The 118888-nt window shown below is 45.8% G+C and overlaps 5 protein-coding genes, 1 long non-coding RNA gene and 1 pseudogene across 11 annotated transcripts in view; 4 read left to right on the forward strand and 3 right to left on the reverse strand.

Annotated features, from left to right (window-relative positions):
- Cilp (cartilage intermediate layer protein) overlaps positions 1–3865 on the forward strand; it is a 15512-nt gene extending 11647 nt beyond the window's left edge. The window contains exon 10 of the mRNA XM_076925798.1: positions 1080–3865. Within this exon, the coding sequence (XP_076781913.1) occupies positions 1080–3448 (2369 nt within the window). The 3' untranslated portion in view covers positions 3449–3865. The remainder of the gene's footprint in view (positions 1–1079) is intronic.
- A 12891-nt stretch (positions 3866–16756) lies between these two features.
- Clpx (caseinolytic mitochondrial matrix peptidase chaperone subunit X) lies at positions 16757–52882 on the forward strand. Of its 2 annotated transcripts, XM_076925799.1 has the most exons (14): positions 16757–17110; positions 23946–24106; positions 25738–25855; positions 32142–32296; positions 34252–34411; positions 35772–35813; positions 41214–41390; positions 41864–42028; positions 43250–43338; positions 44967–45131; positions 47068–47367; positions 48439–48531; positions 50713–50819; positions 52387–52882. In XM_076925799.1, exons 1-14 carry the CDS (start codon positions 17032–17034, stop codon positions 52475–52477), a joined length of 1902 nt encoding a protein of 633 aa, XP_076781914.1. In that variant the 5' UTR covers positions 16757–17031; the 3' UTR covers positions 52478–52882. The 2 variants fall into 2 exon arrangements, with proteins under 2 accessions (XP_076781914.1, XP_076781915.1); XM_076925800.1 differs by lacking the exon at positions 35772–35813 and having other exon boundaries at positions 16787–17110.
- A 3140-nt stretch (positions 52883–56022) lies between these two features.
- LOC143438908 (serine/threonine-protein phosphatase 2A 55 kDa regulatory subunit B alpha isoform pseudogene) lies at positions 56023–56881 on the reverse strand (annotated as a pseudogene).
- A 5415-nt stretch (positions 56882–62296) lies between these two features.
- Positions 62297–64697, reverse strand: LOC143439424 (uncharacterized). The gene is made up of 2 exons (XR_013107669.1): positions 64373–64697; positions 62297–63144 (listed from the first exon to the last, which is right to left on the reverse strand). It is a non-coding gene; the product is annotated as an uncharacterized LOC143439424 (long non-coding RNA).
- Positions 64698–64757: 60 nt separating this feature from the next.
- Pdcd7 (programmed cell death 7) lies at positions 64758–78570 on the forward strand. 4 transcript variants are annotated; one of them, XR_013107668.1, is made up of 5 exons: positions 64758–65597; positions 73781–73919; positions 75145–75381; positions 75628–76484; positions 77547–78570. XR_013107668.1 is itself a non-coding variant. In XM_076925803.1 (5 exons), exons 1-5 carry the CDS (start codon positions 64758–64760, stop codon positions 76327–76329), a joined length of 1326 nt encoding a protein of 441 aa, XP_076781918.1. In that variant the 3' UTR covers positions 76330–78570. The 4 variants fall into 4 exon arrangements, 3 of the variants coding, with proteins under 3 accessions (XP_076781918.1, XP_076781917.1, XP_076781916.1); XM_076925803.1 differs by having other exon boundaries at positions 75628–75715; positions 76308–78570; XM_076925802.1 differs by having other exon boundaries at positions 75628–75715.
- A 146-nt stretch (positions 78571–78716) lies between these two features.
- Positions 78717–102264, forward strand: Ubap1l (ubiquitin associated protein 1 like). 2 transcript variants are annotated; one of them, XM_076925804.1, is made up of 6 exons: positions 78717–79958; positions 88329–88570; positions 90326–90961; positions 93350–93559; positions 98747–98848; positions 99808–102264. In XM_076925804.1, the coding sequence occupies exons 2-6, from the start codon at positions 88451–88453 to the stop codon at positions 99940–99942; spliced, it is 1203 nt and encodes a 400-aa protein (XP_076781919.1). In that variant the 5' UTR covers positions 78717–79958; positions 88329–88450; the 3' UTR covers positions 99943–102264. The 2 variants fall into 2 exon arrangements, with proteins under 2 accessions (XP_076781919.1, XP_076781920.1); XM_076925805.1 differs by lacking the exon at positions 78717–79958 and having other exon boundaries at positions 87143–88570.
- A 9509-nt stretch (positions 102265–111773) lies between these two features.
- Kbtbd13 (kelch repeat and BTB domain containing 13) lies at positions 111774–114690 on the reverse strand. The gene is made up of 2 exons (XM_076925806.1): positions 113178–114690; positions 111774–112062 (listed from the first exon to the last, which is right to left on the reverse strand). The coding sequence occupies exon 1, from the start codon at positions 114678–114680 to the stop codon at positions 113304–113306; it is 1377 nt and encodes a 458-aa protein (XP_076781921.1). The 5' UTR covers positions 114681–114690; the 3' UTR covers positions 111774–112062; positions 113178–113303.
- Positions 114691–118888: the final 4198 nt, after the last annotated feature.

The raw sequence follows: 118888 nt of genomic DNA on the forward strand, positions 1-118888 counted from the left end.
GGCCAAGAATGACCTTTAATTTATGGTCCTTCTGACTCAACCTCACAAGTACTAGGATTATAGGCATGTGCCACCATGCCCAGTTAAACCAAGGTTTCTGGGGCTAGAGAGATGGCTCGAAGGTTAAGAGAACTAGCTACCCTTCTAGAGAACCCAAGCTGTATTCCTACATGGTGACTCACAACCATTGGCAACTCCAGTTCCAGGAGCTCCATCTCTCTAGCCTCCATGGGTAGTCTTCTTCCATAGGCACCAGACACGCAAATGGTTCACAGACATATATACAGGGCAAACACACATATACACATAAAATAAAAACAAAAACAGGGTTTCTACCTACAATTCCTGGGATGTGTGAAAGATCGCTGAGGCTGTCGGGAAGTGCCAGGTGAATTCTGCTCTTCTATCGTGTGCCAGCAACACTTCCGATTTTGCCGGCGATCTCAAAAGATCCTCACACATTTTCAAAATTCCTCCACTGATAACTGCTACTCTAAGGACGAATGATGTTTCCCTGATAGGATTAGTGATAGCTGTTCCACACCTCAGGGTTGCAGCCAGGTAAGTCATTCGGTAACTGTAGGAGGAGACATGACTCAGTGGTAGAGCAGTTATCTGGCATACTCAAGGCCCTGCCTGGTTCAACCCCCAACAGCATCAGCAACAGAGCAGCACCACTACCATTACACACACACACACACACACACACACACACACACACACACCATGTTGTCTTGGAGGCACACACTTGTTGCTGGGGCTTGAACTCAGCACCTCTGGAAGAGCAGCCCCAGTGTTCTTAACTGCTGAGCCATCTCACCCGAGGCACACACTTACAATCCCAGTACTGAAAGGTAGAAGCAAGAGGATCACGAATTTAAGACCATCCTAAGGACAAGTTTGAAGGCGGCCCAGGCCATCTGAGACCCTGACTCAATAAAACAAAAACAAAGTAGAGAGAGTGGAAGGTGGGAGGGGTGAGAGAGAGAGAGAGAGAGAGAGAGAGAGAGAGAGAGAGACAGACACCACTGAGTTGACATAAACTTTCACTTTTAACATCCATACAACTTCTTCTTTAGCTCATGATGAGACTCCTTGCAACCCAACCCCCGAGAGCTACCTTATCCGGCTGCCCCACGATTGCTTCCAGAACGCCACCAACTCCTTCTACTATGATGTCGGCCGCTGCCCGATCAAGACTTGCGCAGGGCAGCAAGACAATGGGATCCGGTGCCGAGACGCTGTGGAGAACTGTTGTGGCATTTCCAGAACACAGGAGAGGGAGATCCAGTGCAGTGGGTACACGCTGCCCACCAAGGTGGCCGCCGAGTGCAGCTGCCAACGATGCGCAGAGACACGCAGCATCGTTCGGGGCCGAGTCACCGCCGCCGACAACGGGGAGCCCATGCGCTTTGGCCATGTGTACGTGGGGAATAACCGTGTGAGCATGACTGGCTACAAAGGCACGTTCACGCTCCACATCCCCCCGGACACCGAGAGGCTGGTGCTCACATTTGTGGACAGGCTGCAGAAATTTGTCAACACTACCAAAGTGCTGCCCTTCAACAAGAAGGGGAGTGCGGTGTTCCACGAGATCAAGATGCTGCGGCAGAAAGAGCCCATCACGTTGGAAGCCACGGAAACCAACATAATCCCCCTGGGGGAGGTGACGGGTGAAGATCCTGTGGCTGAACTGGAGATTCCATCCAAAAGTTTCTATAGGCAGAATGGGGAGCCCTTCACAGGAAAGGTAAAAGCCAGCGTGACCTTCCTGGATCCTCGGAATATCTCTCTGGCCACAGCTGCCCAAAGTGACCTGAACTTCATCAATGACGAAGGCGACACCTTTCCTCTTAGAACCTACGGCATGTTTTCCGTGGACTTCAGGGATGAGGCCACTTCGGAGTCACTTAACGCCGGCAAGGTGAAGGTTCACCTTGACTCGACCCAGGTCAAAATGCCGGAGCACGTGCGGGCCATGAAACTCTGGTCGCTCAACCCTGACACGGGGCTGTGGGAAGAGGAGGGCGATTTTAGATTGGAAAGCGGAAGGAGGAACAAGAGGGAAGAGAGAACCTTCCTCGTGGGCAATATGGAGATCCGCGAGAGAAGGCTTTTTAACCTGGATGTCCCTGAAAGCCGAAGGTGCTTCATCAAGGTGAGGACTTACCGCAGTGAGAGGTTCCTGCCTAGTGAACAAATCCAGGGGGTTGTCGTCTCTGTGATCAACCTGGAGCCCAGAACTGGCTTCTCATCTAACCCCAGGGCCTGGGGCCGATTTGACAGTGTCATCACAGGACCCAACGGGGCCTGCCTGCCTGCCTTCTGTGATGACCAGTCCCCTGATGCCTACTCTGTCTACGTCTTGGCGAGCCTTTCTGGAGAAGAACTGGAGGCAGTCGAGTCTTCTCCTAAATTCAACCCAAATGCAATTGGTGTCCCTCAGCCTTATCTCAACAAACTTAAATACCGTCGGACAGACCACGAGGATGCACGGGTTAAAAAGACGGCTTTCCAAATCAGCATGGCCAAGCCAAGGCCCAACTCAGCTGAGGAGAGCAATGGGCCCATCTATGCCTTCGAGAACCTCCGAGCATGTGAGGAGGCACCGCCCAGTGCCGCTCACTTCCGCTTCTATCAGATCGAGGGGGATCGCTACGACTATAACACAGTTCCTTTCAATGAAGATGACCCTATGAGCTGGACTGAAGACTACCTGGCATGGTGGCCCAAGCCGATGGAGTTCAGGGCCTGCTACATCAAGGTGAAGATTGTGGGACCGCTTGAGGTGAACGTGCGGTCCCGTAACATGGGAGGCACCCACCGGCAGACCGTAGGGAAGCTCTATGGGATCCGGGATGTGAAGAGCACTCGGGACAGAGACCAACCTAATGTCTCGTCTGCCTGCTTGGAGTTCAAGTGCAGTGGGATGCTGTACGATCAAGACCGTGTGGACCGCACACTAGTGAAGGTCATCCCCCAGGGCAGCTGCCATCGAGCTAGTGTTAACTCTATGCTGCACGAATACCTGGTCAACCACCTCCCCCTGGCAGTCAACAATGACACCAGCGAGTACACCATGCTGGCACCGCTGGACCCTCTGGGCCACAATTACGGGATCTATACTGTCACTGACCAGGACCCTCGTACAGCTAAGGAGATCGCGCTTGGCCGGTGCTTTGATGGCACTTCTGATGGCTCCTCCAGAATCATGAAGAGCAACGTGGGAGTCGCCCTGACCTTTAACTGTGCAGAAAGGCAGGTAGGCCGCCAGAGTGCCTTCCAGTACCTCCAAAGCACACCGGCGCGGTCCCCAGCTACAGGCACTGGCCAAGGAAGAGTACCCGTCATGAGGCAACAACGGGCAAGCAGGGGTGGCCTACGCCGGCGTGGAAGCCTGGCTCCTCTGAGATTTTCTGGTGTTGCTCAACAACCTCTGAGCAACTAAGTCTTGTGGTTCTTCACAGTCCTCTCTGTCCACCTCATGTGACAGCTGTCGTGAGACTGATGCACAAACTGTCGCTTGTTAATTTAAACACCTCTGGTTTGGTGCCGTTTGCTTCTTTGTGCCTTTTACTCACCGTCTTTGTCTTGCGATACGAATTGGCAGATGGTCAAACAAAGATTCCCCTCTTAAAAAGAAATAAAAGGAATTGGTAACCGTCTGCGGCTTTGGCTGAGAACACACTTCTTACTGTATGGTTTTGCCAGCCTTTGCACTAATGACAATCTAAGACTGAGACTCAAGTGAGCAATAATAAAACATATTTTTGGGCCATGTTCCACAAGATGTAAGCAAAGCCTCTGTCACAGTCCATATATATAAATGGTGGTGAATAAGGAAATAAACAATATTTTTATGTGAGATACAATTAACATTTATTTGGAACTCTGGTGTCCATTCTCAGTTTTGTTTTTTGTTTTGTTTTGAGGCAGGGTTTTTCTGTGTAGCCCTCGCTGTCTTGGAACTTGCTTTGTAGACCAGGCTGGCCTCGAACTCACAGTGATCTCCTTGCCTCTGCCTCCAGAGTACTGGGATCAAAGGTGACATCCCACCAAAGATTCTTTGTTTTTAACGTGTGTGTGAGTTTATTTTCATTACATGTATGCAGGTGCCCAAGGAAGCCAGAGATGCATCAGAACCCCTGGAACTGGAGCCAGAGGTGGTTTTAAGTCATCTGATGTGGGTTCTGGGAGCAGAACCAGGCTCTTCCACAAGGGCAGTAAGTTCCCTTAATTGCTGAGCCGTTTCTCCAGCCTCTAAAGGTATTGTTATCCCGACAATTCTGGGAAGAATATCTCCTAGTAACCACGATTACTTTGTGTTGTTAATTGTATATTTTTCTTTTTTGAGATAGAATTTCTAGTAGTGAAGTCTGGTCTCAAACTCATTGTAAAGGTCAGGGTCACCTTGAAATCCTGGTGTTTCTGCCTTCACCTCCCAGGTGCTGGAATTGGGGACATACACCACTGCACCTAGCTTTATGTAGTGCTGGAGATCAAACCCAGGATTTTATGCATGCTGGGCAAACGCTCCCCCAACTTAGCTACATTCTGTATGTGTGCTTTTATGTTTGCTGTTGTTCTTGCTAAGAGCCCAGCAAAGTCAGGGCAAATATCCATAAACGCACTTTACCTGTACTTTGACTCTGAGGCCTCCATGCTGTCCCCCAACCTTTAAATTACACCAGATGCTCCGAGCAAAGGGGCTCTAGAAAATGCACCAAGGTAGTACAAGGTCCCGTGTCCTGAAGTTACAGGGCTGGGCATCTCCAGCCATTACATTTGCTCTGTTAGCTCATATTTTCCATTTTCAGAGAAAAGCGGAGATTCCTGGAGTTATGAGCCTGTTCTGGGCTCCTGAACAAGGCTTAAAATATGTCCCAGTTTTGTCTCTTTTTTCCAGGATGAAGGAGATTATACAATAGCTAGCCTAGGATTCTGGCCAAGTGGTCCTTTGGCTTCTCCCAGTTCTGTTGTCTCTTCCAGCTGGTCTGGCTGACCTTGCTCCAAATGACAGGCTCTCTCTCTCTCTCTCTCTCTCTCTCTCTCTCTCTCTCTCTCTCTCTCTCTCTCTCTCTCTCTCTCTCTTGCATTCATGCCTTCTACAGATACCCTGCTTTTCTAGACTGCAGGCCTCTGCTGTGGGTAACACCTGTCCCTGGAATGAAACAACAGGATTTAGTTTTGGTTTAAAGGGTTTTAAATAGTAAACAAAAGACCAGTAGGTGGCGCCAGAGTTGGCTGGGGAGGGCAGCAAGTGGGACTGCACAGTAGTCTATATTGGGTCTCAGCATTCGGGAGACTGAGGCTGGAGAATCAGGAACTCAAGGACAGCCCAGCCTTAGCTTCAGAATAAGTTCGAGGTCAGCATGGGCACATAAGCTCCTGCTTAAAAATCAAAACTAACCAACCAACCAGGAGTTGGGAACAGAGTTGGGATGGGATGGTTTTCTTTTTATACCAACTACTCCAAAACTGTCAGGAAACAGGTCAGGGAGGGCTGGAGGAAGATAGAATTATCAGAACAAAAATCTTGCCGTGTTCCCCTGGTCAGTCTGAGCTCCTTTGGCCAGCACTGTGCTGTGCTGGATTCACCCTCTCAGATCAGCACGGCCTGGTTCCCGTGAGTGCAGTTTATAATCAACTAGAAATGCTTCTGGCATGCACAAGGTCCCAGGTTCCTTCCCCAGCACAACCAAACAAACAAGCAAACAGAACACCCACTGACTGACTCACGGTTTGGTCCTCTCCACTGAGGAGTCTGCTTATTTTCTGGACCAAAATAAATGTTCACCTCAGGAAAGCCCTCAGTTTTCATTCTCTGCCAGTGCTTGCTGGCTGACTGCTCAGTCCGAGAGTGAATTTTACCAGCATATATGTGGCAGAGCGGTAGGAAAAGCACAAACAGGAAGCTACCTAGAGGGGACAAGAACAGAATCTATGGGGCTTAAGAGGACTTAGGAGACAACACCCCATTTTATGCAGTGCCGGGATCAAACCCAGAGCTCTGTGTATGTTAGGCACCACACCATAAGAGCTACACCCCAGCCCTTGTCTCAGCCATTTTGACTCAGTTCTCATATATTGTAAAAGGATGGATCTCACTTCATTTTTTTTTTTTTTTTGCACGTGGTTATCCTGTTGACCTGGCACCATTTGGTGAAAAACTCCTTATTGAAGGGTCTTGGCAGCTCTGATGAAAATCAATTGACTGTAAACGACCTTATCTATGAATTTTCCAGTCTATTCTTTTGTTTTATCTGTCTATTACAACCCTGCTGGCCTTCCTGGTTGCTGCAGTTTTGAAATCAGGAAGCTGTGAATCTTTTAACTTTGTTTTTAGTTATTTGGAATGCTTCATTTTGGTCCTCATGCTTGAAAACATTTTCACCTAATATCTGTGCCCTTTAAATTTTTCAAACAGCCGGGCAGTGGTGGCGCATGCTTTTAATCCCAGCACTTGGGAGGCAGAGGCAGGCGGATCTCTGAGTTCGAGGCCAGCCTGGTCTACAGAGTGAGTTCCAGGACAGCCAGGGCTACACAGAGAAACCCTGTCTTGAAAAAACCAAAACAACAACAACAACAAAAACAAAACAAAAAACAAAAAACAAAAAACAAACAAACAAAAAAAAAAACAAAAAACAAAAAATAAAACAAAAATTTCAAACAAAGTTGGGCAGTGATGGCACAGGCCTTTAATCCCACCACTCAGGAAACAGATTTTCATGAGTTCGAGGCCAGCCTGGTCTATAAGCTAGCTCCAGGATAACCAGAGGTACACAAAGAAACTCTTGAAAAAAAACAAAACCAAAACCAACCAACCAACCAACCAACCAACCAAACAAACAAACCAAACGCCCCCCCCCCAAAAAAAAAAATCAAACAAATATTTTCTGAAACCATCCTCAAGATTTGTGACACTGGAGTTCCACTGGGTTAGCTCCAAGGACTACTACTTCCTGTCTTCCAAGGGAAGTGTGGTAAGTTAGCGCCATCTGCTGACCATCTCTCTAAAAACAGCAGGACACTAGAGCCCCCCCCCCCCCCCCACTTTCCAAGGTTATCGTCAGCCCCAAGCTCTGCCACAGGGTGTGGAGTGCTTCCCGGTGTTCTCCTTCATCTCAGACACAAAGGATGAGTGATGACCCTGGTGGGAAAAGACTTAGAAAACAGGCTTGCGCCATCATAGTGAAGACACACCTTAATGCAAATAAACCTTAGCATTCCGTAGTTCTAGCACTAGGAAATAGATTCCTAGGTTGGAAAGTTGACTCATCAGTTAAGACTGCTCTTCCGGAGAACCCGGGTTCAATTCCCGGCACCCACATGGCAGCTCACAACTCTCTGTAACTCCTGTTCTAGGCAATCTGACACCATCATACAGACATACTGTAAAACCCAAATGAAAAGGACCTCACCAATCCGTGGAGAACTGCAGACGCACCCCAAATCACTCACGAGAAACACAACTTGATGCAAATTGCAAGAGGTTTACTGGCTAGCCAGGGCTGTCTTTCCTTCAAGCCCGCGCAGGGGCAGCGGAATTCAGCAGCAGAACAAAAGAAGTTTACAGCTTTTAAGGGGGCATCTACAAACCAGGTGGGGGTGGAGTTAGGGAAGAGGGAAGGCTGAGAGTGGAGTTAGGGAAGGGGGAAGGAGGGAGAACAGGTCACTAGGTCATGGATACATTTGATCTCAAATTCCTAAGATGCATGGTGTGTCACTTTATAATTGGCTATTTCGAAGTAGTTTCACACTATATATCATGAGCTCCAGTTCAAGGGGGTCAGGCTTATCTCAAACTTTTAGCATCCTGGCACCAACTGTCTCAGGGCTGTTAGTTCAAAGCCCGGCCAAGCTAATCTCGGGCCCATAGCATCCTGACACCATGAATCTTAAGATTTGTTTAGTTAGGGCCATCTGTTCAAATGGTCAGCTAATTTCCTGGGACTGAGGCAACACAGTGTTTGACTTACAGGTTTTTATGTCTTTGCTTTAAAAGTAGGGTTCAGGGGATCAACTTATGATTTTTCTATCTTTCAATACATGCAGGCGAAACACCAATGCACATAAAATCAAACGAAATAAAAATTCTTAGACAACAGGTTCCTGAGGTGTGGGTGTAGCTCAGTTATAGAGTGATTGCCTGATATGTATGAAGCCCTTGGTTCTAGTCCTAGCATTAAGTAAACCAGACATGCCGGGCGGTGGTGGGCCAGCACTTTCGAGGCAGAGGCAGGCGGATTTCTGAGTTTGAGGCCAGCCTGATCTACAGAGTGAGTTCCAGGACAGCCAGGGCTACATAGAGAAACCCTGTCTCGAAAAAACAAACAAACAAACAAACAAAAGTAAACCAGACATAGTAGCTATTGCCTGTAATTTCAGTACTTCGGAGGTGGAGGCAGGAAGATCAGAAATTCAAGGTCATCCCTCACTATACAGAGAGTTTGAGAGCAGTTTGTGCTACCTGGGGCCCTGTCCCAAATAAATAAATAAATAAATAAATAAATAAATAAATAAATAAAAAAAATTATTTCTGAGTCCTAGTCTAGAGTATTTATGAAAACACTCTGGAGCAGGGGCTTAGGTGTATTTAAACCAAGACCCAGGTGCTTCCTCTCTTGATATGGGAGCTTGCTGTGAGGTCCTGGCTGACCTTAGACTTTTAGCCCTTTTGTCTCTGTTTACCCAGTAGTGGGAGTACAGGGGTGTGTGTGCGTGTGAGTGTGTGTGTAACTATATTCCAAGTGTGTGTAGGTATCTTTAGCGGTCAGAATAGGGTGTCTGATCTCCTGGAGCTGAAGTTGCAGTAGGCAGCCACAAGCTGACTGACTGGATGCCGGGAACTGAAATAACAGGAATCACTCTTAATCACTGAATCACACCCCCAGGGGGTAAGTTTTAGAGAATAAAGACTGGTAGGTCACTGTCTTAACGGAACAGCGGAGTTTTAATCCTTGAAGTGGCATGCTTCTGGGTAAGGGGTAGAGATTCTGCAAACCCTAAAACCTCACTATCATTTGAAGGGGGAAATAGGGAAGAAGTGGGGAGCTCACACATGTGCCCCCCAGCTGACACCATGAATCTTCCCCAATTGCTTTTTACTTTGTTTATCTAGGCAGGGGTCCTTATGTGAACCCAGAGCTTTTTGATAAGGCTCACCCTGCTAGCCAGTTTTAACCGAAGAGCTACCTCACATGTTTTCCTGAGACATAACCTCACTCATAGCCCAGGCTAGCCTGATCTCAGTATGTAGCCCAGGTTAGCTTCTAGCTCAGCTTTGATTATAGGCAGGACCCTAGCTATAAGGGTTTTTTTTTTTTTTAATTGTTTGTTTATTTATTTATTTAGGTTTTTCAAGACGGGGTTTCTCTGTGTAGCCCTGGCTGTCCTGGAACTCACTCTGTAGACCAGGCTGGCCTCGAACTCAGAAATCCGCCTGCCTCTGCCTCCCAAGTGCTGGGATTAAAGGCCAAAGATTTATGTATATGGGTACACTGTTGCTGCCTTCAGACACACCAGAAGAGGGCATCAGATCCCATTTCAGATGGTTGTGAGCCACCATGTGGGTGCTGGGAATTGAATTCAGGACCTCTGGAAGAGCAGCCAGTGCTGTTAACCACTGAGCCATCTCTCCAGCCAGGTTTTTAAAACTGTAAAGTTTGTATGATGGTGGCTCACATCACCTACAGATGCAAATCTTCATCTTTGTGTAAATATGTTCACAAGTTGCAGCCTAAGCATGCGTGCACACTGGTGTGTTTGTGAAGGCCAAAGGCTGGCTTCAGATGTCTTCCACACTTACTCTGCCACCTTATTTTTTTTCTACAGGAATTCTAATTGAACCTGGAGGTTCACTTGGGAATTTTGGGCTGTGAAGTTGGCTCACTATAGCCAGTTTTAATATTTAAAACGTGCTGTGGTTGTCGTGCCTGTGATATACCTGCTGGGGGTTGGGAGAGGCCAGAGACAGAAGGATCACTAGGCTATGAGCCCAGCTCCCAGGTTCAATGATAGAGGCCATCTCAAGGGAATATGGAGAAAAAGAAAGACACCCGATATTCTCCTCAGGTTTCTGCATATGTGTGTGCATGCATATATGTCATACACAACGTCATACACAACACATGATCCCACACACAAATGCTAAAACGTCTTTATTTCAAAGACAACAGTGATTCTAGGAAAGCATGTGTGCTGGAGAGTTTTATGCCAACTTGACACCAGCTAACGTCATCTGACAGGAGGGAGCCTTAACTGAGAAAATACCTCCATAAGATCTGGCCATAGGCAAGCCTGTAGGGCATTTTCTTAATTAGTGGTTGATTGGGGAGGGAGTCATCCTTTATGGGTGAGACCATCCCTGGGCTAGTGGTCCTCTGTTCTCTAAGAAAGCGAACTGAGCAAGCCATGGGTAACAAGGCAGTAAACAGCACCCCCTCCGTGGCCTCTGTATCAGATCCTGCCTTCAGGTTCCTGTCCTGACTGAGTTCCTGTCCTGGCTTCCTTCAGTGATGGACTACAATGTGGAAGTGTAAGCCAAATACACCCTTTCCTCCCCAGCTTGCTTTTGGTCATGGTGTTTCATCACAGCAACAGTAACCCTAAGACCACATGGCTCTCTAAGAGCCAAGCAGGACTAGAATTTCTGGTGAAAGTAAGGGAGGAATTTAAAAACAATATTTGTGTGCAGTGGGATGTTGTGAAGGTCAGAGTACATCTTTTCAAGGACAACACTGTCCTCTCCTTCCATGTGGCATGTGGGTGCAGTGTTTGAACTCCGGTGGCCAGGCTTTAAGGCGTGCCTTTACCTACTTTCTTCTTCTTCTTCTTCTTCTTCCTCCTCCTCCTTCTCCTTCTTCTAAAAATTTATTTTATGTGAGTAAAGTAACTGTCTTCAGACACACCAGAAGAGGCACCAGATCCCATTGCAGATGGTTGTGAGCCACCATGTGGTTGCTGGGAATTGAACTGGAGACCTCTGGAAGAGCACTCAGTGCTCTTCACTGATGAGCCATCTCTCCAGCTTGTCCTACTTTCTAATCTGAGAAAAAAAAAAAATTTCACTGTTGTGATTTGCTGACTCTGACCTATACAAATATTTTCTCACAGCAGCTCATAGTATTGACAATTCTGGGAGATGGAAAACCTGAGTTTTATGCAAGGAGACACACAAAGCTATGTTCCTTCAGCTCCGTAGTTCACAGAAGACAAATAACTCAAGATAACGACTCAGCAGCTCCATTAAAACTATTTGAACCGGAAAACAGCACTTGACTTTTTTTTTTTTTTAAAGCATCATTAACTTGTCAGAAAGGAGTGAAAGCAGGTGTAATATGGAAGAATGTTGTTTCAAAGAGCTGATAAGATGTGACCAATGTTATTTCTACCCATTTTCTGATAGAAAATGCATTTTTATCACAGGGGAAAAAAAAATCTCAAATGGCCCCGTGGTTAACAATCAAAAGCTTGAGAGGACTTGAGAGGACTCCCTGGTGAGATCCTGACCAGAGGCTGTCTGTGATGTGCCAAGTGGGACAGAAGTCATAATACGCCTCTGGGACTTCATTACTCTCTCTCCAGTCCCCAAGTTCTGCTCTGTCTCATAGCTACTCAAGCATAACCCGGAGCAAGGGCCTGTCCAAATCTGTGAGTATCAGGTTACAAAGCGTACGTGTATAAATGGAGCATGCACCTTTATTAAACAGATAAACATTCCGTGAAAAACCAATGTTTACAGTTCCCAGAATGGATGTTACTTTAAATACAATATTCACCGGTATTACATATATATTTTGCCAGTATGTGCACTCTGTGAGCCCAGTGCCCATAGAAGGCAGATGAAGGCATCAGGGTCTCTGTAACTGGAGTTAGGGATGGATGTGAATCATGTGGGTGCTGGGAAGCAAAATAGGTTCAAAAACAATATTGAAGAAAAGAAAGTGCTTTTAACTGCTGAACTGTCTCGTCAGTGATCTCTCAACCCCTTTCATTTTTTATGACAGGGTCACCTCACTGTATAGCTCTGGCTGTCCTGGAACTCACTATGTAGACCAGATTGAACTAAAACTCACACAGAGATCACAACGTCCCTGGTGCTGAGGTTAAAGGCTCTCACCATCACATCAGTTATAAGTTCATCAGTTTGAGCACCATTTTCAAGGTGTTTCAACTATAGCTCCATGAGATATAACCAACTAAGAGCTTTGCATGAAGTCGGTGTCTCAAACCAGACTTTCTGGGTGCTGGTCCCAATAGTCCAGGCCTTCTGACACACAGAGCAGTTTTAGAGAACAAATTGAAACTTCCAAATTTGCTTTGCCATGTGAGGAAACTTTCCCCGGCCTGATGCCAGACCCACACAACCCTTGTTCACATTGATGAGACAATTTAACCAGGGTGGTGTGTTTTGCATTTTTCTAGGACAAAGTCTACACTATGCTAATTGGGAAAGCACTGGGGATCCCTTCCTGGACACTAAGATTAACTGTTATAAAAGTTTGTAAAATTTGTCTCCTAACCTTCTCCTTCACCAAACGTAGCCCTAGCTGGAGTGGAACTTGGGGTTTTCCTGTCTCTGCGTACAAGTGCTGGGCTACAAGTGTCTTTGTTTCCAGATAGGGACTCACTGTGTAGCTCTTGTTGGTTGAAACTCACTTGTGTAGACCAGGTTAGCCTCAAACTCACAGAAGTACACCTGCCTCTGCCTCCTGAGTGCTAAAATTAAAGGTGTGCACCACCACACCCAACAATTTTTGTTTTTGAGACATAGTCTTATGTAGCCCAGGCTGACTTTGAACTCCTGATCCTTCTATTTCCACATTCTGAGATTATAGGTGTGGACTATCCTGTCCTTCCTGGTTCTTGGCCTTAAAAATGATTATTTTATTTTTAATTGTGTGCATTTGGCTATGTGCATGGGAGTGCAGGCGCGTTTGGAAGGCAGAGGCATTGAATCATTCTGGTGCTTGAGTTATAGGTTGTTGAAACCTGCTTGACCTGGGTGCTGGGAACCAAACTGCATCCCACAGAGCCATCTCTCCAGCCCCATCACGCTTTTTTAATTTTTTAATTGCTGCATTTATTGATTCACTATGCATGAGGCGGGGCGGTATGAGAGACATACTGTGGAGATCAGAGGACGGCTTGTGAGAGCTGGTTCTCTCCACCATGTGGACCTTGGGTATCAAACTCAGATCATAAAGCTTAGCAGCAACTGTGGTTGCCCACTGAGCTGCCTTAAAAAAAGCCTGTGGTTCTTGGTTTTTAAGTTATTAGGTTAAAAAAAAAAAACCAATGTTCTAATGAAGTTTGATATGTTGGTTTTGAAAGTTTTGAAAGGGATTTATTGGTATGTAGCGTAGTTCTGGTTACTTTGAGGAGGTAAAAAGGCGTTTTGTAGTTGTTTCCCCTATTAGAAAAGTTTCTGCTAAACATTAGGGATATTTTCCCATTCGTTACATAAGACGTCATGCGTGTAGTGTAGGTGTCCATGTGCATGTGCATGTGTGTGCAGGTAGACGTGCGTGTGTGTCTGTGCATCTGAAGGTCAGAGGATAGTTTCAGGCACTGTTCATTGAGTCCTCCACCTCGGTTTTGAGGCCGCGTCTCTCTTTAGCCTGGAGCTTGTGAGCAGGCGAGACTGAGAAGGCTGGTTCCTAAGAGCCCGCAGCCACACCCAGCTCCTTTATTGACTCGTTTCTGTGGTTTCTGAGGCTTGAACTGAAGGCCTCTTGCTTGTGTAGTATGATGGTTAGTGTTAATTATCACCTTGACAGAATCTACAAATACTGGGAGACAGCCCATGAAAGCAAAAATTTAACCCTACCAACAAATCCCTACTCACATAAGGAGACCAGGAGAATCCTGGTTTGTTTTAAAGACTTAAGTGGTTTTTCCAGTGAGCCCTTCCTTTTCAGAATGTTAATACCTGTGCACTAAAGGGCTATGATTCATGGACTAGCTCCCTGGGCTCGTATGAAAATCATATGGTAGAACTGTTGACAACTCAGGACCTGCTAGCACAATAAAATTTGCAATATAAATTATTGACCTGTATGCTTTTTCTGGAGTCGACTCAGTCCTTATAGTGGGCTTAGTCTTTGCTGTTGTTTGGGTCACTGGTTCAGCAGAAGCCAGGAGAATAACTCTTTTAGTCATTACAATGACGACAAGCGGGGGTCAATAAATACTCTTACATAAAGGAAGAGGTGGTAGTGTTGGAGAGATGGCGGCTCTTTCCCAGTATATAACCCACATATAGGGCTGCTCACAACTATTGTAACTCCAGTTCCAAAAAATTTGACAGTATCTTCTGGCCTCTTTGGACACTATATGTTGTACGGGGTGCACAGACATACATGCAGGCAAAACACCCATATACATAATTTTTTCTTTTCTTTTTTTTTTTTTTTTTTTTTTTTTTGAGACAGGGTTTCTCCGTGTAGCCTTATCTTTCCTGAAACTCACTCTGTAGACCAGGCTGGGCTTGAACTCAGAGATCCACCTGCCTCTTTAATCCCAAGTGGTAGGATTGAAGGCATGTACCACCACCTGGCTTTGCTGTTCCTCTTTTTGAAAAATATTTTTAGAAATGGAGAGATGACTCAGCATTTAAGAGCACGTTGCTCTTGCAGAGGTACCAGGTTCTCATCATCCACATGGTGGTTCACAGCCATGCATAACCCTAGGTCCAGGGGATCCAACAGGCACACAGGTGATACACACACATTCATACAGGCAAAGTATTCATATACATGAAGCAAGATTTAAAAAAAAAAATGTGTGTGAGAGTGTGTACTCTCTCCCCCTTCTCTCTCTGTCCCTCAAAGGCCAGAAGAAGGAAGGTACCAGATCTTCCTGGATCTGAAGTTACAGGTAGGTGTGACCTGACCTGGCTGTCCTGGAACTCACTCTGTAGACCAGGCTGGCCTCAAACTCAGAAATCGGCCTGCCTCTGCCTCCCAAGTGCTGGGATTAAAGGCGTGTGCCACCACTGCCCAGCTAAGAGGAGTGCTTTTAATCACTGAGCCTTTTCAGCCCCCTGGAGCACTGTTTTTCAGTGCTCACTATTTATTGACACACCCTAAGAATCAGAACACTGATCTACCTGTTGGTAGCTGTCAGACCTCAGTCTAAACCAGCCTGCCTGTGCTTCCAGAGTGCTGGTATTAAAGGTCCCACCACCTCTACTCCGGTATGTTTGTTTGCTTGTTTGTTTTGGTTTTGAGACAGTTTCTCTTTGTATCCCTGGCTGTCCTGGAACTCACTTTGTTGATCAAACTGACCTTGAACTCATCAACTCTGCCTAATTCTACCTCCCCAGTGCTGGGATTAAAGGTATGCACCACCACACCATTGGCCCGTTTCTGAAAGGAGACGTTTGTCCTAGAGTCATGGATTCCAAACACTGTTTTAAAGCAGAAAGACTATTTTCAAATAAAATCCCAATAAATAAAACAGATTAAAAACGTAACTTCTCTTTGTGGGTTTAAGGTGGTGTGTGGGAGAAGCTCTCCATCACAACGACCAAGGAGGAAGAGCTTCTGAGAAAGTCTAAGAACACAGTTCGAAAGCAACATACTGAGAGAACTTCAGAGTCTCTCTTCACAAATGTATTCATGGCTGCAGCCGAGGAAGGAGTGGGTCTTAGTGAAAAAAGACAGGAATTCTCTTCTATCTCTGCAACTTTACCATGAGGTGTTGTCAGGAGTCAGCTCCCCCAAGAAAGAACCCAGTAGTATAAGCCACCTGGAATTCCCCTCCTGTGAGCTGCACCCGGGGAACTGGAAGTCACTTTTCTGGCTGGAGATTGAGGTTGCTTAATATAAGGGAACTGGTGTTGATCCTGGCTTGATTCTCTTTCCTTCCAGTATGTATCTAAAGGTTCCAGCAGGGTGTGGTTCAACTCTGTAATCTCAACCATCTAGAAGTGGGAGCATAAACATCAGATGTTCAAAAACATTTTCAGCTACATAGAAAGTTCTGGGCAACCTGGCAATTGGCATCTAGAGTTGATGAGATTCATTAAAAAAAAAAAAAAAACAAAAAACAAAAAAATTACTCTGGCATAAGTCCCAAATAAAACCCATAAGGTGGCAGAGGCAGCCTTGTCTACAGAGGGGGTTCTAGGACAGCCAAGGTTACACAGAGAAACCCTCTCTCAGAAAAAAAAAAAACAAAAACAAAAACAAAACAAAACAAAAATCCACACAGGCAACTAGCAACATCAAAACTTTATCATCACAAAGCTTGAAAAAGCAAGGAAAGCAGTCTCTATCCGACTTGTTGCTGGGGGTGGGAATGGGATTAGGTGACCATTTCCATGCTGCAAGTGGAACGAAACCGAGAACATAAAGGAAGCTAGGATGTGGAGTCCGTGAAGGACGGAACTTGCGGGGGTGCAAGCGCCTGGGGGTCACTGTCTGTTTACATTTGTTACGTGGGATTACGGTCTTTACCACTGAAGTACACTCTCGGTCTTCCGATCACTTACAAAAAGATCCCCGCCCTTCTCCGCTTTTATCTCCCCCGCTCCTAAGAAACGTAGGGACAACTCTCGACGCGACACGTGTCTGAAACGTTTTAAACTTCAGAATAAAGGCGCTTCCTGGGAAAGTGGGCGACCGCGAAATTTTGGGTTCGCCGCTTGCCGTAGCGCGCTCATTGGTGCCCAGGTTACCGCCCCAGTCTCTGCGCTCGCGTTAGTCTCCACGCATGCGCAGCGTAAACCCACGCCCCCCCTCCCGGGTCTAGGACGCAAGCGCGCGCACGCTCCCCGGTCGGGGTGGGCGGGGAATGGGGGAGAGTAGGAGGGAGGGGAGGAGGGGAGGCGTCTGCTCCGGCGAGTAGAAGGCGGTGGGACGCTGGGATCGCCCGGGCCTGGCTGCCCGGTGGGGAGGACGCTGCGCCAGCATAGAACCGGCGGAAGGGAGCGGAGCCAGTCAGCGTAACACCCGAGCGGCACAATCGGGCCGCTGAGCCCCCTCGATCCTCAGGGCGCGAAGCCCCGGCCTAGGCCCCGCGGAGATGTCCAGTTGCGGCGCTTGTACCTGCGGCGCTGCGGCCGCCCGGCTTCTCACCAGCTCGCTCACCTCCGCGCAGAGAGGTAACGAAGTAGTCCCGAGCCGGTGCCCACGAGTGAACCGGTGGGGATCCGGGGGAGGAGGAGGGCTTGAAGGCTGCGAGGTGCCGCGAGCCTCCGGAGTACCTGGCTGTCAGATTGGAAGAAAACCCTTGGGGGCTGGAACGGGGCCATCTCGCCTCAACTTAGGGAGAAGAGCCGAGTGCGACCCTCACTCGTTAAAAAGTGACCCCCGTGCAGCCCTGCTGGGGCCTGTCACTTCTGGAGAGTCTCTGCCTGCCCGGTTGTCCAGCTAATCTCCTGGACGGGCAGCGCAGGGTGTCTGTCACTGTCATTGTGCCATCGACGACAGGACGTAAACACAGCTTGCTGGCCTTCCAGATCTTTGGCAAACTTGGGGTCCCAAGAAAGCAGCGGGGAGGTGGGGGGAAAAGACCACTGGAATGACCCCAAATACTTAAACATAGCAACAGTTGTTTGCCCGCCTCCCCAGTTTGACAGCTGGGATCAGCCTCTAAGAGCGGCTCTGTTTACTTCCTTATTCATCAGGTCCTGCCACAGAGTGCACACCTGCCAAGAGATTCCGGGAAGGAAACCCATTTTTCTCTCCCTCAAGTCTATGCATATCAGATTGTGAGGCTAGGTCTTGTTAGACTCTGAACTTAACCTTTTTCATGACGACCTTTGAGTCAATAAGAGCTGTTTTCCTAATTTTTTTTTTTTTTTTTTTTTTTACTAATTCTAAAGCCATCATTGTCTACTAAATGTATAATTGGCAGCTTATAATACACATGAAATGGAGTGACATAGGCGGAAGCATTTAGTATTGACACGTAAGTGTATTTTACTCTTAAAACATTGCCACATCTCAAGTAGGTGTTCCAGTTCCAGAGACTTGACTTGTAAACACTCAAAAGAAACTATTTTTTTAATGTATTATTTGATAAACATTCATTGAGGGATTAAGGTATTAATTACTGTTGGGTACTAGGGGTATTAAGTTCATCATGTTTAAATTTGGTAAAGTAGATAACAGCATTAAGAAGGGTAATTGGAATGTGGAATTGTTTTAGACAGGAGGGGTTCTTGATAAGATTTAGTCAATAAATTCCTAGAGTCAGCCCCGAGGTTATAGCACATGACTTTAGTTCCAGCAGTCTTTAGGCAAGGGCAAGCCAGGTCTCTGGAACTCTATAGACCAGTCTTGGCCTTGGAGTCAGATCTACCTGCTTCTGCCTCCAATTGCCAGGATGAAAGGCATACGCCACCACGCCCAGCCACTGTATATATATATTTAAATGGACTTGACAAGTAGGTTGGAAAGAGAGCTCTGCAAATAAAAGCATTTGCTGCCAAGTCTCACAACCTGACTTCAACCCTGGGCCTGTAAGGTAGAAAGAGTAAAATAGAGTCCTACAAGTAGTGAAGAGCAGAGCAGAGCAGACAGACAGACAGACAGACAAATTTTAAATATGCTTGACTTGTATTTTAAGTATGTTCATTCAGAAGTACTTCAGCATTTCACTTCTCAGGGACAGTGTTGACCCTGACTTTGGGTGGGAGAATTGTGGAATTGATGTTGTAACTTCTTCAGTTTCTGACTTCCTTCAATTCAGTCACTGGGTCAGGCTGTCATGTCACACTTTTTTTTTGGTTTTTCGAGACAGGGTTTCCTCTGTGTAGCCCTGGCTGTCCTGGAACTCACTCTGTAGACCAGGCTGGCCTCGAACTCAGAATTCCCCCTGCCTCTGCCTCCCAAGTGCTGGGATTAAAGGCGTGTGCCACCACCGCCCGGCCATGTCACACTTTTAATCCCAGCACCCAAGGTATGTAGCTGATACTTTCCTGGAACTCACTGTGCATTTGAGCAGCTGTCAAACTCGTGGTCCTCCTGCATCAGCTGTGGATCACTGTATTTCTGTTTTTGCCATAGTGGGACATTGAACCAAGGGTCTTATACATGCTAGGCAAGTGCTTGGCCCTTTAAGAATATTTTGTTTTGAGACAGTGCTTCATTAAGTTCTCTTTGTAACCCTTGCAGGCCTTGAACTTGCCATCCTTCTCCTGCCTAAGCCATCAAAGCAGCTGGGACTCAGTTCTGTGTCACCAGGCCTAGCTTTCTCCTAACAGCCTTAAAATAAAAGGTCCTTATTATTTTAGAAGGCAGCTGCTCTGAAACTCAAAAGGCTTTATCTGTACGACAGATGTTCATAGATGGTTTATTTAACTATTTAACATTTTTTTTTTTTTTTCGAGACAGGGTCTCTCTGTGTAGTCCTGGCCGTCCTGGAACTCACTCTGGAGTTCACTCTGGACCAGGCTGGCCTTGAACTCAGAAATCCGCCTGCCTCTGCCTCCCAAGTGCTGGGATTAAAGGCGTGCACCAACGCCCGGCAACTTTTTTTTTTTTTTTTTTTTAAGATTTATTTTTTTTATTTATATGAGTACACTGCCCCTGTTTTCAGACACACACTAGAAGAGGGCATCGGATCCCATTATAGATGGTTGTGAGCTACCATGTGGTTGCTGGGAATTGAACTCAGGACCTCTGGCAGAGCAGTCAGTGCTCTTAACAGCTGAGACATCTCTCCAATTCGATGGTTTAACTTTTAACTGGCATTTATCATTACTGCCAAACGGTGTTACAAAATGTACAGAAATATTTCCTTAGCTTTCAGGGGTTTTTCACCTGAAGTTCACAGGTCTTTCAGGGGTCAATAGGTAGGATTCAGGTTTCCTAAGCCATATTTCCACTACTCTTTAACTGGAAAATAGCATTTTCTTTTATAATCAAAGTAGGCCACACATCATAACAGTCTTACAAGTGTCTGTGATTTTGTCACCAGTCAGAATCACATATTTTCATATTACAGTCTGGGCTGGCTTGGACCTAAACATCTTGCTTTTCCACCCACTGTTTTCTTTTTTAAAATTACATTTTATTTATTTGGGTGTGTGCAGGGGTGTGTATGTGCACATATATGGTCATACTGTGCTTATGGAGGCCAGAGGACAGCTGTGGGAATAGTTTTTCACTATGTGTTTCCCAGAGATTGAACCTCATGAGCCATGTCACCGGCCCCTGCTTTAGCCTCTCGGGTGCTACAGTAGGCCTGTGCCACCAAGCCTTAATTTTTTTGATTCTCTTCTTTAGCATAGTGTAGTGAATTTTCTTTGTTATGTATTTTATAGCATAACATTAAAAAAAAAAAACAAAACCCTGAAATCTGTTCAGAAATGTACCAGCGTATGTAGGTTTCATAGTACAAAAGAGAGTTAGTGTGCTGATTGTACTTTCTGAGGGGGTTTTGTGGTTCATGAGTGGCCACTTTATTTCGTACAGTTCTTTTTGAAGTTCAGTCCCAAGGCTGCATTGGCTACAGCAACAGCAGCAGCAGCCTGGCACCTTGTTAGAAGATCATTCTTGGGTCCTGCCTTTAACCTTCTGCAGAACCAGGGAAGAATGCCTGAAGTGTTTGAACAAAATCACCGGGTAACACTAATGCACACTTGAGTTTGGAGACCATCAGTTTAGTGACTTGGCATCTTGTTCATCGTCATGGATTACAGTGTGTTAAAACAGCACTATAGTACCATGACAAAAGTTCCGGTAAAGAAATCCTCAACTTCAGAAGTTTAAATGACACATAAATTATTTTTTCAGGTAGTATTTTTAGGCTTTTGAGGCAGGGTTTCTCAGTGTAACCAGCCCTGGCTATCCTGAACTTACTTGTAGACCAGGCTGGGATTAAAGGCCTGCACCACCCTCCCGGTTCAGGTAGTGTTTTTTATGGTGTCTGTATAGTTGCCTTGGTTTTTGTATTCAGAAACACTGTATACTTAGACATGCAAGTCCATGATAGCATAAAAATGACATTTAAAGAATGAATTCACAAGAATAAAAAGAGAGAAGAAAAATGGTTTTTTAAATATAACTATTAACCTCTCCTCTACCAGTTTTTGGTTATTGTTACTTAGTGTCTTCTAACAGCACTGGTAAACTTGTAGAAAGCCACCTTAAGGATTCAGTATAGTGTCTTGGTTTATGTAAGGTTTTTAAGCCCCATAGTACTGAAAGACATGCAGTTTTTAATCAAAGGCCATTCACCTCTCTGTCCAATCTTAGTTTGTTCCCTGAAACCCAGCTAAAGGCAGAAGAGGACTGCACAAAGTTGTCCTCTGACCGCCACATCGTGGCATTTGCGCCCACACGTGTATATCATATACAGATACACAGTAATAATAAATCAAGAAAAAGGAAAAAAACACTCTGGTATGGGGGTGTATACCTTTAATCCCAGAAATCAGGAGTCATAGGCCAGGAATCTCCAGGAGGCAGCTCAAGGTCAGCCTGGTTTACATATTGAGTTTCAGGTGAGTTCTGCATAAGGAGATGTATCTTACAAAAAGAAAAAGGTGAAAAACAGCTCAAGAGCAGCATGATGTCCATCAAGAGAGGAATACAGATATACTTTAAGATAGCACACACTTTAATCCCAGCACTCGGGAGGCTGAAGTAGGCAGATCTCTGAGTTGGAGGCCAGTCTGGTTTCAGAGTCAGTTCTAGGACAGCCAAGGCTACACAGAAACCTTGTCTTGAAAAAACAAAAACATAATAATATTTTTAAAATGGTTCCTTTTTCTATAAGATGTATTTCATTAAAGTCTGCTTATTTATGATGGTGTCCTTTGTTTTTAAACCAGAATCGCTGGTCCAGCTGGCTTCACTCAGTATGTAGCAGAGGATAAACTTGAGGTGATCTTTCCGCCTCTGTCTCCCAAATGTGGAGAATGCCAGCATACGTTATCATTTTAGTTTTTGTTGTTGTTTTATAAAGATTTTTATTTATTTACTTTTTGAATATTTTGTTTCATGTATGTCTGCATCATATGCATGTAGTATCCTTGATCACCAGAAGTTTCAGATTCCCTGGAATTGAAGTTACAAATGATTCTTAGCTTTGAACTGGAAATCTTCTGAAAAAGCAGTTAGAGTGCTCTTAACTCCCGAGGCATCTTTCCTCCCTTTCTTCCTTCCTTTTTGAAATTTTCTCTCTCTGTCTCTTTCTCTCTCCCTCTCCCTCTCCCTCTCCCTCTCCCTCTCCCTCTCCCTCTCCCTCTCCCTCTCCCTCTCCCTCTCCCTCTCCGTCTCCCTCTCCCTCTCCCTCTCTCTCTCTCTCTCTCTCTCTGTCTACCTGTCAGACTGTGTGTGAGTGTATACCACATGTATTTAGGTGCCCTCAGAGGCCAGAAAGAGGGTGTTAGATCCCCTGGAGTTAGAGACAGTTGTGAACTGTACTTTGGATCTTCTGGAAGAGGGATAAGTGCTTAACCACTGAGCCATCATTTTTAGTTATTTGAAACAGTCTTAATATAGCCAGGCTGACTTCAAACACAACATGCATCTGAGTATGACCTTGGACTGGTCCTCTTGCATCACCTAAGTACTAGGATTGCAAGCCTGTGCTGTCTAGCCTTGTTTAATTTTTTTCTCCATTGTATAGTCCAGGCTAATCTCTAGCTAGGAATTCTCTTGTCTTAGTTTCCTGAGCGATAAATTTACAAGCTACAGGCATGTGCCACTTTGTCGGTACCCAGTTTGGGGTACTCATGTGTTTGTGTGTGTGTGTGTGTGTGTGTGTGTTTGTGGCATGGAATGTATTTTGTGTGTTTCTTTCTTTGAGACGAAGTGTTACAGGTAGCCTAAGCTAGCCTTGAACTATGTGTCAGAGACTGGGATTAAAAGTGTGCACCACTTAAAAATGTATACTCTGGTAGTATTAAATACATACTAAATATTTTTTAGTTATTATAATTTGTATGTATCTGTGATGTGTGCTTATGGGTTTATATGCCATGGCATATCTGTGGAGGCCAGAGGACATCGTTGTAGAGTCAGCTTTTTTCTTTCTTTAATTTTTTCTTATTCTTGTTTTTCGAGACAGCGTACTTGCTCTGTAGATCATGCTGCTCTTGAACTCATAGAGACCCACCTGCCTCTGCCTCCCTAGAGCCAATGTTCTTCTTTCATCTTCATGGAGGTTTCAGGAGTCAACCTGAGACCTCCGCTCTTCAGGCTTGCACATCACGTACCTTTACCTGCTGAGCCATCTTGCCAGCTATACATTTTCGTGTTGTTAAACCATTACCACAATCCATGTCTATATATCTTTCTTTTGTAAAACTAAAACACTGTCCAACCAAAACCGTCCATTCCTTCCCCCCCAACAACCACCATTCTGATCACTGTCTAACAACCATATACGTGGAGAAGCAATTTTTCAAAAAAGTGATACAACCTTCAGGTAACCAAAGAGACAAAAGTTGCCACATGTTTATCTTCAAGGTTCAGGTAGTACACAAAAAAATATAGTACATGGAAGACCTTTTTAAAAAACTTGCAGGTACCATATATGTTTAAACTCCTGTCATATTTTAAAAGAGCCATAGGTTACTATGACCTGTGTGACCTTGCTTTTAGAGAACTGATCTGAATCAGTACATTTCAAGACCTGGCTTGTTTCTGGAAGCACTTTTTCCAGAACGGTGTGTCGCTTTTCTGGGAAAGCTGGCGTGTCTCAACCTTTTTGTGTTTAACTCTTATTTACCAGGACTTTGTTCATTTTAAGATTTTATTTTATGTGGGTATATATATGTGACTGGATGTATGTGTGCCACGTATATGCATGGTGCAGAGGCCAGAAGAGGTCATTGGAACTCTTGGAACTATGGTTGCCAGGACTCAAACACAGGTCCTCTGGAAGAGCAGCCAGTGCTCTTAACCACCGAGCCTCCTGGGAATCTATTGAGACACACCAGTATTTGGTATGAAAACTAACAGACTTCCTTCTTCCTCCAGGTATTTCTTGTGGGCGCATTCATGTGCCAATTTTAGGAAGACTGGGGACTTTGGACACGCAGATTCTGCGCAGAGCCCCACTGAGAACGTTTTCAGAAACACCAGCATACTTTGCCTCAAAAGATGGGGCAAACAAGGATGGCTCTGGAGATGGAAATAAGGTTATTTTTGTCTTATTAATTATCTATACATTTCACATCTTTAAAGAGCTAAATATAATAATAGTGTTATGTATTCTGTTAGTTTAAATGTGTTCTGTAGGAAATCTAAATTAGATAAAATGATCTGAAGAATCTGAGTTGATCTTATTTTGTATTCTGTTGGTTAGTTTTGGGGTTTTTTTGAGGCAGTTTCCTTGTGACTTAGGCTGTCCTGAAACTTACTGTGTAACCCAGGCAGCGCTGGAATGGAGTCTTCTCACTTCAGCCTCCTGAGTGCCCACCATGCCCAGCTTATTCAGTGCTTAGTTTGTAGGAGACAGTACTTGTGTACTCATTGTTTAGTAAGCCAAGAGTAAAGTTCTAATATCCTGAGCATAAACTGCCGTTAAATAGTGACGTAATTAGATTGAGTGAGGAACACACATTTTCATACACAAATCTAACTGCTGCAAGTGTTTAAGAAATGGCTGCTGCTGGGCAGTGGTGCACACCTTCAATCACAGCACTTGGGAAGTAGAGGCAGGTGGGTCTTTTAAAGTTTGAGGCCAGCTTAGAACTACAGAGTGAGTTCCAGGGTAGCTAGGGTGACAGAGAAACCCTGTCTGGAAAAACCTAGAAGGGGGGTGGGGGGGAGGGGAGGAGAGAAAGAGCTACTTTTCCATAGGCTTAAGCTTCAATTCCCAGCATCTACATGGCAGCTCACAACGGTCTATAACTCCAGTCTCAGGGATCTGTTGCCCTCTTCTGTCCTCCCCAGGCATTACACATATGTGGTATGCTGACATACAAGCAGGTAAAAAAGCCAGTACACATAAAATTTCAAAATAAAGATTTAAGCTGGGTTGTCGTGTGCACATCTTTAATCCCAGCTCTTGGGAGGAAGAGGCAGGTGAATCTCTGTGAGCTTGAAGCCAGCCTGGTTTGATCCAATGTATTGAGTACTGAGATTATAGGTGTGAACCACCAGCCTGGATTATTCCTATAAGTAGCTTTTAAAATCTCATTTAAAATGGGAATCATTAGCTAGGCAGTGGTGCTGCACACCTTTAGTCCCAACACTTAGGAAGCTGGGGCAGGTGTCTCTGTGATTTCTAGGCCACCTTGGTCTACAGAGTTGAGTTCCAGGACAGCTAGGGCTACACAGAGAAACCCTGTCTCGAAACACCAAAGAAATAGGTGTCTCTGTGTGTATATACCATATACATTATATATTTTTATGAGTATATATTTTTTAGAAATGGCTGTAGATAAATACATAGTAACTAGGACTGATTTGATTTTTATAGTAGATCTTTTGACACCAGTAGCAATAGATACAAACCATACTAATATTTCCAGCATGGAAATTATAAAAAAAATTTGAAGATTTATGTATGTATGCATGTATTATGTATGTGAGCACACTGTCTCTGTCTTCAGACACACCAGAAGAGGGCATTGGATCCGATTACTGATGGTTGTGAGCCACCATGTGGTTGCTGGGAATTGAACTCAGTGCTCTAACCACTGAGCCATCTCTCCAGCCTGAAACTATAAAATTTTAAGATTAATACCAATTGTTTGCAGCTAAGCTACATGTAATGTCATCTGACACGAGTGATTTATACCTTTTTCTCTTTCGTGAACGTTAGAAATCAGTAGCTGAAGGGAGCAGTAAGAAATCAGGCTCTGGGAACTCTGGGAAAGGTGGAAACCAGCTTCGCTGTCCTAAGTGTGGCGACTTGTGCACACATGTAGAGACCTTTGTATGTAAGTATTTTGAGTTTTCTTTCCCCTTTTGCTACAGGCCATTGAATGTATAGAAATTATATATTATATAAACCAGAATTAGTTTTTCCTGACATTGTCATTCTCTAAGTGTTCTAAAGACAATAAAAATTCCTAGCACTTTGGTAGCACTTTACATTCTAAGAGGAAGAGAGAAAATATTTGCTTCATATATTCATTTCAGATTTGGATTTTGTGAGTTTTCCTGAGTATATTCATTGGATTTTAGGAAATCCAAGACTTACTTATACCATATTGCTACATTCTTCAAGCACTTCTGTCTTGGTTAGGGTTTTACTGATGTGAGCAGACACCATGACCGAGGCAACTCTTATAAAGGACAACATTTAATGGGGGCTGGCTTACAGGTTCAGAGATTCAGTCCATTATCATCAAGGTGGGAGCATGGCAGCATCCAGGCAGACATGGTGCAGGCAGAGCTGAGAGTTCTACATGTTCATCTGAAGGCTGCTAGTGGAAGACTGACTTCCAGGCAGCTAGGATGAGGGTCTTAAAGCCCACACCCACAGTGACACTCCTACTCTAACAGGGCCACACCTCCTAATAGTGCCACTCCCTGGGCCGAGCATATACCAACCCATCACGACGTTATTAAGTAGCTCATATGCCAGGAGGATCAGCCGTTTATGTATCAAAGTCATTTCTCCTGGGCACTGATGTACCAGAAGAGGGAATTCTTGATTTTAGGAAGTGTTTGGTGATGATTAATGGTTCAAGCAACTTCTGACAGTGCTCTGAACTGTAAGAGCAAAGTCTGTGGCATCAGTGACTCATTGCCTACGTGCTTTAGAGCTAATGAAGATCAAGGGAGCCGGGCGGTGGTGGCGCACGCCTTTAATCCAAGCACTTGCAGAGCACGGCAGAGGCAGGCGGATTTCTGAGTTCGAGGCCAGCCTGGTCTACAGAGTGAGTTCCAGGACAGCCAGGACTACACAGAGAAACCCTGTCTCAAAAAACCAAAAAAAAAAAAAAAAAAAAAAAAAAAGATCAAGGGAAATTGCACTGTACCACACGTTAGTCTTCCTGTGTCCCTGTCCGAAGGTTTCTTTCCCTTTTCCTTTCCTTTCCTTTCCTCTTCTCCCCTCTCTCCTTCCTTTCTTTCCCCAGCTTTGAGACAGTCTTGCTGTATACCCAGCTAGCCTTGAGCTCCAGGATCTCATCCTCCTAAGGACAGGGTTGCAGTCCTGCCCCACTGTATATTTTATCTCTAATGTCAATACTTCAGTTACATTTTCATATTTACCATCTTAAGTCTTTTTTGAGACGGAGTCTCTACATAGCTCCTGTTGTCCTGGAACTTACTGTGTCAGCCAGACTGCCCTCACACACAGCTCTGCCTGGAACTTACTGTGTCAACCAGACTGCCCTCAAGCACAGCTCTGCCCGCCTCTGCCTCTGCCTCTTGCATGCTAGGACTCAAGGTGCACAGGCATCACTGGCCCTGCTAACACAGTCTTGTTGAAGTAACTCTACTGGGCAGTTTGACCACAAGGGGTATCCTTCATGGGTTTACCTGTTAAAGAGAGATCAGTTAGAATAAAATGTCATAAATGAAAGTGGTGGACCTGAACATGAGACTTTCTAGACAAATCCGACACGATGAAGTAAAATTCTAGAGTCTGGGGATTTCTGTCACCTACTCTGTAAAGGCACTGCGATTATGACTCACTATGTAGTTTTAATTTGTGTTTTGCCAGTGACCTATATATAATGTCTAGTATTGTTTGGCCATTTGTGAGTGTTCTGTGGCTAAATGACTATTTGAAGACTGTTCCTGTATAAATGAGATGTCTAATGTTGCAGAACTCCATGTGTGTTCTAGGTACGAGATCCATGCCCAGATGCTGTTGCCTCACGGTTCTTTTAAACATAGTATAGCACAAGTCAGCAAACATTTTCTGGAAAAGTCAAACAATAAATGTTTCAGGGTTTGTGGACCATGTGGGCTCTGCTTTTGTGTCAGGTACTCTCCTTGTTTCTGTGACACAGTACTGACAGAACAACTTAAAAAGAGGAAGTATTGTTTTGGCTCATAGTTTCAGGACATTACTTGGCCTTGTGTACTTAGATGAGAACATGGTGCCATTGGGAATGTGTGATGGAAAAGAACCGTTCATCTCATGCCCCAGAAACAGAAAGGGAGTGCGGCAGCCTGTTGACTTCCTCCCTTTCCTTCTTCCATAAAAGTTTTCACTACATTTATCTATCTCTGTGTGTGTCTGCGTGTGTGTCTGCTTGTGTGTGTGTGTGTGTGTGTGTGTACACACACAGGATCTCAAGGACAATTTGAAGGAGGTGGTTCTCTACTTATACATGGTTCCCAGGAGTCAAACTCAGGTCATCAAATCTTGGCAGCATGCACTGTTACCCTCTGGGTCACCCCACTGGCCCACTTTTCCCCTTTTTCGCTCTGCCCAGGTCTCCAGTCCATGGGAGTGTGTGGCCCACCTTAGAGTATTTTTAAGAGTTAAAAATTATGCCTTATAAATTCATGTCCCCTCCATAGTATTTCAATAAGTAAAATTGAGCCATTGAATTTGAGTATATACTGAACATGGTTCACCATAACCCTGTATTACAGATGCAGTATCCAAGTTAAATTTAAGCAGCCTTCTAATCAAGATGAGACATAGTGGTGTTTAATCTCTTTCCCTTTGACCTAATTTCCTTAGAGAAATATTTTGGTCTTGTGTTTTCAAGCCAGATTTTCCTGTCACACAGCCTGAACTAGATGAGAGGCGTCTCTGCCCTTTAATCCTTGCCCTGTTTACCATCAGTAACAGCTGTGAACTTGTACCTCATTAGAAAATGAAAACACTCACTGTGTTCTTTTCAATGGGAAATGGTGGTTATATATTTGAACTTGTGTTAATTTTTTGATTTGATGGCTTGAATTTTTTTCTTTTAACATTTATAAGTGATTAGTAAATACAAAGCATGTGTTAGGCAGTCCTCTAGTAGTTTCAAGTTTGTACTAGAATATCCAGAATGTGTGTGTGTGTGTGTGTGTGTTCATGCACGTGTGTATGCTTTATTGTTTTAATAGAATATCTTTTAAAGTTTTTTTTGAAGGTTCATTTTATATTTTGAGAATAATTTTTTAAAATTATTTTACCTATAGATATTTTGCCTGCGTGTTTGTGTGCAGTCCCCATAGAAGCCTGAGGAGGGCGTTGGTTCCCCTAAAACTCAAGAGTTACAGACATTTGTGAGCCACCGTGTGGGTGCTGGGAAATTGAACCTGGGTCCTCTGAAGGAGCAGGCAGTGCTCTAACCACTGACTCATCTCTCCAGCCCCTAACATCGTATTTTAATAATGTATAAGTGCGTATGTGTCTCTGTGGGTGTTTACCTGAGTGCAAGTCCCGCAGAGGACGGACACACTGGATCCCCTGGAGTTGGAGTTACAGCTGTGAGCCTCCTGACAATGTCAGCTCCACTATACGAGGAATGTGTTCTCTTGTTCACTGAGCCAGCCTGGTCTACAGAGTGAGTTCCAGGACAGCCAGGGCTACACAGAGAAACCCTGTCTTGGAAAAAACAAAACAAAAGTTCTTTAAAAAAAAAAATCAAGAAACAAATATCTTCCACACCCCAAACTCCACAAAAACAGAAAAACAAACAAGAAACCAGTAAGACAAAAAAAAAAAAAAAAAAAAAAAAAAAAAAAAAAAAAAAATCCCAAAGCAAAACAAAACAAAGGCCAGAAAAATACTGTTGGGTTTGTTTTGTGATGGCCAACTTCTCTTGGGCGAGAGAAAACTGGTTTTCCTTTTCCCAGCAGGTATCAATTACAGGTAACCCTCCTACCCTTCTGGTTAAACCTGCGCAGGCCCTGTGCATGCTCCCACACTGCCTCTGAGTCACTTGTGCGTGTGACTGGAAATGTGTCTCTAGAGTCATCCAGGCTCCACTTCCCAGCACCCACATGAGGGCTGGCAAATGTCGGCCAGTCTGAGTTCTGGGGGATCCGACACCCTCTTCAGGCTTCTGTGAGGACTACATACATGTCGTGCACAGACAAATAGGTAGACAGAATACCCATACACATAACATAATTTTTAAAAATTATTCTCAAAAAAATAAAATGAATCTTAAAAAACTTTACAAAGATATTCTATCAAAACAATAATAAAGCAAGCCTGTGCATCGGTGTCCCAAGTGCTGGGGTTAACCTAACCGGTTAGTCTTTTGAAACGTTGACTGATCTTGTTGGCTCCATATTGTACAGGTAACTAAAGTTGAAGTGAATTCATACGTACAGTGGTAGCTGTGTCGTGTTGTGAAGACTCTTTCTTCCTCAGCCTCTGACTCCTAATGTTCTTTCTGCCCCTTCTTATTTGATCCTTGTTCTGGGGCCCGAGGGGATTGATGTAAGTGTCTCACTTAGTGCCGAACACTCTCCAGTCATTTGTTCTCAGCCCTTTGACCGGTTCACTGCTGACCACTGCAAAGAAGCACTCCTGTGAAGCTAAGGACGGCGGGCATCCACCTGTGGATGTAGATGGCAGGAAGCAGTTTGACACACAGAAGTAGCATGCTCTACCTTGCTGAGCCCGCAGCCTTTGACCTCTGAAGTCATGAGTTTTGGCCTAGTTTAGAGTACCAGGCATGAGTTCCTTCCTGTGGAGCAGACTTAATCAAATTAGAAGAGGTTGGTTATTACCATAACCTTTGAGCCACTGTTGCACCAGTGGCTACATGTTCCCTGGCAGCAGATCAGTATTGTAGCTTGCAGAGTCTGGCCAGGGTGACGAGTACCCCAGTGGCCTACACAGCACCGTCTGGTACTGTGAAAGCCAGCCAGTGAGGAGGAAGATTTCCTGTTAGTTCCAACTTGATTTCTTTGTCCTGAGGCCAAGTGTGCTGTGTTTTTAAGCACTGTGGCTTTATTCTCTTGTTTTCATGGTTATCTAAGAACAGTGGCAATGGCATGTGTTATTTTGGGGTTTTCTGGGTTCTTCCTGACCAATTCATAGTGGAAAATAACCCTCCACCTGGCATTGAGATACCCGTGTTCAAACTTAAAAAAAAAATTATACTTAAGACTAAGATTTTTAAAAATTGTATGTGTAACACTTGTATACAGAAGTCCAGGAAAGTAGTAGAGAGTCTTAGATCCCCTGGCAATTTGGTTATAGACTGTTGTGAGCTGCTATGTAGGTGCTGCCACGTAGGTGCTGCCACTGGAACGTGGGTCATTTTGCAGGAGCAGTGAGCATTTTTAACCACCAAGGCCCCTCTATAGCCTCTAAGTTACATTTTCTAAATTAACTTATAAAGTAATGGGTTTTTCATACATCTTTAGCTTGGGCTAACCCACCTCTCCTCCTCTCTCATGTGTTCTAAACTGGCTTGTGTGGAAGCGATAGGACTGGAGAGACAGCTCAGTGGTTAAGAGAGCTTGCTGTTCTTCCAAGGATCAACATGCAGATTCTAGCATCTATGTTGGGTGGCTTACAACCACCTGTTACTAGCTCTGGAGAACTGACATTGTCTTCTGCCCCCTACCATCCCAGCATGCCTCTGCACGTACTGAATGGGAGGCAGAGGCAGCCAGATGTAACTAAGCCTGGTCTACAGAGCAAGTTCCACAACAGCCATGGCTACACAGAGAAACACTGTTGGGGATTGGGGGCTGAGGGGATGTATCTCTTTTAAAATCACTTTAAGTACTGGAAGTTTTCATAAAAATGATAGAAAATCTACTCACACTCTTGTCACAGTCATTCAGGTATTTCAGTAGATGGTTAGTCTATATTCTCAAACTAGTTTTAAAATTATCTCTAGTTAAATGGGAACTGAATTACAACCAGATCTCTTAATGAATATTAGGTTTTAATTGTTTTAATACATTTATTTATATGTGTGCATGTGTAGAGACCAGAGGATAATTTTTGGGAGTGTGTTCTCTCCTACCATGTGATTCCAGGGATTGAACTGGGCTTAGAAGCCCATACCTCGACCAATTCTTGGCCATCTTGCTGGCCCAGTTTTTCTGTTGTTGTTGTTTTTTTCTCACTTGTTTATGTTTTTTGGTACAAGGTGTTACTTTCTGGTTTATGTTGGCCTGTGACTGTGCTCAGTATGACCTTGAATTTTTTGTCCTTCTGCCTCAGCCTTACAAGGGCCGAGATTACAGCCATGGCACTGACGCTGAGCCACGTCCCCAGCCCTACATTGAGGTTTTAAGGTGAACACTGTTGAAACCATTTGTAAAGTTTTCCTCTCTTGACCTCTTTTTCAGCTTCCACGCGTTTTGTCAAGTGTGAAAAATGTCACCATTTTTTCGTTGTGCTGTCAGAAGCGGACTCAAAGAAAAGCATAATTAAAGAACCAGAGTCAGCGGCGGAGGCCGTGAAGTTGGCATTCCAGCAGAAACCGCCTCCACCCCCCAAAAAGGTAGAAGCCTTTTCTCCTGAAGCCTTTTCTCCGGCAGACTTTTCATTGCTTCTCCCTTCCTGTTTATGCTAAATCCTAACAGTGTCTGGATAAGCTCCTCAGGTGTTTACCTTGTTTGTTGTTTCCGTTCTGTTATGTTTTATTGAGACCCTGTCCCAAGTAGCCTGGGTTGACCTTGAACTCTCCTTGTAGTTCAAGATGAACTTCTGGTCTTCCAGCCTTCACCTTTAAAGTGCTGCTGTTACGGGCATATGCTACTGTGCCTAGCTATATAAGTTTTTGATTTTTAATTTAATTTTTGTGTGTGTGTGTGTGTGTAAATGTACACATACGTGTGTTCTTTGTATGTGTGTATGTGTAGGGAACAGAAGACAACTTCTAGGTCTGCCTTATGTGTGCCTCCATGGCTTTGATGGTATGGACTTTTTTTATTATTATTTATATGAGTGCATTGTAGCTATCTTCAGACACACCAGAAGAGGGCATCGGATCCCATTACAGATGGTTGTGAGCCACCACGTGGTTGCTGGGAATTGAACTCTGGACCTCTGGAAGAGCAGTCAGTGCTCCTAACCGCTGAGCCATCTCTCCTGCCCCTGAACTCTTTGTATACGTTTCAGACCGTGGGATTCCATCCTGTGAAGGAATGACAGAGTATGCACTGGTTCCTCTGACTACATAGTGTGTATTTTGAGACCCCATAAGCTCGCACTTCTTGGCCTTGGGTCCTCTGCCCTGGCATGGACTGGGTGCTCACACTTGCACTCCTTACCCTCTCCTGCTGTGTTCAGCGTATTCGTGTATGTCTGACTCCATGCCTATTGTGGCAGATTTAGTAATGCTGAGATAGAATATGTGAGGAATCAGTAACATTTGAAAAAATATAATTTAAGGCTAAAGAAATGGTCATGTAAATAATGTAATAGTAAGTTTTGTATCTGTGCTAATTTGTGTGGATTTTGGACATCTGGGTCAAAGCTCTAGAAAATACATAAGTGATTTAACTTCTCAGGAATTGATCGATATTAATAGCTTCTCTGTGTGCATGGTTATCATAGAGACAAGGTGTTACTGTGTCACTCAGGCCAGTCTTGAACTTGAGACCCTCCTGCCTCTCCCTATCACATAATAATAGAATTACATGTGGCACAATGTTCAGTTCCTTCCTTACTAAAAGTCAAGAAGTGGATGCTGGTTCCAAACAGCTGGTAATATGAAGTGTGAAACAGCTTTGATTTTTATTAACAAAAGTGAGTTGAGGGTGTGGTTCAGTAGCAGAGCATTCAAGGCAGCAGCCAAACCCTGGGTCCTGCCCTCCCTACAAAACGGAAAGAACAACATTTTAAGTTGCTTTTCAGGTAAATGAATGACTTTTTAAAAAAGATCTCTCTCTCTCTCTCTCTCTCTCTCTCTCATTCTCTCATGTGTAGGTGTGCATGTGTCAGTATCTGTATGTTTGGGCGGTGGGTGCCTGCTGGGGCCAGAAGAAGGTGTCAAATTCCCTGGAGGCCGAATTACAAGCAGTGCTGAGCTGCCTCCTGTGGGTGCTGGGAACTAAACTCTAACCCTCTGCAGTAGTGCAAGCACTCTTTTTTTGTTGTTGTTTTTGGTTTTTTTTTTTGTTTTGTTTTGTTTTGTTTTTTCAAGATAGGGTTTCTCTGTGTAGCCCTGGCTGTCCTGGAACTCACTCTGTAGACCAGGCTGGCCTCGAACTCAGAAATCCGCCTGCCTCTGCCTCCCAAGTGCTGGGATCAAAGGCGGGTGCGCCACCACCGCCCGGCAGTGCAAGCACTCTTAACCACTGAGCCATCTCTCCAGCTGTAGACACCTCATTTTTAATGGGAACCTTTTTTTTCAAATTGAAACTCTAAGAAAATTTGTTTAGCTTGTAGATTTGAACTGTGTTGTTCTTAGGATGGCTCCTAGTGAACTGTTTATGTCTGATCATTTTTCAGATTTACAACTACCTCGACAAGTATGTTGTTGGCCAGTCGTTTGCTAAGAAAGTGCTTTCAGTTGCTGTGTACAATCATTATAAAAGAATATATAATAATATTCCAGCTAATCTGAGACAGCAAGCGGAGCTTGAGAAGCAGACATCGTTGACACCTAGAGGTCAGTGGTTTTGGTAATTGACCACAATGGAGATTACTATGCCTAATTTTTATTTGTAACTTAGTTGAAAATCTTCTTACCGTAATACAACGTTTTAAATTGTCTCACAGTAGATTCTGAAGTCATTTGGTGCCTCGCCAGTAGCTTTATTTTTTTATTAAGTAAGCGAGAATAAAAAAATGCCAAAGTGCAAACTTTAGTTAAGGTAAGTATTGTTTCTTAAAACCTGGAGTCACAGAGTAAACTGTTTCTTGAGTATCTGTCTGTCTAGGAGCTGTGTGAGCAGCTCAGCTGTGGGGCACTGCTCGGCCCGCACGGCCACCTTTACCTTTGATAGTGAGCATCACAAAACCAGCAAAGTGACTGTCTCTGAATCCTTGAGATCACTGCAGTGCTCTGACGACTCTAGTGTTTGTCTTTTGGGTTCAGGATACAGAGTGTTATTTGCCTAAGTTAGACGTGATGACTTGTTTAGCACTCTGTTTTGGGAGTGGGGTGGGGAGCTACAGAACATGAGGTTAAGGGCAGATCTGTAATTTTCAGTATATTTCCTATTAATCTGAGATTCTAATACCACTCTACTACGTAATGACAATTTACTGTGGACAATATAGTAATAGAATAGTTTTTTTTTTTAAATATAAATTACAATTCAAATAAAACGTAAATATTTAGGCTTTTATTTTGTTGTCCAGAGAGCCCTGATTTCTGATTTAGGTCTAAAATCCAACATTTTAGGTTCTTTTAGTCATTATTATACAATTTGAGAAACTTGTGCGTACGCTTTTGAGCAGCTACTAAACATATAACTGATTTAATGAAGACACTGCTCACCTGTTGAGCTCTTTGTAAGACAGTTATGTGTAAGACAGTTTATTTTTAGAAGGCAGAAGTCATACCTAATGGTGGGCTTAGGACCTTCATTTTTGTAAGGTCCAAAGAGTACAGTCTTGTTACACAGCAACTATTCTCTAGTTCTTTTCAGTCGTTAAAGTCTAAATTGTAGGAGACGCTAGACAAGCAAAAAGTCTCACATTTATAGCATGAGGAACGTCAACTCATGGTGCATAGATTATTATTCTCTTAAAATATGCAATAGTTTTAATAAATAATAATTTTAAATTACACTTACGTGACTATTAGTACCTGGGCAATCATCATTAAGCTTGGTTTCAGGTTTTTTGTTTTTTTTTTTACCATAGAAAGGATGTTGCATCGAAATTATTTCATAACATGAAAAGTGGAAAACTGAATACACCCTTTAAATGATTTGGAAGAAGACAGGAAGTAAACATTTGTTCTTGGCTGCCCCAAACACATATATAATATTTCATATTGCCCTTTTTATCTCCTTTCTTAGAGTTAGAAATAAGAAGACGGGAGGATGAGTACAGATTTACAAGTAAGTCACCTCCCTCAGGTCCTGTCTGTACTCTTGTTTCTGAGATTGCCTCAGGGATGCATCTCAGTGGTAGTGATGCTTGCCTGTGTGTTACCAAGAAGGGTTATTTAACTCTCTCTTGTGCATCATTTAAATGTCTCTTTTATATGTGATATGTAACTTTGGAAAAAATTTTTTAAAAAGATTTTGCCAGGGGATGGTGATGGGATCCTAGCACTTGGGAGGCAGAGGCAGGCAGATCTCTTGAGTTCCAGGCCAGCCTGGTCTACAGAGTGAAGTTCAGCGCAGTCAGGGCTACACAGAGAAACCTTGTCAGCAAGCAAGCAAGCAAGCAATCAAGCAAAAAAACAAAAACAAATGAGAATAGGTGTCGTGCATCCTCTGGAGCTGGAGTTGCTGAAGTTGTGAACTGCTGCCTGCTGTGGGTGCTGGGAATCACACTCAGGTCCTGTTCAAGAACAGCATGCACTCCTGACTCTTGAGCCATGTCTCCAGGTCTTATCTTTTGTGGACCAATGAGACTTGATGTGCAAGCTTGGTGACCTGAGTCAGTACTCACCTAGCTTTTCCACATAGTGGAGGGAATCGACTCCGCTGTGTTTTCTAACCTCAGTGTGTGTGTGTTGTAGCTTAGAGGGAAACCAATTTAATAAAAAAACAATATGTCTAATTAAAAAATTTTTTAAAATATTTTATGTATATGAGTACACTGTAGCTGTCTTCAGATACACCAGAAGAGTGTATCAGATCCCATTACAAATGGTTGTGAGCCACCATGTGGTTGCTGGGAATTGAACTCAGGTCTCTGGAAGAGCAGTCAGTGCCATTAGTCACTGAGCCATCTCTCCAGCCCCTAATTTAAAATTTTGTTGCTGTTTTTCAAGACAGGGTTTCTCTGGGTAGCACTGGCTGTCCTGGAACTGGCTCTGTAGACCAGGCTGGTCTGGAATGCAGAGATGCCTGCCTCCTAAGTGCTGGGTTTAAATGCGGGCACCACTGACACCCAGCTAAATTTAAAATTTTTAAAGAGAAAATTATATTGTCTCTGTGTATGAGTGGATGGGTCTGTGCTTGATACAGTGACCTAGCTGTGTAGCCAAGGCTGGCCTTGAATTGTAGAGTGTTGAAGTTACAGATAGATATGTGCCACCATACCTTGAGCAAGTTATTTTTAAATTTATGGAAATACTGATCTTCAGTAATGACACAGTAAAATTAAGCCTGACTCTCAGCAGAGCTGGGAGGCGGCTCAGCGGCTCAGCTCAACTGTCTGCAGCTCCAGCTCCAGGAGATCCAGTTTCCTTTTGGTCTCCAAAGGCAATAAGCAGGCGAGTGGTGCACAGACATACACGAAGGCAAAATGCCCATACACATGAAGACTTTTTAAAAGGACATACAGTGAAAACAATCAAATTAAATTGTATATAAGAATATAAGATATAAACCAAGTATGGTGGTACATGCTTGTAATCCCAGCACTCAAGAGAGGAGAGGATGTGAGTTAAGGCCACGTAGAGCTACCCTGAAAGTCTCAGACTAGCCTGAGTGTACATAGAGACTCTCAAATCTAAAGATATAACCAACTGTACAGTCAGTACTAATAAATTTGGGATGGTATCTAGTGAAAGTAGTATAAATTAGTAAAAAAAAAAAAATCTGTAGTGATTGCTCTGCACTGCCACTCATGTAATAATATAAGTAAGGATAAAACTATGATACTGATAAGCTGTACGCAAGACACCTAATATAATTTAAATTTTAACAAATGATAGTACTCAAGCGCCGGGCAGTGGTGGCGCACACCTTTAATCCCAGCACTTGCGAGGCAGAGGCAGGCGGATTTCTGAGTTCGAGGCCAGCCTGGTCTACAGAGTGAGTTCCAGGACAGCCAGGGCTACACAGAGAAACCCTGTCCCGAAAAAACAAAAAAACAAAACAAAACAAAAAAAAAAAACAAAACAAAAAAAAAGTACTCAAGCACCTCAGCTAAAGCAGTTTGTAATTTTATTGATTGACTTGTAAACATTTCAGACATTTAAGTATAATTTATCATTATCTACTGTTTAGTTATGTTCTGTGTAGAATTTCGGGTTCTGAAGTTAGGACATTAGACCAAGTCATGACTAATGCAAAATACAGAAGTTTTTCTTGGGCTGACAAAATTGCTCATGGAATAATGCATTTGATGTGTAAAGCCTGATGACCTGAGCTCAGTTCTCAGAACCCTCCTGGATGTGGGGAAAGAGCCAGTGCTACAGAGTACGTTCACACAGTAGCGTGTGCCTAGGCATGGAACATCTCCTCCCCCAACCCCCTTCCCCATCTTGGAACTTGTTATATAGACTAGACTGGCTTCTGCTTGCCTAGTCCTAGGGTTAAAGAAGTGTACTACCTCACCCTAACTAATAAAACATTTTTGAAAAGTATTCTTATGTTCCTTTGGAAATTAGATACCTGCATACAGCTCTTAGACATAAATGATTTTTCTTTACTTTTGGAACATAACTCTGTTTCTTTCTTTCTTTTTATGTTTTTCATTTTGGTTTTTGAGACAGGGTTTCTATGTAGCCCTGGCTGTCCTAGAACTCTGTAGACCAAGCTGGCCTCGAACTCGCAGAGATTCATTCTTCTGCCTCTGCTTCCCAAGTGCTGGAATTAAAGGCATGCGCTATTAAGTCCTGGTATAAAACTGTTTACTTGAATCAAGCTGTAATCCTTAGCTTACCTTTATACTCTATAAATAATTTCTTTTCTTTTTTTCTGGTGGAAGTAAAAATCGAGCTTGGAGCCTCACGCACACTAAACAAGTGCTCTGCCACTGAGCTAAATCCCCAGGCTGTGGAAAAAGCAGTAATAAGAGCAAGTGTTTCTGTAACTTACCTTGTTGGCGATGTGCTGTTTTACGTGTGTTCAGTTAATCTTTCCCAAGCTTGTAAGGCATGAACCTTTATTTTTCAACCCCATTTTACAGATGAGAAAACTGGAAAATGAACTATAAGCAGTTTACGCATTGACACACACACACACATACACACACACACACACACACACACACAGAGAGAGATCTGCTGATCTCTGTGTCACTGACTGTTACACACACACACACACAGAGATCTGTTGAGCTCCGTGTCACTGACTGTTACACACACACACACACACACACAGATCCGTTGAGCTCCGTGTCACTGACTGTTACACACACACACACACACACACACACAGATCTGTTGAGCTCCGTGTCACTGACTGTCACTCTGACCTCTTTGCTCATAGCTCTCATTGTGGAGAACTACTTACAGAGTGAGGCAGAGCAGGGATGGAGGGCTGCCTGAGAGCAGGCTCATCACACAGTATGATCCAGGCACTGCTATAATCGGCATCACAGTTACCAGTCTGTTTTGCTGTGTATGTGGCCAACACAGCACATGGAGGTCAGGGGACAACTGCCAGGAGCTGCACTTTGTTGGTGCAGCGTCTTTCTTGTTTCTGCTGCTGCACTGTGTATACCACACCTGCCCTGAATCTCTCAATAAACGTGATATATTTCACATGCGTTCCAAGGATCAAACTTGAGGTTGTCCATGTTATCCAGCTAGTGCTTTACCTGCTAGGCCACCTCCCTAGCTCACTGAATAAATACAAACACATGTGTATTGTGCAGCTTCATTGTAATTTATTTATCTCTTGTAATTTAAAAAAATATTTATCATTTTTCTCTGTTGGACAGAGCTAAATCAAAGTCAAGACCTTTATTACTGCCATTCCTAATTGGATTTCCCAGAAATTAAAAAAGAAATTTTGCCAGTAGCAGCTAAACTCAGACATACAGTCTGTTTTCTTCCCTAATGTGGATAATAAAGTGATGATTGATGACAGACTAGGACACGATGGAGATTGGATGGCTGCGGAGCTGTTATTATTCTGTCTATTGGTTTGATTAAAATGGTTACTAGACAGCACCGTGATATTCTTAACTCATTTCTTAGAAGTAAATTAAAAGTAAACCCAGGGGCCCGAAGAGATGACTCAGGGTTTTAGGACACGTGATGTTTTCGCAAAGGGCCTGAGTTCAGTCCCCAGCACTCACGTGATGGCTCACAACCCTCTGTAACCCCAGCTTCGGGGAAGCTAATCCCTTCTTTTTGACCAACAAGTACACAAGTGTGCTCATGGCGCACAGATTCTCAGTCAAACATTTATACACATAAAGTATAGTACAGAATCCAAAGTCATACACAAGTAACTGTAGTCACAGATACCTTCAGTGATGAGAACTGGGGACAATTTGGTTATTTACCAAGGTAAAAAAACTTTAAAGACTCTGAGTTATAGTCAAGAGGAAAAAAAAGACTAAGTATTCATTTTTATAAACTAGTTAAATATTTTGTTTGTTGAAGGGACCAGAAGGATCCTATTGATACCCAGTAAAATCAGTTATTGAGATAAGGACGTGAGTAGTGCGATCTACCACACGTGGTTTCCTGCTACACTAAAAGAAACATTTCTACAGGAAGATGAGACTAGAAAAGGGCAGTGTTAGTGTTTTCATAATGTAGTTGAAGTGTGTCCAGCAAAGGCAGGCAACTCCCCATGGTTCTTTAAGCAGGAGGCAGCCAAACCGAGACTAGCTCAAGCTTCCTAGTTCCCTCCTCCTTCTCCCCCTCCTCCTCCTCCTCCTCTTCCTCCTCCTCCTCCATTCTTGTCTCCTTATGTAACTCTGGTTGGCCTGGAGACCCACTATGTAGTCCAGGCTTCCCTTGAAATCAGACATTTGCCACGCTCCGCTTCCTGTACTTGAAAAGTGTGTTCTCCAATACATGGTCTCATTGTTTTTGTCTATAGTCCAGCCTTTCATTTATACAGACAGTAAGAAAGAGGGACAGATAGACCTTAATTGTGCATAGTATCTTGAAATCATGCTTATCCTTATAACATCCGACTATGTGTCTGAAATTAATGGGACAGGTGATAATGCTGTTTATAGATGGAAAACAGAATCAGAAAGTTTCTGTAGCTGTGCAGGGTTGTGCAGCTCTTTAGTGGCTAACGAATGCTGGCGGCTGATGCTCACACAGTGAGGTGACTGAGGAGCAGCCGGTGGCTGACACTCACACACTGAGGTGACTGTGGAGCAGCCGGCGGCTGATGCTCACACACTGAGGTGACTGAGGAACAGAGTCTGTTCTTTTCCAGTTCCTTCCTTTGAAGCTCATTGTTTTATAGTCTTGTATTTAGCATTTGCCACTATTCAATTTGAAATTCTCTATTTTGGGTAAAGCACTGCTGAAATATTTGAGTTGTTTTCAGTAAGTGCTTCTTGTTTCTGGATGTAGGATTGTATGGGGCATTTTTCAAATAAATTGAGGGGCGGCTCTAGTGATGCCTGTGTTGTTTCCCTAGAGTTGCTTCAGATCGCTGGCATCAGCCCGCATGGCAACGCCTTGGGAGCGTCCGTGCAGCAGCAGGTAAACCAGCAGACACCTCAGGAGAGACGAGGAGGCCAAGTATTGGACTCTGCTCATGATGATATCAAACTTGAAAAAAGTAATATTTTGCTGCTTGGACCAACTGGGTCAGGTAAATAACATTTTGGAAAACTTTACTATGCATTTTTTGAAAACAGAGGATGATACTGTAACCTATACCTTGTAATAATAGTGGATGCTGGCTCTCATGCCTGTTTGTAATCCTAGCATTTGGGAGGCTGATACTAGAGAATTACCACAGGTTTGAGGCCAGCCAGGTTCACAGCGTGAGACCCTGTGTCAGCAAAGCAAAACAAGATCTAAGATTGCTACAGCTATTTGATCACCGTTTAGACTGTAAACTGAATTTGAGATATTGGTGAGCCCTTTGGGCTAATCCCTAACTTTTTAGTTAGTGTATTAATTATATCAGTCTGTAACTTTGTAAAGGAATAATAAGATCTGAATATAGTAGAGGACACATGGAACATTCCAAGTTTCATTATATACTTAAAGTTTTTTGTTTTGTTTGTTTTTTAAGAAAACCTGTAAGATTATATTTTTAGTTACTATTTTTATTTGTAGGTAAAACCCTGCTGGCACAAACCTTAGCTAAATGCCTTGATGTTCCTTTTGCTATCTGTGACTGTACAACTTTGACTCAGGCTGGATATGTAGGTGAAGATATTGAATCTGTGATTGCCAAACTACTCCAAGATGCCAACTACAATGTAGAGAAAGCACAACAAGGTATGTTGTAAGTGTAGCTTGTCTGTCCCCAGATTAAGTGTCTTGAGAAAGCAATCTAGTCTTAAGAAATAGTATAATTCTCATTTTGAGTCAAAGGCTAACATTTTCCAATTATAGAAAAGCACACTGTGTTACTCATTTCAGGCATCTTGTTTGCTTTGTCTTATGGCTCCAAAGACAGTCGCTAGAGTGAAAACAGGCGGTTACTATTCATTTACGTCTCAGTGTTCCCAGTGGTGTGTTTGTTCGTACTCCTCTCCGGGTATCTAGTGTTGGTGATGGGGAAGGGTTGGGGACAGGGACAAGAATGGGAGAGCTGAGAATGGATGAGTATAGGAAAATGTAGCCTGTTCCTCCGAGATTGTCACAGGTGCTTCGCTCCCTTTCTCTGAGTACTTCATGAAGATCCTAACAGCTTCCCGGTCACATTCCTTTAAGGCAGTGGTTCTTGACCACTTTGAGCTCATGTATCAGGTATCCTACATATCAGATATTTACATTATGATTCATAACAGCAAAATTATAGTTATGATTTAGCAATTAAATAACTTTATCGCTGGGTGTCACCACAGTATGAGGAACTGAGTTAAAGGGTCGCAGCATTGGGACGGTTGAGAACCACTCACTGCTCTAAGACAAATCTGTTGGTGAAGGGCCACCAAGGTGGGTCAGCAGACAAAAGCACTTGCCTCAGAGTCTGATGCCCTAGGTTCAGTCCTTAGAGTCCACATAGTGGACAGAGGGAAAAACTCTTGCAAGTTGTCTCCTGACCTCCACATGTGCAATGATACGTGTATATCCTTAGACACACAAACAAACACGCATACACACACTGAATATTTAAATGTGTGTGTGGTGGGGGGGATAGATGTGAGCAAGACTAAACTGAAGTTTTACTCGTCCTGGCAAATGTCTCATGTCCACATACAATATCTCACCTTACCATAAGAAAAAAGACTGGGTACATTTTACTAGTATAGATAATTGTTGTCAGACAGTGTTTTGGTTATCATTCTCAAATTGTATGCTATAAAATCAATTCCATAATAGTTACACTAAAAGATGAATAAGAAAGATATTATATTCTTAAATGACTAAGCCTTTACATGTTAAGTGTTAAAAAAATTAATAACTGCTTTGTAGCTATCCAGTCTTTTAAAGCTGAGACTATCTTGTGCCTTTCTTTTTCATATTATAAATAGAATCCTCCTTAAATTGTAGGAATTGTCTTTCTGGATGAAGTAGATAAGATTGGCAGTGTGCCCGGCATTCATCAGTTACGGGACGTAGGTGGAGAAGGCGTTCAGCAAGTAAGCAGTTGACTATTCTGTTCAAGCCACTAAAAGGAAGGGAGCACATCAGCTTCCCGAGTCTTGTACGTTTGGTTTCACATTCAGTTAGATTCACTTTTATTTCTCCCACCCCAAACTTCACATACCACTCTATTTATTTATTTTATTTGGGATTTTTTTTTTTTTTTTTTTTTTTTTTTTTTTGAGACAAGGTCTGTGTAGTCCAGGCTGCCCTTGAATTTGCAGCTGTATTCCTGCCGCAGCCTGCTGGGGTTACAGGCATATGCCACCACACCTAGCTTCACATTACTGTTTAAAATAGGTCAGACCTAAAAAAGAAGGTTTTTTTTTTTTTTTAATGATTTTAAATAAGAAATTATATTTCTTTGGGCTGGAGAGATGGCTCTGTGGTTAAGAGCACTGACTGCTCTTCCAGAGGGCCTGGTTTAAGTCCCAGCACCCACATGGCAGCTCACAACTGTCTGTAACTTCAGGTTACAACACCCTCACATAGACATACATGTAGGCAAAACACCAATACACATAAAATAAAAACAAATGAATTTTATAAAAGAAAGAAATTGTATTACTTAGGAAATTTAAATGATTTTAATCTGTTTTATTTTTATTCTTCAAAGGGCTCTCTTAAACCTTTCTAGAAAGCTAAGAACTAGATACAAATGACCCATGCATTGTTTCTTCGTATAGGATTAGCATAAGGACTCAGAAATCACTCAGTGTAAAGTGCTTGTGTGCCTTGTATGCTCAAGGCTCTGAGTTCAATCCCTAGAATCAAAAGGAGAAAGCAGACATGGTGGCACACAGTGTTGTCCCCGGGACTGTGTGCGCCCAGAAGGACGATCCAGAGTTCAGTGTCACCAGCCACACAGTAAGCTTGAGGTTGGCCTAGGCTCCATGACACTCTGTCTCAAAAAGATGGGACAAAATAACATTTCATTTTATGCAGAATCATAGTTAAAGTCACAATGGTCTACTGACCACTGTAATAAACTTAAATCTATAATGGCAATTAAACTATAACAAACCAAAATGCTGCTGCTTTCTTTTTTGACACAGAGAATTATGTTTTTATCATACTTACCAAATAATTTTTTATGAAAGCATCTCAAAATATACTCTGAAAGTTGACTATAGAATTACGGTAGCATCACAGCATCCATGTGAAAGATGGGCTGTGTTTCAATTTTGAATCTTCTCACTGTTCATTGCCGTTTTATAGAATCATTATTCTGTCTGCATTCAGAGTTTGCCATCAAACTGGATATAGTGGCTTTTTCCTATAGTTCAACACTCAAGAGGCGGAGGCAAAAGGATCACTGCTCAAGACTAGCCTGGGCTACATAACTGTAGGGGAGGTGGGAGAGGAGATCGGGCAGAGTGGGGAAAGGAAGGCTTTCCCATCAAACTCAGCTTCCTTAGATGGCTGTTTACTGAATTACAGCTAATTTATGAGGTACCAAGTTGATAAATGCAGCTGGTTTTTACTTTGGTTTTAGAAACGTGGGAGTTTTCATTAGTCACCCTCATTGACCATAACCATGTATTATTTTCCCCCATTGAATCCTATTATTTGATATATAATAATGTCTTTACATATGGTAATGCTACAATTCATTCATTATCAGGGTTTATTAAAACTTCTAGAAGGCACAATAGTCAATGTTCCAGAAAAGAATTCTCGAAAGCTACGTGGAGAGACAGTTCAAGTTGACACAACAAATATCTTGTTTGTGGCATCTGGTGCCTTTAATGGCTTAGACAGGATCATCAGCAGGAGGAAAAATGAAAAGGTGAGTTTCCCTGAAACTCTGCATCCAGATACCTATGACGGAGCTATGCAGGATGGCACAGGACTTTAATCGCTGCAGTTGGGAGGCAAAAGCAGGTCACTGTGTATTTGAGGCCAGCCTCATCTACATATTGAGGTCCAGGACAGCCAGGATGACAGTGAGACCCTGTCTCCATGAACCTATGGATGAATAATTTTAAAGTGTAACTCGATGAGTTTAGTTGTATATTTTGTCTAAGGAGCTCTCAGACTGTTGGAGAGGAGCAAATGGTCTGCGGCAGCCGGGGCTCAGCAGACAGCCGGTCTCACTGCCCTTAAATGTGTCCTTAAGGAATGCTGGGTTTTCCAAATGGGAAGAACGTAGAGGAAAGAGGGTAGGGAACGGATTGCGACTTTACTGTGTCATATTGGTGTCTCTTGTAAAACATTTTTAAACTTTTTGAAAAAGATTTATTAATGTAACTTATATATATATGAGCTCTGTATCTGCATGTGCACCTGCAGGGCAGAATAGGCCATCAGACCCCACTGCAGACGGTTGTGAGCACCGTGTGGGTGCTGGGAATTGAACTCAGGACCTCTGGAAGAACAGTCAGTGCTCTTTAACCACTGAGCCATCTCCCCAGCCTCCCTCTTGTAAAATATTCTTACAAGCCATGATTTTAATTGGGGCTTGGATTTCAGGGTTCACTTCCTGCACCAAGTAGCTGAATGGTTCCCGTAAGATGTAAAGATAGCACAGTAGTGAAAATCCTAGAACACCCTATGTCTCTTCTGCTTTTGGGTTTTAATTTAGTAGCCACGATTACATCTCATGACATTCCTAAGTGAGTGGATTGTAATGTGCTTTCTGACAGTTGGCTTTAAGTTGTCCTGAATGCTTGCCTTAATGTACTAATTCTAAGTAGTAATTTAGTAGCCCTCTCCTAGCTTCCACCCTCCTCACAGGGACTGAGTCATGTGATCAAGCCTGGACACAGGTCAGTTTTTTGTTTTTTTTGTTTTGTTTTGTTTTGTTTTGTTTTGTTTTGTTTTGTTTTTCGAGACAGGGTTTCTCTGTGTAGCCCTGGCTGTCCTGGAACTCACTCTGTAGACCAGGCTGGCCTCGAACTCAGAAATCCACCTGCCTCTGCCTCCCAAGCGCTGAGATTAAAGGCGTGCGCCACCACTGCCCAGCATCACAGTTCAGTTCTTATTTTAGTTAATTTATTTCTTGCTGTTGGAATTCTACATAAATTAACAAAGAATCTTTTTTTCCTTCATGTGTGACAAACATAGTAACAGATTAGCTTGTATTTAAGTTTCTGTAACCAAAGGCAGGAAACTGTGTTCCAGTGTTAGCAGTTACTAATGCTTCTTCAGACTTCCAAAAAGAGTTTGATGGCAGAGATATGTAAAGTTAACAGTAATGTTAAAGAATCAAGGACATGTCAGAGGAGGATTTTCCACATAGTTTTAACCTGTTGGGATTTAGGGCATTTCATTTAGTTGTGAACTTAGCAGAAATCTAAGGCCTGAGTTCAGATCTTGGCTTTGCTACTTAGAAAAGCAAATCCTTGGTCAAAGTACTTAATGTGTGTGACTGTTTCACATGGGGCTGTTAGGTGTGAAGTACTTAATGTATGTGACTGTTTCACATGGGGCTGTTAGGTGTGAAGCACTTAATCTCTGTGACTGTTTCACATGGGGCTGTTAGGTGTGAAGTACTTAATGTGTGTGACTGTTTCACATGGGGCTGTTAGGTGTGAAGCACTTAATCTCTGTGACTGTTTCACATGGGGCTGTTAGGTGTGAAGTACTTAATCTCTGTGACTGTTTCACATGGGGCTGTTAGGTGTGAAGTACTTAATGTATGTGACTGTTTCACATGGGGCTGTTAGGTGTGAAGCACTTTTGCCACAGCCGTCTACTATTTAATCTCTGCATTTCTTGGATAGTATCTTGGATTTGGAACACAGTCTAATCTGGGAAAGGGGAGAAGGGCTGCGGCTGCTGCAGACCTTGCTAATCGGAGTGGAGAATCCAACACGCATCAGGACATTGAAGAGAAAGATCGGTTACTCCGCCATGTGGAAGCCAGAGACCTTATTGAGTTTGGCATGATACCAGAGTTTGTGGGACGGTTGCCTGTGGTGGTTCCTTTGCACAGCCTGGATGAGAAGACACTTGTACAGATCCTGACTGAGCCACGGAATGCTGTCATTCCTCAGTATCAGGCCTTATTCAGCATGGACAAGGTTAGGCTTTAATATATCAGAATTCTATTTAAGTTAGCCCAGTGCATTAAGAGAGAGCCTGCCACCTGGAACACTAGCCTGGGTGTGCATGTAGGATGGCAGTGTGTTACACTCAGCACTTGTTGAGTTTTGCTTTTGCTGAGTAAAAATGAGTGTAAAGTACAAAGATCTAGAGAGAAATGTCGCTTACGTGAGCCTTTCCAAGCCAAAGGCACAGAATTGTTCCTTCAGCCTTGATATTCTAAGTGCTTTTGCTGTTCATATATTTTTATGTTCATATATAAATATATGTTTTTCTTCTCACATCCAAACATAGAGATCACTCTAGCCAGCACAGCCAATCAGATAAAAGACATTTTGAGTTTTATGGACTTGGTATCTCTCAGTACAGTTTTCTCTCTTGCCATGCAGTCACCTCACCACTGAGCCTCATACCCAGCTAAGGAGCAGATTGTGACTCGCAGCCGCGGTGCTCCCAGTGGTCAGGTGACTCACAGCCGTGGTGCTCCCAGTGGTCAGGTGACTCGCGGCCACGGTGCTCCCAGTGGTCAGGTGACTCACGGCCGCGGTGCTCCCAGTGGTCAGGTGGTTAAAGCATACTGCTTGTGGATGACACTCTAAAGCATCATGAAATGACAGACTTGTCTGAAGTTTTGCCTTTTTAACTTTTTCCTATCCGTTGTACTTAGACAGCTAGGGGTGTAGCTCAGTGCTAGTGCGCCTGGCCCTGCGTTTAATCAACCGTAGCAAAAGGAAAATGTTAAGGTGCTAATGCAAGTCGTTTGCAATGAGGTTTAAGTGGTAAAAGACAGTAGTCTAGTCTGAAAAGGGTTAAGGTCTGTCAAGAGATAGAGGCCACAGGAACCTCACCTTCTCTCTGGCCTTGTTCCCGAGTCTGACTTTACTTAACTTTCTGTGAAATAGCTATTGGTCCCATTGTTTGTAAAAACTTCTGGGTCTGGAAGGTTAATAATAGTCGTTACAGTTAGAAGATCCAATGCTACATGGCTATATTAGGAAAGATCACCGAGGCCTTGGTTAAGTTTTCGTTTCTCTTTTACCCATCTGCAGTGTGAACTGAATGTCACAGAGGATGCTTTGAAAGCCATAGCTAGATTGGCGCTGGAGAGAAAAACAGGTGCGCGAGGTCTCCGGTCTATAATGGTAAGATGGAGTTAAAAGATTAACAGCCCTCTTCTCCCAGATTGTTAGTGATGCAAGTGTGCTGTGTTGCTTTGCATTGGCCAGTGTACATACGTACATGTCTGTCTGTCTGTCTGCTAACTTGCGTGCAGATGCATGTGCTTGAAGGCCAGAGGCTGATGTTGGATGTTTTCCTTGGGGTAGGTGTTGAGACTGGGCTTCTCTGTAGCCCTGGCTGTCCTGAAACTCACTCTGTAGACCAGGCTGGCCTCGAACTCACAGATGTGTCTGCCTCCCGAGGGCTGGGAGTATTAGATGCATGCCACCAGGTGTCTTGTTTAATCATTTTCCACTGTATTTACTAGACTGGGTCTCCTGCGGAACCTAGAGCTTTCCAGCTTGGTGAGGTTGGTTAGCTTCTAGGGCTCCGCCCCCTCTGCTTCTCAAGCACCAAGATTATAGATCGGCTGCCACGTCTACTCAACTTTTATGTCCATGCTGAGGACCCAAACTCAGGTTCTCATATCTGCAAGTGAGTGCTTCACTCACTGAGCTATCTCCCTCCTCACACCCTTTGAGTCCTTTGAGACTATTAAACTTTCTGTTTTTCTTTTGGAAATTCTATCTAGAGTTCTGTCCTAAAGCTTTTTTATTTCTATGGCTTTCTTTTGTGGAGAATGGATAGGGTAGTCACAGATTTTATTTTGCTTCAGCTTCCAGAAAAAGGTATTTTGTGATTGGTCAGTGTGGCTCAATAGTGTGAATGTGTACTGGCTTGAGTTTATAAAACAACACACACACACAATTTGGGCTCGGGCACTCAGTATGTACAGTGCTTGCTAGAATACAAGAAGCCCTTATATCTAGCTCCATGACACTGACTCATATCTGTAATTAATTCTCAGGAGGTGAAGGCAGGGGAACCATGCCTTCTCAGTGATACAGTGAGTTCAAGGCCAGCCTAACCTCAATCTCTTACCTTGTTTCTGAGTCTCAGTTAACTTTCTGGAACTTGTTTGTCTATGAAATAGTCATTAGTTTCATTTAGTTATAAAATTCTGTGCTGCTAGGAAGATTAGGAGTGGTCATTGCAGTTAGTAGATCGGTGACTATTGGGAAAGATCACCAGCTTACATTTTCATGTATCTCTGTCTATATCTGTAGTGTGAACTGAATGTTACTGAGGTGGTTTTGAAAGCCATAGCTAGAACCCTGGAACTGACAAATATGTGCATGAGGCTTCCGTTGGAATCCCCATCGCAGATACCATGACACAGTCTCAAAAAGAAAGAAAACAAAACAACCCAAATTTGTAAGAAGGTGTCCGCAGCCCAGAGCACACACTATGACAGATGAAATACATAATCTGAATCAGCTGGGCGGGTGTGACAGTGTCCGTCCCTCCCAGCCGTTGGGAGGCAGTTAGGCAGATCTCTGCATCTGAGGCCAGCATGGTCTATGTGGACTTTACCGAGTTCAGATCTTTCTCGGACCCCATATTAGCCTGTGTGCTTCAGTGTGCGATGAGTTGTTCTTAGAGACTCTAGGTCTAGGACACCAGCTTCCTGGTACCGCCCACTCCTTTTTAAAATTGTCCTCCAGATCTGGTGTGAATTACTGTTTCACTGCCTGCTCCTAAAGCAAGTTGTCTTCCCTGTCAGGATTTCCCTGCTCATCTAGTATGATTTCAGTTGTGGAACTATGCAGTTACCACAAGCAGCTTGAGACTAGTCTGGTGAGGCTCTGGTGGTGAGGTATTACTACAGACAGACAGGCAAAGTGGAAGAACAGGTAAATTATTCAGTTGACGTTCCTGGAAGTTAGAAAACCTTTTTCAAGTTTTCTTAAGGCCTACTGCTGCACCTGAGGCAAATACATTTGAATCACAGTTTGAAATTGAATAGCTGGGCAGAGGTGATTTTAAGATTGATTGACATAAAAGTAAGGATTATTAGTTGACTGTCTTGGCCGTACAAAAGACCAGGCACACTTAGGAGTAGCACTGAGTGTGAGACCACAGGCTTGTGCGACTGTTGCTTAGGTTGACAGAACAATAGTCAGTTGACTTATTTATAAAATGACCTGAATGTAATGAAAAGCTGTTTTAACGTAGGGAGTATGAAAGCTTCACACTAATTAAAACTGAGGTATTTTTTATGGACTCAGTTTCTTCTCCTAATGTGTCACCTTTTCTCCTTCTAGGAAAAGCTGTTACTAGAGCCCATGTTTGAAGTTCCCAATTCTGACATTGTTTGTGTGGAAGTTGACAAAGAAGTAGTGGAAGGCAAAAAGGAACCAGGATACATCCGGTAAAGCATGTTCTCAGGCCAGAACAGCACTGGGGTTAAAGTCCCTACTGCTTGAGTTTATTAGTCTGTCACTGATAAGTCTTCCCTGTCAGGATTTCCCTGCTCATCTAGTATGATTTCAGTTGTGTAACTACGCAGTTACCACAAGCAGCTTGAGACTAGTCTGGTGAGGCTCTGGTGGTGAGGTATTACTACAGACAGACAGGCTGTCTGGAAGTAGTAATCTCATGAATTTTCTATAAGATAAATTTAATATGGTTTTATAAAATAATTTTGTGAGTCATTTTGAAAACTGATCTTCAAAATCAGTCTCTACTTTTTCTCCAGCAAGCAATGTGCAAAATACACCTGTGTGTGTAGTTTTAAAATCACACTACTGCCTTGTCCAGAAGCTGCCAAGCTCTGCCCCCTCCCAGCTCCCTTTTGTCCCACCTGACTTAGCTCCAGGATGGGTCGCAACCAGCCCACTGGGAGCTTCCTTTTCTAACTGCCTGTGTTCCTGTAGGAGTCAAGTTACCAGACCACTCCTGAGACCCTTGAATCCACAGATAGAAAACACACAGACAGCTCCATGTAGAATGATGGTGTCCACGTGGTAGGCGGAAATCCACTATTATTTCAGAAATTCTTGGATTGATCACACATTCACAGTGATACAGTCACTGTGGGAAGAGGGAAAAATTGGTTTCTCGGCATGAGGAATGAGTCATGTGGTGGCTCCAGCTCAGGAACCTTAAACAGAGAAACCTCAGCTTATGGATGTTGGAATCCCCTGCAGTGAACTGGAGGGAGGCTGCCTGCCAGGGATACACAAGAGAAACACAGAAAGGGGTGCATGTGGGTCGGGGAGAACAAGGAACAGATTGCAGAGATTAAAATGAATTTTGATGCTGATTTTCTAATTGAGGGATAACTTTTTTTATAGCTTGCCTCTTTTTTTTTTCTTTTCTTTTTTCTTTCCTATTTATTTATTTATTTAAATATATGTTGGCTTTGAAGTCACTAAGTATCTGGGAATAGCCTTGAGCTCCTAAATGCTGGGATTACTGGTATGAACCACCACATTCAGCTCTTCTTTTTTTTTTTTTTTTTTTTTTTTTTGGTTTTTCGAGACAGGGTTTCTCTGAGTAGCCCTGGCTGTCCTGGAACTCACTCTGTAGATCAGGCTGGCCTCAAAATCCGCCTGCCTCTGCCTCCCAAGTGCTGGGACTAAAGGCGTGCACCACCTCCACCCGCAGTTATTGCTTTCTTTATTGTAGGAGCCAGCAAACTTTCTCGTATAAATGCTTCAGAGCCATTCAGTCTATACAGCAGTTACTCAAAGCTGCTCCCAGCACAGAAGCAGCCATAGGCAACACATAAATGAATGAGCATTTCAGTATCCCAGGGAATACTGTTTTATAAAAATTTTTATTAAAAAATGTCTGTTTTATAAAAACAGACATTTGAGCCGGGCAGTGGTTTTTGTTTGTTTGGGGGCTTATTTAGCTTATTTAGCTATGAAGTCTAGTTTACTATTCTGCTTCCAATTTTGTTGAATAACAAACAAACATGGCTTTGATTACAGAGCTCCCTCGAAAGAGTCCTCTGAAGAGGACTATGACTCTGGAGTGGAGGAGGATGGGTGGCCTCGCCAAGCGGACGCTGCAAACAGCTGAATTGTCAGACCCCACCCGCACATACAGCCTTCCCTGCAAACAGCTGAACCGTCAGACCCCACCTGCACATACAGCCTTCCCTTGTTCTTTAGGGTCATAACAGTTTCCAAAGCCTGGCATTAAAGGCATTGAGCCTCTCTTGGATATCATACATGGTCAAAGGCCTTTAAGAATCGGATCATGTATATTATTGTAACATCACATTGATTTATACAGAAGACAGTATATGGACTTTAATGACACAATGTTTAGAGATAAAAATGTACATTATTTTGGTTCTGTTTTTTAAAAATATGCTTTAACAAAATTCTTAGGAATTCTTTTAAGCAATGCAGATGTTGCAATAACTGTGGACTTTACAATAATGTTACTCTAAAAATGGGAAAATAAAATCTTTACAGTTGAGTATTGGGATCCCATTGTTTAGTGTTACCTGTTTCTGCTCACATTCCCTGGAAATATTAGAATTTTTATTTTAAAAATTGGATCAGGTAGTTTTTAGATAAGTAAGAATACCTTGATAACCCACATTTTGACGACATGTTTATATTTCTGGTCTTTTCTGCTCATGGAGATACATTGGTTTCCCAGCTGGCACCATAGCAACAGACACACTCCCTTGACGACTTGTCTGCGTCATTTTCACTACCTCAGTGGGTGGATGGGATTAATCACAGGCAACTCATCTTTGCATAGCTTGCTATCAGCCATGTGCGAGACCAAATAAAGTATCTTAGTAGTGTGCACTTTTCTAAAGTCCTGAATTTGGTTTTTTTTTTTTTGTCTGTTGGTGCTAGATATCTGTCAAGTTTTTAATTCTATAAAGCCATTAGTCAGTATCCTCATTAACATATAAGTACTACTTTGTATTAAGACTTAGGGGTGAGGTAGACTTAAATGAAAATTGCATCTGAGTCCATAACTGAGTGTCCGGTAAGCTTTTCTTCTAAAATATAACAAGTTCTTACAATATTCTTTCAGTTCAGTCAATACCTATGAGGTTTTTTTCCCCATTCGTTACTCTTGGAGTGTTTTTATCCTCTTTCCCTTTGCGTATACATATTACACTTTAAGACCCCTTGAAGACTTGGGTTTTCTATAACACAATGGATGTGAGGTTCCTTGGTGTGGCCAAAGAAAGTAGGTGGGGCCAGACATTGTTTTTAACCCTGAAGCAGTGGTGAGGAACAGAAACAGAAATCCCCACCTTCCATAGTAATTGTTCTGGGTCTCATAAAGTCTTTTGTACAATGATTTTATTATCCTTTCCTTATAACCATTAATTCCATTTTAGAAGTAAAAATGGCAGTTTCTAAATATATTTAAACAATATCGGGCTAGTGGACAAACACGGCCACACACAATTACAACTTACCTTGCAACTTAGGTTTGGTGCCCGGACAAAACAGACTCAATGAAAGCTACTGTGTTGGTCTGTGTGTTCATGCTACAGTGGTGCAGCCCTCTGCATTGGCAGTGCCAAGGGCAGCCAGATATGTCCTTTTCTGAGACAGATTCACTATACACAGCTACAGCCTGTCCTGAAACTCACTATATAAACCAGGCTGACCTTGAACTCACAGAGATCCACCTCCGTCTGACTCCGGAATGCTGGGACTAAAGGAGTGTGCCAGGAAGGAGTGTGCCAGCACGCCTGGCCACTGCTGTCTGCTTTATTCCAGGATTGGTTAGCCCACGGCACTTCAAAGTCTCTAACGTTTCCAGCTGTTGATCTTACCAATGAAGTTTTACTAACATTTTTGTTAAATGTTAATAAAAATACCTAAATGTCCTATTTGGAGCTTGGACTGAGGATATAGACTAAGCTTTTCAAGGATCTTGTGTGCCTTGCAGGGAGCAGATAAACTTCAGTGGGTAAGTCAAACACAGGGTGCGGTAGCCCAGATGGGTTTGGAAGAACAATTAGGAATTAACCAGAAAAGACTGGGTATGCAATCAAAATCTCCAAAGTAAGATAGAACTAGGGGCCCTTGGGGGTTCAGGAGTAGGTGGTGATTTTCTCTTCTTGCTGTTGCCTGCCCCGTCCTTTGTCACTTTTGTTCAGTAGGAGCTTTTCCCCCTTGTTTTCAGTACCAGACATGGCAAAAGGTGACTACAGCCAACTGTGATTAAAACATTTGTTCATGCCGGGCGGTGGTGGCGCACGCCTTTAATCCCAGCACTTGGGAGGCAGAGGCAGGCGGATTTCTGAGTTCGAGGCCAGCCTGGTCTACAGAGTGAGTTCCAGGACAGCCAGGGCTACACGGAGAAACATCAACGAAGTTCGGCTGAACCCCAGACAATATCTGCCATCCTCACAGAATCTGATAGAAATGACAAAAGCTTAATTATCTAGAGGATTTATATATTTAGAAATGCTCAATTAACAAGATGCTCACACAATTAGAGTTGTTACCCAATATCTTAACCTTTTGATAGAAGTTGCTACCCAGGACAGCTTTTGACCCATCTGTGCCTCTCCATGGCTGATAGCCTCCTCCTTCTCCCCTTCCTCTCTTTCTCCCCCAGCTCCACTTCTAATACAATGTAGCAGAATAAGTATCCGGCTACAGAGAACAGTCTATGATGCATCTGCACCCCTTTCTCTATTTGGCTGTCAAGTGTGCTGTAGAACATCTTAGTGTCATATTGGAAAGGGGTGCCATAGTGGACGGCTCTGTTACAGGCAGTGCTAGGTTTCACTGTCTCACTAAACAGGAGGTGACTCCTGCATGGAATGTCAGCTCAGTTTACTGGGTGTTGAAATATGTTTAGATTATAGTCCATCCAGCAATGTTTTTCCCTTGGGGTGCTAGGCTGTATGCAGGACATCCTTTCAAAGTCTAGACTGTCCACACTCACTTCATCCTTCACTCACCACTTGTGTGGACTTTACGTGGCTTCAATGCTGTATGAAGCTTAAGTGTTTTCCTCTCCACCTCTTTCTTAGAAAATGGAGATAATATTTTTTGTTTGTTTGTTTTTAAAGACAGGATTTCACTGTAGCTCTGGGTGTCCTGGAACTCACATTGTAGACCAGGCTGTCCTTGAACTCACAGATCTGCCTGCTTCTGTCTCCTGCATGCTGGAATTAAAGGGGAATGCTACGATCACCTGGCTACCTACTGTTTCCTTGGGATACTTCTAGAGTGATATCTTGCTTTGTGTTTCTTCATTCTGAAGAAATCACTGTACGATCCAGTCAAAATAACACTGTCAGATCCATTCCCTAATATGCAAATGTGTCAAATATGCAGGTGTTACATGTTGGGAGCCGACTTTAGTAGAAAGCGGCTAGATCAACTTTGCAGCCATCTGGAACCATATACCCTGATGAAAGACTTGGTTGTCAAAAGCCTATAACAGCTGAAGCACACTCTGATAAATATACTGTTTATCCCACATAGCTTGTTTTGCTGTTTAGTGACCTCAGCTGTATGGTGCACGTGGTAAAGTGTTTTCACCTGTGTTCTCCTGCTTGTGTATATAAATACCTCAGAATTCCCTTCAATAGAGAGAGACTTGATCACACCCTGTCTTGTCTCCATTCTTTGAGTTTCCTGCCCCAAGAGCCCCACTCTCTCTCTTTACCAGAGCACTAAGCCCCCAAAGCGTTGAGGAAGAGTACGGGCCACAACAGTTACACAGTGTTCAAAGTTTGCTTCTGTGGCATTCATGTACTTGATATGTCTCCTAGGCCTGTCTTTCTATTCCAGGCCCAAATTCTGACTGTTGCTGTAGTCAGCGTATGGCAATCCCTGTGGCTGAATTTTACATCAGAAACATAGGATATGGTTTCAGAATAAAATAGCCTGTTGCTGGGTTCTTGGGTTTTTCAAACAGTTTAGAATGCACGTCACAGAGCATATGTGGCTTTATCTCACATGACCCAGTGGCGGCTTTACTGCTGTTGTGCACAGATGTGTTAGAGCTGCCGGGATGGAATTCTGCTTCTGTAATCACCGAGCTTTTCCATATTGTCTGGCTTGATAGCCACAATATTAATCTCCTGTCTAATTTCCAGATGTCAGATTATTCCACAAACCATCTGCTGATGCATAAGTTTCATAATCACTTATAATGAGAACTGGGTTGCTGTGTGGGCCTAAGACTGGCAGCCATGCAGCAGTAAGCAGAGTGGCATCTCCGCCTTCCTCCTTCCTCTTTCAAGTTACAGGCTTCAGGCCTTGCATCTCTTCCACTGATTTTCCATAAGTTATTGTTTTCTCAATAATTAGTAGACAAAAACATGAGTAGAAAGACAGCGTTTTGGGGGAAGGGTAATCACCTAATTTTTTTGTTCTGTATGTCTAAGCTTTTCAAGTTAAATTCTGGCACATGGCTCTGGAAGGTAACGTTGTACCCTCTGCTATGAGTCTGGATTTTGTTCTTTTGTGGGGGAGAAACAGGGTTTATTATTATTATTATTTATACGAGTACAATGTAGCTGTCTTCAGACATATCAGAAGAGGTCATCAGATCCCATTACAGATGGTTGTGAGCCACCGTGTGGTTGCTGGGATTTGAACTCAGGACCTCTGGAAGAGCAGTCAGTGCTCTTAACCACTGAGCCATCTCTCCAGCTCGGAATTTTGTTCTTTTACATCATCAGTTACTGCTGTTTCACCTAAGGAAAAAACACCACGGAGTGTCATTTCTTTCTCCTGTTCCTGCCACGTCTTGCTGCAAATGTTAACCCTCCAGGATCCTTGGGGTCTCTGGGACTGAGACTCAGCCCCTTCACATGGGGATGTGGGGGTCTAGTGTGGGAATTGTAGCAGCTGGCACTTGATGGGGGAGGGGCTGGGAACCAGGAAGAAAGGGAATCGGTCAAAGTCATTCCCTGCTTGGCTTCTCTCTGTGCAGTGGCAACAGTGGCAAGAACAGGTGACTCCACTTTGGGGAAAAAAAATCCCTCTTAAGATGCCCATTTGACATCCCACTCATCAGCTGAAAACACTGAACTCGAACCCCTGTTGGGGGCCGACTTTTAGCAGAAAGCGGCTATCAGCTTTGCAGCCATCTTGAGCCATATATCCTGACATGAGACTTGGATTACAATAGCCTACAACAGCTGAGCACACTCTGATAATCTTGGTTTAGATACCTTGGGTGTGTGAGATTAAAGGTGCGTGAGATTAAAGGTGCGTGAGATTATAGAGATCAGAGTTAGAGACAAGACCTAAGGGCATGATTAAAGGTGTGACCAAAAGGCATGGCTTAGAAGTGAGACATATAAAAGGCAGAGGCAGATGGGAGAGAATCAGACACTTTTAGGAGACACTTAGAGGAAGAGAGACTGAAGAATAAACGGGATTGAATTACACTCTGTCTGGTCTCCATTCTTCAAGTCCGTCCTCACTCTCGCTCTTGCTGAACCCCGACCCTCGGACTGAAGCGGCAGCTTGGACCGGGATACAGTGGCCACCCAACACGGGGCAGGCCAGGCCTCAACATTTTGCTCGGGCTGCAACATTTTTTGGCCACCAGAACGTGGGGCTAGTGCGGTTCCCAACAAACCCCACCCTCTGTGACTCTACCTTCTTCATCAGTCTTTAAAATGAACAGTCCCTGTTACCAAAACTGAAACACTCCACATATCACCTGGAAGTCTTTAATCCTTTTGTTAGTGTCTCCGAGGTTCTCTGCATCTTACCTTGTGAGTCACTGTAATAGCAGCTAAGCACTGGTTAGGAGTCCTTTAGTACCTCCCAAGTTTACCGGCATCTTTGTAGCTACACCATAGTTTTACTAAGGTAAAAATAAAAAATCAAGCTTCATTTGTTTATTTCAGCCAGCAGGAACTGTAGTGCTTCATATATTTAGTTGTCCCTATGCTTAAAAAAAAAGCTCAGTGTATGTATGTATGTGTGTATGCATGCATGCATATGCCTTGATTTCCCAAAAACTTTTAAAGAGTTCTTAAGTGCTTTAACCTCCCTTCTAGCCTACTACCCACCAGAGGTAGTAGAAAAGGTTATTAGGATATGGGGGAAGTGGACCTGCTTAGAAATTGTTATTTGGAGTAAATCTGATCTCCCTTGTCAGGGAATCAGAGTTCCGTTCACAGGAATGAACAGCAGCAGCTCGATCCGCATGCAGACACTTCAGGAATCCACCTGCAGTCCAGTTCAGCAGTGTCGGAATGGCAAACATGAATCAGCAGCGTTGGCACAACCTAGCAGAAGCAGCCAGACCTCAGCCAAATCAGCACAAGTCTGCGACCAAGACCGCCAGGGAGGCTAGCAGTTCCTCTCTCAGTGAAGATCAGCAAAGACGAAGATGTGAGACCAAGAAGTGTCGCAAAGCTAGCTGTGCAAGCCTCCCGTCACTGTCCACTGAGTCCTATTTACTCTCTCTCCAAACACCAAGTGTCTTCCCTCGGCTCTTGCCTCACCATGTGAGTCTGTCTTAGAGTATCAGTATCTGTCTTAGACTCCACGAGTCTGTATCAGCTGACATCACTGCCAGTCAGCCTGAGTCTGAGGAAGAGGCAAGAAGCCACCATAACACCACCAGAAGTTTTTTGGTGTGTTTCTCTCTATGGAATCACGATAAATAGGACTCAGCAGTGCATTGTAAGGCGAACCAATACACGCTTGTTGTTAGCAAAGAATCCTTCATCATGTGTCCTTTCACATGCTTTCTTTAGCAAAACATTCTTTCACCTGTGTCTGCTTAATGGAAACATTCCTTCACATCTGTGCTTTAGGAAAACACTCCTTCATGTGTCTGCTCCAACAACATCCAACACACCTGACTTTCCAAATAAACCAGAAATGTGTGTGTGTGTGTGTGTGTGCAAGTCATCTAGGTGGGGCTGAGAAACTAGTAACCATGATGACAGGACAACTGAGAAATAGTTGAGCAAGTGACAGGGCAAGACCACATTTTTGAGAAGAATGAGTATACATAGTGTTTTCCACATGACCCTGATTCACTTAGGTTGGGCTCCTCTGGAATTCTCTGCTATTTTTATGCTATATTTCCTTAGCAACCCCTCACTCCCCTGGTTTGTGGTTTTCTCCTTTAAAAAGCCCCTCAGCCAGCAGGTCTTTGTCAATTCGGCTCCTGCTTGAGCAATGAATTGACCGACCGTTGGCCAGCCAACTGTCCCTAATAAACCTCTGCTGATTGCATCCAGGTACAGTAGGTTTGGCCTCATACTAACTTTGGCAATATGTTCTAATCTTCTGTCTCATTCTGGCCACCCAATTAGACAACACTTTCAAACTTGGGAGCTTCCTTCTACAAACTAACTTTAACTTTATTGTTTGGGATTAAAGGTGTGTACTAAGGGTGTGTCCGTATTTCAGCCAGAGGGATTAAAGGGGTATGCTAAGGGCTGAGCCACAACACAACTAGAAACAGGGTTTTTCTGTTTGGTTGGTTTTTTTTTTTTTTTTTTTTTTTTTGCTTTTAGTAAATAAAACACTCTTGGGGTCACAGTGTGATCAAAGATCCTGCAATACTTTGTCAATTAGCAGGAATAGACCCAGCAGAAATTGTGATAACTTTTACTAATGCTGAAATTGCCTCATTAAGGGTAAAAAATGAACACTGGCAAAGAACTTGCAGTAATTTTTTTTTGTGGGGAGAGATTAACAAATATTTATAAATAGTTTATAAAAAGAACTAATTAGATTCTCCCTTGCATCATAAAAAGACACCAATTTCTGGACCCCCTACATTCTATATTGATACAGATGAATCAGGAAAGGCAGGTTATAAGTCAAGAAAAGTAAGTAAAGTGCCTTAGAGCTGCATGCCATTCTTACAGTATTATTAGATTTTCCTGTATCTCTTAATATAGTTACTCTCACTATGCAAAAAGAGTTGTTTTGCATATTGAAAACACTGAATTTATCCCAGATGGTTCAGAATTAACTTTTGCTATTTATTCAACTACAAGTAATCAGAAATAGAAATCACCCACTGTATATGACTGTGGAGAGCTTTTGGAGCCGCCTTGTAGGAATTTGGCAGGAATTTGACACTGGGACAGTACACTCAGTAGGCTCAGGCAAGAATATTTACATTTGGGATAAATGCAAAGCTCAGCTGAGCAGTGTGGCTTTCCTTCTGTCTTGGCCATCCTGATAAACCCTAGAAACAGTGCTTATGGGACTTTATTGCCTTGTTTGTTCCTTGACTATATTTATTGCCTAGAACTGACCTTATTATTTTCATGTACTTAAAATGGTATAAAAGCTGACTGGGAAAGAATAAACCCACTTCAGCCTCAGAACAGGATGGGGTCACGCTACAGTGCTAATTGTCTTTTTTCTTTTTAATCCTTGTTCCCTCCCTGGAGAACTGGTTGACTGACTGAGCTGGCTTGATCATAGGACAGGAATCAGATCCCATATGGGTCTACCAGACCCTCTAACACAAGGTAATGATGAAATTAATCGGCTATTAATAAGAAGTGTGGTAGAAACTCAGAATTTCATAAGAAACACCATGTTAATAGCAAATATTTGAAGACAGATTTTTCTATCACTTGGCAGCAATTTTTGTAAATTGTAAGGACATGTCCTACTTGCTCTTCATATCACCAAACTCTATTACTTGCAGGAAGTAACCCAAAGAAATGAAATTTGGCAAGTGGATGTGTTTCATTTTGCAGAGTTTGGAAATTAAAGTATGTGTACCGTAGATATTCAGGATTTCAATGGGCAACTGCTTTTAAGTTCTAAAAGTGCTGATTCTGTAATTACATGTTTATTAGAAGTTATGGCCATTATGGGGACACCTGTAGAAATTAAGACTGGCAGTGCTCCAGCACATGTCTCTAGTAAAATGAAACCGTTTCTTGCATATTACAGGTGTTATGGTTGGTATATGCTCGGCCCAGGGAATGGCACTGTTAGAAGGTGTGACCCTATTGGAGTGGGTGTGTCACTGTGGGTGTGGGCTTTAAGACCCTCATCCTAGCTGCCTGGAAGCCAGTATTTCTGCTAGCAGCCTTCAGATGAAGATACAGAACTTTCAGCTCCTCCTGAACCATGCCTCCCTGGATGCTGCCATGTTCCTGCCTTGGCGATAATGGACTAAACCTCTCAGCCTATAAGCCAGCCCCAATTAAATGTTGTCCTTAGGGCTGGAGAGATGGCTCAGCGGTTAAGAGCACTGACTGCTCTTCCAGAGGTCCTGAGTTCAATTTTCAGCAACCACGTGGTGGCTCACACCCATCTGTAATGGGATCTGATGCCCTCTTCTGGTGTGTCTGAAGATGGTGACAGTGTACTCACATACATAAAATAAATGAATAAATCTAAAAGAAAAAAAGAGAAGAGTCTATTTTAAAAAAAATGTTGTCCTTGTAAGAGTTGCCTTGGTCATGGTGTCTGTTCACAGCAGTAAAACCCTGACTAATACACAGGTATGCTATACACTCCTACAGGACAAGCAATTATAGAAAGATCTAATCACACTGCAGGGAAGAGGATTTGTCTGTTTTCACAGGGGAAGACAAAGCTGTGGACATCACCAAAATTGATAAAGATTAGATTTAAACAGGAGATGTCTCTTGCATAACGAGAGGCAATTGTTCCCAAATAGCTTGGCTTTCAGTCCAAACTAACATAAAGACTAACAAATGTCTTTCATTTGATCAAGCATAAAGACATGAAAAATAATATTTTTGAATGATAATTCACCAAAGGCACACTGGCCTTATAGGCATGAAATGATAACTGAGTTTTCTTAAACCAGGCATCTTAATTCCATGTTAGTATATTAGACTGTAGATTGCCCACGCCATTTTCGACATCAGCTTTTGCATTTTCTTTTTAAATAAAAAGGAGATTTGTAAGCTTATATTTTTCAAAACCTACTTTTAATAAGGGTTCTTAACTGCTTTAGCCTCTCTTCTAGCCCACCACCCACCAGAGGTAGTGGAAAGGAAAGGTGAACAGGGCAAAGGAGGATGTGGGGCTGTTTAGAAACAGTTCTTTGGAACGAATCCAGTCTGCGTTGTCAGGATGTCAGCAGTTCAGTTCACATGATTCAGCAGCGGCAGCTCGATCCACTCGCAAACACCATTTATGGATTAGCAACAGCAGTTTGATCCAGAAGAAACCATGAGGCTCTGCCAATTGGCCCAAGTCTGCAGAAGAGGCAGGAAGCTTCCCGAACTCCACCAGAAGCTCGTTGGTGGTGTTTCTTTTTATATAGTCCCAACAAATGAACAGCAGCAAAGAATGACAAGGTGAACCAACCCCAGGCAGCGACTGACAGAGTGTCAAGGTTACGAAGACAGCCCAGGATGGATCGGAGTCAGTGACAAGAACCTGATTGTCTGTTCAACTATATCTTCTCTCTTGCTCTTTAGCGTGGAGAGCTACCATCTGCAGAGATTTCAGTACTGCCCAGAAGAGATCCTGAGACTATGGGTGGACCCTGTCATCGTCACCTTTATTGACGGCTCTTTGGAGGTGTACGCATGGGAGGGGAGAAGCCTGCCTCTCAGGAGTTGTTATCAGCTGCCAAACAGGAGATGTCAGACAGAGCAATGCATTTATAACAAAACATTATGTGACGATGTGAGCATAATTCAAATGACAAATGGTCCCACCCACAGCTATCTGATGGCGTATACTTTGAACATCTGTTCTTGAAAACTGAGTAGGTTGTGTGGCTTCTTCCTCAACGATAATAAAAGTCTATTTGCAAGCCAAAAGAGAGAGAGAGAGAGAGAGAGAGAGAGAGAGAGAGATTTAAAGTATTTCAAGTAAATTCAAAGAGTTACTATAGTTCAAACTTTGTTTTCTAAATCTCAAAGAGCAGGTGTGTTTGACGATAAGATTTGAGCAGGGCAATTAATCAATTAATCACAGCAGAAGCAAGTGGACTCTGTAAGTTGTTTTTTAAATTCTAGATTTACAGTGAACACGGTGGCAGTGGTACCTGCCTTTAATGCCGCCCCCTCCCCCAAAATGATCAAACAGAAGTATAAATTCATATTATGGGATCCTGTCAGGAATAATACTAACAAAACCTGGATAGATACACAAATCTCCAGTTTGGATAACACACCACACACACCCTTTTAGCCTCCTTGTGAGTGCACTTGTGAGTTAGTGGACACACACATGCACACGCACGTGGATTAGTGGTGGCTGAGATTTCAGAAGGTGGATTAATGGATAAAAATGGTGTGGTTCTAAAAGGAAAAATGCACTGCAGCTTTATAAGAAGTTGCAGGACACAGGACACACAGGCTCCTTTGTATTGTTTCTTACAGCTGAATATAGATCTTAAATTTATACCAAAGAATTCTAACTTTTTAAACTAATATTCTGGAAGGATTTCCTTTAAAATTCTGGTTTATAGCCATCGGTTTTTAATTTTTCTTAAAACATGACACCCTGGAGGCGGGCAGGGGTGGCTGATGCCTTGACTGTTAGCACTAGGGAGGCAGAGGCAGGCAGATCTCTTTGGGTTTGAGGCCAGCCAGGTCTAGGGAACCAGTTCCAGAACAGCCAGAAAATTAAAACAAACAAAAGATATAACATCTGGACACTGTAACACCCATGTCTCCAAGGCCACCTGCCTTCTCTTAGGCTGTGTCTTTAGTCACTCTAGAACGTTCAAAAAACGTCAAGACTTCTGAATTCAAGACTGAATCGGAGAGGCCAAACCTACTTCATCTTGGGACCGGCCTCCATCTTAAAGAAAAGGAAAAAAAAAAAGAAAAAGAAAAAAGCCTGAGAACCTGACCTGCTGCAGAACTCAGGCTGAACCGACATAAGAAAGGACCTCACGGCTTGTCCTTGGCCACACTTCCTCCCTAGCTACTTCCTAGCAAGTTAATCAAAGATGAGTCTGATGGTTTCAGATGTGCTTTCAAACTGTTTGTGATCAAACACGGTCTTGCTTCAGAGGACTCACCTGTGGGCTACGGCCATTCTATCAGATGCTTGCAGACTGGACACCTCCTCCCTCGCTCCTGTTTTCCTGTAAATACCTGTCTTGCTGAGGGTTCGGGGCTGCTCCGCCTGCCCTTCCGGTCCCGCCGTGTCAGGGTTGGTTTGGAGGAGAGCCCAAGCGCGAGCTTGTAATAAAGGCAACCGTAAAGCTACCACAGCGGAGACGCCTCCTTGCTGTTCTTGAGGGGCTCACGCTTCCTGGTACAACAAAACAGTCCGGCAGCACGCCTCGGTTCCCGGAAGTGAGCAAAGCGCCGGTCGCGCGTTACACACGTCACTTCCGCCAGGAACCCGGATAAAGAAGTACACAGGTCCCTGTCACCGCTCGCAGCCGCTGCACTGCAGACATGGCTCTGCCACCCTTTTTCGCCCAGAGCCGTCAGGGACCGCCGCCGCCGCAGCCGCCGCCTTCCGCTCCGTTCGGATGTCCGCCCCCGCCGCTGCCCTCTCCGCCTTTCCCGCCGCCTCTTTCCCAGCGACCCGGGCCCTTCCCGGGGGCGTCCGCCCCCTTCCTCCAGCCTCCGCTGGCTCTGCAGCCCCGCGTGCCAGCCGAGGCCTCCCGCGGCGGCTTCTTCCCGGTGCCCCCGCCGCCGCCGCCGCAGTGCCGGCCCTTCCCGGGGCCCGACGCCGTCGAGCGTCCACGGCCGCCGCCTCCAGGCCCGGGGCCGCCCTGGAGCCCGCGCTGGGCCGAGGCGCCGCCGCCGCCCGACGTGCTCGGAGACGCGGCCCTGCAGCGCCTGCGGGATCGGCAGTGGCTGGAGGCGGTGTTCGGGAACCCCCGGCGGCCGGGCGGCCTCCGGACCCCGCGAACACCCGCCGGGCCCAGCCTGGGCGAGGTACGCGCGCGGTTGCGTGCCGCTCTGCGTCTGGTGCGGCGGCTACGCAGCCTGGGGCAGTCCCTGCGCGAGGCCGAGGCCGACGGAGCGGCCTGGGCCGCCCTGCACGCTCAGGCGGCGCCACTGCAGGCGGAGCTAGCGGAGCGGCTGCAGCCGCTGACCCAGGCGGCCTATGTGGGCGAGGCGCGACGGAGGCTGGAGAGGGTCCGGCGCCGCCGGCTGCGGCTTCGTGAGAGGGCCCGGGAACGTGAGGCTGAGCGGGAGGCGGAGGCCGCGCAGGCCACGGAACGGGAGCAGGAGATTGACCGCTGGAGGGTGAAGTGCGTGCAGGAGGTGGAGGAAAAGAAGCGGGTGAGGACCGCCATGCGTTCGGTGGTGACTGGAACCCGAATCTGTGTGCCAGTTAGCTTGGAGGCTTGTCCGTGAAAGCTAATCCTTATCCTTGCCACCTCTTTGCTCTGTGTTCCGTGTTTATGATGTGTGGCGCGTAAAACTTGGACTATAAAGTCCCATAGACACACCACAGATTCACACTGGACAGGCCTCCTGTTTTCTGCTTCAAAGTTGGATCTGATGGTGCAGTACTAACCGGTCTTCCTATTTGGACCACACCTAGAGACCTTTATAACCTAATTGGCTGATGGTGTTGATAATAGTTCTCACCGGGATTCGTTTGCTTATTAGTTTGATACTATGAATCCCAGTGTGTCGCGTGGTGTGGGTCCGTCTGGTTCAGGTGTTTCCAGGTTCTCGACCTTTTATCCAGATGATTGAATCAAGGGCTCGCACAAAATTTCGAAAATAGCAAGAAAACCTTATCAAAAGCAATGCAGTAGCAAGAGCAGGTTAGAAAGGAAAACACTGTCAACAGATTGGCAGCCACAAGGCCCGTGCGATAGATACTCCGGTTATTTTTGGAGTGTGCATAACCCAATCCCTTGGCCTCCCAGGTTGCTATGCTATTCTGTATATGCCTTCCTCACCCCAGTTCAGCACTCACATCTATAGTAGACACTAAACTAGTGTCCTACACACAATCCTGAGGAATTCATTACCCTAATTTTACAGATTGAGACTTAAAGCAGTTAACTTGACGTAGTCATACAAGTTTGTGAACAGTATTACTTCAGATTGAATCCCAAGTTGTCTGATTTCAAATTCAAATCTTATCTGTCTCATGTACTTCAGTAGAACCTGGGAGAAAGTAGGATTTGCCAAGTGTTGGTTAAAGACATTCTCATTTCCTTTGAAGGGTGTTTGTTATTGTTGAATCAGATTTATTCATTGTGGTTTTTGTGATTGTTTTGCCTGTATGTTTGTATATGCACCATATATGTGCCTGCTGCCTATGGGGTTAGAAGAGGATGTGGGGACATTGGATCCCCCCAGAACTAGAGTTACAGATGGTGGTGAACCACTGTATGGGTACTGGAAAGTGAACCCTGGTCCTTCGTAAGAGTTACAAGTGCTCTTAACTGCAGAGCCATTGCTCCAGCCCCACTGTGGCTTTGTGTGTGTGTCTATGTATGTATGCTAGTTTTTGAAAATATAATTACATAATTCCCCCCCCCCCACCCATTCCCTTTCTTCCCTCCAGCCTCTCAGTGCATCTCCCTTGTTCTCTCTTAAAGTCATGGCCCTTTTTTCATTCCTTATTGTTACAGATAAACATAAATACAACCTGACTAGTACATTTAATGTTACTTGTATGTCTAGGATTTCAGGGCTGTCCACTGATAATGAATTGAGCTGCTTGTCCCTGGGGAACACAGTTTCTCTTGCTCTTAGCATTTCCCCGTTGCCTGTAGTTGTCGAGGGCCGAGGGTCTGGAGCTTCTGCCCTTCTGTGTTAGCATGTCTGCTGGTGTTGTTCAGCTCTTGCTGAGGCACTGCTAAGGGTTCGTTTGCCCCTCTGTATAGTTAGCCAACACTTGTCTTAGTTAGGGTTTCTAGTGCTGTGATGAAATTCCATGAGCAAAAGCAACTTGAAGTTAAAGGGTTCATCTCACGTCCACATTCCAGTGTTTTATTAAAGCCAGTCAGGACAGGAACCTGGAGGCAGGAGCTGATGCAGAGGCAGTGGAGACATGTTGCTTGCCCGCTTGCTCTCCATGGCTTGCTCAGGTGCTTTCATATATACCTAGGACCACCTGCCCAAGGGTAGCCGTCCCACATCAGTCATTAATTAAGAAAATACACCACAGGCTTGCCCAGTGGCCTGGCTGGTGGTGGTGCAGGGGCTTCTCAGCTTCTCAGCTGAGGTTCCCTCTTCCCAAAGGACTCTAGCTTGTGTTAAGTTGACATAAAACCAGCCAACACAATCTCCCTTTTCCCGATGTCTACCAATGCCCTAGAGCCCAATATAATATTGCTGCAGTGTATTGATAGTGAGGTTTAGCGCTGTACCCTTAGGAATGTCAGCACAAGGAAGCAGTACTTTAGTCTGAGAATTTTTGAGTCACTTGAGCAAACATTTAGTAAGGGTCCATTAGGTGTCAGGTCTAGTGTCTGATAGCAGGGATTGAGAGAGTAAAGTATATCTCTTATCTCTGATTGCTTAGAGCCTTGTAAGGAATCATGTCAGCACAGCATGGTGTATGTTAAGTTTTCAACTGAAGATAGTATAGGAGCCCAGGGGTAGCCACCCAGCTCACTGGAGGAAGGCTTCCCAGGCAATGACATCCGAACTGAGCCTTAACAGCAGTGCTAAAGCCAAGTGAAGCAACAGATAGGACCAGCCAAGGGCGGTTCCCTGGCAGAAGGCTGAGGGGCACAGTCATTGGCTGTAATGGTGGAATTGCAGGCACTTATATAAGACAGATGAGAGAGAGGACTAGGCAAGCGGATGAGGATATGGAAGGCAGATCCCAGGAAGATTGGCCTCCCGTGTGAGACAGATGGTTGTGTGGAAGCCATCTTTGGGAGCAGTGAAGGACAAACTTAAGAGTGTTACTCTGAGGTATCGTAGACTCCTAGGCACTGCCAGTCCCATTCCTTATCCTCCTTGGGAACCTGATCTTTCAGGTCTGTTAATCTGTATTTTTAGAGTCCCAGCTTGACAGGGTAAATTAGATTCTGGCATTCACTGGACCACACCTCAGGGAACACTGAGAAGCAAGAGCTCAGTCCAGATGTGGAAGGTGCTGAGAGGACAGGGTCCCCTTAAAGAAGGTTAATTGGGAGCTGGGTGGGTGGCTCACATCTGTGACCCCAGCACTCAGGAGGCTGAGGCAGGTGGAGTGCTGCAGTTTGAAGCCTGCCTGGCCTACAGAGTGAGACCATTTCTCAGAAATAAATAAAACAAAATTAAAAAGAGGGAGCCGTCTGTATGATCAGCTGGGAGAGGTAGCTCACAGCTTTGGGAGGCCAAAGTAAGATATCTCTCCTTTAGTCCAATACAAGGCTCTTTCTCTTACATTCATAAAATATACAGGGAAAACAATTACAAAAACTATCAGGTAAAATTACATTCACAATATCCAGTTCCTTTGTATTTAGCAATCTTGGAGAAAGCGCTCTACTGTCTATCCTGTCTCGGTGAGTTCAAAGTTCCGTACTTAAACCACTTTCTGTCATACCTTGCATTTAGCAGCATAAAAGTCTTTTTAGACCTTAAAACATTTTATTGAATCCTAAACAACTTAAGCTTAGGTATGAGACTATAACTGTCTAGTCTTCAACCCCATGAGAGGCCTGAGAAGGAATAGAAATTACCTGAGTAAATAGGAAATTGACATTTGGAAGCAAGCAGCCTCCAAAGCTATAGCAATGACAGACACAGTTGGCCGCCCGGACAGACACCCAAGGTTCTGCTGTAACATGGGAGCATCCATCTTTGGTCTTCTGGCCCAGTATGAGACAGGCTTTTCTGTGAAGCAGGAATTATGAAGGGTTTGCCTACCTTGTCCTTGCAAAGTCTGGCACCTTCCATGATCTGCTTGCCACAGCTTGGACAGCCTGCTGTTAAGACAGTTAAGGCAGTTAACACAAAGGCACTTTCCTGCCCGTGGCTAGCTTGCCAGATTTGAAGCAAACCCCATATGAAGGCTCTTTGATGGTCATTGTTTTCTTTGAGGTAGAGTGGGGGTGCTGCCAGGAAGAGTCATGTCTCACTGTCACAGAAAGCTTTTAATAATAAAACATCTTAAATGCCATATTCTGTAGATCTCTGAGGTCTTTGGAGGCCATCTATCTGTAGGATATCTGAATAGGAAATGTTGCTTGTTTCTAGCTAGTTACTATCTGCTCAACTTTGAAAACATCTCTAGGATGCTAAAGAAAGCTTATTTCTGTAATAAACTAAACTAGCACTTAACATGACTATGTTTGATTGACTACTAGGTTATATTTCTTAATTATCCTAAACAGTTTGCAATAACAGCTTACAAAGGACTAGCACTTTACATTGCATTCAGATAAGTTGTATAGATACAACATCTTCAAAAAGCTGAAACACACACACACATATATATAGTATTTGTAGCAAAAATAACCTTAAATTTGTATCAGTATACAAAATCCAAACCAAATATAAAGTATTTGTCTTGTTAATAGATTCAGTACTCTACGTTTTTATCCTCACATCCTATGTACTCCCTCTTTCTTTTCACCCCTTCTCCCTACCTCTTCCTGTAACACTAGATAGGAGAGAAAGGATAGAGGAGAGAAAGAGAAAGACATCTCTGAATCTAACTAACTTTGTTTCCTCCCTGACTCAGAGCGGTAACGACCTGTGACATCTTAAAGGACAGTAGACCCCCGTGGCCCAGGCGACAGTCCAACCCACCCATCCCACTTTTGGGAACGTGGTATTCCCTTAAAAGTGCTTCCTGATGTCTTGGGGCAGTGTTTTCTTCTGGGGGCCCTAAGAAAATTGGGATATTGGCCAAGTCCTAAGAAAGCTAGTGGTAACGTTTGTTGTCCAGTCCTGTGTGATGGGAAAGTGCAGGGCTTAACTAAAGTCCTGACAGGATTATCGTAGCTGTTTTGAAATTGTTTGTGGTGTAGATATTTGAGGAAACAGCTACTGAAGCTTCTGTGAGGTTGGATCACCTGGGCTGCTTGTCTTTGGTGTCTGGTCCTTTTGCTCTGTAAACATATGAACTTTTAAAAGTAACATACATTTCTGTTTTAACACATGTAAGGAATGTGAAGTGTGCACAACTCAGCTAAAGATGATTCTCTGCTCTTTGAGCAGGAGAAAGTGACCAAAACAGCTCAGTCAGTCAATGGGCTCTCCAGGGAGAGAGTGAGGATTGAAGAAAAAAAAAAAAAAGACAATTAGACAACACTATAACGTGACTCCAGCTAGTTCTGAGCCTGAAGTAGATTTATTTCTTCCCAGTTTGCTTTTATACCATTTTAATTACATGCATATAATAAGGTCAGTTCTAGGTTAAGGAACAAACAAGGCAATAGACAAAGTCCTGTGATCACTGTTTCTAGGGGCTCACCAGGATGGCCAAGACATCTAAGCCCCCAAATCAGATTCCTGCCTGAGCTTACTTCTGTGTCCTGCCCCAATGTCAAATTCCTGCCAAGTTTCTAGAAGTGGCCCCAAAAGCTCTCCACAAGAAAGGTATCTATCAGCTTATAAGTCCTTTTGGACTGTATAGCCAAACTGTAATACAAATTTCCATCCATGTGGGCTGGAGAGATGGCTCACGGGTTAAGAGCACTGACTGCTCTTCCAGACGTCCTGAGTTCAATTCCCAGCAACCACATGGTGGCTCACAACCATCTGTAATGGGATCGTGTATTCATATAAAAAAAAAATAAATCTTTCAAAAAACTTTCTATCCATGCATGCCATATGAAAGGGATGACATGTAATAATTCCTGAGGGCTCTAGCCAACAAGATTTATTGGCCGTGTAGAGGTATTTCTCAGCCAGTCTCAGAGCTGTTCCCTTGTAGAGGGATCAGTATTACCACCTGCTTTGTTCTTCTTAGTTTCTTTCTTCATGTCTGCAGCAAGAATTTTCAGGAGGTCTCCCCCAGTCAAATCTGATCTGTATTAGTTTTGATAGAATCCATAGCTTTTCATCTGCTGTAGAAACAAAGACAAAACCTCTTCCCTAATGCAACACACTTCCGTTCTGAGGTCATCACATATATAGGCTGGGGCTAATTCCGCCGTCCTTTCTGAAATCCAGCGCTTTTCAGCAGCCGTGCTGTGTGTCTCATCGACATTTAAATTTTTTAAATTCAATAGAAGCATCATTTAATCTGTCTCTGGAAGATCCCGTATCTTCTGTTTTATGAGCATCTCCTTTAAAGCATGGCTAGATCCTTTTAGGATTGTAGGATATATCTGTAAAATGTTTTATGCCATAATGTCTAAAAAAGTGTTACTTTCGAGTGTGTACATACATTGTACATATGTTGGGGCATCATCAGCTTCAGTCTGCAAACATGTCTCCAAAATAGCCATCATTTCTAATAAATGCACAATCTCAGAATCATCCTCAGAATTCAGGGCAAAAACCCATCGGAATTGTGAATGTGTATCAGTTGTATTATATATCAATACATGTACATATTTTAAGTTTTCAAACTCTACAGAATGAAACACATATTGTATGACATTGCTCTAAGGTGGCTTCAAACAGAATCTGTACTCTTAATTCAGAATATCGAGTCTCTGTGAGTCGCCATTCTAATTCTTCAAGCTTTGGTGGATTTTTCTCATCTTGAATCCTCTGATCTCTGTCCTGTGGCCTGTAGCCTAGTGTCTGTCCCGTCTTTCAGTCCTTATCCAAGTCTGCTTTATTCTGGTCTTTCTTTAAGAGCACATATAAAATTACAACCATCTCTGAACATAAGATTATTTATTTGTATGCTGATAATGGAGACAGAACCACGTGGGCTCCAGATGCCCTCTTGTCACTGTGCTTTCCATTTTTTAGCACAGAAAATATTTTCTTTTTAATCTCTAACTCCTTCCTTCTGAAACTTCATTTTATTATTTTCAAACTTTTGTCTATGCTTGTCTGTGCCCAGTTTCTTTTCTTTCTTCCTTCAGCACTTAAGCACAGTTTCAAACATACCTGACCAGAGCTCGTCTGTGTTTTGGATTTCAGCTTCTCTGTTTGGGCCTGGCTTCTGCACACCTACCTGTAAGGTTTCTCTGACCCTTCTTAAAGGGTAACGACTGACCCCACCGGAAGGGGTGGTCCCTCTGTGCTATGAGTCATTCACCACCGGAAGGGGCGGTCCCTTATGCTATGAGTCATTCACCAGATTTTCTGTCTGCTGCCTGACTCTGGCCCCAACATGGCATGGGTTCCTGTGGTCATCTTGGGCCCATGTGCCACCGTGGGCTGGACTGCTGTTTGCCAGCTCACACTAAGCCTGCCAAGCTTCCCTGTGGCTTCAGCTCCCCACCCCGACCCCCACAACTGTAGTCTTTAGGAAGTTCTTACCACCAGCAGGGCCTTCCTTGTCTCCCACTGAGAGCAACTGGAGGCTCTGGGGAGTCCTTGCCTTTGGGGCCCTACCCTGAGCCTCTGGTTCATATCTAGCAGCTGCTTTGATATGAAGGTAGGGTGAGGTGGATAGAGGAGTGTGTGCCTTAAAGGAGCCCAGGGCAGTAGTGGCACACGCCTTTAATCCCAGCGCTTGGGGGGCAGAGACAGGCCAGCCTGGTCTACAGAGTGAGTTCCAGGACAGCCAGGACTACACAGAGAAACCCTGTCTTGAAAAAAAAAAGAAAGAAAGAAAGTGGGGGTCTTAAAGGAGCCACCTGTTCCTGTGGGGTGCTAGTTCAGCCCTCCACCCACGACTTTCTTAACCCTTAAGCTTTGATTTCTAGCCCCGCGTTGGTTGCCAAATGTAAAGCTAGGGGCTTTTCTGTGTGCACCCTTGCCTTGAATAATGACGCAGAGACCTTTATAATTATTAAAAGCTTCAGGGCTGGGCTGGCTCCGATCTGTTCTAAGCTGCCTATGCTGACCTGGCCAACTTCCCAGCCAGGTGGCCCGTTACCTGCCACCTTGTTGTCACTTTGGCCTCCTTCAGACATGTCCCAGTGTGGCTTCTTGGGCCCCACCTGAGACCCTCTCCCTTTCTCTGGGCTCAGAAGTCCAGTCTTTTCCTCTCCTGCCGAGCTATAGGCTGTTGAGCTCATTACTGACCAATTAGAAGATGGTGTAGAACACATTATAAAATTCTGAGTTAGGAGATGCTTCATAATGACAGTGCCAGACTGCAGCCAGATCTGTAGGTTCAGAAATCAGCATTGGAAAACAGGGCACGAAAACATCCTCCAGCAAAGATCTGGGAGTTCAGTCAAGGCCAGCTTGGGCTACATAGAGGGGAGGTCTCTGCAACAAAGCAGCAGCACAGTTGAATAATTGATCAGCAAAAGGAAAGACGCCCATGGGCAGAGCCGCTGTAGCATGCTATGCCTCGGCAATTGATACATAAACTCAGTAGGCTGTGGTGTGCATGGTGATCCTCTGAAATCTTGCTTCCAGGGAGCTCTGACCTTTCAGGTGGTTCCTAACACAAGGCCTTGTGGGCTTTTCCCCTCCAGGAACAGGAACTCAAAGCAGCTGCTGATGGGGTCTTAGCTGAAGTAAGGAAAAAACAATCAGACACCAAAAGAATGGTGGACATTCTGCGTGCTTTAGAGAAACTGAGGAAGCTGAGGAAAGAAGCTGCAGCCAGGAAAGGTAAGGACGGCTCGAGTCCAGTGACTGACGGGTTTGGTTTCCACACGACGGCCTCCAGGGTAGTTCAGAATCCCGTGACCCCACCGTGGTTTTGTCCCAGCAGTTGTATGTAGGAGAAGATTACTATTTGCTGTTTGAAGCTCTTTATCTTATAGAGAACAAAGGAGAAGACCTCCCCCGTTTGTTTGTTTGTTTTATCGTGATTTCAGGATTCTAGCCTGGTCTGCTAAATGAACAGTAATGCCACTCTTACTGAGACAGAAACAGGATGAACAGTCTTGAGTTGATTGTTCGATTTTAAGGGAATCGTAGACTGTCCTACATAAGAGTTCATCCGGAAGGAGTTGGGGAAGTGGCTAAGTGTAAGAATACCTGCATTTGAATCTCCAGTGCTCGTACAAAGGTCAGATGTAGTTACATAGACCTGTCGTCCCAGTGCGGGGAGCAAAGGGGTGCTTGGACAGGAGGATGGGTGGGGCTTGCTGGGTGCTGGCTCAGCTCCAGGTTCAGTGAGAGATCCTGGTTCTTCTCTTTTTTCTTTTCGAGACAGGTCTTACTGGCTGACCTGGAACTCACTCTGTAGACTGGGCTGGCCTTGAACTTGTAGAGGTCTTCCTGCCTCTGTCTCTCTCCTGACTACTGAGAAACCTAATTGGTTTTTTCCCCCCCCCTCAGTGATTTATTATTTTTATTATATGTGAATTGGTGTTTTCCCTGCATGTATGTCTATGTTAGTGTTGAATCCTCTAGAACTGGAGTTACAAACAGTTCTGTGCTGCCATGTAGATCCTGGGAATTGAACCTGGATACTCTGGAAAAGCAGCCAATGTTCTTAACTGCTGAGCCATCTCTCCAGCACTGAGAGACCCTGTTTAGTGGGAGCCAAAAAGACAGACTTTTGAGAATGTCAAAGTAAGGGTCAATGAAGAAACCAAAATAGGTTGGAGAGAGAGAAGGAAAAAGCCTCCCAGAGGGGCTGCAGACCTTCTGCTCGCTCTGGAATGTGGCAGATGGTTGTCTTCTCTGAGAACTTAGGTAAACTCTGTGTGTCAGGTTCCTCCTCTGTGAAGGGAGTGACGATAGTTCTGCCCACAGCTGGTGTCGCGCTGTAGTGGACGTCTGTAAGCACATGCCAAGCACTGCATAGGTGTTTCCCTCGCTCTGCTCTGTACTGCCTAGGACTGTGAAGGCAAAGGGTCATCCATTCCTTTTTAATCTTCCACAGGGGTCTGTCCTCCTGCATCAGCAGATGAGACTTTTGAGCACCATCTTCAGCGGCTGAGAAAGCTCATTAAAAAGCGCTCTGAACTGTACGAAGCTGAAGAGAGAGCCCTCCGAGTTATGCTGGAAGGAGAACAGGAGGAAGAGAGGAGAAGAGAACTGGAAAAGAAGCAGAGAAAAGAGAAAGAGAAGCTTCTACTTCAGAAACGTGAAATTGAGTCCAAGTTATTCGGGGATCCAGGTAAGTTTATCTTTGCCAGTAGATACGAGGGAAGCTCTAAGTTGATCGTTGTGTTTACTGTGAGTAACCCCACTTAATCCAAAAGGAAGGCCTGACTACAAGTTGAGACTTAACTGCGTGGAGAAAGTCAGGGCTGCAGAGATGAGGTTGATCTCACTGTCATAGTCAGTGGCTCAGTCACCTTGCCTTGAGAGTGCACTCCTAACAGCAAGCAGACGTGCTGACATGTGTGCCTTCCTCTTCCAGATGGGTTCCCCCTCGCTCACCTCCTGCAGCCCTTCCGTCAGTATTACCTCCAGGCCGAGCAGTCCTTGCCTGCGCTCATTCAGATCAGGTCAGAAGGGCAGCTTCTGCTGTCCCTTTTTCTTGGGTGCGGGAAGCTCTTGATGAGGTGCTTTCTGTTGTTGAGGTCTGTTGCTGTATCTTTCTTAAAAGCTCCTTTTGAGCGCAGTGCTGTCGAGTTTCAAGGGTGCCACCTGTGTCTTTAAAGTCCTTACTAATTCTTGGAAGTCGTGTCCCCATTTGAACAGGTAAAGAAACTGAACTTAGCTCTGACTGCTTTGTAGACATGCCGTCCTTGAGTTCAGAGATTTTCTTGCCTCCACCTCATTGCTGGGATTCAAGGCATGTGCCACCATAGCTGGCCTTGTTTTCTTAGTTCTCTTTTAGGGCTGAGTCAACCCAGGAAAAGAAGCCTTTTTTCCTGGATAGTTGCCCATGGAGGCGAAGACCCATGCTGACCCCTGTGTGCCTACAAGTGTGAGCGTAGTGCTCTCCACTGAACTAGCCACTTAAGAGTTGGGTGATTCTCAGCTGTCTAGGCTGTGGCAACAGCTTCTTTTCCACATGTGGTCTTTTGAGAAGTCAATTATTGGATGTCCTAGGTGTGTAAACTTGATGCCTAGAAGCATTTCTTTGTTTTCTAGGCTCCAGCATCTTTGGACCTAGGGGTCTCAGAAAAATGACTTGAAATACTGGAGACTTCTTCCAACATTCCAGCAATTTCTGAATCTTGGGAAGGAATTTTCTGGCATCAAATTTATCTTTCAAGAAAAGTTTTAACATCATTGTACTAATTTTAGCCTTTAAACGTATTACTGATGGTAGGTAGGTTCTGTCAAGTTACTGTGAATACAGAGTCACAGAATACTGGACATTGCATTGCTCCTGAAGGAGACAGGGCCAGGTAGACAACTGAGCCTTTAGTCTCAGGGTTGTTTTGTTTTGTTTTTAAATGTGATTTGGGTATTTTGAATGTGTGTATGTGTATCATGCCTGGTGCTCATGGAAACAAGAAGACTTAGGTTCTCCGAACTGGAGTTACAGATAGTTGTGAGCTACCGTGAAGATGCTGGAAATCAAACCTAGGTCGTCTGTAAGAGTAGCCAGTATTTTTACTGCTGACCCACCACTCCAGCCTTTGTCTTGCCTTTGTTAGCCGATCAGTACCTTGTTCCATGTGTCAGCTTCAAGACGCCTGATTTCATTTATGCCATTGATATAAGCACTGCACCGGGGCCGACTGCGCTGTACTCTGAGGTTGTCCAGATGACACTGTCTTGAGTACAAGATACTTCACAACTCTCTCACACATAGTAGCATTAGCACTTTACCAGGACACTTGGGTGCCATTTAAAGAGTAAAGTCACCAGTGAAAAGCACAAAACCGAGCAAGGTGGCAGAGCAGACGGAAAGGATGCTGATTTGTACCACAGGAGCTGAGGAGGAGAAGGCAGAGCCTCCAGCTACGAGTGTGCATTTTGGTGACAGATTTTTTTTTCTCCTTTGCATTTTTGGTTTTCCATGAAAGTGCCACATGGGATAATTTAGATTTGCTAATATAGCCAAGCTTGGTGGCTCGTGCCTCTAGCCCTACACTTGGGAGGTGGAGGCAGGAAGATAAAGAGTTCAAGACCAGCCCCAGACCTGTCTCAGAGAGAGAAAGAGAAATTACAAATGTAAAATATGCAAATAATGGGGATCAATGTTTTTCCTTAAATGTGTACATTAATGTGACCCTTGGCCTACTTTCTATAAGCTCAGTTCTTTAGCAGGTTAGTGCAGCTATCATTTTGAAAACAGTATCCTAGATACGAAATTTAGTTTCTGAATATCTTGCTTGGAGAAAACCAGAAATAACCATGGTTCTGTAACTTCTTATTAAGGCATGACTGGGATCAGTACCTGGTTCCGTCTGATCATCCTAAAGGCAGCTCCATTCCCCAAGGATGGGTCCTTCCTCCGCTCCCCAGCAATGACATCTGGGCAACTGCCGTTCAGCTGCACTAAGACGCTCCAGGAGTGTGGTCCAGCGGGCAAGCACCACAGCTCTACATATGGAGATGCTGTTGTCTCACGCCGTAGTCTTCTGCACAACTTAAACTCTATGCGGCATTGTCCTGGCTGGAAAGCCTGCCTCCTTTGTTCTCTGCCCTGGGCCGGGTGCCTCTAGAGCCAGGAGATTCATGAGGTTCTTGTAGATGAGCTGAGGCTGTTAGCGTGGGCTGTGTCCTTGGTTCACTCAATCTGCCTCTGTTTTGAGGGGCTTGGTTCAGTGTGGCCTGCTCGTTTGCTGTGTTCGTTGTGTGTGGTGGGTAAGTTCAGGCAGCACTCTTGGTTACTTAGCAGCCACTCTTATCTTCCCAGGAGCACTGGTCAGAGTCTGACCTACAGCTCTGTTGTTCCCAGTTATGGTGCAGTGTAAGAGGCTGCTACCGAGGATGATGGGACAGCAGCTGCCAGGATCACTGATGGCTTAGAACGGTTGTCATGTGGAAAGCTTAGAAAACTTGAAGAGTTAGCAGAGACAGGTTGGCTTGTGCTCTGACAGACAGCGCCTGTTTTCCTCATGAAAGTGCCAGTGCAAACGTTCTGAGGGATCTGGTTGTATGGGACCTCCAAGAATAGAAACTTATTTCCCTGTGGGACCGTAATCTCAGTCACATGGTAGGGGTTGGTAGCTCAAGCTTCTAAAAACATCCATGTGGTAAAAGTTGGGAAAAGAGCAAATGTGAATGAAAATATAAAAATTTTATTTTTATATTCATTAATAAGTGCTGTTGTGCTTGGACATGATCAGTCATGTGACAGATCAGTCATGTGACATACTTTTTGTTTTGCTTTATTCTGGGTTTTGTTATTTAATTTCCTAAAAGCTGAATAAATACCATTTTTGCTTTTTTGTTTGAACCTTTGATTCTCTCTCAAATCATTTGACACATTTCACCTTCACATCATCAGCATTTCACTCCAAAGTTTAACTTTAATACACAGGTGTTTGCTGCAGGAAAAATGAGTCTTCAGCACAGAACTGTGTCTGCAGAGTCTGACCCGGAGAGCAGGAAAGGTCTCCGTCAGCTTTGGGAAGGATGTGGACTTGGGAGCCCTAGGTGTAGCATGCTGACACGTTTGTCCTTTTGTAGTCTACTGTGCATTGCTCCAGTTGTGCATTAAACTGGGGAATAGGGCTGTTTCCCCAGCATGTCTTAAGGTCTGATAGGACTAGCTTCACGTAGCCCACGGGCCTGTGCTCCTTTTTGTTTGAACTCTGCACTTCCCGCTATGAGGTGAGCTGCAGGAGGAGCAGAGTGTGATAGTGTGAGTGTGAGATGGATAGTGTGAGTGTGGGTGTCAGCCTTATCACAGGGAGGTCCAGCGGCTGACTCACAAAAGGAGGTGTGGAGTCCTCGTTGGAGAAAAGCTGTTTCATTCTAGCAAGACTTTTATAAAGTGAGTGTTAGTTTTTGTTTTCTAGGTTTCCTGGTGTGTTGCCTGCCTGTGAGTTATAATAGCACCAGCTACTGTTTCTTTCCAGGCTTAGAAAGATGCAGGCGAGTGCTTTACCCTTGACTATACCCCCAACCTGGTTCTTTCTTCATGTTTTCAGTCACCAGAATTTGGATCAGCCCTTTACCAATTCATTTTTTTTGTCTTGTTTTATTTTTTCACTTTTACCTAAATTCTCCTTATATTAAACATCAGTGAATAAAATGGAGTAATAAAATCCAAAGATTAATCAGAAAGCTAACTGTTCTCACATTTTTTTAAAAAAATTATTTGATGAGTGTGGGTGTTTTGCCTGTATGCATGCCTTTGCACTGCATGCCTGCCTGGGCCCAACCGGCAAGAAGAGAGAGCCAGAGCCCCTGGAATTAAATTTGCAAATGGTTCTGAGCCACCATGTGCACATGGGGAGGTCAAACCCTGAGTCCTCTGCAAGAGCATCCGTTACTTACAACACTAAGCCGTTGCTCCAGACCCAGATTAATCATACATGAACAAAATCAAACAAAGCATGCACAAACTCAGGACTTGTGCGAGACTAACAGGAAGAATTGGATAAATACAGGAAGAGTAGCAGGCCATTGGAGGAACACTAAGTATTTAGCCGGAGGCCCTGAGCTTGTACTGTCTAGGAATTAGCTGCAACAAGCCAACCAGTTAATCACTGTAAACCCTTCATGTGTCTTGTGTCCATGTGACTTTTTAAAAAGCTTAGCTGGGATTACTCCATCTGTTGTACGGTTCACGTCTTCATCATATTCTGTCCACATAGAAGCCCTCCTGGGAATCATAAGGTAAGTACAAATTATGCCTTATTTCCAGTCAGTTTCTTTTTTGAATGATACATTTAAAAAATACTTCTTCCAGCTGATTCATCATCCCGCTTCGCTTTGTGAGTTAGCTTGAGTGAACTCTGTACCTTTGCGCATGTCCACCCAGGCGTTCCTGATGCGCCACACACCTGGCTGCAGCTGAAGATTTTGTTTCCAAAGCAGATTCCATTTTGGAATACACTTGTTTCTCATGAGTTGTTCGAGGCAGCTGGCTTGTATAGACTTGCACGTCAGCAGACAGTCGTTGACTTTATTAATTCATGTAAGGATCAGGAAACCAGGATTTGAGCTATGTCCTTTGGAAGATGGGTTTTTGTTTTCCATTTTTTGGGTACTGTGCTAAAAGGATAAGGAGTGGACAGGATTCCTGGCTTCCTGTATTGATGATTCCCCGTCTTACTCCATCAGACTAGCCTTCCCTCATCCCATAGCTTTGCAGATAAAGCTCTTCATTGTCACGGGGAAGGGAAGTGCTAACACCTCCGTAGTGTCATTGCCCAGATGTTTCATACAAACTGCTTGTGGATGCTAAGAAATGTCCCATGACCCCACAGAGAACACAGGTTAAAAGAAAGATGCTCACTGCTACAACAATCAGAAATGTTGAGTACTTTGAAGGTTCTACGAGATCCTTAAGTAGGAACTGTCTTCAGGCAACACATTTAAAAGAGATGATGTAAACTGTCATGTAGTGAGAGTAAGTTGCTGTTGCACCTGCGTGTGTGCCTGGTTCACTGGGTACCCTGTGGGTCAGACAAGATGGGCAGGGGGGATAGAAATGTACGTCAGTTGGCAGAATGCTTGTCATCACTCATCAGCCTCAAGCACCTCATAAAATCAGATTCCCGTGCTTAGGGGTGAAGGCAGGAGGACCAGAAATTGAAGGCCTTCCTCTGCTGTTTAGAAATTCAAAGACAGTCTGGAGGAACTGCCTCTACATGATTCAGGAAGGTTCCTGGAGAAGGCCGCTGGTAAGCAGGTGATATTTCAGCTCTGGGGAAAATAAAAGCTTTTAAATAGTGTATGAGAAGAGACGCAGACAGACAGTATCGGGTGTAGCTGGCAGGGGTCACTGCAAATGAAGCCCACTCAGGCTGGGGTCGAGTGGTTAAGAATCAGCTGAGCTATTGTGAACCTTCAGAAGTTTAATTATGGAAAGAGGAAGGATTGGAGATGAATTTTGCAACTTGAAGTGATCTTGCTTCTGTGTGTGAAACAAAAATACAACAATAGCACACAAGAAAATAAATGGAGGTGAGTTTTCCTAGTGCCACCAGCCTAGATCTCCATGGTAGGCGTGGACATAGGGTGACAGGCTCTTAACCTTCGAGGAGGATTTTAGATGCAAGTGGTAAGAGTAAGTGTGTGAGTGAGGCAGCACCTGGATTGGGTCATCACCATGAGACAAAGACCTCTGGAGCGGAGGGTTTACTTGGGGAAGAAAGTTGGAATTCGCTTTGTGCATTAAACTAGAGGCACTCTAAGCTTGGGAGGAGCCTCATAGGCAGATGGTGATGAGTTCGATCTCAGAAGAGACAGAATGTGGGAATTGTTGGCAGGTAACTGAGGCTCTAAGCAAGGAGGGAAGCCTGTAGAGGGCAGCGAGGAGTTATCCGGTGTGAGCCCCCACCCCCCCAGGCCAATCACTGTGACTAACACCCGCTCCAGTGTCCAGCCCCATACTCAGCTGGGAATCTGAGACGTGCTAGGTCCTAGTTTGCTGACAAAGCATGCACACCCTGGCTTTGCTTATGCTTCTCCCCACCCCACCTCCACCCCATCCAAACCCCTCAGGGCTTTCTCTGCCACCTAATGTTTAGAGTCAGAACTCAAAATTCAGAGTCCTCCCCAGGAGGACCCCAGTCTACCCTGAGGTCTTGCTGCAGACTGCATTTACATACCTGTGACCCGTCACCCCACCCTGCAGGGTCCTGTCTGCTTCCTGCCTCCAGCTGTTCCTCCTCTGGAGGCTCTTTGATTTTTTTTCTGCTCACAATTTCACTCTCCTCCCCTTTGATACCCAAGTCAAACTCCATCTGTTTCATAAAGCTTTCCCAAGCCCCACAAGGACTAGACCACCCCTTGTTCCTTGGTACATTTTTAAATGTTCTAACTAGCTCTGAATTCCACTCTGGCCCTTGGCTCTTCAGAAAGAGATCCTCAGAAGGTCTGTGGAGAAAACAGTTACTAGGGACACAGATGTTAAGTGGAAGATGAGAAGAGAGGTAGTTATGTCTGTATCTCAAGTGGACAAGATTTTATACTTTGAGCCTCGATAGAAGCTGTTTTCTGTGTAATTCAAAACTCACTAATAGCTGAAGACTGAAAGATAAATCTGAGGGTAGTAAAACCTGCTGGACTTTCCTGAGCCTCCTGTAGCACCCTTAGACCTCACTGGTACCCTATAAAAATGCCCCGGTAAAGCAGACTGGCGGCTGCTCCAAGATTTGCTTGATCTTGCCCATAGAGGGGCATAGAGCCGCCCACTGACGTGCAGGGATGTGAATTCTGGCAGGACGAGATGAGTCCTAGAGGCAGGAAGACACTGATGAGACCAGACAGGTGGGGGAGGAGATGAGGGAATTAAGGGCTTTGGCACCGGCCATCACGTGACCTGTCTGCTCCCAGATTATCCGCCCTAGCTTTCCATGAGGCTGTCCTGCCAGGAACAGGATGACCGCCCAGTGACCCCAAGCAGCAGGGCTGTGTGTTGTCCTGTTCGTGGTGACAGATTGTGTGAAACCAGAGCCACACCCTGGTCCAGGCTCCTATTGTGTGCAAACTGCCAGGCTATATATGATCAGGAGTTTACTTTGTATTATAGGTAGTTTTTTGAGGATTTTTTTTTTCCCCTTGTTTTGTTGCTGTTATTTGTTTGTTCTTTGCTTTTTCCAAAGCAGCAAACTCCTTGTATTACTAAACCAAGGGCAGATACTGTACAATGCTAACCAAAAGATAAGTGATATGAAGGTGAGTTTCTAGGATTTCGGCCTCGGCAGCCACTACAGACAAGTACTGACTACTTCCTTACTGACAGTGCATGAATGTGACTCTCCCGTTCTTCTCGTCTCTAAACTCTGATAGAACTTACATCCAGCTCATGAGCATTGTCTTCATGACTAGGCTTTTTCTTTGTATCTGTTTATATACATGTGATACTGGGGATTAACCAAGGGCTTCCTGTCTACCGTTGAGCTCTGAGCTCTGTAGCCCCAGCCCTCCCCTTACCTTTATGTTAAGACGGAGTCTCACTAAATTTCCTGGGCTAGACTTAACCTCATTCTATAACCTAGGTAGGCATTGAACTTGTGATCCTCCTGCTTCAGAGTTAAGTGCCGATTATAGACCTCTGCCACCCAGATCGATGACATATGCCACCCAGACTGGCTCTGCATCCTTGGTCTTATAAACTTTCCTAAGCAGTCCCGTGCTCCAACATTAATTTTTTTTTTTTTTTTTTTTTTTTTTTTTTTTTTTGGAAAAAAACCCAGCCAGGTTCATATGCAGGGTTTCTTTGTATAACCACCCTGGCTGTCCTGGAACTCACTCTGTAGATCAGGCTGGCCTCAAACTCACAGAGATTCACCTGCCTCTGCCTCCTGAGGGCTGGGTTTAAAGGTGTGTGCCACCACTGCCCGGCTTTCCCAACGGTCTTTACGTCCATCTTGGGCTGTCTGCGATACCAGAGTGTGATGGTGAACTCCTGTGTGGACTCTTGTGTGGGCGCTGAAGTCCAGAGCAAGAAAAGCATCCTGACCCTGAAGTTTCCCATGGAACAAGACACCTGGGTCGACACGGTTGATCTAGTATCACACCTTCTACGATGAGGTGTGTGGCCCCAAAGGAGCACCCCATGCTGCTGTCTGAGGCTCCCCCGAACCCTAAAAGCAACCATAAAAGACGACTCGGATCATGTTCAAAACCTTTGGCACCCAAACCATTGCGTAGCCACACAGGACGTGCTGTCCCCGCACAAGCCTTATGGGACCATGAACTCTGGAGACAGAATCAACTACGCTGCTCCCAAGGGCTATGCTCTTACCAATGCTGTGCCCTTCTGCAAGGGTTGCTGTGTCACCCACACTGTACCTGTAGAGTGAAAAATTATAAAGACCATTTTATGAAATATATATAGGCTTTTTTTTTTACCCTAAACCTGAGCAAAAGAATGCAAGTTCCAGAAAGCGGAACTGGATGTAAGATTTCAGGCTTTCACTGCCCCAGGACACATTCCGGGTGGAGGGCATTATCCCTGAATCAGAGGACACTTGCTGGATTAACATTCCTCAAGCCTCAGGGTGGGGCTATGGCAAGTGAGAAATAGTTAACCTGAAACAGTTGGTAATGACAGGGTAGGGCACAGTGACATGGAAAAACTACATTCTTGAGAAGAATGAGTGTGCAGAGTGATTTTCACATGACTCTAAAACATTTAGGGTGGGTTCCTCTGAAATGTTCACTGTTCTTGGTTACCCCCCCCCCCTGAGGTTTTCCCAGTGTTACAGCCTGCTGATGTTCAAAATTTGTAAAACAACCAATATGTGTAACCACGCGAAAATTCCTTCCTTTCCCCACCCCATGAAAAAATAAAACAAAAAAAAAAAAAACAAAAAAAAAAAAAAACAAAAAAAAACCTCAGCTTGCTGGCCTTTTGTCAAAATTCTGTTCCTGCATGGATGAGCAGTTTTGACCTTGGCTAGCCAACTCTCCCCAATAAACCTCTGCTGATTGCATCCAGGTATGGTTTCTTGTGATTTTTGGGTGGTCGTAATTTCCCGAGACTTGAGGAAGGGTCTCCCGAGTTTGGGGGTCTTCATCTACGAGGGTTGCTCTCTCACCCATACCATCTTGCATATGAACCTGGCTGTCTTGGACCTCAAAGATTACCCCATAAACATCTTGACTGGGCATGGCTAAAGCTTTTGCCACTGCCAAAGGGGAAGTTGTGCATGATGCCAAGGAGAAGCTGTGCTGTGTTGTCCTGGACTTGGAACAAGAGACAGCCATCGCTGTCCTCCTCCTCCCTGGAGAAGAGCTACTAGCTAACCCTACAACCAGGCCATCCCTGTTGGTGAAGAGAAATTCCATTGCATCAAGGCATTCTTCCAGCCTTCCTTCCTGGCTATGAAATCCCATGATATCCAGAGGACTGTTATTTTCATCTGTAAAGACCTCCATGCCGACTAGTGATGTCTGGCAGCACCACCATGTACCCAGGCATCATCAACAGGATGCAGATCACCGCTCTGGCTCCCAGCTCTGGGAAGATCAAGTTCACGTCTTCTCTGAGCGCAGGTACCCCGGACTGGCAGCCACACCCTCACCTCGCTGTTTACTGTCCAGGCGATGTGGATGGACAAACAGAACAATGAGCCACTTCACCAGCCACCAACAATGCTTCTGGGTACAGCTTTTCTCGACAAAACCTGACTTGTGCAGGAAAACACACAAACATAAGACAACATTGCCGTGGCTTTGTGTTTTGTTTTAATTTTTGTTTTGTTCTGTTCCGGTGCTTTTGACTCAGGATTTAGAAACTGCGACAGTGAAGGCGACCACAATTGGTTGGACAGCCATCCTCAAAGCTGTACTATGTGGCTGAAGATTGATTGTACATTTTTGTTCAATACTAATTCCAATGAGATACTTGGTTACAGGAAGTCCCTCCTCCCAAAAGCTTTCCTACTCTAGAAAGGAAGATGACTCAGTCTGTGTTCTCGGTTCATGAAGGAGAGGTTACAGTATTGCTTTTGCATAAATTATATTTATTGAAGATTTTAAAAGTTTTTTTCTGCCTTAATACTTTTTAATTTTTGTTTTTATTTTCAAATAGGCAGTCATCATGGCCCCCTCTTTTGTTCCCCCAGCTTGAGACATGTGAAGGCTTTTGGTTTCCCTAGCTTACCTGCACATAATCTTGAGACCAGTTTAATAAAAGTGAACACCTTACAAACGATTCAAAAAAAGTATTTATTTTAGAATAGAGAAATGACTGAACCATTAGGAGCCCTTGCTGCTCTTTCAGTGGCCCTGGGTTTAGTTCCCACATGGTGGCTCACAACTGGGACTCAGTCCCAGGGCATCTGATGGTCCTCTCCTAGTCTCTAAAAGCACAAGGCACAGCATGCAGACAGGTAAAACACTCAAAATTTAAAAAAGAACTGTTTGTTTATTCCAACACGGTGGTGGCACATACACTTTAAGTTTCCTTGTCTTTGCTGTCCACATCTATAGGACTGTAGGTTTGCACTTAGCGCATGAGGTGAGGTAGAGGCCAGTGTTTTCCAGTTCTGGGGTTCTGTCACACTAAGCAAAGGTGCCACCACTGCACTGTATCTTTAGCCCACGATTGTTTCTTTTTTACCCCTCAAGATTGATACCACATTGATTCAGAACATTTATTGAAAAGTCTTTTTTTTGCTGTTCTACAGAGCAAAATGTCTCATTAGTCAAGGGTCTGTATTGTGTGGCCTTCGAACCATTTTCATGCTTCTGGTCCCTGTGAAGGGACTTGGGTCACCTGCCACACACTTTGTTCTGTTGGTTGGTTGGTTGATTGGGGGATGTTAGTGTTTGCTTGTTTGGTTGGTTTTCATTTTTTGTTGTTGTTGTTTGTTTTTTGTTTTTGAGAAAGGGGTCTCACTGTATAGCCCTGACTGGCTTGGACCTCACTATGTAGAACAGGCTGTTTTGGACTCACAGATACTCTCTTACCTCTGTCTCCCAGTGGTAGATTTCTGATTGTCTGTCTGACTGACTGACTGTCTGTCTGTCTGTCTCTGTATGTCTCTGTCTATCTGTCTGTCTCCCACATCCCTCCCCTCTTGCCTTTTTTCTTTAAGATTGCCCTGCTGCTAGGGAGATGGCTCAGTGCTTAAGAGCACTTTGTGTTCACAGAGACCAAAAGTTAGGCTCCAAATCCTGTGTCAAGCAGCTCACAACTGTCTGTGTCCCCACCTCTAGGTAACCCAGCACCCTTACAACTCTCTGGGAACCTGTGCACACATCAGCTGCATTCATGTAGACACACATACAAGTTAAAAGAAACTGGCTTTTCCATTTTAAAAAAATTGTATAAAAGCAAAAAGGAAAGGGGGGCATGGGACAGGGGTTTTCTAGGGAGGGGAAATGGGGAAAGCATCTTAAATGTAAATAAAATAAAATGAAAAAAAAAAAAGAAACTGGCTTTTCTTGGTTCTTTGTGTCCCATTTAATTTTAGAATTAGCATGCCAATTCACACCAAAAACGTGATAGAATTTTGATCCTCGGATCTGTACATTGGTTTGCAGAGGATTTTATATTGAAGTTTGCCATCTTTGATCAGGGTATGTTCCTCCATTTAATCTAATAGCTTTTGGTTTTCTATGTAGAGGTCTTACACATACTGTGTTAGATTAAGTCCTTGTTGGTGGATATAATATTGATAAACACCAGCTGTCTATTTTAATAAGTTACTCTTTGACTAATTGTATGTATGTACTTATTTACTTATTTATTTAGGTTTTTGAAGACAGGTTTTCTCTGTGTAACAGCCCTGGCTGTCCAGGAACTCTCTTTTTAGATCAGGCTGCCCTCGAACTCACAGAGATGCCTGCCTCCACCTCTGAGTGCTGGGATTAGAGGTGTGCACCACCAGGCCCTTCTTTAATTAAATTTTTAAAAATTCCTTTACATGGTTTGTTGTTTGCACATAAGGATACGGTTTGCTGTGTGTGTTGACTGTGTATACGGTATCCTTCCTAAATCATGTTACTGGTTTCTAAGAGTTCATAGATTCCTCTGGACTTGGTATAACTGTGTCATCTACAAATAACTGCTTTCCTTCTTTCTGATTTGTATCTGTATTAACTTTCTCCCTTCTTGTACAAGCTAGGATCTGGTGTCATGCTGAACAGAAGAGATGGTGGTCTGACCACCATCACTGGTCAGATATTCTTCCCTCGGTTGTGGAAGTTGCCTTTTAGCCTGTAGAGATGTACACTTTATTTTGTTGTTCTTTTAAAAAAAAATACATTTTCTTATTGTGTATATGTGTACATGCATATATACCATAGCATGTATGTGCCGGTTAGAGGACAACTTGCAGACGAATGGCACAGGTTTGAATCACCAAATCAGGACAATAATTGAAAAATAATCTCATAATGTTTTAAGTAAGTTTATAGTTTTATATTGGGCCCTATTCATAGCTATCTTGGGGTTCATGCAACCCGTGGGCCTGGCTTGGACATGCCTGATAATGTAACTTAGACATGAAATAGCCACCGTGAATGCTCTGGGTTTTACTCATTTCTCTGTACAACACTGGCCACTACATCTTTTCCTTCCAGCTGTGAGAGCCACCACATACGAGAGTGTGGACTGAGCCCAGTTCTGAGGACTCGACACCCTCTCCCTGCCATCCGGCTACTTGCTCAGCCCTTCTGAGACTGTGCCACCATTCTCTGGCAGGATGAATGCCCTTGATGGCGTCCCCTTCAAGGTGCCCAAGGGCTTTGTGATGGACACAGAGCCCCACCCTGTGCCTGAGCTCAGTGTCCGGGACTGTAGAGAGCTCCTGTTGGGCACAATGGTAAGTAAGCTTTGTCCTTAGATCTGGCATCTGAGGTGGAGCCCCTGGGGCCTGCCTCATGATGCAAAGGGAAGTTTGTGTTGCTTTCCAGTAGTCTAGGGAGTTTGAAAATAAATCACCAAGTTCCAAGGAGAAGGCTGGCGTCTGGGTGATGAGGTTGTTTCCCTAGGTCAGCCAAGATGCTGTGTGAACGGCCTGTGTGAACTGCTTGTCACTGCCAGCATACTCTGGTTCATCCCCTCTTCTCATCAGCTGTCAGACTCAATCTCCAGAATCCTCTGTTAAAAGTACAAGCAGCTAGCTGGATGCACACCTTTAGTCCCAGCACCTGGGAGGCAGAGGCAGGTGGAGCCTGGTCTACAGATTAAGTTCCAGGACAGCCAGGGATACCTAGAGAGACCTTGTCCAAAACAAGAGCAAGCAGCTCTGTGGGCACATCCGGAGGGAGTAGTAGTCCACACAGACTGAGCACACTCCTGGCGTCCTCAAAGCTGCTTGTGCTCTGCAGGGTTGGTGCCACGGGCAAACTCAGGATAAAAATATTTAACTTTCTATGGAATTAAGTTTACTTAAAGATTTAGGGGAGAGAGATGCTGCATTTGTACGAAAACATGGGGCTATAGCTAAGATGGAAGAGTCACGCATATGATACCATAGATGTATCATAAGGTAGACACAGATCCGTATGAACTTAGAAATTAAAGTCAGCAGGGACTTTGAAGCTGGGTTGGGGCTCCTGTGCACAGCAGCACATGCTACTCAATCCAAGCATTGAGGAGGCTGAGGCAGGAAGAGCTGGGTTCCCATACAGCCTGGGCTACACAGTGAGGCACATGTCAATATCAAGACAATAATTAAAAGCAGTTCAGATCGTACCAGTTTTGCTCATGAGAAACCTGACGTCCAGAGAATGAAGATTTATTCAGTAATTGCTGGTTTTTTGAGACAGGGCTTCGTGTAGCCCAGGATGGTCTTAAATCACTATGTGGCCAAGAAGGACCTTGAACTTCCTGGTTTCTTGCCTCTGCTCCTCAAGGGCTGAGCTCTTCCTGGTTTCTTGCCTCTGCTTCTCAAGGGCTGAGCTCTCACAGGCATGCACGGCTCCGCATGCCCAGTCTATATGGTGCTGGGGTTGGAACCCAGAGCTTTGTGTGTGCTAAGCAAGCACTCTGCCATCAGAACTAAGTCCCCAGACCACAAGAGAGCTCTAGTGGAGTGTTCTGAGGTAGCTGTTGCTCAGTGACATACTGAGTGGTGAATGGTTTTATTTTATTTTGTGTGTGTGTTCAGTTTTCTGTGCATTGGTGTTCTGCCTGCATGGTATGTCTGTGTGAGAGTGTCAGATACCCTGGAACTGGAGTTACAGAAAGTTGTGAGCTGACATGTGGTTGCTGGGGAATTGAACTCAGGACCTCTGGAAGAGCAGTCAGTGCTCTTAACCTCTGAGCCATCTCTCCAGCCTCGAGCAGAGGGTTTTTAAATATTGGCACTTTACCGTGATTACTTTATTATTAATTCATCACTTGATTTGTCCTTCATGCTAGGGTTTACCACTAGATTGATATGATGTCTGTTGACCCCAGAAATATCTGTAAGGGACGATGGGAGTGGGCTCTGAGGATACATACCTAAAATTTAGAGCCAGGAGACGTCCCCAGCTGACAATTGAAATGGGTCCCCAAGCCAGCATTGTGGCTATGGCCCCATGACCGTAGCTTGCCACAGCTAAGCCTCATGTCATCCATCTCTCTGCAGTATGACTTCAGCCTGGAAAAGAAGGCTCTTTTCTGGGTGGAAGCAGCCACCCGAGGATCTTGGTCCTATCAGTGCAATGACCTGGGGATTGTATCAGCCCCTCCAGCCTGGTTCTTACTGGTCAGTCCAAAATACAGTCAGATGCCTGAATCTGCCGAAATCAGAGACCCAGAGGCCGGACTGCAAGAACCTCCTGAGAAGGAAAAGGAGAAGGAGAAGGAGGAGGAGGAGGAGGAGGAGGAGGAGGAGGAGGAGGAGGAGGAGGAGGAGGAGGAGGAGGCGGCAGAAGAGAAGGGGGATGAGGAAGATGCTTCCTCTGACAGCAAGCAGGGGATGGACTCCAGCAGCCCTCAGCCTGGCTCTCCTACAAGCCACCGTCGCTGTTCCCTAGATGTGCTGCGAAACATGAGGTCTGAGCTGGCTGATGCCAGGCGGCGGCTCTCGGAGAGTAGACTAGCCACGTGTCCTCGAGCCTTCCTGCATCGTTTCCGCGGCCACCGCACACTGAGCCTGAGTGGCAGCCCGGCTCCAGCCCCTGGCCCAGCACCGCAGCCCCCCAACATCTCCGAGCTGCCCCCACGACCCTCCACCGCCGGTGCCATGCCTCCATTGCGGAGCCACAAGCCCACAGTTGCTGTAAGAACTCTCCGCCAAGGCCACAGGCCCCAAGCCAAGGCCTCCAGGTTAAGGGTCCTCAACCTAGGGTCCTTCCTCTGTACAGTGCTCTCTTCTCATATGCTCCCACCCGGCCCTGTAGTCCTTCCTGCAGCCTAGTGTATCCTACCTGGAGGCTCTGCCTTCTCTTGATTTCACACAGGGGCGCACATCTCAATAATTAATAACCACAGTTTCTAGTCCCATCTTTCTCTTGCAGTGGAATATGAATTCTTTTAGGTGCGGGGTGGGATAATATTTATTTTTGTTTCCCGGGCACCTACCAGTAGACCCTACCGACAGGGGGCGCTCAATGGATGTCTGTTGAAGACTCAGCTCGAAGGTTTTCCCACTGAGAAGCTGTGGAAGCTGGCGGCTCAGTCAAGAAATACTCAGTTGCTTCCCACCAGACATTCATAGGACAAAGAGAGTTGGTCAAGAGGATGTGGAGAGAGGCCCGGGCTTGGTTGCGAGATCAGTTTTTGACAGGCGGGGCTGATGTAACTGGGAAGACCGGGGTAGAGGGCAAGTTCCCAGTGAAGAAGTGAGACAAAGTCCAGAGATACTTAAGCCTCAGGCAGCTCAGGTGTGCCCAATTTTGTAGACATATTTTTTCTTTTAAGTGACACCCCACCCTACTCCCACCCTCAGTGAGTATATTTCAGAAATCACAAGCCCTGGAACCAGGGAAGACTGAGGTAGATCCAGACCGGTAGCAGAATATGGTGGTGGTCTGGTGCAGCTTTATGGCCTCCAGTTAGAAACTGAGGTGCTACAGAATAAGACCAAAGAGAAATTAAACCCAAAAGATGGAGCCTGGAAGTCTGGCGGAGTTGCTGGACCACTCTGTGCTACCGTCTCTACTTATAAAATGGGTCAGCGTGACTGAGGAGGGGCTTTGAGAGCTGGCCAGATGCCAGATGTTGATGCCAGAATGGCTCTTCTCTAACTAAGATCAAATTTAATTAGCAGAACATGGTGGTGCAAACTTGTAATCAGAGCAACTCCGGAGACTGAAGCAGGAGGATTGCCAGTATGAGGCCAGCCTTGGCTACATGGCTACTTTAAGGCTACTCTGTACTACATAGTTACAAAACAAGACATTGTCTAAAAAAAATCAACTCGAGCACTGGGGGAGCAGAGCTGGGCAGGAGGATGAGGTATAGGGAAGCCCAGGCAGACAGTAGCTAAGAGTCTTTCAGAGACAGGCGATACCACTGCTCAAATCTGAATGTTCCCCACCTTAAGAGTTGAAAGGAGGGGTCATAGCAGAGAATCCTGAGACAGTGGTAGCATTTATACCACTATAAATTTATACGTCCCAAACATGCACCAGGGCCCCACGGGCAAGGCAGCAGCTGGTTTTCCCTCAGGGGATGGGAGAGGTCGGATAGAATGCCTTGTTAGCTTGATTCTTAGCTGAGAAGTCCCTCGTGATGCCAGCCAAACACAGGAATGTCTTCAAGCCACCTTCTGTAGTGCAGCATTCTGTCCTGTTGGGCCTAGCTTAACCAAACTAGAGTGTGCTGGGGAAACGGTCCCTCTCACTAAGATACTGGGCCTGAAGGTGGGTTCATGTCACAAATGTGCACTGTGTCACTGGCTTCTCTGAACCTAGCTTTCAGTCTGTGACATTCATAGTCTCCCTTTCTCTCCTCTCTCTCTCCTCTTTCTCTCTCTCTCTCTTTCTCTCTCTCTCTTTCTCTCTTTCTCTCTCCCTCTCTCTGTGACAAGATCTTACATAGCCCAGGTTGACCTCAAACTTGCCATGTAAAAGTAGCTGAGGATAGCCTTAAACTTTTTATCCTCTTGCGTCTGGGATTACAGGTGCACACTGCCAAGCTCTCTGAATGAGACACTAAGGACCTCGTGTGTTCTAGGCAAGCATGCTACCAACCAAGCTATCCACTTTGTCTTTTGGTCTTTCTTCCTTATCTGGCCTCTCACTCTGCTACCCAGGCTCAACTTGAATTCCTGGAGTCAAGTGATCCTCCTGCCTCAGCTCCCGAAGAGCTATGATTACAGGCATGTACTACCACATGGAGGCTAACCGATCATATTTCGTTTGCAGTGTTGCAAGCCCTAAGTGAAACGGTAGCTTCTGCTGACAGCTTCTGCATGCTGGGCCATTTGCTAATTAATCACCTTGCTCACGCTCTGATTTATACCTCCTAAGAGTCTGATGAGGTAGTTCTAAAATGGCTCTGTTGACATCTGAGAAAGGGAACAGAGACTGAGAGCTGGGGCCTGCAGGGCCCAAAGCTCTCCACAGTGTAGAAAGTCAGACACAAAGCTAACATCTTAAGATGTTCAGCCCAGCTGACTGTAACCTCCTGTTGTTACTGACATGCCATCCTGTCTGTATTTCAGTCCCTCAGCCCATACACCTGCTTGCCACCTCTTAGGGAGACACCCCAGCCCCTCGTCTCCTGTAGACTGCATCCTGATTCAGCACCTGACCTGCTGTCTGCCCTGACCAAAGAGGAGCAAGACCTCATCGAGCCAGTGGTCGCCTTGGGCTATCCCCTGGGAAGGGCCATCTTGGCGCTGCAGAAGACTGGGAGGCAGAGCCTGAGTCAGGTGAGTGGGCCCAGGGCTGAGGGGCTGCAGGCCAGAGCCAGGACAGGTGGGTGGCTTTTTACCTCTCACTCCCTCTCTCCCCGTCTCCTGTGTCCCCTCTTGCAGTGTTGGGGACAACACAGGGCCTTGCACATAGTAGGCAAACCCTCTCCCACTGATCTAGAGTCCCAGCCCTTCCATCTCTTTAGAGGTAGAACCTCAACTTGGCACAAATTACCAAGTTAGTGATGGAATTCTTAGGCCTTATTGCTCTGTCCTCCCCAGGACTTCCCAAGGAATCCCTATGGCTATTTACGGATCTCCATAGTCAAGCCCCTATCCTAGTCCATGCACCAAACACGGGAGCCTGAAGCTTTAAGCAGTCTAGAGCCTCTCAGAGCGGTCCAATAGGGCGATCTCTAAGTGAACGTGTGCATGTGTATCTGCTCATGTATGTGCCAGTGTGTGTGTGTGTGTGCAAATGCGTGTAAAAGCCATACATCAACAAGCCAGCCTCAGGTGTCTTCCTCAGACACTATCACATCTTTTTAGACAGTCTCTTACTTCTACGTGATATTTGCTGATTCAGTTAGGACGGCTGCCTCAATCCAGTGATTGGTGACACTTGCCAACTAGGCCACATTTCTTCAGAAAGCTAGTCCAGTTAGTTCTAAGAGTGTAAGAGCAAATGCTTCAAGGTCACCTGGGCCTAGCCTTCACGTAGTACATAGACCAGTCCGGATTTAAAGGGTAGAAAAAGGCTCAACCTTGTGATTGGAGACGATACGGAAGAACCGGAAGAACCGTATCCGTTGTCAGTCTACCATAGAGGCTCCTGAGCTCAGCAAAGCTTTCGTGGGCGTTCTGCACACTGAGGTGGACTTCAAGGCTAGAGGAGGTCTGACTCTGAGATAACCAGGGCTGCCATTACAGGGACAATACAGGCTGCCACCTAACCAGCCTATTTGTGGGAGGGGTGAGAGGCAGGCTCTTGGGACTGAGGATAAGAAAGGAAACTGGGCATCAATTGGGGTACCTTGAACCCTAGATCAGAACTTTGATACATGACCCAACAGACAAAAGGGCTTGTGGGAGGACAAGGGTTAGGGTTAGGGTTCAGGGTTAGGGTTCAGGGTTCAGGGTTCAGGGTTAGGATAGGGTTAGGGTTAGGGTTAGGGCTAGGGTTTGGGTTCAGGGTTAGGGTAGGGTTAGGGTTAGGGTTAGGACTAGGGTTAGGTGAATGCCAATCCCTTAACCCACACCCCTCCCATAACACTCCCTCACCTTTTGTGATTAGTAAATCTGCTTTGGCTCCCAGCACACGCTGCACCAGCTCAAGAGTTCTGGATTCACGAATGAAACACACACACACACACACACACACACACACACACACACACACCAGCTAATTTTGATATTTTGATCTGTCTTGACTAGCTCAATGGCTGGGCACTTCTACACCTCCCCGGCTAGCACGCGCTCCTCTCCAGTACCCCTGACTTAGCATCTTTTAAAATCTGTATTTTATCTTTGCTACCCCAGACATAATCGGGGGAGTGGCTCCTAGGGCCACTTTCCCGGATTCTTACGTGGTGGTGGGCCTTTAACTCTGCTCTCTTTTCTTCCCCTCTCTTCTCTCTCTCCCACCCCATCCCTTGCCTGGGCAATCTAAAAGTCCCGCCTCCGTCTCCCTGCACAGCCATTGGCTGTAAGGCCATTCTTTATTACCAATCAAAGCCAGCTGGGGGCAGGGACTCTCAGCATCTGGAAGCCCGGCTTTTTGGAACTGAATTAAAACAGTATTAGAACCAGTTCCTAGCACCTTTTGGTTTGAATCATTTTCCCCTTGAAAGGCATTTTGGTTAGTAAGTTCCTTCTGGCCTAGATAAATGACAGATGACCCACAAGAGAGGACATCGGCTCATGGGGACTTAGGGAAATATGGAAACAAGCGGTGGGCATTGCTCAGTTCTTCCCTCTCCCCTCCCTCTCTCTCCCTCTCCCTTCTCCCCTCCCTCCCTCTCCCCTCTCCCCTCCCTTCCCCTCCCTCCCTCTCTCCCCTCCCTCTCTTCCTGCCCACTGCAGCCTGCAGGACAGGCATGAGTGACATAGGCGTCAGTTCATGGGCCAAGTGCAGGTCTGCTAAGGGACACTACATAAACCAGGCTCCCTTTGAAGGTTTCTTTGAGGAATATATGTTTGGAATCAGCAGCTCCTGGGGCTTTATCTCGGGGTCCGAAGGTGTCACCCTTATCTACCCTGAGCCTGAGGCGAGCCTGGGGCCTCTACAATCCCATAGGCCCAAAAGCTGACTGAGCAGCAGAATCTACAAATGCAGCTCCCTAGGCCTGGTCCCTAAGGACACATCAGTGGATCTGCAGATGGTCCTGACACCAGCTGATTTGGCACAGCGGGCGCACCGGGAGTCAGCTTCTTACTGAGCCTGTGATTTGCAACTTGGCAATCCCCTGGAAGGGCAGCAATAAGACTCAGCAGATAAAAGAGAAAGCCAGAGGACCTGGGCTAGGAAAGGCGAGGACGGAGAATTGACTCAGAATTGATCGGATCCTCTGGTGTCCACACATAGCGTATAAGTGTTCTCCCCTTCCACAACACATCACACACACACAATAATAATAAATAAAGCATTTTTGAGACAGAGTCTCCTGGCTGGTTAAAACAAAAACAAAAACAAACAAACAAACAAAACAAAACAAAAAAACTTGCTATGTTGACCAGGCTGGCCAGGAACTCCTGCCTCTGCCTCCCCTACTGGGATTACAGGTGTGTACTATTATGCACAGCTATAAGTAATGGCTTTTAAAGTTAAAATTACCTGGAGAGTTGGGCTGGGTGGTGATGGCACATACCTTTAATCCCAGCGCTCAGGAGGCAGAGGCAGGTGAATCTCTTGAGTTCCAGGCCAGCCTGGTCTACAGAGCAAGTTCCAAGATAGCCAGGGCAACAGAGAGAAACCTTGTCTCAAAAGAAACAAAAGAAACAAGTCACCTGGAGAAATATAAGACTTTCCTAAAGTGCAGGCTCTGTCTCAAACCAGTTACAGGAAACTCTCTGCTGGTGAGACCCCATCAGTGGTTTCCAAAGCTCCCTGAATGGTTGCAGTGGGCACCAAGGCTGAGAGAGAGCAGGTACTGTGAAGGAGCATTCACCATCTACCCCCTCCCCCCCCACCCCACCCCCGTCCACCCTCCCTCTGTTTGGAGGTGACAGTTTCTCCTGAGTCCCTGTCTACTGTCATGCCAGCTCAGATCCCCTCCTGTGGCCCACAGCAGCTGGTCAGAGTGACCGAGAGGCTCTGAGAGGTCAGTGGTACAGAGCCTTGTTCTAAGGCTCTTTGACAGACGGTCAGTTCTGCCAGGCTTTCCATTTCCTCAGCTGCGAAAGCGGTTGGGGTGAATGGCTTTCAGAACATGCTCAGAGCCAGGTCTGGGTGTCCTGCAGTCCCTCTCTCAGGAGCACCCGGCTCTGTGCTTCTGCAGCCATTTGCCCTCCAGCTCGAGGCAGCCTGGTCTTAGCTGCTGCTTGCTGAAGCTTCCTGTGCTGGTGCAAACAGACCAAGAGCTCCAAGAGTTTGAAAACCACATGGCTAGATGACCTGTGCTCCTGCCAGCTCTGAAGGTCAGCAGAAACCCAACCTCCTCCTTCCCAGACACACACATGGTTCTCACGGCCTCGAGGCTTGGCTGGCACCTGTCCCCTATAAAGCCTGCTTTGATTTGCCCAGCACTGGCGTAGTCTCCTATGTCTGGTTTATCTCCTCCACTAAGCTGTGAGTTCCGTGACGGTACTTCTCAATCTGTTTTATGCACGTAGCATGTTTATCGTGTTCTTTGACTCCCCTGCCGGTGCAGTGGTGACTGACTAACCGCCCACTGTGGGACAGAAGTCAGTGGGCACAGATACAGAGTGGGTGGAGCCTAGGAGCCCCAAGGATGGTCCACACCGAGTCTGCAGAGAGGCCCTCCTGGGAGGAGAATGAGGCCAGCCTTGGATTGAGAGTTGGACAGAGGCCTCAAGAAAAGGGGGAAACTGAGGCTGTGGGCAGGACAGGGTGTGGTGAAAGGCAGCACATTTGTTTTGGAGACATGGTTTCATGTGGCCAGGCTGGCCTCAAACTCACTATGTAGCTAAGAGTGATCTCTAAGTTATAAGTGTGTGCGTGTGTATGTGTGTGTGTGTGTGTGGTCCAGTGTACTGTTTGTGCATATGTGTCCATATGTGCAGACACTCATGAGTGTATCAGAGACCAGAGAAAATATCCTGGTCTGTCATTCTCTGCTCTGTTCCCTTGAGACAAGATCTCCCACTGAACCCGGGGCTAGGCTGGCCGCCAGCAAGCCCCAGGCTTTCTGCTTCTGCCTCCTACAATGCTGAGGTTCTAGGCTGGCATGTGGCAACATCCAGATTTTTATGTGGGGGCTGGGCACTTGAACTCAGGTCCTCAGGTTTATGAGGCAAGCACTCTTACCCATAGACCTCAGCCTTGACCTTGAACTTCCGACCCTCCTGCTTCCACCTCCCCAGTGCACCAGTTATATGGTGCTGGGGGCTGAACCTCATATGCAATGGGCAAGCACTCTACCAACTTAGCTTAAGGCAACACTTAGTTGGGAGGGTGGGGGGGTCAGATAATGTTACTTACCCTGAAGGCAAAAGAAGCCCCCACCCCCACCCCGTGATGTAATCGGGGTGGTTAGAACAGGTTTCAGCGCCAGGAGAAATGCTCCAGGAGAAACTCTCCACTGCCACTCTCCACCCCCGCCCCCTACCCCCAGCTCTGGTGCAGACTGAGGCCTGGTGTGGGCTTGACTGATCCTAGGTGACAGGTGTGTCTGGGGAGGAGGAGGGAGGGCAGGTGCTTCTCTGAGAAGGACGGCTAAGCTGGTGATAGTACCTGTGGTGGCTGAGGTGAGGCTGAGTTACTTGCTTAAAGCCTGTCCTGGACCCCTCTTAGGCTCTGTGAACACGTGAGCAGCCATTTTCTTGGAGTCTATCCCTCAACTTGGAAAATTTATTGAAGAGCTGCTGTCACTTCTTCTGCTGGTTCTCAACGGAAGCCTGTTCCGATTCTGTTGGCTTTTTATTACGGGTTGCCCAGTATGCATGGCCTCAGTGAGACCCTTGGGTGGTTCCCTGGCACGCCTCTGACATTCCTCTGTCTCTCTGTCTCTGCCCTCTTTGGCCCAGTTTCTCGGCTACCTCAGTGCCTGTGAAAGGCTGCTGCGGCAGGGCTACGACGAGGCGCTGGTGGACGAGGCCATGGAGATGTTCCAGTTCTCTGAGCATCAGGTCAGCTGGGCCCTTCGCTTGGTCCCCAGGGAATGGGAGCGTGGGGTACAGGGGTGCAGTGGCCCCAGAGTTGCATGTGGACTGGTCAGAAGAGAACTGGCCTGCTCACACTGGGGAGAAAGTGCCAACCTAGAGAAGTGGAACACAGAACTGTAGAAGGCAGAGAATGAAGGGGTGGAGAGGGAAGTGGAGGCTGGGAGAGCAGGGGCTTTGCTGTAGGTAACTGAGCCAACACAACACATATTACTGGATGGCTGCTGTTTTTAAGACTTCTATATAGGAACCGGGCGGTAGTGGCACACGCCTTTAATCCCAGCACTTGGGAGGCAGAGGCAGGCGGATTTCTGAGTTCAAGGCCAGCCTGGTCTACAGTGTGAGTTCCAGGACAGCCAGGGATACATAGAGAAACCCTGTCTCGGGAAAAAAAAAAAAAAAAGACTTCCACATAGGAACCGTCTGAAGATGCTTGAACTCAGGGAGTTTGCTGCCCTTAGCATCCAGGGAGCTACAGGTGCTCCGAAAGTAACATGTACCAGGATAGCTCCTACTGCAGTAATATGGCAGCATTCACAGAGCTGGGGGTTGCATGAAGGACTGGGTGTCAACCAGGAGAGGAAAACTCTGGGGGTTGGGGCGGGGGGTGTCTCCAGCAGAGGCTGAGCTCACTGCCAGCTCACAGGTGACACCCTGGCTTGGCCTGTGCATCCTCCTGGAGCTGCTGCCCTAATACCAATCACAGGGAGCCCAGAGTGAGCCACATGATGGCGCCTCAGCAAAGCTGACGCCTTTCCGCACGTGCCCAGAGGAAGAGGGAGGTGACAGGCATTGACCCAGCGTTAGGTTGCCCTAGTGAAGGGAGCGCAGTGTTCTGGGATGGTTTGAGGGTCAGTGGGCACCAGGGATGGCGATACTCAGGACTGAGGCAGAGTAATAACGTGCCCTTTGTGTCTCCTCCTCAGGCAGGGGAGTTCCTGCGCCTCTGGCAACAGTTCAGTGACATGGGCTTCCAGCAAGACCGGATCAAGGAGGTGCTGTTGGTCCACGGCAATCAGCGAGAACAAGCTTTGGAAGAGCTGGTAGCCTGCGCCCAGTGACAAGCAAGGACACTGTTTGGTGCATGGCTGACAGTGAAGTACCAGACCTGCCACCCATCCCAACTGTATCATTAAAAGATAGTGGTAGTGGTATTCACCTTTAGTCCCAGCGCTAGGGCTGCAGAGACAGGCGGATCTCTGAGTTCAAGGCCATCCTGGTCTACAGAGTGAGTTCTAGGACTGCTAGGGTTATATCGAGAAACCCTGTCTTAAAAAAACAAAAACAAAAGTGATCCTGATAAAATAAATAAAATAAACAAAACCCAACAAGACTGAAGCCAGATGTGGTGACACCTGCCTTTAATCCCAGAACTCAGGAGGCAGAGACAAATTCTTGAGTTTGAGTCTAGTCTGGTCTACAGAATTACAGGAGAGTCAGGGCTGCACAGAGAAAACTTATCTCAAAAAAAAAAAAAAAAAAAAAAAAAAAAAAACAACAAAAATAAAAACAAAAATAAAAAAACCAAGAGCACGGCACACTCACCGCGAGGCAGAGGCTGAGGTGGCAGTCCATATCAAACAGCCTTTCACTTCCTAGAGGCAGGAAGTGGAGAGTGTGGTGGGACTCGGAAGATCTGCACCAGAGCTGTCTCTAGCCACCCCAAGCCTCTGTTTAAGAGACCTCCAGGGACTGAGAGGACCAACCCATATAGTGGCCTGTGACTCAGACAAGCAGAAGTCAGAGGCAGGGCACTAGCCCTTTGGCCTCTGACTGCAGCCAACCCATCGTTCTAGGGTTCACTCTTTTTTTTTTTTTTTTTTTTTTTTTTTTGGTTTTTTGAGACAGGGACAGGGTTTCTCTGTGTAGCTCTGGCTGTCCTGGAACTCACTCTGTAGACCAGGCTGGCCTCGAACTCAGAAATCCACCTGCCTCTGCCTCCCACGTGCTGGGATTAAAGGCTTGCGCCACCACCGCTGGGCAGTTCACTCTCTTTCTCATTTTCTTTGGTCTGTAAATCAAGCTGGAGCCCAGGTCAGTGGAAAACCCAAGGAGAGCGCCCTTGTCTGTCAGCACTTCACTCCCCTGTTCAGCTGTGAACTGGGGACCTCTGCAAGCTAAAACAGAAAATTTGGGACAGTTACCCAGGTCCCTTGAGACCCACGGTGCCCCTTTGCCCTTTCCGCTGAGTTTCAATGCCACTCAGCTTGAGAGCACATTGAAAATACTCACTTGCTTTGAATAAGTTGGAGGCAACGCACAGAGAAGCATTTGGGAAAATCAGCCGGAGAACATGACGGTGGCCATGAGTCTATTGCCAAAAACAAACTGATTTGGAAAAGACGGTAAAACTGAAGTGTGAATGCTGAGATGCCATGGCTGAACCTGAGGCTTTTCCTGTTCTAGCTAAGTTAATCTGGATCAGATGCCACTTGTAGTAAGGCCCTTGAATGTGAGAGGTGACCCACATGTCTCACCACTGCCATGCTTCCTTCCTGCCACAAACCCTTCCATTCCCATCCCTGGGAAACTATTGTTTGATGATGAATGAAAAATAGTTTGCAATAATCATTTCCTAGCTTTTTTTAAAAAAAATTATTTTATTTTATTTGTGTGAGAACTTTGTAGCTGTCTTCAGACACACCAGAAGAGGTCATCAGATCCCATTACAGATGGTTGTGAGCCACCATGTGGTTGCTGGGATTTGAACTCAGGACCTCTGGAAGAGTAGTCAGTGCTTTTAAACACTGAGCCATCTCACCAGCCCATTTCCTAGCTTTTTTTATTGCATTCATTTATATAATGACTTTATAAGTTTAATTTGGGTTGATTACAGGAGACTGGGGAATTTACCAGTAGCAACACTACTGAGGAAACTCTCTCTCCTTCAGTCAGCAACTGCCTTTAGGATCTATAATATAGCTCCTCAGGAGGGGGTGGTGCCTCTTAAGCCACGCCCCCTTAACTAATTATTTTTAGGAGGTGGAAAAATGAAGTTTGCGGCGTAGACTCTGAGATAAGACAGAGCTACGAGTTCAGCCTTACAGCTAATGAGCTGTGTGATCTTTTGAGAGTTGCTTGTCTTCTCTGTGTCTCAGTTTTTCTCATTCTTAAAATACATGCTAAAACTTTTCAGTGATGCTGGTTGAATGGGATCATGCATAGGATGCTTCTGGCATTTCTGTCTTAGGTTGGTAAGGCTCTGTGCAGAATCTTACCTGTCCTTGGCTTGCCAGCCTGTTAATTTAATAACTCTGTCTGAGGGTCTATTTTCACGTTCAAGCCATGTACTTTGGCTGCCAACATGTTGATATTGTTAAAGAAAAGCTTTAACATGACGAGGAGGAATAAAAGTATTCCCAAGACAAAAAGGGCTAGCATGACCAAGCTATATATGCCATTCTTGAAGATTGACCAAAATAGAAATACTGACCTCAGGCCATGGGTAATTTTATCAGCAGTATCTACCACATCAACTCTCAACAGAGCAGCATTCGTGAAATTCATAAGCTCCCTATGTATGGTTAAAACATCCAGAGAGGTGTTAGAATTATGCCAAATACACTGCACCATGTGTCATTAAACTTCCTAATAATAATGACGACCACTGTAAATTTTAGAACTAACACGAATCCAATGGTATTTGGCATGACACTCAAGATGGCTCCTTACCCTTAAACTCTGAACCTCCTTCCAGTAATCTGAATAGGATAAAGAGCATCAATCCGTTCTTCCAAATCCCATCTAAATCCTCTTGTTTACTCAACACATTAGTAACATTTTTTTTGCTAAATGATTAACAAAAGTAGGTGTCTTAACTTCTTGTGTCACAGCTACTGCAGAAGCAGTGGTGCTAGCAGTTAATGTAATTAAAGCTGTTATACCAGCAGTAATCAAGCCCACTACCCTCTTCTGCTTAAAGCCTGACTCATTTCTTCCAGTACTTGCAAGCTATTTTTAGAATCAGGGTCACTGTATCCGCCAGCCTGTTCACATATATCTTCTCCCTTGTTCTATAGCCACCACCTTTCTCTGTTCATTCTCCCATCATTTAATGGACGCCAGCCCTCACGGTCTGCTCACATGTACATCCCTTAAAGTGTCACATGTTAAAGACTTAGCCTCTAGCTGACGGTGCTGGTGGAGACTGAAGTGAGGCCAGGAGGAAAGGAGCTGCATCATGTCCTGGAGAGGACCCTGGCCCTTCTCTCTTCCCTGCTTCCCGGTTATCACCATGAGACTCCCCCACCACAATGCTCCGCCTCACATGGCCCCCAAACAACAGAACTTATCGACTGTTGGCTGGACCCTCTCAAACTGTGGGTCAGGAATGTCTTTGGTTTTCTCATTCATTTCCGCAGCTACAGAAGGAAACACAGCAGCATTCTGTACCCGAACTCAGAATCCATGAGCAATTCTCTCCCCCAGGGACCACACCTCTCTGATCAGCAGAGTTGAAGAAAGCATCCAAAATAAAGGGCCCCCTGGGAAAATGGAGCCTCTACGATTCATATTAAGGGTCAGGTGGCTCCTGAGGACTCGGCAGATGAAACACACAGGCTACCTGAAGTCAGACTCTGGTTACAATGACCCCGACAGGGGAGACTGCAAGGATAGTACAGTCCGAGCCCCAGGCAAAGCCAAGCTTGGTTCAAATAGCAGATCTTGCTTCTCATCACCCCACTGTCTCCTTTTCTAGTCCCCTCTAAGTACCCTGGGAGATGCATGCCAGCGGGGTGAAGAAGGAAGGCCCCCAATCTGATAGGACAGTTGTCTTAGAAGCCACTTCAGGCTGGGTTCTCAAGCTCATTGTGTCCTCGGGGAACAAAATGTAAAATGTCCTCTGTTTAACTTACCCTTGGCCACTTCCTCTGAAGCACCCTGATGTTTATCCTGGGCCATGAGACTAATCCAGGATGATCTGTCTTCTCAAAGTGCCCAGTCCCATCCCCATGCAAGTCCATACTACATGGAAATGACAGGTTCACGGGTTCTAGGAATTAGGACAGAACCCCTTGGGGGAATCATTATTCAGGCTGCCTCACGGGCACGATGCTTTCCTCATATAATCCGTGGTGAATTGTTACAAACTGTGCTTATATCACATGTGGGACATTCCTATTTTAGAAAGGAATGAGAGTGGAGCAGGGTTTCTGTGTGGCCCTGAGTTCCCAGTTCCACTGGCTGATGTGTAGACAGGGCAGGCCCTCCCAGAGGCCAGGGCTAGGCAAGGCCTGGGGCGCCATGGTACAGCTCCCCTCTCTCCTTTGGGGAGCCGTTCTGTTCTTGCTTCAGTGTGAGTCTGCCTCTTGCAGCTGTCAAGATTCTCCTGCCATGGGAGGAGTGCTGGCCAAAGTGTTGCCACAGTCTCCTCTCACCCTTGACCTCTGCATGCAGGGGACAGAGGAGAGGCACACCCCCTAGACCTTAGTTGGTTGGGGTGGATTCAGCCCTGGATCTCTTCCAGGACCTTCCCCATCTGTTAGTTCTTTCCTTCATTCCCTGGGTCCAAATCTGCCACGTGCCCCCACACCACCCCATCCTCCTGTCTGCCTGCTGTTAGAGAAGTCTCGGCTGGTCCCCACAGAGAGCACATGGCTGACCTTAGACTGTGATGAGGTCTTAGGCACAGGGAAAGATGGCCAAGGGAAGGTCAGAACCCAACTTTTCAACCTTGGCCATGAGTCCTAATGTCAGGAGCATCTGGGTCTCAGGGGCTCACGGGAGTCTTTCCTAATGAGGGAGGGTCACCTTAGGGACACTCGTCTCTCCTTCAGACCCTAGGGGCCAAACCTTTGTTCCTATGTATGCTGATGTCACAGGAACACCTGGGCAACCGAGACGCTCTGAGAGTGTAGTTCCCACCCCCCCCCCCGTCCTCCCCCCCATTCCCCCATCTAATCCCCCTCCCCCTCCTCCAGGAGCTGCTGTCCAGGCCATGCGTCAAAACTGCCATCAAAGAACAACTCATTTGGTTCTGAGGATATGGTAAGGGTGTGGCCCAGTTGGTTGAATGCTTGCCCAACGTGCAGCACACAACTGTGGATCCAAACTCCAGCACCACATAAACCAGGAGTAGGGTTTCATGCTGGCAATGACAGCGCTGGGGAGGTAGAGGCAAGGGAAGCAGTTTGAGGCCGACCTGGGCTGCATAAGACCCTGGGTTTTTTGTTTGCTTGCTTGCTTTTTTTGTAATACATTCACCAATTCTCCCACTATACATAACTTTATTGCCTAGCTTACTAGCTAGGCATGGGTCAGGGGGAAAGTGGATGGGAAAAAACAAAACAGGGAATGTTCTCAATCCTTCAGTGAGCTGCCAGAGTTGGGCTGGCTTGGGAGGCTGCTGTAACACAGGTTGCTGCCTGAGCTGCAAAAGGCGTGGGGTGGAGGGTAGCAGGGTTCCTGGGGCTGCATTTAGCCGGCTCCCCCTGTAGAATGAGTCCTGGCCAAGAATGCCTGCTGGTTCCGTACCCTGCCCAGTGGTGAGGCACCCACCCCCAGCCTCCAAGGCTGCTGCCACTGCTGGTGGCCCTCCCTCCTGCCCACTCTCCTCTTGAACCTGTCCTTATAAGGCCACCCATTCAGGAGATGCAAGTTCTGTGTCCCCTGGGCAACTGCCCACGTGGCGTCATCTGATGTTTCTCTGCTCAAGATTTTTAACCTATGACTTGGTTTATTTTGTCACTAAGAAAATGTTTCCAGGTTGAACAAAGACATTCACTGGGTTGCAGATGAGGATACAAAGATAGAATCTGGGAGCTGGGGGGTGGGGGGAAGCCTCAGGGTATGGTTTAGCCTAATTCCACATTCCCTTAGTAGCCAGGCAATTCCAAGAACTTAAGCAAGCTCTGTGCTTAGGTAACTCCCAAGCACTCGGGGAGCAGCCCCTTCCCCCCTCCCCCCGCTGTGAGCCATCTTAGTGCACTGTCAAGGTGCCCTGTCCTCCCTTGACCAGGGGTGGACACATGTCACTGCTTGGGGCCAGCTTACTCTGGCATGTACTACTGGATCCTTGAGAGCCCTCCTTCTGGTCCTGGCCTTGGAGAAGTGAGATCTGTTTCTGCACAGAGCCTGTGCCCACTGAGTGCCTGCCCTTGTCCATCCCAAGGAGCTCTGAGTAAACCCAAGGCCCTCTCCAGTCTGGTCCTTAACGAGCTGAAGTCTTTAACTTCTGCTACACGGGGCTAAGCTCCTTGCTGGATGTGGTAAACACACACACACACACACACACACACACACACACACACACACAAACACAAACAGTCTGAGTCCTCTAGGGACAGTTCCGAGTTGGTTTTGGGTAGGGATTGGGGTAGGTAAGGAGGCAGTTAGTTTCTGGGTAAGAGGCTGATGCCAAAGAATGTATTTTGAGCTTGTCAGGGCTGCAGGGCCCTCAGGAACAGGTCAGAGGTACAGCATATTCTTGGTATCTGTAGCAGGGCAAGCTATCTACACAACCCAACTGAGGGGACTCCTGCCTGGGGAGCACTGTCCCAAGTCCCAACAATGGTGAGGGATCTGGGTTTGTGTTCTAGAGAGCATGCCCAAGTGGGAGGAATCATGGTAGATGCTTCCCAGGCCAAGAGCCACTCTTTGTGGCTTCCACTCTTGTCACAGTGAGTGACTGCCTTCCCCAATTACAGCCAGACCAGCTGCTTGCTACTGCTGAGATAACCCACAGCCCTTCCTTGAGGTAGAGAGCTTCCTGGTTCATTGACATGAGCCCCGCACTGCTCGGACGTTCTTTCTGTGTCCCTTACAATCCTTTGAGTGTATTTGAGTCCTATTGTGCCTAATACCAGATGCCCGCCTGATGTTCAGAGGCTACACAGCCAGGAGCACACAAACAGGAGGCCTCAGAAATGGATTTGAATCCAGAAAGTCTGAACTAGCAAGTGGGATATTCCTGCCGCTCTGCTTGCTCTCCTCCCCGTGGGCCTACACACAGATCCCTCCCTGACCCCATCGAAAAATGCACAACAAAACGGTTTATCATGGATGGCACTCCATAGTCCACAATACGGGCCTCCGGAGCTCTCCCTGTGGGTCTTGAAGGAGTCCGTAGTTAAACCTTCAGACCTAGCCAGGAAGCTGGGACTGTGGGCCTACTGTATCCCTTACCTAGCAGGCCAAGAGCGCTCATGTCTTGTTCCCATTCCCAGCCTTGCCACACCGGGGTCCTAAAGATCTCTGTTTCCCCTCAAAGTGGCTTGGAGAGGCAAGGCTCCAGCTTCCGGTCATGAAAACCACCACCCCTACCCAGAAGGCATTTTTCTGGTTCCAGTCACTGTGCGATCAGGCCAAGCTCTGAGATAGACACTTACCAATATGCTTTACTGTGCCTGAATTTAACTGCAGGGTGAGTGGTGCCCGGATTGGTGAGGGCCAAAGGGGACAGGCACTCAGCCAGCAGGCTCTTGCCAGGAAAATGGCTCAAACTGGGTCGTTAGAAGAAACCTGCTGACAGAGGCTGTTGACTAAGGGTGAAGTTCCACCCCAGGGGCAGTAGGGGTTCCACCCCAGGGGCAGTACGGAGCACTCTCTCCACCCTACATCCACCTGCACGTGCCCCAACCTGAAGCCTGAAAGGACTACCTGGAAATGACCACCTGACAGGGGCTGTTGGCCAGAGTGATGGAGGAAGAAAGTCGGTGTAAAACAGCTGGAGGAGGGAGCTGGGGACCGAGTCTTTGACTCATGTGTCCACCCCCATCCCTCACCCGCACCCCCGCTCTGTGGAAGCACCCAAGTCACAGGAGCTGAGTGATGTGATCCAAACAGGGGTCTCAAGGATCTTCACACATCTCTGCTCATCATAGTCACAGCCTTATAAACAAGCTGCAGCTGCTGTTTCTTGAAACACAGAACCCAAGTTCTCCAGCCTTGATATTCAGGCTAGTCCATGGCCTCACAGCCCAGGTGCTTGGCACAGCCAGCAGATGACTGCAGAAGCCTTCAGCTCTTCCTCATCTCCATCCCTCCTTTAGGCAGAAACCAGGTTTGAGCTGAGGCTGAGGTCAAGGCTGGAGGATCCCCTGAGAGTGGAAGTCCGAGGACAGCCTGGACAGCATACGATCTCATCTCAATAAGTACAGAGTTGCAATCTCAACTCCAGTAGAAGTGGAGGATAAGAAATACAGAAATTCAAGGTCAGTCTTGGCTTCATAACAAGTTCAAGGCCAGCCTGGGCTACAGGAGACCCTGTTTCAAAATAAATAAGTAAATAAATAAATACCCAGACAGCAGGGTGCACGCGCGCGCACACACACACACACACACACACACACACACACAAATAAAAATAGATCTTTTTTTAAAAAAATCAAGATAGAACTGGAGAGTGGCTCAGTGGTTAAGTGCGCTGGCTGCTCCTCCAGGGGACCTGGGTTCAATTTCCAGCAACCACGTGGTGGCTCACACAACCATCCGTAATTCTGCTTCCAGGGGACATGACACTCTCTCCTGCTCTTCCTGGGCACCAGGCTTACACTTGATGCACAGATACACATGCAGGTAAAACACTTTTACAAATAAAATAAAAACTAAAATAAATGTTTAAAAAATACATCACACACACACACACACACTACAAAACACACACCACACACACACACACACACACACACACACAGAGCACTCTGGAAGCAGATGCATCTAGATATAACTGAGTTGACGGACAGACTGGTTCATACAGTGAGTTCCAGGTCAGTTAGGACTACAGCATGAGACCCCGACATTTAAACAAAAAAAAAAACAAATAAACAAGCCGGTTGGACTCAACATTTGACTCTAAAACCAGCTGGCTGGCAGGCAAGCAGGCCTGTCCCTCTACAGAGTGAGCCTGGTGAAATCTTCTCTCACAGTGCCTTGTTTTGCCTCAGCAATCTTACAAAAAACCATTTACCTCTGTGTGTGTAGTGTGTGTGTACTTGGTGTGAGGGTATGGTGTGTGTGTTGTGTGCTGTGTGCTGTGTGTGTGCATGCACTCACACTGTATGTGTGGGTGTATATGTATTTGGTGTGTGTGGTGGTGTGGTATGTGTGTGTGTAGTGCGTTGTATGTGGTATGTATGTGATGTGTATGTGTGTGGGGGATGGTGGTGTATGGGTGTGTGTGTGTGTGTGGTGTGTGTGTGGTGTGTGTGTGTGAGTTGTCCTCTTGAACTTTAATTTTTTGGAACAAGGTCTCGCACTGGGACCTGTGGCTTCCCAGTTAAGTGAGGCTGGCTGATCAGGGAGCCCCAGAGACTTAACTACTTTTGCTTTCTCAGTGCTTGAATTACAACCCATGATATTGCCCTTGGCTTTTGTTGTTGTTGTTTTGGTTTTTGGTAGCCTAGGTTGGCCTCAAACCCACTGTGTATCCCAGGCTGGTCTTGAACTCCTGATCCTCTTGCTTATGTAGGTTCTAGGAATGTAGGAACTAGAAATCAAAGTCAGGTCCTTGTGCTTACAGGGCAAACACTTTAATGACTGGACTCTCCTCAACTCCCCCTTACCTTTCTTAGCTGCTGAGATGCCAGAGCCAGGAGTCTGTGTTTTCATGTTTCCTGACAGCTGAGGTGTCACTGGACAGTGCTGGGATGTGACTTCTCCCTGGGGTCCTGAGTCCATGATCCCCACGCTCAAAGGTAGCTTATCTCCTGACAGCTGGGTCTTACACCAGCACAGTTAATTTGCTGTTGCTCCTTGAGAATGACAGCGACTTGAACCAAGCAATTAGGATGAAAAAGGGGCCCAGCTGCTTGGGGCCAGAGGAAAATAAACAGACTGGTCCTGTGTGTACTCCACCGCCAAGAGGAGCAATCCTTCACTGGTGATTAGCTTTCCCAACCACAGCCTCTCCTCTTCCCCTCCTGGGGAGGAAGAGGGGTGTGGCTGCTGTTCTCAGATCCCACTCCTCCGGAAGTGTACAGGTCATCCTTGCCTCGTGAAATCTTCTCTGCCTTTACAAGCCCACTCAACCCTCACTGCCCTACCAGAAACTCGTCTGAAATCTGAGGCTTGCTATGTACCTCCCCCGCCCCCCCCCCCCCCCCCCCCCCGCCGGGTTTTTTCTATTGGTCTATTGACTCATCTGGTTGTTCTGTTAGAAGACCTCATTAAACCCTCTCCATTCATCTAACAGATGGTATACATCTCTGCTACATTGTAGACACTGTTCCTGGTACTAGTGATACATCAGTGAATAACATAAACAAAAGTTTCTTCCCTTGGGCTGGGAGCACAGCCCAGGGGTCAGGTGCTAGCTCAGCATGCACAAAGCCCTGGGATCAAACCCTAGCAGCACGAGTTAGGATCCTTGCTCTCATGGAGTTCAAATTTTAGCAAAAAGCAGGTGAAAATATAGCAGAGAAGATGGTGTTAAATGCTATAGAGGAAAACAAACAGTGACGAGAGAGAGAGAGAGAGAGAGAGAGAGAGAGAGAGAGAGAGAACTCAGCAGTCAAGAGAACATATTGCTCTTGCAGAGAACCACATTTGTGTGTGTGTGTGTGTGTGTGTGTGTGTGTTCTATTATTGTGAAGAGACACCATGACCATGGCAACTTTTATAAAAGAGAGCATTTAACTGGGGCTGGCTTACAGTTTTAAAGGTTTAATCCATTATCATTATGGTGGGAGCATGGTGGCACACAATGGGAAGTGTTGGAGAACTAGCTGAGAGTTCCACATCTGGATCTGCAGGCAGCAGGAAGAGAGAGAGAGCCGATGGGCTTGGCTTGGGCTTTTGAAACCTCAAAGCCAACCCCAAGCAACATACTTCCTCCAACACCCACTCCGAGGGCTATGTCCACTTCAACATGGGCACTCCCGGATGACTAAACATTCAAATATATGAGCCTGTAAGGGCCACTCTGATTCAGACCACCACAGTGTACCTGTGTGCACATATGTGTGCAGGAAAGTGTTTGTGTGTATGTGGGTTTAAGTGTGCTTACACACATTTGAGTGTGCACAGGCACTTGTCCGTAGGCCAGAAGACAGTTGTTCTTTCTTAAATAGCATCTGTATACTTTTTATTTTTCTTCCTGATAAGGGGTCTCTCCTTGGCCTGGAACTCTCTAGCTAGGCAAGGCTGGCTGGCCAGGGAGCTCCAGGGACTTCAACATCAACATCTCTGCCTTGTCAGTGCTGGGATTTCAAGCCTATGGTTCCACACACAGATTTTTAAGGTAGATGCTGGGGGTTAAACTCAAGTCCCTGTGCTTCAAAGGCAAACATTTTTACTACAGTCCCCCTCATTACCTTTCTTTGTTGCTAGAATTTTTTTTAAACATAGGTGCTTGAGACTAAATTTAGGGCCTGCCATTTGCAAAGCAAGCACTTTACCAACTGGGATATCTCTTTAGTGTTGCTTAAGTTTTTTTATTTTTATTTTTGAGACAGTGTGTATGTAGCCATGGCTGTCCGGGAACTTGCTATGTAGAGATCCACCTTCCCCTGCGTCCTGAGTGCTGGGATTAAAGGTGTGCATCACCACACCTGGCTCTCGCTTAAAATTCTCAAACACTTAAATAAGTCAACTTTGAGAAAACCGTATGAACATCAGATGCTCATGGCTGTACATAAAGACACTTCTAGAAGAAGGTGCCGCTCTCAGTGAGCAACAGGTCAAAGTGCAGAGAGCCAGTCCAGCAGAGCCAAACCTAGCATTCATAGTGTCGAGAAGGAGCCCATGCGCTGACAGCCCTTACTGTTACAAATGACAAGTGTTCAGTATTGGTCATGAGGTGTGATCAAAGAGGCAGTGTTCTGGCTGCTAGAGAAAACGCTCCATCTCCTGGAACTGGAGCCAAAGGAGGACAGTGGGTCCTTACCATCGCTCGGGGCGTGGCCGAAGAAACGAATGTAAACACGGTTTGCCTAGAATTCACAGGATACGAATGTCAGAGTTCATCGTTGTAATTCATCAGACTAGACTATTACAAAGGCTAAAAGATTCCACGCTCCCAAAGGCAACTTATTTCAAGTTTGGGATACACATCAGGGAAGAGGTAGCAAGCGATGGCCCAGCACCAGGCTCCATGCCCAGGAAGTATCACGCCAGTGTTGTGTTCTCTACTTCTGAAGCCCAGGTTTTCTATGAGCCTTGAGTCCTGAAGGATGCAGACTATACCAGACCACTAAGAGCCATCTGCCCGAGACACGGCCAGGCTGCAGGGCTGAAGCAGGCATCTGTAATAGAAGTTGGGTTTTAAGATAAGAGCTGTTTAACAGCACGAGTCAGTAGAAGACCCCTAACTAGTTCTTGTAAGACATCATTTCATTCCGCAGGCAAGGAGGTACCTGGTCCAAAAGTATTGGACCTGTACGCCTACTATCTGCAAACAGGTACGGCTGCATGTCCAACACAGAATGTCACAGACATCAATGAGGGATGCTGGCAGCCAGGTCAGGAAAACAGGAGCTGGCTCAGCCAATCCTGCAGAGAGGAGGTGAGTATGGAGATGACAAACAGGCAAAGGGAAAGCACTAAAGGCTCAGGAAACAGGCACAGCAGAGATGACAAGAGAGACAAAGCCTGTGGCACATCTAGGAAGAAATGCCCTGAGATCGGCAAGGCTATCCTCCACACACCTTACGTAACCTGAAGTCAGGAGATGAACAGTCTACTGTTATAGTGATAACAAAAAAGATAGGTCAAGGAGTTACACCCGGGTCTCCCTTTCCATTCCCGTCCTTAAAGCTACCGTAGGGAAACCTTGTTTCCTCCCACCTTCTTGCTTCAGGCTCAGCTGAATTTCATTTGCTACAATTAAGTCCAGCCTCACTGCTGAAATGCCTCCACCTTCTGTTTTGCTTGAAATGCTGGAGCTTACCAGGACCCTGTCGGGTCCAGTCTTTCCCCTCTCTCTTCTTGGAACGCTCAGACTCTGATCCAAAGCCGCTCTTTCAGGCTGACTGCTCCAGTACTCTTCTTATTGCACCGTGTGTTGTTTTGCTTTTTAAAATCAGCACGCTGCTGTCAGTTTGTGGGTGGACGCAATTACGTGTAGACCTGTTTTATCATCCTGACCTTTGTATTAAGAAAGCTGGCATCGTCTCCAAGCTTTCTGTGCCCCAGCTGACAACCACAGCCCAACGTTGTATTGGTGCCTTGTGCCTGCTAATTAACCCACTTCTAGCTATAGCTTGTATCCGACTACAAGTCTGGATTGTCCAAATTGTAACCCCACCCTTTTCCCTGAGATTGTGACCCACCAGCTCTCAACAGAGCCCAAGTGATTTGAGGACCCAGGCGCCTGCATTGTTCAGGGCTTTGTGGACACCCGCACCACCAGAAAGCAAACCTGAGTGCCTCAATACGGAAAAAGGAGCTCGCAAGAGCTCCCCGATCCAGGCCCACACAGCCAAGGTTCACGAGGACGCAGCCAAGGCTCAAGGAGATTCGTGTGTCTTCTGAAGTCATTCCAAGCTCACAACTCTGGCAGCGCGGTGGCCACAGGTCCAGTAGTGCCAGGAGGCAGCCGCAGAAGAAAGGTCTGTAAAGAGCCAGGCCGAGGAAACCCAGCCTTTTCCCTGAGCAGCCTCCAGGTGCCATCTTCAATGGCATAGACTAACGTGGATACGCGGTTGACGGTATAAACGGTGTCCCCACGCACTACAGACGTGAAGAGTGCTCCCTTGCTGTTGACAAATTGGCCAGGTAGCGAGGTCCACTGTCCTGTGACCAGGTTGAGGCAATCGATGGCACAGTGCAGGAAATCATCCGAAGGTCCATTCCGTACTACATAGAGACTGTCGCGATGGGCCACCATAAAGTGACCGTAACTCTGCGAACGACACAGCTCAGCCACCGGCAGCCACTTGTCCATCTGCACCACGTACTCCACCACGGCAGTGACATCTGCCGGCCTCCACAGGCACACGAAGAGGCGGCCACGCGCCTGGGCGCAGGGCACCCCTGTAGCTGGCTGTGGCAAGTCCGCCACGAAGCTCCAGCAACCTGTGGCCGGGTCATAGCACTCCACGGAGCTCATGGGTGTCCTCTGGAATTCGCCACCAATGGCATAGAGGCGGCCTTCGAAGCCTGCCAGCGCCATATCATAGCGCGGTTGGTGCGGGCTGGGGAACTCGCACCAGGTGCCACCTTCCGGGTCGTAACAGAAGCCCAACTCCACTACCTCCTTGCTGGCGCCACACACGCCACCCACGATGTACAGCTTGTTGCCCAGGGTGGCCACACCGGCCAGAAGCGTGCTGGCCTCCAGGGGCAGCGCGGCCAGCGTGCGCCACGCGTCGTCCTCCTCGTCCAGGAAGCACATGGTGCGCGACGCGTCCTCTAGGAAGCCGGGTGTGGGCGTGTGCGTGCTCACCGCCACGTAGGTGCTGGGGCGCAGCGCCGCCACGTAGGCTCGGGCCTCGGGCAGCTCCAGCTGTGCCACCAGCTCGTGCGACCCGTCGCGGATGAAGAGCGCAGCGCTGTGGAGCACGTCGTGCAGGCCGAAGGCGGCGGCCGCGTCGCACAGCAGCGAGCAGTTGTCCGACGTGACGCTGTGCTCCAGGAAGCGTGCGAGCGCGGGCGCCTGCAGGAACGCGGCGCACTCCACGGCCTGCAGCAGCTCGTCGTCCGCCGCCAGCGCCGGCCGCTCTCCGCGCAGCACCCGCAGCGCCGTGCGGAAGCCCGCAGCGCTCAGCGCGCCCAGGCGCACCTCCGCGGCGCGCGCCTCCCGCATGCCGGAGCGGAAAAGCCCGCGGAAGAAGCCGCAGTGCTCCACCAGCAGCGACTGCTCCGCCTGGAAGAGTTGGCCGTCCACCCACACCTGCACGGGGACCTCGGGGCCTGGGGGCATGATGAGCTAGAGGGGGTGGAGGCTGCCGCCGCTGGAGGGCCTGGATTTGCCTGAGTCCACTGACTCTGGGGCTACCCCGGGGCGGGGAGGAAAGAACAGTTTCCCTGGGGGTTATAAATACCTTCCTGGCTAAAGATAGGACCTGCTCATGTGATGTGGCCCGCAGGCTTGGATAGCCTCCGGGCCCAGAGGGCATCTGGACACCTGTGTGGTCATTCAGTTCTGTTAAGAGACTAGTGACAGGGCCGAAGAGATGGTTCGACAGGTTCTTGCCTAGAAGCCTGGTTGGCCGGGTTCAACCTGGAACCCGCATAAAGGTGGAAGGAGGAAGCCCCCTCCACAAAGTTGTCCTCTGATCTCTATATTCACGCTTGTGGCATTCATCCCACCTCCACAGAGACTCAGGTAAACTTTTTTTTAAAAAAGGAAATAATGACAATGCTAACTATATACTGGATGCCCACTGCATGCTGGGCCCTGCCAGGCCTGCTTGTAAAGATATCCTATTTAACTGGCACCATACCAAGCTGTGTGGCCCTTATACAACACATGTACCTCCGCTCTGTTTCCTTATCTTTAAAACAGGGTAAATAAAAACATCTGTATTCAGCCTTGGCACAAATTCCATAAGGTGTTCTGATTGAGGCCTGGAGAGTTTATATGACTAAGGTCTTTTCGATGAGGACAAGCATTTCAGCTCAAAGGAATGGGGAAGACAGGCTGAAGGGAGAGACCAAAGAGGGGCAAACTGAATGGTTAGTCTAGAATTCTAAGACCTGTCCCTGCTCATGCTTGCTGGATAGTCCAGTCAAGACCCCACTCACATTTTGCCTGCATGTATGTAAGTGCATCACAGGCATGCCATGTGCTCGAATGCTGGAAGTCGATCTCAGACTCCTTGGAAGTGGGATTATGGGAATGGAACCCTGTCATCTGGATGTGGAGCAAGGGCTTGCTCTTAATGTTGAGTGGTCTCCACAGCCCCATCGCAACCTCTTTTTCAGACCTTTACTTTCACGTAGGTGGAATGAACGTGGAAAGCTGGTGTTTGGGTTTCACTTGCCTGACCCCTCTGTGACTGTCACCGTGGATGAAGAAAAGCGCAGGTTCTGGGCGGATAGTATACTTGTGGATGGGAAAGCCTCCTTCAGACAATGATGGCTCCACTTCAATCTCACCGTGATACGCCTTGCAGCATTCCTGAGTCGTTACTATGCACTCCCCCCCCCCCCCATATCCTTGGTGAATAGACAATCTCCACTTCTTCTTCTTCTTCTTCTTTTTTTTTTTGTTTGGTTTTTTTTGTTTGTTTGTTTGTTTGTTTTTTCGAGACAGGGTTTCTCTGTGTAGTCCTGGCTGTCCTGGAACTCACTCTGTAGACCAGGCTGGCCTCGAACTCAGAGATCCGCCTGCCTCTGCCTCCCAAGTGCTGGGATTAAAGGCGTGCGCCACCACCGCCCGGCCTCCACTCACTTCTTACAGCAACACTATGATCTGGATTTCTTCTCTAGACAGGGTCTGATATATCCTTGGCTGGCTTCAAATTTGCTGTGTAGTAAGGATGACCCTGAACCTCCATCTCCCAAGTCCATGAACCACTATGCCCAGTTTATGTGATGCTGGGGTTGAACCCAGAGCTTTGTGCATGCTAAACAAGGACTCTGCTTACTGATTCACACTGTAGCCCTGAACTAGATGCTGTTAACACCCCCATTTGATTAAAGAAACTAAACTTAGGGAGGGTTTAGCCCATGACCAGCAGGTGGCAGATTTAGGGCCAGAATGCAGCCAGTTTGTGTATGTGCCCTTAACCATGCTGCCCTGTTCCCTTCTGTGCAGAGTTCAGGGCACTTGGAAGGAACCTAAGGTTCATGAATTCCCAAGAAGACCAGGTGAAAGTGTAAGAAAGAGTGTTGCCCAAGATCTCGCAGCTTGGGACAGACAGCCCCAGGCCCTCCTGCCGTCCTGTCCAAGGCACTTTTCCAACTGTGCATGGCTTTCCAGGTTGACTGTCTAATACTTGGTCCCAAGATGTCAGATGGAAAGGTGTTTGATAACTGCCTTCTCCTTCCACTACACTCTGAAGGTGAGGGAGCTGAGGACCAGACTTTGATAAGATGGTGTATCTGTTTGGGAGATGTTCACCTCGGTCCTCACTTGGGGGGCGGGGGAGGGGGGGTGGAACAGTTATCCATTACCAAAAAGGCAGTAGGAGGAGGATAGGAGAACCCTCCTCATCTTTAGGACCCAGACATAGACCCCATGGATAAATTTGCAGACCCACAGCAAATGTTCCCTTAAGGCATGCCCTGGTTCATCCCATCAAAACAGGCCTGGGGTGTGGGGACCACTTGTGTGAGCCTGGGAAGCCGGAGGCCTTGAAGACACTGCCAGAAATATCTCAGATGCTCTGCCCCAGGGACCAGGCAGGAAGAGGGGAAAGAGATGGGGGTGGGGTGGGCAGAAATCCCATGAGTACTATCCCAGGCCCTCCGCCAGTGTCTCTCCTTCCCTGAGACCAGACATTGGCTGGAAGAGTCCAGAATGTTCCAGGCAATAGGTATAACAACCTTTCTTGGGGACAAGTGGAAGTTATAGTGTCAGATCTTTACCTGTATCCTTGTTAGGCCTTAGTGACAGGGAGAGTGTCTGGGAGGCTTCCAGATGAAGGGGGCTTTTCCTCAGTGTGGGACCTGACAGAACTGTCTACTGGCCCTATAGGCTACTCCCTCCCTAGACTGGCATAATCTCTACCTGCCTAGACTTGCCTCAGAAGGGAGAGGGGCTAGAGAAGGCAGATTGTCAGGACAGGGCTGCTGCAGAGTTGCCATCAGCTAGCCTGTTCCTGACACCTAACAGAAGCCAGACAGAGCCAAAGAGAACCACCACAGGCCTCTCCTAAGAGCAGGAGGCAAAAATCACAAAATTCTTCTAAACTGAAGTTTACCCTCCAATCCGTTTCCCATGTCCAACCCCAAGTCAAGATCTCTTGAGTGGGTGGAAACACGTACACACCCTGTTTACACCTTCCACAGCCTGATAATGGGGAGGGGTCTACACAGGGTAGAGATCACGGTTCTGTATCTGAGCTGAGGCTTTGCCCTTTGGTTCCACCCTCAGGGCCCCAGCTGGCGGTGTGTACAGCTGGGAGTTTTCTCCTCCCAGATGCTGAGTGGCCCTCTGGGAGATGGAGAGGACAAGGAACCGTCTTGGCTGTGGGCAGCCCACAGAGTTCCCAGGCCCTGCCTGACCCTTGCCTGACCTCTAACAAAACCCCCTGTCCACTTTGCACTCCCCACACTGAGAGAGATGGGGGTAGGGACAAAAAGCAGGCAGGCATCAGTCTCTGAGCCTTAGAGGAGCCCCGACCCAAGCCCTATTCATATCTGCAGCTGCACGGTCAGCACCCAGTAGGGTCTTTCTCTTTTTTAATTTAAAAAAACTTTAAAAAGATGTATTTATTTGATTTTTATGTGTATGAATGTTTTGCCTCTGTGTATATGTGTACCATGTGAATGTCTGGTGCCTGCAGGGGCCAGGTGTCAAATTCCCTAGGACTGGTGTTATAAGTGATTGTGAGCCAGCAGGTGGGTGATGGGAACCAAATCTGTATCTTCTCCAAGAGTAATAACTTATCTTAACTGCTGAGTCACCTCTCTAGCCGGGTCTATTCAGTGGAACCCTGAGCCCCAGTCTACAGGAATCCCTAGTGAGCCAAGGGAAATCCAGTTTCTGTCCCAGAAGAGCGGTGTCTGATGGAGGAGACATAACTCTTGTCTTTGGAGGAAACACCCTCTGGTCTGATGGTGGAGTCTCTTTCCAGTCATAGTGAAGACAGTACACAGGGCAGGGAACACCTTGCAGCTCCTGGAGTTGGGAAAAGGATGCTTGCCTGGACTTTGATGCTATGTGACCACCAATTTGCCAAAGCTACTCAGCCTCTCCAGGCCTCAGTTCCACAGCTGTGAAATGGGGTTTGCAAACTCTAAGGTTTTGATATTGTGATACATCACAGAACAATGGAAGGCGTGTCGTGCTGTGACCCAGGAGAAGGTGTAATAGGCGTCCCCAAAGCTTAGCTTTATGTGCAGTTGCTTGTGGGTATCTTGACACCAGGGAAGACTTAGATACAGGTCCTACATTCCTCCCCGTTCATTCCTTACCTACTTTGTACAACTACTGAACACTGATTGCATACCCATCGTTGG

The sequence above is a fragment of the Arvicanthis niloticus genome, chromosome 26, assembly GCF_011762505.2.
Source record: "Arvicanthis niloticus isolate mArvNil1 chromosome 26, mArvNil1.pat.X, whole genome shotgun sequence".
NCBI lineage: Eukaryota > Metazoa > Chordata > Mammalia > Rodentia > Muridae > Arvicanthis > Arvicanthis niloticus.

Coding starts and splice junctions, on each gene's coding strand:
- Pdcd7 (XM_076925801.1), top strand. CDS start 64,758: ATGGCTCTGCCACCCTTTTTCGCCCAGAGCCGTCAGGGACCGCCGCCG. Junction 73,920..75,144: donor AGAAGCTGCAGCCAGGAAAG/GTAAGGACGGCT, acceptor AATCTTCCACAG/GGGTCTGTCCTCCTGCATCA. Junction 75,382..75,627: donor CAAGTTATTCGGGGATCCAG/GTAAGTTTATCT, acceptor TTCCTCTTCCAG/ATGGGTTCCCCCTCGCTCAC.
- Clpx (XM_076925799.1), top strand. CDS start 17,032: ATGTCCAGTTGCGGCGCTTGTACCTGCGGCGCTGCGGCCGCCCGGCTT. Junction 32,297..34,251: donor CGCCTCCACCCCCCAAAAAG/GTAGAAGCCTTT, acceptor ATCATTTTTCAG/ATTTACAACTACCTCGACAA. Junction 47,368..48,438: donor CCTTATTCAGCATGGACAAG/GTTAGGCTTTAA, acceptor ACCCATCTGCAG/TGTGAACTGAATGTCACAGA.
- Ubap1l (XM_076925804.1), top strand. CDS start 88,451: ATGAATGCCCTTGATGGCGTCCCCTTCAAGGTGCCCAAGGGCTTTGTG. Junction 90,962..93,349: donor GCCACAAGCCCACAGTTGCT/GTAAGAACTCTC, acceptor TCTGTATTTCAG/TCCCTCAGCCCATACACCTG. Junction 93,560..98,746: donor GGAGGCAGAGCCTGAGTCAG/GTGAGTGGGCCC, acceptor TCTTTGGCCCAG/TTTCTCGGCTACCTCAGTGC.
- Kbtbd13 (XM_076925806.1), bottom strand. CDS start 114,680: ATGCCCCCAGGCCCCGAGGTCCCCGTGCAGGTGTGGGTGGACGGCCAA.